This window comes from Brienomyrus brachyistius, chromosome 20 (assembly GCF_023856365.1).
Source record: "Brienomyrus brachyistius isolate T26 chromosome 20, BBRACH_0.4, whole genome shotgun sequence".
Taxonomy (NCBI): domain Eukaryota; kingdom Metazoa; phylum Chordata; class Actinopteri; order Osteoglossiformes; family Mormyridae; genus Brienomyrus; species Brienomyrus brachyistius.
Window position 1 is genome coordinate 19,935,797 of NC_064552.1, and position 143,567 is coordinate 20,079,363.

The window sequence follows — 143,567 nt, forward strand, 5'->3', positions numbered from 1 at the left end:
ATGTTCCACCTCTACTGGCCACCCTTGCAGGACATATTCATAAACCCTGGACAATGCCACATCCTTGGCTGTCCAGTGCCTGATCTGGTCAATGTACACGGGTCTATCCTCCAAGGCATCCATCATTATAATTTGTTGCGCTTTTATGGTCTCGTTGGACAACCTCAGGGACTGGCTTAAGGCTTCAGTGTTGGCATTGCTCTTACCTGCTTTGTAGAGAATGGCGTACTCATAAGCACTCAATAACACTGCCCATCTCTGCACTCTAAGGGAACCCATTTGTGGAATATTTTTCATTGAAGAGAGACATTAAAAGCTAATGCTGTCGGCTATATAGATACTTGTGAAATTCCAGTCCATAGGGTGAGGTATTACATGAAAGCATCAGTTCTTTATTCACTGAATAGTGCACCAACACCTTTGCTGATTGCATCAGTGCTTTGGAGTTCTGGAATGCATTGTCTTGTTCCTTCTTCCAACTTCCATTGTCTATCCTTCCCTAAAAGCTTATGTAGTGGAGCCATCTCTACAGATAGATTTGGTAAAAACTTCCCATAATAGTTATATTAGCCCAGAAAAACTTTTAATTCAGAAACATTTGTGGCTAATTGAGCTTCTTCAGTGGCCTTCACCTTCTTTTCCATAGACTGAAGCACATGTGCTTTCACTTTGTGCCCCAGGTAATCCACCTCATCTTGGAGGAAGACACACTTGTTTCCTTTCAACCGCAATCCTGCATCAGAGACCCTCTTTAGCACTTCACCCAGGTTTCGTAGATGTTCCTCCGGTTCCAAACCGGTGACAAGCACATCATCCAAGTACACCACGACCCTTAGAACATCTTGCAGCAAACCCTCCATGATTCTTTGAAAAATGGCCAGTGCTGATGCTATCCCAGGGGCGGCATGGTGGTGCAGTGGTTAGCACTGTTGCCTCACACCTCTGGGACCCGGGTTCGAGTCTCCGCTTGGGTTACATGTGTGTGAAGTTTGTATGTTCTCCCCACGTCATTGTGGGGTTTCCTCCGGGTACTCCGGTTTCCCCCCACAGTCCAAAAACATGCTGAGGCTAATTGGAGTTGCTAAATTACCCAAAGGTGTGCATGTGTGAGTGAATGGTGTGTGAGTGTGCCCTGCGATGGGCTGGCCTCCCATCCTGGGTTGTTCCCTGCCTTGTGCCCATTGCTTCTGGGATAGGCTCCGGACCCCCCGCGACCCATTAGGATAAGCGGCTTGGAAAATGGATGGATGGATGGATGGATGATGCTATCCCAAAAGGAAGCCTAGTATACGTGAACATTCCTTTCTGGGTATTCAGTGTCAAGTATTTCCTGTACTCTTTGTCCACTATCGCTTGCTGGTATGCATGGTTCATGTACAGTTCTGAAAACTGCATCCCCCCAGAGAGTGTCATACAAAGATCTTCCAGGGGTGGTATCAAGCACTGCTCCAAGGATGCAGAACTATTCACTGTCAGGTTGTAGTCTCTGTGGAGTCTTATGGACCTATCTGGTTTCAAAATGGGACCACTGGAACTGCCCACTTGGAGTACTTCACTGGAACAATGATGCCTTTCTTTTTCAATCTATCTATTTCTTGGTCCACTTTTACATACATTGCATACAGCACTGATCGCGGTTGAAAGAATCTAGGCGCAGCATCAGGGGATTCATCAATTTTAGCTTGGACCCCATGTAAGGTGCTCAACTCTTTTTTGAAAACCTCTTCATTGCCTACCAGACCTCGCTGCAGTGCCGCTTTCTCCATTTCTACATAGTGTACCTGCTTTGTCCATTTTACCTGATCCCACCTTAAACAGATTTCTTCTAACCATCCTCTTCCTAAGAGGTTAGGTCCACTGCCTGTGACTACCACAAGTGACATTATTTTCATTGCCCTATATAGTTACAGTAACATCAGGTTGTGCAGTTTGTATTACTTTAATAGGCTGACCTGTACATGTCTCAAGTTTAATGTCAGTCATCTGCAGTGGTGGGCCTATGTTTCTTGGAAATTAGTTCCATTCATAACAGTCAGACTGCATGTCAACTTCAAAACTGACTATTTTGCCATTTAGCTCCATGTCAGCTGTGTTTGAATCCACTTTCCACAATTATTTTTATTGCTCATCTGTCCCACAGGGTGTTTAATACAGGCCAACATCAATGCTACATCTTGCCCATCACTTTCACCATGACTATCATCATCTTTCACTTTATAGGAATAATGCTTGTCTTTCCTCCCCTTTCCAGCACAGCTTTTATTCTTTTAATGTTTTGCTCAACAGGCTCTCGCGATATGCCCAACCTTCCCACAAATATGTCATTTTTCCGTTTTAAACCTACAGTCCACTGCTGCATGGTTCACTCCTTTGCATCTGTAGCATGTCCTTATTTCAGCACGATCGCTCCTTCTTCTCCGACCGCGGTCTCCGTTCTCCATGCTTCTCGTCAACTTGTGATACAGAAAAGCTGCACCTTTACTTTGCAAGTCTTGCGCATTTTTACTGGCTGCCTTCACTGACGGTAAAATTTTCAATGCAGGGTTGAATGTGAGATTTGTTTCTGATAATAAACGCATTTGAATTTGGCCGTCATTAATTCTACAAATAACTCTGTCTCTCAACATTTCAGGCAAAGTACCGCCATAATTACAGTCTTACGTAGTTCCAATAGCGTACCTATTGCTGCAATCGCTGCCTCTCCTATTAGCAAAAAGTATACCGAAGTACAAATGATGAACAAATCAGGAACAAATATAGTCGCTATTTGGGATAAAAGATGCATCATGATTCATGGAAGGGAACCTTCAAAGGTAGAGAGCAGCATCTGCCTCAGGAAAGGCAGCTTGATTTGGCATTTGGCCAGATATCGCATCAGCAAATCTATGCAGGACGTTTACAGTCCATTTGCATGGACACAAGGAAAGGTAGCTTTAAAAAATATATTCAGGGATATGAATTTATCTTCAGCCATTTTGCAGTGTCACTAATGTGAATGTGAAACAGTCGGACGAGTCTTTCGATCAAGTAAACAAACCAGTAAAAACACAACAAGCATTGAACTATTTAGCCAAGCCTTTCAGTTTTTAAGTGGTTTGTAAGTGTAGCTCTAAGTGTCCTCCATGACATGTAGTATCCGGTCACGCCCCTGTTTATTCAGGTTTCCCCAGGGCAGTATGATTTACTCCCATAGTTGTAAGACACACAGTTAATGTAACAGGTGTCTTTAAACTTCAATGGTGCATGATCTTGTGCACGTGTGCCTTGTGATGGAATGGCACCCCATTTAGGGTGAACCCCTAATTAAGGTGAACCCCACTTTGTGTTAACGGGCCCTGTACAAGCCTGCTCTGGATATGCAGCTGGAAGATCGATGCATAGCAAAAGTCTTCTGCTTTGAAAGTGGAATCTATTCAAACTTCCATCTATCCATCCATTTTCCAAACCACTTATCCTACTGGGTCGCGGCGGGTCCAGAGCCTATCCCGGAAGCAATGGGCACGAGGCAGGGAACAACCCAGGATGGGGGGCCAGCCCATCGCAGGGCACACTCTCACACCATTCACTCACACATGCACACCTTTGGGCAATTTAGCAAGTCCAATTAGCCTCAGCATGTTTTTGGACTGTGGGGGGAAACCGGAGTACCTGGAGGAAACCCCACGATGACATGGGGAGAACATACAAACTTCACACACATGTAACCCAAGCGGAGACTCGAACCCGGGTCCCAGAGGTGCGAGGCAACAGTGCTAACCACTGCACCACCATGCAACCCTCTATTCAAACTTTTTAACCATAATTTCTCCAAGCCGGCCAAGAGCATTTCAAGGCCCAAGTCAAACGGTGATTAAAAATTACCCTTTAGATATGATGACTAAACAGGAAATGCCTGCAAATACTTTCATTTTTGGAGGATTACAGAAGCCATTATGAGGCAGATCAATACAAGTTTTGCTTGGGTACACAGCATTTCTTTCAGATGATGATACCATTTAGTTGATGCTTTTGTCCAAAGCAACATCAACTCTCACGCATCTGGCGTGACACTCATGCTTTCAGACTCTCACGCTCACACAAGAAATCTTACGGCAAATCTATATTATTCCATTTTAGGCCTAAAATTAACTACATCAAAAGTACTGGGATAGTTTGCAAACCCTACAGACTGTTTACAAGGTAATAAAACTGTTACATACTGTACATGTAAATGAGTGTGCAGGCTTGTCTTGAGTTTAAAGCTTCATGCCAGCTAGCAGACCAAAGCTGGCAGCTGTGGGAGAGTCGGTCAGTACCTGGAGCAGTTGGGGTTAAGGTCCATGCTGAAAGGGATCTGAGGGCAACATCACTCTGCCAGCCATGGTATTTGAACTAGCAACCTTCCAATCACAAGCAGATCACAAACAGAGACACACTATTTCTTTTCCACAACCACTCATTCTTCACATGGGCACATCATACATATAAAATTTGAAATAATTATCAAAAATAAAAGCTACTTTCAAATAACTGTGAACTTTTTTTTATTACTCAGAGGTGTCTAGATACATGCTAGGATCAGGAAGGAGTCCTGTAAACGCATGGTCCGTTTGCTATGAATGAATTCTACACTCCCCTATTGCTACAGAGCATGATTGTGAGCAAACAGAGCACATGGAATTCTGGGCATTCAGAGACGGACATCAAACAACAGGCCACTAAGACCTCAGCTATGGGATTAGCTGATTAGCTGTACAGTGTGGATACCTGAAGCTTTCATCAAACGAGGGCACGTGCAGGGAGTGTGTGAGAAAGGACAAACACACCTGACAGACAGCGACCCATTAAAGGGCAGTGAGGGGTCTCAGTCACTCTGAGACAAACACGGCGGCAGGTATCTGCTTGGATCGTCTCGTTATGAGAGACCAAATCGAGAATGACAACAGGTCTTAAACAAAAATATTCATTTATTTTTTTTATAGCGACTTTCATGACAATGTCGCACCAAGGCGCTTATAAATTACAACATTAAGAGAGATAATAATGCAAAAAAGGGAAAAGGAAATATAAAGAAATAAAGCCAGATGACAATGGAGGAGAGGAACCACAGAGTCCCAAGTAGGGAGACAAAAAAACCTCTAGGGGTCCGAGGTCAACTGGCTGCAAAAATACAATGAAGTGAACAATAGCAGCCATAAACCCAAGAAATACTTTCAATGTTTGCCACCTGTTTATGATTCCATTTATGAATTTAGAATGGCAAAAGAGAATTAGTATCAGCCCTGCTGTACCAGAGTCATGACCATCTTTCATGAACCTTCCTTATCTCAAAGGTGTATTCGTGGACTGACCAATCATCATCATCATCATCATGTGAGAAACAGAAGCTGAAGGGAAATCCGAGACAGCATGCTTGACAGGGGCAACCTGGTTTTTCCAGATTTCTTGAATCATCTGTTGTTATTTTAGTCTTCTCTTCTTGTTTACTTTGCACTCTAAAAGTATTTGTGTGCCTCAGATATCATTTGCTGAGCAGGGCAGTCGAAGTGGCCAGCCTAAGGACCCAGTAGCATCTACAGCGGGAGCAAATACCTGAGCTGCAGGTCACGCATGTCTTGATCCTCTTAAGCACTTCTTCTATAGGGGCCAGGAATCTATGGGGTGGGGCACTCTTTCACTGTGCACTGTGCCCCCATCCTGCTCACATTCCTTAACTAAAGAACATCAGGTACAAACAGCGCACAGCTCATTTCTTTGGCAATCAATCAGTGCTTACAACACTGGTGCAGGCTAACCTCAGGAAACAAACAGACGTTACAGTGTGTAATTACCTTCACACGTGCTAATAATCTATCCAGCTACAATCCCGCTTTCATATTCCTATTTATTCCGTTTCATTTTGCTGGCTTGTACATACTCCGTGTTGTTGCTCTATGTTAATACTCTATATTGTGGTATTTTCGTAATTGGCTTTACTTTTGTATGTGATCAATTACACCAAAACAAATTGTACTTGGGCTGTCCACGGCAAATAAACAGTTCATTACTCTTGAAAATTTAAGGGAGGTGTTGACAGTGGTCAATGGGGAGGTGGGAGCTGGTCAGCAAAGGCTTAGATGTGTTTTTTCTGTCGTTTTGTCCCATTAGCACGATAATCAGCATGAATGTGTGATTACTGGCAGACAATACCGCCATCGGCAAATGCACTTACTATTTTTTTGAAAGGCTGTCACAGGACATAAAACAAACGTATTTTATTTTTTGGGTTCCACCTTGAAAAAAAAAACAGGTTTAATTACCAGTGGGAGTGAGTCCATTTACGAAAGCATTACTCAACTATGCCTGTAAAGATGAAGCCTTCATTCCAGAGACACCACTGGGCACAGCCCCACCTAGTCATCTTCTGCTTTTCAATGGCACCAGACCAGTGGAGGAGTAGCCAGATTCTTAAAGGTCTTGAATGATCTCTGCTGAGCTGCAGCTTAAACCCGGCTAACATGTTTGTTATGCAGAATGCTAGAGCCTGTGTTCTTCATTCTGATCTCTCTGAAGGTGCGAGATCTTGGGCTGGGTGGGATCTAACAGGACCGTGTCATACACGTTTCGACTTCGAGGTGCCCGCTCGCCGTGGAAAACCAGCCGTCAGACCATTAAGGCGATATGACTGAGTCAGCAACAAACCGAAGACGGCTCACTCTGTTTATTGTAAACCCAATGTGTTGATTCAGCACTGTTAGCTCACTGACACATTAGCCAAGCCACCTGTGTGGCATTTAATCTTTAGAGTTTGCAAGTCTATTCCTAAAAACACCTTCAGAATAACAACCGCCTTACGCCAGCGGAAGCGCTCCTCCTCTGTACGTGATGAAGAGCACGGGCTGCACGATAAGCTCCCTGGTGCGCGAGAAATGCGGGGTGCCATCTGTTAGCTTTCTAATAGAGCTAATATCCATTATAAGTCACTGAAATCCTCTGAAGGCCATCATCTGATATAGTTTATGCTTTTCTGCGGTTATTTTCCCACTGTGTGCTGGTTTAGAGCTGTTTTACCCTCTACGGTTCTGACAATGGTTCTCCGATTCGCGTATGTGTGAGTGGGTTTGCAATGATGACATCTAAGGACCAAAATGTCTCCAAAATGTGGTAAAACATGAAATTTCCTTATTTTTGGAGACATTTTTTCAGGCCCCCATTTGGATAACCTCAAGTTTATCTGCGAAGGCAATCAAAAAAGTAAAAATGTCGAGGTCTTATATTTTCGTTGGTTACTTATGGTTAAACTTCTCCTGGAGACAATACCTTATTGTGGTGGAGGGGTTTGTGTGTTCCAGTGATCCCAAGAGCTAAGTTGCCCGGGGCTTTATACCCTTGGTTGGGTCACCCAAGGCAAACAGGTCTTGGGCTGTGAGGTCCATTAGACCCCTTACCATATGATGACAAACAACATAGATTTAAGTTTTCCCTCATCTAGAGTTGCTCACTGGGAGAGGGGCCGAGCAGGGTGGATAGGTGCTTGGCTGGGCGCCTGTGCATTGGGGTTTGCCGCGGTGGATGAGAGGGTAGCCTCCCTTCGCCTTCGGGTGGGGGGACGGGTCCTGACTGTTGTTTTTCGAGTCCTTGGAAGGGATGTTGGAGAGTTCATATGGGCACTTGGCACCAGGACATTCTAGGCTGCAGTTCAATGATTGACTTTGTGGTCGTGTCATCAGACTTTTGGCCACATGAATTGGACACTTGGGTGAGGAGAGGGGTGCAGCTATCAATCAACCTATCACCAGCTGGTGGTGAGTTGGTTCCGTTGGTGGGGGAGGAAGCCAGTCAGACCTGGCAAACCCAAGCATATAGAGCGGGTCTGCTGGGAACGTCTGGCGGAATCCCCTGTCAGAAGCAGCTTCTACCTCCGGCAGAACATTGCCCATGTCCCATGGGAGGCGGGGGACATTGAGTCCGAATGGGCCATGTTCCGCTCCTCCATTGTGGAGGCAGCTGACCGGAGCTTTGGCTGTAAGGTGGTCGGTGCCTGTCACGGCGGCAATTTCTGAACCTGCTGGTGGACACACAAGGTGAAGGATGCCGTCAAGCTGAAGAAGGAGTCCTATCGGGCCTTTTTGGCCTGTGGGACACCAGAGGCAGCTGATGAGTACCGGCGGGCCAAGCGGAACGCGGCTTCGGTGGTTGCTGAGGCTAAAACTCGGGTGTCGGAGAAGTTTGCCGAGGCCATGGGGAATGACTTCTGGACGGCTTCGAGGAGATTCCGGTCCACTATCCGGCAGCTCAGGGCGGGAAGGCTCTGAATGTTGCTGGGCTGTCCTGGTTGACACGCATCTGCGGCATCGTATGGACATCGGGGGCAGTGTCTCTGGACTGGCAGACCAGGGTTGTGGTCCCCCTGGTCAAGAAGGGGGACCGAAGGGTGTGTTGCTACTATAGGGGGATAACACTCCTCAGCCTCCCTGGTAAGGTCTATTCGGGGGTCCTGGAGAGGAGGGTCCGTCGGATTGTTGAACCTCGGATTCAGGAGGAGCAGTGTGGTTTTCGCCCTGGCCGTGGAACAGTGGAGCAGCTCTATACTCTCTGCCTGCGGACTGTAACTACCAGGGCTGTACTGCCTGCTTTTCATGACTTACTGTGATCCCACACATTTACAATTATTTTTATTTAGCAGAGACGCTTTTAGTCTGAAGCGGCGTTCAAGTGAGGCAAACTGCACATTACAAACCTACATGCTGTTAATGAGTGGACTAGGCACAAGTGCAGCTAGGCTGAGCTTCCAATGAATATGCAGGTACAAGTGTAAGCAGTATTGAAGCAAGAGCTACACAACATCCTCCATACACACAGACACAACTCAGAACGCCCCCAAGTGGTAGTTACAAGATTGTAGTAATTTGTTGAGTGTACTGGAAAAAGGTTGGTTAAGATATTTGGTAACACTCAAAGAAGTCCTCAAAGTGCATTACATATACCTTCAAAATACATTAGAATGCAGTCATAAAGTATTACAAACATGGCTATAACTATTTATAAAAAGACATGACACGTTATAGCCATGTTTATTAAGCATTATGATTGCTCTCATCTATAATGCACTATAGATACCTTCCTAATGCATTATAATGGTCAATATAAGCAATTATACTGCATTATGAAGGTATGTAATGTATGATGCATAATACGTGGGTACTATAAGTACAGTGTTACCAGCTATGTTTCATGTTCTCTGTTATGACACATTTCGGTCCCTCAATACTGCATGTGTCAGTTCCTGACCATTATCCTGCTCTTAAAGAGACAGTCATTCCACGACGTTTCAAAGCTTTGCCATGCCAGCAGAACTCACCCTTTCCCTCCGGAACGGAATGCTGTTTTTTTTGTGTGTGCATATCTGTGTGTGTGTGTGTATCAGATCTGGCCAGTTACTTACTATTGTTTTTGCATTTGAGATACACAGCATTGTGATACCAGTCAGTCTTTACCATGCATTTTTAACCCCTTCTTTGCACAAAGAGGCATTATGTTACTCCCTGTAGACTACAGTCATCTATGTGACAAACTTGACAGCTATCAAAAGCATGTCCTGGAGGTTTTTTCTAAATTTAGCTGGATGGCTACATTTCCTCATACCTAGGAGTAGAATATAGTGAACTCAACTAGTTATGTTTAATTGAGACTACCTCATGAATGCTTTAGGCCAGTGTTTCCCAATCCGGTCCTTGGGAACACACTGACAGTCCATGTTTTTGGTTCCTACCGGGAGCTGGGAGGTAGCAAAAATGTGGACTGTCTGGCAGGGAGCTCGGAGGGAGCAAAAACATGGACTGACTGCGGGTCCCTAAGGATCGGACTGGGAAACACTGCTGGATGTTTTTGCTGTGGGCAGAAATGAATGGAAGATGAGAGTGAGGGATCTGTCACAAAGCTGTCACACCCCACACGCCAACTTTCTCACGGTTCTCAGGTGCTGAGTAAGTCACGCTGAGATCCCACAGGTGTACAGACACACCTCCTCGCTCTGTGTTCGTGTGCCTTTCCCAAAAATGAAGGAATCAAGAGAAAACAATTCAGAGGGTGGCATCTGTCAGCTGTGTACACAGACTGTCACCAGTAATAAAGAGACATTGTTAACTTAGAAGGTCCACCGTCCAGTGTCTGCCCAGGTATCTAATAAATTAAATATGTTAAAGTTGCATTTCTGTATTTAATGCCAAACATGATTCTGTACCTTCTGCCTAGTATGCAAGACAACCGGTCTTGAAACAAAATAAATGCTTACAGTAATGAAAATGAGCCGATGCGGGCGCCTGCCTTTAAAAGGGGAACTTCTGCCATCCTGTAGAACCGCTGTCAGTCAGCAGCAGAAATACAGTATGTGAGTCAGAAGGAAGAACAGAAACTTGTTAATGTTTTAAGCTGAGATATAAGATGCATCATGATTCATTAATGATGAACAAACATGAGATCAATATTTCACTTGAGTTATTCATTACTTGTTCCTTCAGTAATGTATAATGGTTTACAAAGTTAAAAGATACAGTAACAAATATAGTAACTGCCTGAGGTAAAACATGCGTCACGATTCATTAATGATGAACAATCATACGATCAGTATGTAACTTTAATGAATTAGTTAATTAATATATACATAATAGCATAATAATACATTATTTGTGCCCAGTCAAGTAAAGTGTATTTATCTTGTTACTTTTAGTTCTAATGTTGAATAAAAAGTACCCTTATTACCCAGATAAATAGCTTTAAAGATTTCCTTTGACTTTTGCACGGAATTGTATACTTACTGGGGTGGCCTCGCCGCTCAGAGTGGCCTGCAGGATACGTTCCGAATCCACATGATACACGCATTGGAGGAAGGAAAAGCGACTATTTCAGGACGGGGGATGAGCCCAGCTAAATGTTACAGGAGAACAAAAGAGGTGACTATTTTAGTACTTTTACTGTGTGTGAGAGAATAAAAGCAAAAGTCAGTCTCATGTAGCGTTTGGGAAGACAGCAGAGGCGAACCTGTCACCTTCATCCAGCCCTGGAAGGTCAACATCCTCCCCATTCCGATCTTACAGTTAAATTTGGGTTTGCATCCTCTCTTCTCAAAGCATCAGCCTCACCTGGCAACCTCCTAGCGCTGCTCCTTTGATGGAGGTGAACCTCTTCTCTCATTGGCCATCAGGAAATATGCACCAATCGCAGCCCCCTGTGGGAGTTTCCTATCTATGCAGGTGGTCCGTTATAGTAGGCCGAACAATTCACTATCATGGCCAAGATATACACCACCTATCCAGCTGCCCTTTGCTATCCATTGCACAGTTGCACAATTGAGTCGGGTCATATGCACTGTCCAATAGCACAGTCTCGTTACAGGAAATATTTTAAGAAGAATAAATTGGTAATAACTACATAATTAACCGCTGCAATCAAAAAGATCACTTAAGGATAAATAATACCTTTGTCAACTCATTTTTGCTTACAGATGCTGTGGTACCCTGGACATTTTAAGGGCAAGGATTGTTTGCAGAAGTACTATCCTGTTCCATTTCCATTTGTTGGTACAGACTTCACTTGACAGGGTGCAAATACTTAGTAATAGCTCAGTTATCCCTGAAGTACAAATCATGAACAAATATAGTCCCTTCTTGAGATAAAAGACTCATCATGATTCATTAACTTATGCTATTCATGACTTGTTACTTCAGTAGTTCACAAAGGTTTACAGAATGAACAGATATAGTAATAAATATAGTAACTGCTTGAAATAAAACATGCATCATGATTCATTAATGATGAATTAGCAAGAGATCAATAGCTAAGTAAGAGTTTGTTTGTGGTTAATTACTATATAAGTAACGGTATAATACTATATTATTCGGGCCCTCTCAAGTAAAGTGCAGTTCACTGTCATGCAGAGCTGGGTTGCTCACTTTGTCCAGCAGGATAGGTTATCTTGTTTTGGTAAGAAATTAGCTAAGGTTAGTCTTGTTTGGGTAAGCTTGTGAATTCTTTGGCCTACCATAGCCCACAAGCTCACAGGCGTCTTTTGATGAGTAAGACCGAATCAGGTTGCAGAACTGGAAAATCCACATCCCTCTGATTTTCCGACCCAGTTGTAAATTACTCCTGCACTGTGGTCAGCCATGGGATTGAACAAGGTCTGTAAGACTCTGTCTGAACCAGAACTTGCTTGTTTTGCTGTCTTATTTAGACTGGGCAGTGATCATCGCTGGGGCTCAGTCTCCTCATCACTGAACGCAAGACTCAAGAGGATTTTATGGTTCTCAGACTAAATAGAAATCTACTCAGCTAATAATGTAACACCTCTGCCATCATCAAGCTGGCCTAGTTTGTACTTCCAAGTACAGATGTTTATTCTAACCAGCTGGGCCTCATCAGCTGAAGCATCAATTCAGAGTCACTGATTTATCACCATAGCAATATAAAATAACACATAAATCTTCTCTGTAATGCATCCTATAGTGAATCCCGTCATAGGAGCACCTGTCAGCTTCAGCTTGGTAATGGCATTTGTCTCACATCACTGTGCATACTTGCGTATTACACTGGAGAGTAATTTAGAATCTGACTTGGTCATACATAATTATGTTATTATGAGCTGAGACTAATTAGGCAATTTGAACCGACTATGTATAAATGTAAGGAGTAAATGGGCAAACCATAGGGAAAAAGGTCTGTCATGTTCCTTTCAAGCAACATCTTCTAACTAACTTAGACACTCTATTTATCCCCATAGGGAAATTCTCTTTATGCCTCCCCCAACTTGCTCTCTGTAGGTGAGAGTAAGCTGGTCACAAAGGGCAGCTGCCTGTTGCACCGCCCAGGGAGCTAGAGGTTAATGGCTTTACTCAAGGACATGCAGATGGAGTAAGGTTGGGCTCAAACCAGTGATCATCTGATCACACGCATAGAGGCTTAGCCAACATGCTACCTTAACGACTAAATGTTGCCCCTAGCATAATATCCTGGTTCTTTTCTTTTGCAGCCTGAGGTTCCTGTTCCTACTGAAGCTGATGCGATTGTGTAAGGATCTCCATGCACATGCTCTACGTGTCTGTGATGGAATGGTGACATTAGCTCAGGGGGAACATGACACCTGACCTGACTCTTGGGTTTAACGTAATTGAGTTTGGCGTGTGAATGGAGACATGTTGGCAGCCTTACACATTTACAATGAATGTGTGTCTTTTATAATAACATCTTTATCTAAAAGCAATTAAAAACCACACATTTCATTGACAGTTTTTTCTTTAAATACACAGCACATTTACAGTAATGAGCACCCAAACAAAATCTTTGGCCAAAGACTGTCATTTTATACCTTATTGCTGAAAAGAAGTATTCCTGCAGCTCGACAAGTAGCGCATTGTGCTACTACCACAAAGGTCATGCATTCAAATCCCATGGAGCACATAGAAATTGCAACCCCTAGCGTAAAGTGCTTTGGGTAAAAGCATTGCATAAATACAATGCAAAGATGTGGTTTTGGGCACGTCAATTATTGGGTTACAGTGCCATCTGGTGGCAATGTGTTAAATTTCCCTTTTCTCTATCATCCTCGCTGCCGATGTTGTAGTATTCTGCCCTTTTCATCTGCGTAATCACTTATGCAGTGTAGGGTCACACCGAGCCTGGAGATTTTCCCAGGAAGTACAGGGCTGGAGACGCCCCAGACAGTCCGTCGCAGAGCACACATACAGTGACACGGCATACTTGGACTGGAGGAGGAATCCGGAGAAGCTGAAGGGAATCTGCCAGGGACAGGAATCAGGTACGCAGCCATCTTACGTCTCCTTTATTTAGTGTCACTTAGCTTTTGCTTCCGGATCCCTGCGGTCCTGCATTGGACAAGCGGGTATAGATAATGGATGGATGGATAGATTTAATTGTTTTTGCACTTTGTGTTTAATTTTTTTCTTTGTTTAAATGTTTATTATTCTCTATCGACGTATCAGTTACCTATATACTACTCCCCAGCCCTTTTCAGAATATTTTGGCATTAGTCCTGCAATTTGTATCAGGCATGTGGGACGGTCACTCAGACAAATTCATCATGGTGGGCCTATATGGGCAAAAGTCAAGGGTTGGTTTTAGTTTCAGTCCAGCCCTGATCTCAGATTCACCCTGCTGGTTGCTGTCATTGTGGAATTGTACCAAGCAGGTCAGACCAGAAATCACTTTGAAAAGCCATAGACTGTAGTTCCCAAGCCAGCTGGTTGATATAATCCCCCAGGGTGTCCTTGAAATTCCCTAGAGCCCCTGCCCTGCAGGATGTGCCCAGAACAGCAATAGCCTCACCTTCTCTCAACATAAAGGAGCCGCATGTCTGATTTGATCAACGCAATACTATTCCATAACGCAATACTATTCTATATATGTAAAATAGGGGGCAGTGTGAATCAGCAGGTTAGGAGGCTGTGTCTGTAATCAGAAGGTTATAAGTTCAAATCCCGGGGTGAGCAGAGCATTTCCGCTGTTGGTTGCTTGAGCAAGGGTGTCTGATCTCACTTTCAGAAAAATTAGATAAAATAAAAGCATCTCCTAAAATGTATGTAAATATATTTAACGCTTAAAAGTCTTTAGTGACCATTAATGTTACCCACATTACTGTGCTGAAATTGTGCTTTAGTAACTGTAATATTTAATTTTAAAAAATGTATAATAAGAGCTAAAGGAAAAATAACATAACTAACACGTAAACTCTAACAAACCACGCATGAAAATATCTGTTGCATTTATGCTATATAGAAGGGAGCCAAAGAAGAGTGCCTCTGGTTTTACGGTGGAGTTCAGTCACTTCATCTATGGTTCAATTTAACGACATTTCAGCTGTAAGTGACCGTTAATATAACTGCGACCACTTTATAATAGTAACAGCATCGGTCGCGCGCCAGAACCCCTTAAAAGGAGCTGTCTAAACGACTACTGTACGGCACAGATAATGCTGGGGTATTGGTCCTACTGACCTTATTTACCACCAGTAGGGTTGTCAAATATGGCTTGTTATTTCACTCACCGAGGAGACATCCTATTGGAAGACGGGAACCCTCCTTTTCCACTCCCACTTATACCAAATAATATGTAATATATGTAATATAAATGTGTATATAAAATCTCAGAAGCTACGGTGTGCAAGGCAGGGAGTAATCCGCGAGCCTGCAGAGCGCAAGAGGGTATATAAAATGTATGCATGGATATATATTAAAATACATTTGAAACATATTGATAAAACACACTTTATGAGTAGACAAGCGTAAAGCAGTTTATTATACCGTCTTCAACGGACATGATTTTAAGTCAAGCTGGTGAGATAACATATTAACATATCTTGTAAATTTTAAATGAGGACAAGGGAAGCATGTCATGACTCCCACGAAAGTTCGAATTAAGTAAGGATTAGTAAGGGATTCCTGATGCTCAAAGAAACTGGCAATTTTCTCGTGCGCTTAATGAAGATGTCCCGTTTTTCTACGGTTTACGGTAAATGCGTGCGCATTCTCTAAAAGTGAAAGTGGTTATAGAATTGTAACGAAGGGGGAGCAACATACTGAATCAGATCTCAAGGTACGGATGATATGATCATTTTATCCCTTACGCAATTTTACATTTTAATTTTTCCCTTTAATGCCAGCGTTTATATACGTAGTTTCTTTGGCTCCATGTGATGATTCTTTCATTACCTGAGATAGATCTTTCCAATACCCAAGTACCTGTCGATGGTTATTATTTAGCTAAATCCTCCTTAATTACGATTTTTTTTTTGTCAACAACGTTTAGATGTCTATTATGGCGGGTAAAATATAAGATATCTAGAGATACTGGTGCTGAGCCCGATTCAATAAGAAATAAGAAATTGTCTTGGCACATTTTAAAGAAATATATCACAATAACCCATATGGTAATGATAAAATATGTAATTACAAGTAAACGATGAGCCCAGTACGAGAACATTTAATTTATTTACTAGTCTAAACTAGTACTAACTCATTAGTTTACTAGTCTATGAACAAGGCCTTGGCTTTCAACACGAAAAAAAATACGCATTATGTTTTCTTATACACATTTAGTACCCTAATTTATTTTTCTCTATAATTAAGAGAATTTTCTGGGACAATGATCTGAAATTAAAAAACAAAAAGATTTTTTTTACGTCAGCCTACCTGCTGGGAAATACATTTCCTTTCTCTCATTTGATTTTATAATGTAATGCAGTTTACAGTGAAAACATTCTATTTCAACGAACTACATAGTTGTTATTGAATATATTTCATAAACGCAATATCAGTGCAACGCGCAGGGTGGGCATTTTACGGTAGCTTGCTTTTGTCGTTTTTAAAAAATTTGCTCAGTAAAACCTGGAACACATCGGATGCGTGGCGGCTGCGAAAAGTATTGATCTTCATTTCGGCGCCCACAATAACAGACAATGCGACCACGCGGCACGCGCCTATTTTTGGCGTGTGAGGTAAGCGGTTCACAGCAAAAATAGACAGTTACAAGATATTTTGATAGTCATATTCACATCATAACAGAAACATTACATAATTGACACCTTTCACTAGGCTATATATCAGACATGGAAAAGTACAAGCATTAATAATTTTAACCGTTTTTCCAATTGCATGTTATTACAGTCTGCGTCAACACCTTATCTATATAATTACTGTCTATAGAAATATATTTTCTGTGACCCTTAATAGTGCACATCGTTAACGTGTTGGCTACTATCTACGCATTTATGTTTTACTTTAACGTAAAATTATTGCAGTTTTACTAAAACGTTTTAACAAAATAAGCTTATCATTTTTTCCCGTCGTTTCTGGCAGCAATGTCATTTCTCACATTTAAACCACGACTGGTTTTGAATGGGGTGGTGTCCTAGTCGTAGTTCCACGAACATTTAACGTTTGCTGTGAGCGTTACTGGAACTTAACGTTTTTGAAAAGGACATTTTAAACCCTTTGCTAACCTTTACTACCCTGTTTCTTTTGACTGTTGCGCAGGTTATAATAATTTTTAAATTTAAGTTGAGTTAACCAGTTGAAGTTTAGTAGATATTTATATTCTTATTTTCCCACTGCAGCTTCTAGTTAGTTTAAAGTTTCCACTTTAGCCTTTTTGTATTTGTAGATGTTTATGAAAGCATTTTACTTTAAATGTGTAATGTCTTCAATGTGTTATATTCATTGCAAAACAATACCGTGTCTTTTGTTCGGTTCAGGTAATGGAAATGTGTTGGTGTGATATGTGGAAGTTCAGTGTGAATAATTTAAATTCTCTCATTAGGTACAACTAAGAAATTGACCAAAGGAAATCTGAGAACTGAACAAGAGCCGAGGGATCCGTTGAATCCAGCGGAAAATGAATGAATGAATGCTCATTACAGATGACTTCTTGGTGCACTTTGTGCAACAAAAGACTTTGACAATGGAACATATCACTACTCCAAGGACTGTGAAATCAACAACATTTAAACAAGGATAAACACAATAACTGAAAAGTGCATACAGTCGTCTAAACGTAAAAATGATTTGGCTCCTCTCCAAATTTTCTCTCCAGATTGCTCGACGGAAGGTTCAGACAAGCCGACACTCACGATGTTCCAGTCCTGTATGGCAGGGCTTTGTCCTCTGCTTTCTTACATTTGCTGTTTTGCTGCCGTTGTCCTGCTACAGGTTGCTTTACTCGTATTACTTCATTAAGTCCTGGTACCTGAACTCCATGAGTGATGAGGCTCTGGAGGAGAGTTACAGGAGAGGGCAGGAAGCCTTGAAATTCTGGCAAGACCAGGGTTCCACTCTGCCGGCAGGATTTGTAAACAGTGACAATCAGGAGAAACCAGAGCTTTTGGTGACGGTGGTGACCGCTCTGCGGTCCCAGGGCGGCGAGTACCACTATTTGCTGCAAGTAATGCAGCAGCTTGTGTCACTGGTAGGGGCTTGTCAAAGGCCGGGGTGCCTCCAGGTGCTAGTCTGCGATGTGGAAAGCAGTCCCCAGGAAAATGAGGATGTCAGACTGCTGGAAACAAAGGTCCGAGTTGTTCGAAGGTCCTTAGAAGAATTGGAGGAGATAAGAAAATACCTGAACATATTCGAGAAGGAGAAAAGAGACTATGTTTTTTGCCTGAGGAAAGGGTGGAACTTAATACAGCCAAAAAATGTTGTAGTCCTTGAGGATGACGCTTTGCCAACAGTGGACTTTTTTCCAGTGATAAATAATTTGCTGTCACGTCGGTTCTCCTCTCAGACGTTGTATGTTAAGTTGTATCATCCTGAGAGGCTACAGCGATACTGGAACCCAGAACCATACCGGATTTTGGAATGGGTGGGCTTGGGCCTGGTTGGGGCCACTGCTCTGTTGCTGTTCTTCAGTGCCTGTGCTGCTGTGTCATTCTCCTTTTCCGCGGCCCATTTCCTCTTTCTCACCCTCTATATCATGGCTGCCGTTGAGCTAATGGGGAGACACTACCTCCTGGAAGCACGCCGCCTCTCCCCCCAGCTGTATGCCGTCTCCCCGGCAACCGAGTGCTGTACTCCAGCCATGCTGTTTCCTGGCAACGCATCCCTCAGGGTTGCCGAGTACCTTGACCAAGTGTTCTGCTTCAGGGGCAATGCGAAGGACACGGTCCTTTACCACATCGTGAGATCGATAGGGGGAGAGAGGGCACACAGCCTGGAGCCCAATCTCATCACGCACATCGGTGCTTTTTCCTCTGTCAGGACCAATCCATCCCATCCTCGCTTATTGTGAGGGGCTCCGGGTGCCAGTTAGAAGTGGGTAAGCACAGCAATTTTGTAGCTTGTTTGGTTAAGCTAGTTTGGTTAAAACCAAACCAGTGCATCCGTGAAAGTTCCAGCAGTCCGCATGGATTTTTGTAACACTTTCACTGTACTGAATGTAAAAGGGTAGATATATATAAAACCAGCTCAAATGCAAATTATTATTACAGTGAAGATACTCCAGTCAATCCAAACACTGTGTAAGCTGGGCATACACTGTGCGATTTTTCCAGGTTTTGTAAACACCCAACTCAAATTGTACGACTAAATCGCAAGTGATCAAAAGGCAACGGTCACGATTTATGTCCACACACTACACGGTCTGATACTCAGATGCAACTTGACTGCTCACACTACACGATGCTCACACTACAATAGGAACACGTCAGACTCCCGTACCCGGAACTGTAAACGTTGACAAAGAAGCAGCAGAAGTAGAAGAACCTGCATCAGTGGTGATGCTCACCAAAGCAAAACGCGCTGCTTTGGCCTTTCCTGCAATTTTGTGTGAAGAAAAATCCAAAAAGAGGAGGCGCCAGTGTGTATGGACATGAAGATGGCTGGGAAGACGTGGACAATACGGCCAGTTTACAATGAGAACTGGAGGAAAGCAGCAACAGATGAATTACATTGCAGATGGCCTGATACCTACATAGAACTTATTTTTTGCATTACAGCATGCCTGCTTGTTCAAATGTTCAGGCCAGTTATGTTGCGTTTATTCAAGTGCAATTTATCACAGTCCTTAAACCTCAATGTTGTGTTTACCCTGTAGCACAAAAGATCCCACCACCAAACAGTTTCAGACAACTGGCTATAATGATATTCAACACCTATGCTGCCTTGCTGTATTAATATTAGTTTTGTGTAAATAGATGGATGATATGAAGGGTTTTCAGGACATTCTTAGAATGACTTCAGTTTCCTCCTGGAGAGGGTAACTCCACGTATTATAAAGAGGGATACCCACTTAAGAAAGGCGATCAGCCTCAAGGACAGGCTTTCAGTTACAATACGGCTTTTGGCAACAGGCAAGTGTGCACACATAGGCTGTCTAATCTCATTTTTGAGTACTTCAGTTCTGTGTTTGCATGTGCGCAGTGAGGACAACCCACTCAGGTTGAAGTGAGTCGGCTCGTGGCTCTGCTTCCACAGTATCCCCACAACGGGCAAACAGAAACACGTTTGATTTTCTCACGATCATCCAGCTGCTGGTCGGGACCTGATCAGGAGGGGAGGAATCGGTGCTCTTTACATCCTGTGTACTATACGATATATGATGCATGATCAAGCTGAAATTCGGCCTGATTCCAGGAATTATCGCACGAGTGAAAAATTGGCTCAAAATGGGCCGGAAATCACACAGTGCATAACCAGCTTTAAGTAGCTTGAGCAAAAAGTGCAATTGTAATAGTGCAATTATAAGTGCCTTGTAATGCAATCAAATCAGAAATCAATAGAAAAGATAAAAATGTATGATCCTTTCAAATCTAGGCAACTATATCTCAGATGAAAATCACTGAAAGATCCGGAAAGATTCATTCAGTGACACAGATGCACTTTTTTTTATTTCGCAGATTAAGTGATGTATCACAAATTAGTCTTTTCAGTAACACTTGAATACACTAAATGGTATATATCTGTTTTTGTTAATAGAAATGTAATTTTCTGTTTGCATTAATATAACTTGATAATCAGTAGGATTTTAAATATTTTAAACAATTGTTTCTACTGTAAAGGAGATTTACACTGAAAATGTGTTAAAATCATGCATCACAGTTTATTGAGTTGAAGCAAGTTTGAAACAAGAAATAAAAATTGTTTTCTATTGACATTGTTTCATGTAGTGATACTACTTTTGGTATCAGCCGAAAGCATACTCAGCAAATTAGTTATATGTTTTTACACTTAATAAATTTTTTGTATTTATACTCAGTGCCGCACACCTCACATGTGGAAAAATGATGGGCAAAAATGTACATATCCACTGGTATTGTTAAGGGGACCTTTTAATTGGAATTAAAGTTCACTGACACACAAGCTGTCCTGATATTTGCCTTTCTATATAAAAAAATAGCACATAATGTTTCCAGGTCGTTCATATTCAAAAGTCTACAGGACTGTAGTCTGAGTCTAAACAATGACCCTTGTTTGAACCTGATCTGGAAAAGCTCTCATGGTAATTCTGCTATGGCACCTGGGGTGTCAGATGTATTCCTCAGAATGAAGTTACAGGGAATCACAGTCACAAAGGGGAAACTGTCCGGGAATCAGGCACGAGAACCAGAGGGTATGCTTGCATCATTGGCAAGTACAATGGCAAAGAGTGACCCGTGTGGGCACTGCTGTAGGGCTTCAATGCACAACACCGGCAATAAGTTTGCCTTTCCAAAAGGCAGCGACACAGTGAATGCGTATGCTTGTAAAGAGTCTGTAGATGGTAAAACTACACCTCACTGCGTCACCCTGGACCATTACACACTCCCATAACACATCACTTAGTAACCTGAATCATTCTGCTGCATTCCAATAACTTCACCTTTGTGCAGTGTTGGTGTTAAGCTAATCTCTTCACTCTCATCATAACATTGTCTATTGACGTACCAAAATCGAATGTCTACCCTAGGATATACATTCACTATACATTAGTCCATAATACGGACGTCAGAAACATTTTGAATGTGGGGGGGACACACTGGCATAAAACTAATATTTTATGTTAAATGTGGGGGGGTTCAAACGAATATGAAATGTGAGGGGGACATACCCCCCTTAGATTTAATGGCGGCGATGCCCATGGTCCATAACAAGGACGGTCAAAGGTAACATATGGCTAAATCTGGTAGCATACCCAACAGGTACAGCCAGGCTAAAAATGAATTTTAATATAATGCTACGACAAGTACTGCATTGTGATGTCACAGTCTGTTTCAAAGCTGCTGTTATCCAGTAGGGGGTAGTCATGTAACTGGCGACATAACCGCCATCTTCCCTGGCAGGGCTTAATCTATAGTGGGTAGAAACCAGGGAGGAGGGAAGCTTGCGTGCTTCTGCAGGCGGACCTTAACAGGCCCCGAAGGCAGCGCTGGAGGATAACTGCCCTGAACATACCGTCACCTCGTTACAGATCCCGGTTCATGTACTCTCCCCTTATTCTCCACCCAAGGCTCCACAGTTAGATCCCATTTAGTGTTGAGAAACACACACTTCTCCAGTACAAGTTAACTCATGCTTAAAAACCCATGTACTACATGGATTATACCAGTTCATATTGAAATGAGACCACATGATATGTATCTTCAGATGCTTCAATGGTCAAAACAAGATAAATGCCTTGTTTTTAAGATTGATCACTTATTCGTTATAAATGGTTTCATCCATCTTCCATAACTGCACATTCAGTACAAGGTTAACAATGTCGTCGGAACAGGGCACAAAGCTAAGGACACCCAGGGTGGGATGCCAGCCAATCACAAGACATGCATTAGACAAGTTGGCAGTACAAGTTTAGTTAACCAAAACTTTCTCAACTGCAGGGGAAAACTTGTGTGAACGTGCAAAGCCCAGAACCACACCAGGGGCAGGGACTGAACACTCGGCCCTAGAGGTATCAGGCTACACTGCACCCCATGAGTCATCATAAGGCCCTAAATTATCATCATTTAACAATCTGAGGGTATTCCTATAAATATGTGCATTTCTGATGTTGCTACATGTGTAGCCATGCTCACTCTCCAGTCATCTATGAGATGGATCACATTTAGCATCTTTCCCTCTCTTTATATTCATCCATGCAATTTCCGACCTCTTTTCCCAATCAGGGTCACAGAGGGGGTAAGCAGGAGTGAAGGACAGGGTGCCGGTCCATCGTAGGTTCCGCAGTTACACTCTAACTGCACGTCTTTGGACTGTGGGAGGAAACGGCATTATTCGTGGAAAGCATGCAAACTCCACATGTACGCAAACACGCACACACATGTTCATAAAGAAATTCACTCACGCTGACACAGAAATTCACTCACACACGCACACTCACAGCTTTACATGGCTGTAATGGTAAATCAGTAGTTTCGCAATGTGAGGTTATATTTGTTTGAAGACCTTTTAAAATTAAAAAATGAAGACTATCTCATTGTACTCATCTTCGACGTCCTGTTTCCATGGTTGCCAATTTTTGTATAGCAGAAATGACCCGGCCAACTGAAAAGTCACGTGTTCATTATTTAAAATCTAGTCATCTCTAAATTACACACGAAAATTTATATGAAATGATAAAATAATAAACTTTAGGGCAAAAGTGATTAACTTGTTAAGCATCACATACAGCAGTTTCCTTCTTTTATGGATGTACTTGCGAAGTCGCTAGTCTACATTTATGATTTATAAACTGCATTTATACAACAGTCAACTACGACAAGAAATCTGATTGGACAAGAGGCGATCTGTGAGTGCGGTTATCAGAGTATAACTGCACTGGGACATTTCACATCAGCTGTATCACTCCGCTTTACAGGTATATGTCACTTATGCCTCATGCGCACCAACACGAGGCCGGTGATGCGCTGATTCTCGCTTGGTGCTTTCTTAGAATATTTACACCGGTTTTAAAATTTAACGTGGGCGGAAGTGAGCACGAAGTATAGGCTCATATGTATTCCGTTTTGTTGGATTTACTTTTTATGTTTCGGATTTAACGTTTTATAAGCTGCCGAGCCGAAAAAAAAACACTTTCAAAGTATGACTGCTTGCGCTCCGACTCCACTACCCGTATCCACTTTTGTCTCCTTAAACGTTTGTGTGTAAGTGAGTTTCTTTATTCCCACTCGTTGTTCTACCGCTTCTCATTTAAGGACCACGCAATAAAAGAGTCCGCTAATAACTGAACTTTAATATAAGCCTCATGATCTCTTCGATACTTTTTTACCTCTTCGTTACTCGAGCGCCACAATATTTTATTTATCAGACCTGCGGCATGGTTTTATTTATAATGCAACGTTATTCCGATAATAAGCTGGCTAGTTGTTTCACTGCTGGCACCGGCGATATCGCACAAAACAATATCGGTTATAGAGTGAATTTCCCGGGTATGCGGAAGGTTTGGAGCTTACTCCTGCTCCTATTATATGTTATTGCTTAACTACCAATTAACGGGAGAGATTGCAATATTTTTTTATGCAGTTTAATAAATAAAGTAAGAAAGATTATCTTACCTTTTTACTGCGGTAATGTGGTTCTTGCATTTCTTATTCATAAAATATCTTACATCATAATTACACATGTATATTCTTTGTATAGTAAAGTTATATCATGTACGTGGGCGTCTCTGCACCACGGTGTCCCTTAAGGAACTTTACTGGTCACGTGGTTCGCTCCACACTCACTGCTGATCCTAGAAAAGTTTCTTTTTTTCAGGTTCCTTTGCCGTTTCCGCCACATTTTTTGTGTCACATGACGGTTTAAAGGAATAAGTCAAATGATGATTTCTGATACGAAGGCTCAGTATCCGATAATGCGCCAAGCTTAGCGCTGGAGCTTTGATTGTATTATTATTTTTGCTTTAATTGCATAACTCACTGGATAACTCGTACATCGCAGCCTGGAAAGCAAAAACTGCGATCCCATGCCAAAGTAAGGGATTTCCTGCGTGCCATTTAAAGGGAATGCAAGGATACATTTCGACTTCTTAAATTCTAAGAGGATAATAAGAATAATAAAAGCCATGTCAGATAACAATAAGATCGAAATAGTAGCGACGGATCAAAATGCTGTTAACGGGGGAACCTCGTCGGACCGGCAGAATGGCGAAACCAGAAACGTAAGTGTGTTTTTTCTCTTGCGCTTCACGTTTCTTTGATCACTGCAATGGCAACTTTTTAGTGTCACTCTGCCCCCAAAAACCCAATTCCTGAAAACGTTTTTGATAGTTTGACGGTGCTGCTGTATTTTATGTTATCCCAAAACTATGTGTTTTTACTTGAGTCTTTAATAAAAGTAGGAGATATGCTTCTGACGTTTGGTGCATGACAAGCTGGCTATATGTGTGCTTGTGGAGTTTAATGAGTACCTAGGCTATTGATGTCTGTAGTGATTAAAATATGCCCCTTTTCCTGTAACTGCGATGAAATACTTGCCTAAACATGCAGAAACACTTGGGGTGGAGGTAGATGGGTTCTGTTGTCTTTGAGGTTTTTGTATGGTTTTCATTTTCTGCATGGTTAACTGCCTTTTTTTTGTTAAGATTGTCCGAATAGTTTTCGCTTTGCCATTGTTCGAGCTTTTAAATACGCAGCTCTCCGGAATGCTAGAGACTCAGACCGCGGTAATGTTAGCCTAATATTTAATATTAAGTTTTCCGGCTGTAATATATTTTGACAAACCTGAAATCAGAATTAAACCAGACACAGATTTGCAAGTTTATCTGGTTAAATCACAGAAAGTATTATAAATCACGTGAACAATGAAAACCTAAAAATACAGCAATTTTGTATATGCATTATTTAGCTTGCGAAAAAATCTTAGTTCATCATAAATCCAAAAGAACTCCTGTTTTGAAAAGCGAGATCATATTTTGGCTTAGTATTCTACCAATACCTTGTGTCTCCGCTGTTCTTTTTTTCCTCCTAGGAAATAGCAACGTTTCTTTCTATGCGTATTTAAAATTCTGCTTCATGAGTTTTGCAAGATAGGTCTACTGGTCCCCCAGAAAATGCTGATCTGGCAGCCTGCAGTGGGTTTGATCTGCCTCGGGACTTGGGAGGGGTGGCTCGGTTTCCTGCATGCCTGTCCATGCCGTTGTTCATGAGACACTGCCCTGAGTCACACATTACTCTATGTGACTTTGCATCCTGTCATTTAAGATTCAGGGCTGACAAGTTCTCTGAGCTGCAGACCTGTTTTTAGCTATAGTTTAAACCAGGGGTTTCTGGAGAGCTACTTTCCAGTAAGTTTTCTATTACCTGGCTTACGATGAGCCACACCTGTACCTGGTACTTACTTGAGAACAGTTGGAGACCCTTAGTTTAATCTAAAATCATGATCAGGCAGAAGGTTGATCATGGGTATGGCCACAACTGGTGTATGCTCTTATCAAGCAGTGTTTCTGTACCATAATCACATTACTAATCTCAGACAGGAGTCACTTTCACTGGAACTGTCAGATGGACGTGGAGCTGGGCCTGAATACACTGTTGAGAGCTGGACTCAACACCTGTGCTCCTTCTAAAGAGTGTTACTTTCGCAGTGCAGATTCATGAGTGGCGCTGACTGCACGAGCAGTGTGCTTTTGATATTGTACTGTCTCCACGCTCAGACAAGTGCTGAAATTTCGCCACTTCCTCTTCTGTAGTTTTAAGAGAGAAACCGCAAACTAATAATGCTAATCTTCCTCTCTCAGGGACAGATGTGTGATCTCTACAGCTGCTGTGGTTTCTTTCCTGGGTTTACACTTAGGCCTGTGATCTTTCTCCATCCTGTTCTCCGTTGCCCTGTAAAGCAGATTGAGCTGGCCGCGGTGTATGTGTCTGACGCCCAGTACAACAGGAACATCTGCTTCAATATCTCACCGCAAGGGATCAGGTAATGAGTTAACACTTGTGAATAAGACCAGTGGTCCTTTCATGAGTACAGTCACATGGCATAGTGATGTCATAAATAGATTCTTCTGTGATCCTTGGTATCTCATAGGCGAGTTTGTTGTTTCTGGCACCCCACCCCCTCAGTCAGATCTTTCAAAAACATAATAGCTTGCAAGTAGTCAAAAGATTGTGGTTAGCTAGCTGGTTAGCAGAACATGCAGCTTCGGCATCGGTGACCGTTGAAAACAAATGTGGTTTAAGTGGTGGCAAACACGGCAGCTTCCTGCAAGATCTTAATCAGTTCCCCTGCCCCGCTAGCATGACGGCATTAGAACGTTTGTTCCACTCGCACAGAATAGGGTTAGAGGATGGATATTTCTCCTGTTTACCCCTGAGTTTCTGGTGTAAATAAGGGGCACTGTAGCTGGGACATCCAGGAGCAGCCCTGTCTGGGGTGGCTGTTTTGGGAACAGCATGTTTCGGAATATGGAAGTTAAGATGAAACGCAAACACGGACACTTCAGACGACGAGTAGGTTGTGTCTGCAGCCATATTTGCGATCATTTTCTATCAGTCTTACTCAGTTCTTGCCTGTTGTGCTTTTTAGGTTGTACAAGTTCTACATCCACAGTTGCATGAGGATAATAATTCTCTTCTTCATCTTTGTGGACCTGGCCCTGGCTATATTTGAAGAACCGGCTATTTTCCCCTTCCCTTTATGGGTAAATACCATCACCCCTTTACACCGTTGTTATGGATCCAAAGCAACGACACACTTGATGCTTAGCCTAATATCCTCGCTTTCTGTTATCACGGTGTTCAATTATGTTCATCTGTCTCATGTCTCTCTCTTCCCCTCTCTCCCACATTGTCTCTCATTTTTCAATAGTGCCATTTTCTACTTGTCTTCCATGGACTACTCTGCATGTTAGTTTAATTAATGGCAGTTTAAATATGGCAGTTTAATGACAGTTTAACTCTCTCTAAAAAAGTTTATTTTGTATGACCATTTATTGTATTAAATTACAGTATCAAAACAACATCATATCGGCTAAAACCTTAAGGGACTTCTAAGTCTTTATCAGTTTTACTTATCAGTGTGATTTTTTCAACTCCACACAGTGAACATTTTATGCTGAAGCTGCTGAGGATTTCTGGGTAATGGGGGAATGGCTTTGACATTTGAATCATCGTGGTTTTGGTTCCCAGGCCAACTTCGTGATTGAGGTCACCTGCCTTGTGGCTTTCACTGCACGGCTTGTACATTACGCTAAAGTCATCCCACGGTCCAACTTCTGGAAGGACCCCAAAAACATCTGCATCATCGTCGTCATCTTTGTAAGTCTCTGTGCCCTGTCCATTCTCAAAACACAGTCGCTCCATTTCTGTAGGTGTTTTTTTTTTCCTGTCAGCCAAATTTGGGTGTTTTTCTGTCAGCCGTCTGTCATTTATAAGATACTGGGACTTTTTGTTGCCTAGAATCTTCCCTGCTATGGAGCTTCTGAGTGACTAGTTAAGGTGACATGCATTTAACCTTCTTGACAGCGTTCCACAGTTACCTTTGGACTGGGTGTTCCTCCAACAGCCATAAGCTATTCTGTGAATGATCTATAGCTTTTTTTAAGGATATATGTGGATAGCATGGCACAACTTTTTTTTTTCTTATTTATTATTTTTTTTAACCACGTATAAATATTGAAATGTTTAAAAATTTGCAATGTAGATTTCGTGGCATGCTTCTGGGCATATGAGTTTTGGAATTTCCTAGGGTTTACAGTGTTGGCTGTATATTAAATTCCTACTCTTTGGAGCAGCAAACATCTTTTTGCATTTATTTACTTTTCATGCACCAGAGGGATTCTGGGTAAATTCCTCTTAGATCAAAATATATACATGTCAAATAAATGATGGGTAGCCTAGTCATGTCATTTACTGTCTTGTGTTTGAACTGTGCAGCCGCCTGTCTTTGCCCTATAAAGCTTTTTCTTCTCTGCTCCAGCTAACGTTGGTGGACATGATTATATATGGCATCCTGACAGAGATGCATCTCTACTGTGTCCGGTGGTCGAGGGTCCTGAGACCCTTGCTACTGGTGAACATCACAGAGAGCCGGCAGGTAATCGCGGACGCGTCAGGCACCGGGAGGGGCAACTATAAGCCACGGAGTCACTGCTGCCGTGTGATGTGGCCTGTGAAGCATTAACCCCTTCGTTTCCCGTGTCCTGTAGCTCCGCAGGGCCTTTCGGAGCATCAGGAACGCCCTGCCCCACGTCCTCTACGTTTTCTTCTTGTTTATGTTCAGTGTGCTCATGTTCTCCCTCATGGCCCTGAAGCTCTTTGGGAAGAGGCAAGTGCCGTCTCAGACGTGTTGCCAGTTTGAGGTCCGTTATATTTTTAGTTTTCTGGTTGATTTTTGTTCAAAGTTTCTTAATAGTTTGCGTCACACTTTAGGGTTTTTTTAAAGCTTCACGCTTTGACTGTAAGTGTCACTCCTTTAATTCTCACTCGACGAAGCAGCAGCTTCTGCAAATGTCAGGTTTTCGTATTTGCATCCGAGAAATATCTGCCATGCTCGGGTGGTTCCTGTGAAGGAGGTATCCTCAGAAGCGGTCACACCTACAGGAACATTTACGACGTCGCATTCCAAATACACAGGCATCAGTATGGAGTTGGTCCCCCTTTTGCAGCTATAACAGCTGCCACTCTTTTAGGAAGGCTTTCCATAAGATTTTGGAGTGTGTCTGTGGGAATTTTTGCCCATTCATCCAGAAGAGCATTTGTGAGGTCAGGCACTGATGTTGAGCATGAAAGCTTGGTTTGCAATCTTTGTTCTAGTTCATCCCAAAGGTGTTCATTGGGGTTGAGGTCAGGACTCTGTCTGGGCCAGTCAAATTCTTCCACACCAAACACATCCAACCATATTTTCATGTATCTTTGGACCCTGGGGCACAGTCATGCTGGAACAGAAAAGGTCCTTCCCCAAACTCTTCCCACAAAGTTAGAAGCATAGAATTGTCCAAAATGTCTTGGTATACTAAAGCATTAAGACGTCCTCTGATAGCCTAACCCCTGAAAAACAACTCCATACCGTTATTCCTTCTCCACCACACTTTACAGTTGACACAATGCAATCATACTGGCAACTGCCAAACCCAGACTCATTCATCAGACTGCTAGACAGAGATGCATGATTCGTCACTCCACAGAACATGTTTCCACTGCTCCAGGGCCCAGTGGAGGCGTGCTTTACTCCACTCCATCCAATACGTGGCACTGCGCTTGGTGAAGTAAAGGTTGCATGCAGCTGCTCGGCCATGGAAGCTCATTCCATGAATGGCCAGAGTTTTTGTGCTGAGGAAGTTTGTAACTCTGCAGTTACTGAGTCAACTGAGCGTTGGCAACTTTTACGCACTATGTGCCTTGGCGACCCCTGCACTGTTATTTTACGTGGCCTGCCACTTCATGGCTGAGGTTCTGTTGTTCCTAAATGCTTCCACTTTGCAGTTCACCATGGAATATCTAGCAGGGAAGAAATTTCACGAACTGATTTATTGCCAAGGTGGCATCCTATGGCAGTGTCATGCTTGAGCTCTTTGAAACAGCCCGTTCTTTCACAAATGTATGTAAACCTGACTGCATGACTAGGTGCTTGATTTTATATATCTATGGCAATGGGTCCGAATGAAACACCTGGATTCAGTGATTAAGACGTGTGTCCCAATACTTTTGTTCATATAGTGCATCTCTGAAAGATACATGCAAACCTATTACTATTTAATATTGTTGCGATTTCAGCACGATGAGACCTGCTTCATAAATATGTGGAAGTGCACAGTGATGGTTAACACTTTTTTATTTAGCACAACTACCAGAAACAGAGTACCAGCAGCGGCACGAACATGGAAGGTCACCAGTATGCACATCAGACACCATCGGGGGACAACACTTCATGAGAACGCAGCACATTCACATGCACTGACGTTACTACATATCACGGACATTTATTTGCACAAATATTTACACTATGCACAGTGTGCTGCAATGCATGCTGTTCTGCAAGTGATTAAGCCCCACAGCATCGCAATATTAATCACTTTCTTTGGTAGCACTTTACTTCAGGGGTGGCCAGTCTTATCCGCAAAGGGCCGGTGTGTATGCGGGTTTTCGCTGCAACTCCCTAATTAGATTACTAATTAGAGGACTGATTGGCTGAAGAGTCCTCACACCTGGGATTGAACAGCTGACCTACAGGTTATCCCAAAAACCTACATACATACCAGCCCTTTGTGAGTAAGATTTGCCACCGCTGGTTTACTTGAAGGAGAATAACTTACTCAGTTTTTTCTCAAGTACAAATAATGACCAAATATAGCTGCTGCATGAAATACACGAATTATGATTGATTAATGCTGAATGAGCATGGGATCAGTGCATAACTAGTACTTTCTGGTTAATTAATGCATTAAGTAAAAGTGTACTACTGTGTTATCTGTGCCCCCTCAAGTAAAATGTCACCCTTTATTTTTGTACTGTTATATAAAAAGTCTTTAGTGTCTAGCTGTTTTAGGTTTTATTTACTGTAGTTGTTTTTTTCCTTCATTTAGAGGCCTTGTTACTAGTGAAGGGAGTGCCTACTTCACAGACTACCTGGACATCGTCTTTGACCTCTACGTGCTGGTCACCACTGCCAACAGTCCCGATGTCATGTAGGTGGTGTTTTTACCCAACAATAACAATATGGCTTTAGTGTTTTTTCTTTTTTTTTAGTTTATATGAACTGCAAATTACAATATATATATCTGAAAATTTGCCTCAGACCTCCTAGGTCTGGGGTTTGCTCAGTGTCTCCATGTCCTGTGGGTTTGGTGAATCGGTGTTTGTACAATTGGCTGTGGTGTGTGTGTGTGTGTGTGTGTGTGTGTGTGTGTGTGTGTGTACGCATGTGTAAGCCTTGTATTCCCCTTGCTTGTACCGTATCCTTTCTGGAAGAGGCTCTCAGCTTCGCTATGGTTCTGTACAGGAAGATGTGTAGATGTATCCAGTGCCAGAGTAGTTAATCTGGAGAATTCCTGGTTGTGCTGTGAATTCCCTGGCTGTGGGGGTAAATATTTGCATCTTCGGGGTCCCCCTGCTCAGCAAATTTTATTGCCTGGGGCTATGAGTGGGTGATTTAAATCAGGCATCAACTCACCATAATATTACATTTATATGATAAGAAAATGAGAAATTTCAGTTCGTGGGCAAACATTACTTGATAGCTCACATCTGCCTAACACAACAAATGTAGTTCCCAGCAATCATTTGTTAGTCTTTTCTATGCCCTGCAAATGCACAGCAAGGTTGATTGAGTCAGTGAAGCACATTACATGTTACTGTTGTGCCAGTGTTTTGAATATTAATGTTACCAATGTGCTTCCAATGCTACCGATATTAACCTTTCCTGAAGCATTCCTGAAATTCTTTTTTTTTCTTATGTAGGATGCCGGCGTACAACTATGGCATCATGTTTGCCGTCTTCTTCATCATCTGTATCGTCATAAATACCTACATCTTCATGTCCGTTTTCCTGGCTGTCGTCTACAACAACTACAAGAAGCACCTGAAGGTAAATCAGCAATACGCTGCCCGTTGGCATTCACCTGTACAGTCGGCTTGCATTACTGTCAGACATATAACAGAACAATCTACTTTGCAGTTAGGATAACAGCTCCGGGCTGCTGATAACGGCTCCGGGCTGCTGATCCCAGCGGTAGTTACTGTCACTCCACATCATTGTTTTTGAATCTAGTCACACATTTTTGTCTTGGTGTCCATAACACGTTTATCCCTAATGACTCACAATTACAATCATTCCATATAATTAACTACCTCTTCATTTAGTGGTGATCCAATTTTAATCCTTTAATTATCTTCAAAATTCAAACAGATGAATTGTAGAGTGCAATTCAAATTCCAAGCACCCAGAGGATTCACTTTTTGCCTGAAAATATCTACTTATTGTTATTAGTGGCCCCCCAACCTGTATGCCAAATACAGACTCTGTGTATTCTAGTAGTAGCACAAGATGGGAGCAGTTGCCAAGTCCCCTTACTGTATAATAAGTGATTTTGGGCTTGATTTCTGTAAAATCACTGCAAGTCAATGGCAACCTCAGCCCACAGGTGTCCTATACCTCGTGAAAACCGACGTGTTTCTTTCAAAATGCGTTTGCAGTTCTTGAATGCTAGCCCTCTGTCACTGGGTCCAGTGCTAGTAACTTACATTTTGATGATTTAATGAAGTTATACTTTCCTATTAGCGTCACAAATGTGTGGGGAAAGTGACAAGCACTGAATTCCCTGGCACATAGGTATCAAATTATCATTAGTATTAAAACACTGATGCATTTCTGTAAGAAACTCCATTTATGTAGAAGGATGAATCATGCAGGGTCGGAAGCCATTGACACTTTTATTGAGGCTCAGGTTGCAGGCAGTGGTTTACCGGCTGTTGGTGGTGACTGTGTGCAGTGTTGTCTCCTGGTGTCTGTTGTGCCTTTTCGACTTTAGTTCTTGAATTATTTCAAGTTTAAACCTCTTCAGCCACCTCGAGGTCCCGTATCCTTCGGGGGGCCTGTAAGCCTCTCACTGCATGTCCGTCCCACCCCTGCAGGAGGAGGTGCGTCAACTGGTGAGGGCTAAGCGACGCAACATGGTGCAGGCCTTCCAGTTGCTGCAGGAGCCGTGCAGTGATGAGCCCGTGGTGATGCGGGAGACGTGGAACCGGCTGGTGCATGCAGTGCAGCCTGGCATCAGCGCTGTGCACCGTGAGCTCCTGTGGAATGTGTCTGACGAGCACAACAGAGGCTATATCGGTCAGTCTGGCGGTTTCCTGCTTTTAGCTGTTGAGTAGGTTAGCTCACCTCATTGCTTATCTCGGGGCTCTTGGTGCTAGAAGTAGAAGTTCTGCTTACAACCTTGCCAAGGGCTTCCTGTTGCATGTGCATTGTTACTCCCATGTGGGGCTCATTGTGTGGCATGGGACAAGGCGAGGAGAGTGCTGTCTTATTAGTGGCACAGTGTCACAGTGGGCCTGCGTTCATAGTGCGGTACCGCAGGGTTCAATTTTAGGACCACTATTGTTCCTTATTTGCATTAATGATATTGACACCAATACATGCAGTAAACTGGATAATTTGCAGACGATACCAAGGTAGGTGGTGTAGCAGCACAGGGCTACAACTGGATCTTGATTTAATTAGCGTCTGGGCTGATACCTGGCAGATGAAATTTAACATAGATAAATATAAAGTAATCTATGCAGGGAGCAGAAATATAAAGTACAGATATTTTATGTGTTCCACTGAAATAAAAGTAGTGGATTACAGGAAAGACCTCGGTGTGTATGTTGATGCTTCCATGTCCCACTCTCACCAGTGTGGGGAAGCAATAAAAAAGGCCAATAGGATGTTGGGTTACATCTCTAGGTGTGTGGAGATTAAGTCAAGGGAAGTGATGCTACAATTATATAATTCCTTGGTAAGACCCCACCTAGAATATTGTGTGCAGGTTTGGTCACCAGACCTTAAGAAGGACATTGCTGCCTTGGAAAGGGTTCAACATAGGGTGACGAGAATGATTCCTGGTCTTAGAGGAATGTCTTATGAGGAGAGGTTAGCTGAGCTGAATCTGTTCAGCCTCGAGCAAAGGAGACTAAGGGGGGACATGATTCAGGTATATAAGATTCTAACAGGCCTGGATGCATTTCAGCCAAAGAACTCGTGGCCATAAGTGGAAATTGGTGGGAGAACATTTTACAACGAATTTGAGGAAGCACTTCTTTACACAGCATGTAGTTAGAGTATGGAATAGTCTTCCTGCTAGTGTAGCGCAAGCTAAAACCCTGGGTTCCTTTAAATCAGAGCTAGATAAGATTTTAACAACTCTGAGCTATTAGTTAAGTTCTCCCCAAACGAGCTTGATGGGCTGAATGTCCTCCTCTCATTTGTAAATTTCTTATGTTCTTATGCGTGTCAAGGCCCAGGGCGTAGGTTTGGTTTCAACGTTGGTCGGATCGAATGAACTGTGTCATGAAGCAGCATTAGTTGCTTTATCAGATTTAAGGTACTCCTGTTTTAAATTGAATTTATCTTCGCTCCAAACAATTAGCCCAGACTGCTTAAAATCCAACAAGTTATCCAGCTAAGCAAAAATTCTGGCTTCATGATACCGGACCCAAATCAGCCTCAATTCTCCCACCCCCCTGAACACACACTGTCCTCCCAAATCTACGCCCTTGGACAGTTTGGTCCACCTAGCCACTCATCTAAACTTTGTCCTTCCACAGGACTCTTCATAACTATCAGTCATTTGCTTCATATAAGTTAGGTTTGCGTAATTTAAAATTACACATGCTGTTGACCAGCCAGCTTTATTCAGGGGGTGGGGTTATGTAACTTCAGTCTTTTCAGTTTGTTTTTATGCTTCTAGGGAGACTTGCCTTCATCCAGCTGGCAGACCTTCTGAACATCCAGGTGATAACTCTGAAGTCCCGAATTCACTTCCTGCAAATATATCTGCCTGGGATTTATAACTCCGCTGCCAGCAGGTGCATCCGCTGTGTGGTGCAACACCGGTGAGTCTCTGTAGTCTTCGGACATCAGTTTAAATCAATACATGTTTATGTGTTTTGATGTTGTTAAAAATGTCAGGTGGATTTGATTGGCAATTTACTGCTTTGCAGGTTCTTTGTCTACGTGTATGATTTGATCATCCTAGTGAACGCCGTGTTTATCGGACTTGACGAGGAGAAACCCTTTATCTCGTACTCCGAGTGGGTCTTCCTGGGGCTCTACCTGCTGGAGATTCTCCTGAAGCTGTATGCCTTTGAGCCGCGGGCGTTTTATGCCCGGCATCAGTTCTGGAACTGGTGAGGAGCGCCACCTTCTGGCTGCTTTGTGTCAGTGGGGTATGATGAGAAACATTGTCAGCTGTGGTATTATAACTCGGATGCGAAATTAGAGGCAAAGGGATGTTCATAACACAGCAAACGCTAAGCGCCGTTCAGAGGAAATTGGTTCATTAAATTTCTCTGGTGTGTTGGAGGACACCCTTTAACACTCATTATTGCTTTGGGTATGAATTCTGTGCCGTTAACAGGAATGTAAATTCCAGACTTTCATTGAGTTTTATTAGTAGCCTTACTTGCAGGAAATGGGTGGGGGGGGGGGGTGACTACCCCCATCAATCAATCAATAGCCATAAATAAATATGAGCATGTTCCTTATCTTTAATTATGAATCCCCACGCTACTGAGGCCAATTAGCTGCGCAGGAAGAGCATGAAGACAAAACGTATACCTAACGAAGATTGTGGTCCTGTATCGGACAAAATCATTTTCTCATATGGATCAGTTATTTTTTTAATCATGTTTAGGGTAAAGTTTAAAGGTTAAAACTAAAGTGTTTGTTTTTATTTTAAGTGATGTCAGAAATGATTATCAAGTCTATCTTGCTTCATATCCTTTCACGACTTGACTATTGCATGTGTGTCCATAGTGATGTCACGATATAAACCCTCCACCCCACCCCCTTTGCCACTGGGACAAATCCGGTCCCCCCGCCACTGCTTACTTAATAGATATGATCTTTTATAAACAGAAAGCATTGCTGGAATGGCTTTTATCACATGTGTTAAGTGGAAGAAAAAAATCTGACACGTCGCTCATGTGCACAGATATTGTTGGCTGGATGCATCTGAATCTTGTCAAAGATGCAGAACAGCAGACACTGTTGTGTGTTTGGGCCTGGTGCCAGATGAAATGCCAGTACTGTATCTAGTAAAATACAATTCGCCAGTCTCTGCATTCAAGACACTCGGTTTGCAGATATGTGCCGTGACAGATTTTCACACTTCGGAGATGTGTTTCTGCCATTTTCCGGAGTGGGAATCTTGTCAGAGCACGTCTGATCTGCTGTTCATATGTTTGGACAGCCAAGTGTTACATAAAATGCGAAACAGTCAAAATTGTCACAGCGCAGCCTTGTTTCTCACGCATGTGGTTGCAAAGATGTTTTCTCTGAATGATGCATCATTTGGAATGAGATGTGTATTTCGTACAGCAGTTGGATGGATCCCTTTGAATTCTTTATGGCTTGCTAAGCAGTCATTTTTCGGTCATATTTCATATAAAGGCTCATTTGTTGTTAGTCAACAAAGCCTAAAATGTACCTGACCTGTCCTTTCCCTCCACAGGTTTGATACTATCATTGTCATTTGTGCACTATTCGCTACCATTCTGAATTCAGCCCTAAAATCCAGTGAGTACATGTTATCGTCCTATCAAATTGAAGACTGAGGTGGCTAGTCTTATTCACAAATGATGATTCATTCAGGAAATTGCTGAATACATTTAATTTCAATTAGTTTTAGTTTCAAGCATCATATCAATTCATCATCAGCCGCTGAATAGGCTGAATTATAGCATTGCAATTACCGTAATAGTAATACTTTGCCAAAGAGATGTTAAAGAATGTAATGTTGCATGTATTTGTTACAGTTTTGAGCTGCATTTTAGTGTGTACAGTGAGAAAATTAATTTTCCGCATAGTGAATTTTATAACAACTAGTGTCAGAAAAGAACAGTTTGTGCTGTTTGTGAAGCAGCTGAGTACCAGTTCAACCCACTTGCAGCCTGTCTCCCATTTTCTTAAAATGAAGGTATGGAGTCCTAAATCTGAGAGGCGGAAGGTGAGATGGTCTCGGGTGTTTTTTCGTGGTGCCGACTGATATGGTGATGGAACTGTTAACCTTTGTGTGATGCTTCTGCTGGGTTCCTCTGCCAAAAGTGATGCTACAGCCACCCCCCCCCCACCAAAAAATTTGTGTGCTTCTTGGGTTTGGCTTGCAGTACCTAAAGCCTCTGGATGTTGGAGTAGTTTACTAATCTGTAGTGTTTGTAGTGGGTATCCAGTAAATAATTGTTACCTTGAATATTTCTCCACACCAATAGCTTAATATGCTGTCAGGATTCAGATGTTAGCTGACGTGTGTTCCCCTGGTTCTGGTCCTCTCCCGCTTTGTTCATGCTTTTACCATGGATTACCGCTGTATTGGATCACTTAGGGCGCTTTTCCACTGCACCAGGTTCTGTTCTTTTGGTACTTTTGAGAAAGTAATCGTGTCGGTTTTCCATTGCCGTAAACACTGGTACCAGCACCGAATGACATCACAATACGAGGCGGGCTATTTTGTACTGAATTCGAAAAATTGCTGTAACATATTATACGGCTAGGAAATTTTCAATATTAATACCAGCATTGCATATTATGCACATACAATTCTCACATCGCTAGTCAGCTATATTAAAATAAGTTTTTTTTTTTTCTTACTTTCAATTCTGTATGGACATTATAGCACAGAGGGTTAAAGTTTCGCTAAAATATTTTTACTCTGTTACTCTGTCATAGTAAAGCTTTGAAATTTGAATTATTCTTTTTATTGATTCTTATATGTTTAAAAATCAGTTTAAAATATTACCTCCGCTGCTCGGTGTCACGCCCAGTTCGTCCGCTCCTCCTGTGTGCCACGCCCCCTGCTTACCCACGTGTGTTTCCCGGATCTTACCCAGCTGTGTCCGTTTGCTTTCAGTCAGTCTTGTGTATTTAAGTCCTGGTCTCCCCTGTTTTCCTGGTCTGTCATTGATGTTTGTGAGCGTCAGTACCCGGTTCTCGTCCTGCTTGCCTTAATAAATCCCCTGTTTGTCCCGATCCTGACTGCCTGCTTGTTCCTGTTCGCTCGCCTGCCCGACGATCGCCCGCTTCCAGCGCGACCGTCACACTCGGAGACAATCGTAATCATTTTTCTTCTTGCCATTTAAATCACTCGCTGGATTTGTGAGAAATTTACAAAAAAAACTTTTTCGTTTTAGAAATACCCCAATATTTATTACGTATATTTATTACAACAAAATCACATCACTATATTTTATAACTAAATCACATCACTAGGACAATACGCTATATGCCTGCTGTAGTAGTCTATTCAACAAATTACATTTTAATTTCTTGTCATGCCATCCTATTTTTTTTTGTTGTATATGTTATTACAACCAAATTACATTTTTTTTTTTACTTTGTTCATCATCATTGCTTTCAAGGCAGCGTTTGTATTTTCTTTCAGCAGCAGGCAATTCGCATAACCAATCCACAAAGAAAGCGTTTCAGGTCCAACCCCAAAGTACCAAAGCACCAAGAAGTACCCCTGCTGGTGTGGCAATTTCGGTACTGGAACTTTTGGTACTGGCACTCGACTGGAAGTTAATGGAAAAGCACAAGGACCGATGGTACCATACTTGGTGCAGTGGAAAAGTGCCCATTTTGAGGAGAAATGATCTGCTCTCTACTGCCCCCTAATGCATGCTGTGTGTTTTGCCTCCTCTAGTAAAAGTAGGCCGGTATAATGGGGACTGACACATTCAGGCTATGATCTGTGTCACTCAGTTTGAGCATTACCTGCAGCTGCCTGAATACAACTCAACATGTTGATGTCTCTGCAGTGGTATTGAACTGTTTGATTTCTGATGTTCTGTTGAAGATTTTCCAGCATAGCCCCCTGTGATAACTTAGTTATTCTTGGAACATACGACTGGCAGTCTCTGTAGTCAGTTCCTACAGGGTCAGGAGTCCTTTGCTTTTAAAGCGATTTATCTGAGAATATATTTTCCTCGTGGCATTGGGCTATGCTTTTGTATATACCTCAGAAGCATCATTTGGTTTCCCCTGTGTGATGCATCTGAAAAATCCCCCCCACTGTTGAAGCAACCTCTCAAAAGTTTCTTCGATCTAAATCCAGGCAGTAAATGGTTCATACCTTTCTACTTGTATGGGCACACTTACCGAATCCTTTGTATTGTAGTGACAAAGTGTACTCATTGTGTCGCCTTTCAGGTAGCAACTACAACAGCCGTGAAATCCTGGATATCATTTTCATCCTGCGTGTCTTGAGGCTTATCCGTGTTGTGGACAGCATTAAAAGGTAAGCAGTTGGATTCTAATAATCAAAACGTTTTGGATTGGGATTTACATTGGACAGTAACTGAACAAGACTTCCAAACCTGAGATATTCATGACCTGAGCCTAATGAGGTTTTTATGGTTATTATGGTTGAAGATGGCCCTGCTGCCACTGATGATACGCCTGGCTGTCTTGTACTGTGCCCAAGACACGATTGTCCCCACTCCCCTGCTAGTCTGTGATCACAATACTCTTAACAGATGGACCCAACATGCTTTCATCATCGCTATGCAACTTTTTTTCTTTCAATTTTCCTTTAATTGTGCTGCACGTATAAGAAGATAGCCTCTTACTTTATCAAATATCTTGGAGTTTTTTGTGTGTTGCATCCAGTTGTTCCTGGATACTCTCATCAGCCCAGATTTCCAGCAAACACTGCACCTTTTTTGTAGACCAAAGTAATCACGTTTGATAAATGGCCAGTCATGTCTGAGTTCTGTGCTCAGGCACCATTAGCAAGGTGGGCCCTGGCACGGTATAGAGTGATCACATTGGACTTTGGGGGTCAGATGTGCTTGGGCATGGCATGAATTGCCTGGTGTGAGTGCATCCCAAGTTTAAAATATTAATATGCCTGTAGAAAGAGAGACAAAAGTAGCTATTTCAGAGCACATGTTGCCCGATTAAATATTTGTTGTGTGTTTTTCCGTCACTCCTTTCTCTTAGGTTCAGGACAGTCATTAATACTCTTATTAAAATTGGCCCAACGATTCTCACATTTGGACAGCTTATTATTGTAAGTATCCTGTTTAATTTTAACATAAATTGACTGTATTTTATAGACATTCCGATTCATATACACTGAAATATTACCCATTTTGATTCATTTTCTGTGGTGCTGTATGTAGGTGATATACTACATATTTGCCATGGTGGGAATGGAACTCTTCAAGGGTAAAATCCAGTTTTTTGAAAACGGTGCCTTAAAGCCTGGACACGAGTTCTGTGGAAACCCACTTCTGAATGGATCTGCATTTGCAAAGAACAACTACTGCAGGAACAACTTCAACAATGTCATTTCTTCCTTCATTCTCCTCTTTGAGCTCACAGTGGTCAACCAGTGGCATGATATCCTTTTTAATGTTGGAACTACCCAGGGCAGCAGAAAGCATGGTTAATATTTCATTTGGAGATTGTTGGAATTGGTAGAGTTTGCGAATATAATTTATCTTTTTAAAAATCAGCTGCTGTGTGTTTTTAGTCCTTGTTTGTCAACATGGATATGTGGGATGGTATTCTTTTGCCCAGCTTCTTTTCATATTGTTTGAGATAGGCACCCTTGAAATATGACGAAAGACTAGTTCAAAAACAAGTGGGAAAACAACTGAGGTTTTTTATCTTTAATACAAGTGCACTTCTGGCCAGCGGATTTACCACAGTGACGAGTAATGCTGCCAGGATCTACTTTGTTGTGTTCCACATCGTTGTGGTCATCATCATCATAAAGTAAGGCCATCTTTACATTTCTCAGATGGAACAATATGTCATAACTATAACCAGCTCACCATAGACATATAATTACCTTAGTTCTTCAAATTTATGGATTAAGAGAGTGAAATCCCAGTGAAGGAAATACAGTAGAATGTGTTCAAACTTTTAAATTCTTATAGTGGAAACTGTTTATAGTTATACTGGTTATAGTGATCGACTGCATATATGGATCAAAAAGCTTGGAACAGAATCATTCTGTTCAACAAATACCATTTAAATAATTCACTTACAGTTCAGGTTCAGGTTTAAACCCCGCCTCAGACTGTGGGTCCTTGAGCAAGGCCCTTAACTCCCAGCTCCCTGGGCACCGCTACGGGTGACAGCCCTTTGCAGGCAACTTCCTCTATGAAAAAAGAGCAAGTTGTGGGAGGCGTAAAGACAATTTCCCTATGGGGACAATAAAAGTATCGATGATTATTATTATTATTATTATTAACCCTATCGAATGTGATAAGGTTACTGCATACCTGTCACATGCTGCATAGCTATTACAGTAAAACGGTGATCAGAAAAACTCAAAACCACTTGTCATATCTTATTTTCTACATATGAATATTAGAATATTGTGATAAATATCAGTAATGCAAAAATATTCGAATATTGTGAAAATATTGCTATAATTTTTACGGCATATCGCTCAGCCCTACTCAAACCCGTTAATTGGAATGAACAGCAAGGCAATCAGAGAAAAAACAAACAGAACTTACTGTCAGCCTTTTGTAGTGTTACGCTCTATGACAGAGTTTATTTTGGTGTGATTTACTTATTTAGATTTCAGTATGCAGTTCATTCAATTTGCAACCTTTTTTCATGTTTTGAATCTGAGGGCAATTCTAAGGGATTTTTAAGAAAAAATGGAGCATTGAAGTGAAGAAATAATGACTCCAAGTACATTGTGATAATTATCAATATTGTTTGATGTGAGGGGGAAAAAAATCATTATAAAATATTTTGCTATATGGCCCAGGCCTAGTACTTCCTGGTATTAGCTAGGTGTGTTTAAGGTGACCACTGAGTGCATCTTTGTATGTGATTTAAACTGACCCCCAAAAATAGTCAGATCTTCCCTGTTACTTTCTCATGTTATATATTTACTTTATTACTTTCGTTGGTTGTTTTGTGTGTTCAATGTATGGAGTTTGTTGTCAATATTTAACATATATTTGCGAAATATTGCAGTAGTCTTGTAAGTAATCCATGTTTGTTCTGTCCTCAGCATTTTTGTGGCTTTTGTACTGGAGGCTTTCTTCGTGGAGTACAACGTCAGCACGAGTGGTTTACAGACATCCCTGGAAAAGAAAATCAAAGAACTGGAGCTCGGTATAGATCAGTAGGTGTATTTGCAGATAATCTATCTGTAGGTTACATCTGTAATCATTCACTTAATACCTAGAAGTATTTTTGGGCACGTTTCTTCATTGCACAAGTTCCATGTTTGTTCGAAGACCTCATCTGGCTGTTTTAAGAGGTCCAGTTGTGTCATTGTCTGTGTGAAATCAGGGACCAGCTGGAAGGAAACTTGATTGAGAACTTGGAAACCAATGACAATGATCTCGGTCCTTCTGGAGAGCATAAGGGGAAGCCTTCAGTCATGTTCACAATTGCTTCAAAGAGTGAGTGTGGCTTGATTCATCATCATGGAATCATGGAACCTTTTACCATTTCTTCAGTGAATTTGCTATCACAAATATGGGTGTTTTGGTTGCATAGAACATTGTTTCTATAATCTGCCTGTTCTTTTACTGCTCTGTCGCCCAGGGTATAGAACCGTCGAGGCCTTGTTACAAAGGATGTTCGAAGCTGACCTCAGTCCCGAGGATGATGCAGATGATGAAGATCACGATAATTCATTGTCTCCAGAGTTGAGTTTCCCAAATCCAGCCTTTAACACCACATGACTTCCACCAAAGGGGCTTTAAATGCTTTAAAAAGTGTACCTTGTTATATTCATATAAATATATATACATATATGTATATTCACTTTGTGTCCTGTTTTTATATGGAATAAGCATAATGCTATATTATATTGTATTGTCAATTAGATGGAATATTTTGTATATTAATGGAATACTTTTTGCTATGTATGTTACAGTGTATTGTTAATAACCTGCTTATTTTTGTATGTGTGTGTATATACACACACACACACACACACATATATATATGTGTGTGTGTGTGTCTGTATACATACAGCTCTGGAAAAAATTGAGACCACTTATATTTCTTTTTATTATGTATTTTTTAAATTCTGGTTTAATCGTGGTTCTGCTGACAGAAGGCTACACTGAGCAGCAGCTTACTTCCATGTTCAGAGTTTCTAAGACGGCAGTATACAAGAATAAGATAGAACAGGAGACACCTCAAATGACCAGAAGCCAGCCAGGTAAAGGGCGAAAGCAACTTTTTAATGCCAGAGGTGACTGTTGGCTTATCTAAAAGTTTCTCTTGAATCGGAGGATGACATCAAGTGACCTTCAAAAGGAATGGGAAACATTAAGTGCAGTGTGAAGTGCACTGGTAGGACAGTTTGTATCTGGCTCCTAGAAGCGGGACTGAAGTCTCATAAAGCCCGGAATAAGCCCTTTATTAATGAGAAACAGAGAAGAACCAGGCTGCAGTTTGCAATATATATATTATAATTATTCACAGAAACACACCCATAAATTGAGAAATGAGTGAAACAAAAAACCATGACGTGGCCTTTGCGTATTTTTCATAGAGCTGTATATGTATGAATAAATATAGAAACTGCGCTTTCCCTCAGTGATGCTGATGCCATAGTTTTCTTTGGCTTTATATAAAGGTTTTAATATTTTGAGACGTTTTAATGAAGTCTAAAATAATTCAAATCCATAATTCAAAATTCAGGTGTGAGTGAAAAACACCAGAAAAGACAATGAGGTTCAGTATTCAGCGTAATTTTTTTTAATGATATTAAAATTCAGTAATTAATGCAAAAAGTGTTTTCTTTGCTGTTCCTAGCTGAACAGAATGGTTATTTAGAGTTCACATATTTCACTTGCCTGGAGGAATACATGCATACAGTTGCAATTTGCACTGTAAAGCAAAGCTGAACACAATTATTATTTTATTTTATTTTTTTTAGCAAGGCTGACCAAAAAGGGAATACATGCCATAAACTGAGGAAAACCTAACCAGGTTTATGTCCTCAGTAGTTTAGTATATTATGTGTTTTATAATATAGTGTTTGTTTGATTTGACCTTTATTTACCTTAAGAAAATATACACAATAAAGTTGTATCAAATTTGGAATACTAAAATCAGTTCTCTTTTATGTAAGCTTTCATAAGTCAGAGCAGCAGCGCGGGACTGCATTATGGTATTGATTATATTATTATCCAACACATTCACCAGATTCATGTCAATAGCCAGGTAGCCGAATTTAAAACCCACTTAAGTGAACAGAACTATTTAGGTGGGTCCTGAGAAGAGAGACCTGGGGGATTCTGGGTAGAGCAAGTGTAAGACGACACCGCGGCTGAAACAGCATGGAGGTGGAGGAAGCTGCTTTTCTGAAGCTGTGAGGCTGCATCTCTGGCAGATTAATCAGCAGCAGGCTGCTGGCACATGTCTCCCCCTCCCCGCCCTTCCACTTTCTCTGGTGGCTTGTTAGACCCAGACACCTAAAACTAGGACAGGTTTTCACCTTTCAGAACGATGACCCAGAACTTGCGGGCCTTTCATTTCCTGGGAAGGTGAATGAGTTCTATTGCACCATTCACTGAGTTTTTCTAAATTTCACAGAGGAAAAATTTCCCTCCCCCCAACTTCCCTGGTAAAGTGTGAACAAATCATAACATGCCAGTGTTATCCCACTGACAAATAAATGGATTATCAATCATGGCTGTGATATATTGTTTGCACCGAATAATTCCATCAATCGAGGAAAGGAAGACAGGAGGGTGTGGAGCTTATGCCAGGCAGTAAAAGGGCACGTGGCAGAGAGACATCCTGCATGGGATACCAGTCCAGTACATTGCAAAGCACTCACAAGATACTAAACCATTCAACACTACTGCCTACTGCATGATAAACAATGCCCTAAGTAACTAATGTATTTCATGTGCAATACTGTTTTTGATGTTTGAATAACATTTCTTTTTCAGGATTCAGTATTTCATTATAAATATTTACTTCCAATTCCATAAAATGGTATGCTGGTGGACCAAATTAAGATATTTTTCTCCATATTACAACTGCAGGCTATTTTTGTATAAAAGGTGTATAACATGATGTAACATTTGGGAGAGCTTCGCGCTGCATTGTGGGTTCTCCATGTGACGCTGTTATAAGAGGAAGGAAGAAGGAGGAAGGCTGGGAAATGATGCAAGAAGCGGCAGAGCGCGGCGCCAAGCCGCATGCCTGTGTAACAGCGGCGTGCAGCATGTTTCCTATTACGCATGAACAGAAAAATAAATGCAAAAAGCCATTAAGAGAAGCCTAACATTTGAGCTCCGTGGCAGACACGTCCCTCTGTTTTATGGACTGTTTACTGCATTGCAATGTGTGTGTTTAAGCTCGCCTAGTGGTGGTATGTTTTGGGGAATGTAGTCCTGGAGTCACATACGGTGTTAATGAACGACATATACCCAAGAGCAGAAGTTAATCTTGACCAGGCGATCATCATCATTATTATTATTATTATATATGGCTTGACCGGCATTGCATGTGTGAAATGCAGAGGCTTCACGCATGTGCGTGCGTGAGTGTGTGCGTGTGTGTGTGTGTGTGAGAGAGAGAGAGAGAGAGAGAAAGTGGGGGCTCGGTGTATGGGGGTGGGGGTGGCGCATCGGGGGCGGCGGGGGTGGGAAGCGGTGTCCTCTTGCGCCGCCTGTCGCGCACAAGTGGCTGGTGTCTTGGGTGTCTGCCGGACGGGATGCTGCGCTGCAGTGCGGACAAAAATTGTGACATTAGAAGGGGAAGTAAAACGCAGGAGGATTCGCCTATTTCACTACATCTCAGTCCTTTTTAAAACACGCCTCACCTGATTTATGATTCGGGCGTGAAGAGAGCATTTTACTGAGGCGGCAGCGTTAATATTCAGTAAAAGAGTGAGGTAATGATACTGACATTTATTATGTGGCCAGTAGATTTTTTTATATATAACAGAGATATCAAAGAGGATAAACTTGGTAACTATTTTATCACCGCAAAATGTGCGTGGTGCTCATTATAGATTGTAGCTGACAATGAAATACATTTTCTTTAATTTCATGAATTGATCTGAATATGCATTGTCCAGATTTGATATCTACACTTGATATTGACTAGCGAATTTGGTTTCTGATATTATGGCAATCGCTGATTTTGGTTCCTTACGTTAGACGAGGTGTTCACGTATTTCCACGTTGGGTGGTATAGCCCTGCACTGTTGTACAATGGCCAGAGATGCATGCGTTTTTGCTCGTTTGCCGAATTTGATTCAGATTTTTCTTTAGTTTCCTCCGGTTGAATGAGCTGACCTCTCTTTTATTAAAATGAATCCGGCCGATCGTGCGAAATTGAATGAGCCCAGCGGTTAGTTGGCGGAGGAGCCGTTTTTGGTTCAAAGTCAATGGGAGACAGAGGAAGTGTTGGGAAACTGCATTGACGTTTCGCCGTCCCATGAAGTCCCAAATGAAGGTTACAAAAAGAAGACGGAAAGCAGCGCCCGACTACCTTATTCTCTGCGCCAGGTAAGATCACACCTAACGGGACATATGCGTCCTTTACCGGCATGCACCTGAAGGTTAACGCATCTGTAAGGTGAAACAAGTTGCATTGGGTGTGAATGCTGATCCCGTGGTAAACGCAGTGGTTAGTGATCAGTATCCTATTGTGGCGGTTTAAGCATCCATTCAGTATAACATGCATGATGTCATGCTTTGTAGGCGTTTAATTTACGGTGCATGTAAACTCTGCAGGCAGCTATGGGCTGCCATCAGTACAGATAGTGATGGCATGACCATAACTACAAATGGGCCAAGTGTCCGCCTAGTTACACAGCTGTAATCTAGCAATGTGTGAATATTTATTTGTATTTAAATACTGTACAGCTATGACTAACGATCATATGTATGGCTTTTTATTTAGCTATTGTCTTTGCCATTGAAGGTAAATGTTATGACTATTATTCATTTAATACTTAAAACTTTTTGCATCTTTCCAGTCTTGTTTTTGTTAAATTTAGCTATAAAGCATACACAGCAATCTCCCTTGTGTCCTGATCTATAATGTGGTTATTGTACTGCTATTACCGTGTTCTGAGTGTCCTGGTCGTTACTGTCCACACTGTCACTAAATCGTGATGTTTGCAATATCGGAAATAAGTTATCAAAGCACTTTAAAAATAAAAATGGACAAGTACACCGATTAAATAAACTGATAATGATTCATTAAACACCGGCACCTATCAAACAGAAAGTGGTTTACTCTTACCACTGATCAGTCGTGTAGCATCATCCTTATCCTATACTGAAAATGTTAATGTACATAAATAAAAGCACATATCCGCGATGGTAAGGAAGCGTATATCTAAAATGTTAAGTAGTGTGTATTAAGTATTTTTTAACTATCACTGGTTCCTTCTCAGCCCTGTATATCTAGGCAGGATCCTAGCAGCTGCCTTCAGTCCACGTGTGTATGATACGTTAGCGAGTTTAACAGATGATCTGGTAGCCTCGGCTATTGGCCTGCCCAGCGAAAGGTTCAGCCTGGAATGTAACTGGGAACCAAAGACTTGATCAGAAACATGTAGTTTTTCTGTATGATGAGGTTTTCAGAGAAATTCATGATCTTGCTCAGTTTACACAAAAGCTGTTTGCAAGAAACACGTGTTTTAGCGGCTGGATCATTATATGTTTTGCTGAAAAGATTTCATATGGCGTCTCCATCTGCATCATCCTTATGCACCTCATTTCCTGTCAAAGCCTATTAATATGTGTCTCAGATTTCCTGACCTTTGCTTACGGTTGTTTGACCTGCTAAAATATCCGATGGTTGACTGTGAAACCAGGAAAGGGGGATCCTCAGTTACCTGATACTAATTCCTGATTAGTATTGCATTTTTACTCACAGTAGGAGGGCAGTGTGTTTTCTCATGAGATAATATAGTCATTAGCTGCCACACACATAGTAAACAGAATTGAGAAGATTACATTTTTAAACTAACCACAGTGTCCTGTTTTACAAGAGGTGGATCCGATACTTCCTCTTTGCGATATTAATAAAGTGTTAAAATTACTACGCAAGTTCATGCTTGACACTATCAGGCTGGAATTTTGTAATGCTGAATTCCTAAGCTTGAAGAGGTTGTATTTGCATATTATGTTATTTGGCCTTCAAGACATAATTATTTTTTGTAAATGTGATCCATGTGTGTGTTGAGGTAAGATTATATTAGCCTGACTGGTGGCTTTTTTATAACTTGCCACTTTAACATAAAATGAAAGTACCAACAGACATTGTTACATTCTATTACATCAGCAATAACTTCTCTACCATCTAATAGACTGGTGTTAAGGGTGTTGTACACTGGACTTAGCAGTGACCACTACCAGGATGCAGTAAAGCACCACAGTTTTTGCATCTTTTAGTTTTTACATGGTTTCTACTCCACCCTATAGTTTTGAATTAGAAACAAAGTAATTATTATAATCTGTTCACTATCTGGATGGTAAACAGTATTGATGGCTGATTTTACTGTGTATTTTTGTATGTAATTCTGATTGGACAAAAAGTTTGAAACTAAAAGTGGAAGGGAGAGCCCAGTGTTGTGTTTTGAATGCCAAAATATGACAATAATATAGTAGTAATATAGGTAGCAGACATAATTGTGTGAGGCATTTATATTGAGATGGGAATAATATGAATTTGTATAGAGCATTGAGGTTCCCGAAGGCAGCCTGCAGGCTCGGCAGGGAGCATCTTCTCCTCCAAGCCTCCAGAGTCCTGCGTGTGTCTTGAGTTTGCATGTTATTCTGCGTGTGGGTTTCCTCTGAGTACATCAGTTTCCTCCTACAGTCCAGAAACACATGAATTAGGTTGGATGGTATCTTTGAATTGCACTCTCTCAGTACCATGTGATACTTATCCTAGTGCCACATGCCCTGTGCATTCTGGGATACGCTTCATGCGCATCATGGAACTGCACTGGTGCACTGGAGAGCTCTCTGTGTAAAGCTTTAGCTTGTATGATATGAATTAGCACCTGTAGATCTCAACTTCCATCTGTCTTCCAACTGCTCATCCTGGTCAGGGCTGTAGGCTTGTATCCAGCACCCCGGATGGGATGCCAGTCCGTTACAGAGCACACACACTGCACAAATTACAGACACAGGAGGAAGCCAATGGACATGGACAGGACACGCAAACTCCACACACTCACAGAGCAGAGGCTCGATTCGAACCCCCAGCACTTGAGGTGTGAGGTAATAGTGTTACCTACTGTCAACGAAGACTTATTAATGCAATTTTTAACTTCAGAATTCTATTGATATGTGAAAAGAGTGGCTGGCTTTTCCAGTACCCATATGCTGCCCATGAAAGCTTACTTAGCTGGGTATGATTGTATTGGGCCGACTGTGTACTCACCTTCAGACAGAAACACCCTTAAGTGCGGGAATGACCTCGTGCAGCTACCCCTGTCCAAATTATTGCATTGACTGGCTTTCATATTTGCTCCAGTTTTTGGGTATGCACAAAACAACTGCGTCTGTAATTGATCACTACTGTGCCATTAGAGATGAATGTGCTCCGAGTCTTAAAATGGAGAAGGTGAATGGAAAATGACCCAGCGCTCAATAACAGAAGGAAACACCCCCTAAGTGCATTAATTTGCTTCACAGAGGATGACCGGGCAAAACTGAGGTATCTTGCTGAACTCCCTGCAGGTAAATGTGGCTTGTTTAAGTGTGGAGCTGCTTGTGGACTCACTGGCCGGCAAATGCAGCGCCAAGAGCCAGCCAACCAGGATCACGAAAACATGAATGGTGCCGGGGAGCAGGCGGACATCCTGGCACCCAACTGCATGGTCCGGGACCGATGGAAAGTGGTCAGTAGCTGCAAACTCTCGTTTCCCATTGTCAGAGACCCTGGATCATCCTGCTATAGAGAATGTCCTTTAAAATATTTGTATTTCATTACTAAATTAGTGTAGGGCTCATTGAGCAGTTACCAAAATGCTATTATGCTTAATTGTATACTAAGTTATATACCATAAACATTCAAAAAGAGTAAATAGATGCCATACTACTTCTGAAATTTTGATTTAGATGTATCCTAGCAATGAATAATGAAATATGGATCATTATTAATTGGGGGAAAATGCTTAAAATTAAATTAGTGAATGGATATTCTCTTGTGTAAAATTATATAGGACAGATGAGAATTAATTGCATTGAAATATGTTGAATGACGTGTGTGCACGTTAAGGTAACATTTAGTTACTTTATGCTAATTGTACTGTTTAGTGTTCTGTGTATTGATAAATATGGAGATGATCACAGTGGGTACAGATCTTCATTTCAGTTTATTTACAGTACTTCATAAATCATCATCAATAAATGTGTAGATGAGTATAATATACACTGTACATTTAGCATTTAGTCCAGTTGCTAGAAAGCGATGAAATCTGCATCTGTATTGTACCAGAACAAAAGCACAGTATTTCTTAGAATAGCATGTTTTCTACTAGCCTTAGATTTTTTTAGATGGGACAGTAGGAAAGAAAAACCTACTTTATGCCAGAAGTAAACTACAAAGACCCAATACTCTTAGAAGCTTAAGATCATCCCTTTGAAACTAGATGGAAAGACAGAGCTGTGAAATAACAGTATGGGTCCTTTTTTCAACACGTACTTGCTGGGAGGGATCCTCAGTGGAACGGACCTTGAAGTGACTTTTAACGATTTCTCGAGGGCAGTGGAAATGCACAGCCATGGTACCACAGGGAAACAGGCCTCTTAATAAGCTACACTGTCAGTCTGTGCGACGAGACACCGTGATTTAATTTTGTTTACAAACAAATGCCGTTTCAGTAGAAGTACTGAGATGCTACCAGCTCAGTAAGTAATAGAGGGTTGTGGAAAAAGTGTCTGTTAGCCCAGATCTGCTGGCAAGATGGGTGCATTTCCTGCGAAGCAAAGCTGTGAGGTTTGAAGTGCATATTTTACTCTGACATGCTCAGTTGAAGAAGATCGGAGGAGGTGGTTTTGGGGAGATCTACGAATCCGTCGACCTGTTGACGAGAGAGATCGTGGCCCTGAAAGTGGAATCCGCCCAACAGCCCAAACAGGTCCTCAAGATGGAAGTGGCGGTTTTGAAGAAACTGCAAGGCAAGTTTGGCCAGAGCTGCTACATTTACCCAGGCCGTGCTTTCAGGTTAACATGGGGAAGGGCCTCTTGTGTTTTTATAGTATCTGTGCCTTGTGTGATCGAAAGGGCACAGGTGTTTTAAGCATTATAATAATTATGAAACATATTTATATGTTATATAACTTTAATTTCATCAGACATACAGCAAAATTTTTTATCCACCCACCTTCCAACCATCTCTGTTGAATATATTGAGCATCAGTTGAATGTAGAGAAATGTAAAAGATTTTTTTTGTTTCTGTGTTTTTTTTTTTATTTATATGTTTTTTTAATGAAAAAAAAATTGTGTTTCAGGAAAAAATCATGTCTGTAAATTTATTGGATGTGGGAGAAATGACAAGTTCAACTACGTAGTCATGCAACTTCAGGTACATGATTTTATGCTTCTTGTCCTTCCTTACTTTTAAAAGTTTCACCTTTTTAATTATTTTATTTGAAATTTGTCAATTGTGCATTTGCGGATAAAATGTTACTTTGTTTTTTACATTATAACCTCTTTTCTGAAATGCTGTATTCTGTCTCAGATGCTCTTAAATGGTAAATGTTGCAGACAATTGTTAAATGTGTATTAAATACGTATTTGCAAACCACAATAATAGGAAAGCCATTGTCCTCCTCACAAAAAAGCTGACCAAACGACTGAAATGAGACCACAAGAGTCATTAGGAAATGATAATGAACGAAGGAACAGCTGAATGTCAGTGAATCCAGTAGCAAATGTATGTGTTTTGGCTCTAAAACAAAATTACAAAAAGCAATAAAAGAAAATTATCTAATTAAAGTCCCTGGACAACAAGAACACAAATTCACAAACCCATTTTGGGGCTGTTCCTCAGAGTCCAATTCTGTACCTAAGAGGTACATTTACTTACATTTTCCTTGCCCCCTCAATAGCATGGTATCTTATAAAAGAAAAATGCCATTTTACTTATACTATTTCTATACAATGTCTGAGTACAAGATGGCAAGTCATACTAGAACACTGGCTTTCAAAGAGCTGGGTACTTCAGACATGTTAGAATTTTTATTTATATTCTTTATTGTGATTTAGGTTATCCAGACTTAAGCTGATTCGTATAAGCCAAGAGACACTATTTGGAATTGGGCAGGACGATACAGCGTAATAATACCGCTAGATTTAGCGTCAGCAGAGCTTAATTCTGGTTGACTGTATGTTTGAAAAGCGCAATGTTAATTGAGTTACTCTCAGTATGGTGATCTTTAGTGGAAAGTAATGGACCCGCATTAGAAAACGACCTTCAAAACAGACATTCGACTGTATTGAGAGTTGAGGTAGGTTGAGCGTCATGTGAGAAGGGTCCGCGCTTTTCCTCTCCAGGGTAGAAACCTTGCGGACCTGAGAAGGAGCCAGCCCCGGGGAATCTTCACCATGAGCACTACTCTGAGATTAGGAAAGCAGATCCTCGAATCAATAGAAGCCATTCATTCTGTCGGGTTCCTGCACCGAGACATCAAACCGGTTCGTATTTTTCTATGGCTGCCTAGTAGCTCTCTGTTATCTGCTCTTTCGGTGAACTGGAACCTACAGACAGGGAACGGACAACTGTGAGGGTGCTGTGTGGGGCATGACATCCCAAAGTAAATTGTAAATTATGTTTATTCTTAATTCTTATTCAGTAGTTTTTTTCAGTGAGATCCTAGATTCAGGGTGGTGCAGTGGTTCAGTGGGTACTGTCACCTCACACCTCCAGCGTTTGGGTTTTGAATTCTCAGGCTCTGTGTGGGTTGAATTTGCATGTTCTCCCTGTGTTACCAGTGGCTTTCCTCTGGGTACTCTGGTTCCCTCCAGCAGTCCAATGACAGTCAGTAGGAAATTAGGTGAATTGGCTTCTCTAAATTGCCTTTAATGTCCGAGTATAAGAACGTGTGTGTATAAGTGTGTGTGAATCAGGTATATATTACATTGTGGGGACCAGATGTCTACAAAATGCGATAGAAACCTGTTATTTTGACATGGCGGGGACCAATGCAAATGCAATCAACTAAAAATCAACTGAAAATGTCAAAAGTGTTTAGTTAGGTTACTTATAGTTAAGGTTAGGGCTGGATAAGAATTCCCATAATGATATGAATGCAGTGTGTGTGTGTGTGCGTGTGTGTGTGTGTGCGCGTGTGCGTGTGTGTGCCTCCCACTGGTCTGGCATTGTGTCCCGGGTGTCTCCTGCTTGTGTCCTTGTGTTTTCTGGGAAGGACCCCAGACTCACTGTCCATTGGTAGCAAATAAGAGGTTATGGAAGATGGACAACTTTCCCATTCCTCATAAGTTGCAGACATGGCCTATGAGCTCTTAGAAGGAAGATTCTACATGTATGATCCTCTCGTATGTGTATCGATAATCACAACGACATGATCGCTCAATTAAATCAAGTGCTGCAGTAGCTGCAGATTTCGGGGTCCGTTTAGTTCTTTATTATAATCCCATTGAAGTTCAGTCACCTTGGATTGTCTCATGCTGCTGACATTAGCGGCCCCAGCTCCCTCCGAGGGCACAAATCTGCAGGTCTGAGTTCTCTGCAAATTTCCTTTCTTTAAATGCCGCAGGTCCAGAGGTTCATAAACCCAGCGGTAGGGTGGCTGTTGCCACCTCAGAAATGGAGCATGAGGTCCCAGAGAACCGGCTTTTGTGACTTTATCCTCTCAGTAAATGAGTTGGATGTGATACATGGAGCACGGTGAACACCTTCCGTTATAAGCCATTTCAAATGAACATTTCTTCATAAAATTGTCATTTCTCGACTTTGGTATGGAACAATCAGTACAGTCATAAAGATGAATTTGTTATATTAGCTACAAGTAATGGTTCTTGTACGAAAAGAAAAGCTGAATTACCATAATATTTGGACCAAAATGGAGTCGGGTAAGTGATGTTGTGGATTTAGGGGTCATAGTGTGGAGTGTTTCGAGCTGCTCTTAGCTTCTGTCAGAAGAATCTGCATGGCCGTGTTTGTACAGGCCAAAGACACGTCTTTCATGTCAGGGGCTCTGTGTGACTAGTGTGTGTGTGTGTGTGTGTGTGCGCGCGCATGCGTGTGTGTGTATGTGCATGCGTGTGTGCATGTTTGTGTGTGTGTGCGCATGTGTGCATGTTTGTGTGCATGTGCTCGCATGCATGCGTATGTGTGTGGGCACGTGCATGCATGTGTGCATGTTTGTGTGCGCGCATGCATGAATGCATGCGTGTATGTGTGTGTACGTGCATGTGTGTGTGCATGTTTGTGTGTGTGCGTGTGTGTGCATGTGTGCGTGTGTGTGTGAAATAGACTGCTGATCTGTCCAGGTGTATCCTGACCTAGGTTAGATTAGTTAGACTGGATCTCCAAGACTCTGAATGGACAAACGGTCCTTCACGATCAGTGGAAGTGTACATTTATGAAACTAGGCTAATAAAATTTTAATGTGGGGGTTGATTCATTTTATTCACTGTCGCATGATTCCCTGTGTATTCAGAGAAAATGTTACTCTATGCACTGTTAACAACAGCAATAAAACACTTTTATTTAAAAATGCTCTAGTTTGACCAGACCACAAGGCAAAATCATCCACACATTTTATACTACCCCCCCCCACCCCCCCAAAGTATAAATGTGTTTTATCTCTATCCACCCATCTTCCCAGGCAGCGTAGGGGATACACTAGTTGGTGATTGTACTGCATGTCATGTTTAATGTTTTTAGGGTGGGATTCCATATGTGTTATTTTTGGTTGTCCAAACTCTTTTGTTATGTTTCGTGTTCTGTGTAATATCACAGACAGATCCCATCAGTTACCTATTAGTTAATTATTATAATGAGATTGGTTTGTCTTTATAAATAACTGCTTGCACTATTGAAAACAAGGCCATCAAACTTTGCACCCCATGTTCTTTATTTTCATACTTATTTGTGAATGATTACCATTTTCAAAATCCTGTTTTTTTCATTTACAGTCGAACTTTGCAATGGGACGGCTGCCATCTACATACAGGAAGTGTTTTATGCTGGACTTCGGCCTTGCGAGACAATACACAAACACAAGCGGAGAAGTCAGACCAGTAAGTTACCTTGTTCCAGCTATTTACCTGCTATTGCACTTAGCCCAGCTGCTAAGCAGTAGCAGAGTTAGTCTGACAGCCCAGCGCGGTACCTTTCAGACCTGCTCCTGTGGGATCCCACTCACATTGTTGGTTTCTGTTCTGACCAGACTCTTAATGAACTCCATTTTATTGGCCTGTTATGAAGCAACAACCTAATTTACAACCATTTAATTTGCAAGGAGAGATGGGACTATTTTTAGTATATTTGTGTCTGTAAGAAGAAAACATGCCTTAACTTTAGTAGGGGAATTTGTCAAAAAGTTGAATTTATTTCAGTTTGGATAAATCAGTGTTTGATAAGCATCCGTAAGGTATTAAGTAATTAATGCAGTTCAATAATCTGTAATAATTACTCTTTTTGCTACTTATTAGTCAAAAAATGAAAATCCAAGAAGATATTTGGATAATTGATGATTTTGGAAGTTTAAGTGTTTTATGTTTAGTACAGTTTAAAAATGTAAAGCAATAATACAGGACTACAACGATTGAGTAACTCGAATAACTTGATAACAAAAAATCCTCGATGCAAATTCTTTGCTTCGATGGTTTGTTTCATCCACAAAACTCTTTACGGCTCAGTGATCACCGTGTTTCACACGAAACTCCCATAGGGATCCCTTGAAAAAATGGCAGAGAAATTTCCGGCAAACGCCCGGGTCTTGGGAACGGTGAATAGTTCCAAACGTTGATGTTCACGGAATAGAATCACGTTCACTTCCATTGCTTACCAAGCATTTAAAGCGGTATGTTGATAAGGCCACTTAAAAAAATTGGTTCTCGTCCCCGCCTGACCCGCCGAAATGCCTCCGACCCGAATTTTTTTAAATTTTTTATTTCGTAAAAATCGGATGGAAAATGCCCAAGAATGACGAAATTTGAATTTCCCGCGCATTCCACATTGTGTAATCTTAGTCTTGGAATGGTTTCATGAACCTAAATTTGTCTCTACCTGAGGCTGGTGCAAAGATTTAAATCTGGGGAAGTGATGTGGTACATGTTCTTAAGTACTTGTTTGTAGAGTTGCATTTCCTTGTTCAACCATTCAGGTTCCTGTATTTTGTAAATTCCTCATGTCTTAACATGTTTTAATACACTTTCTTTCTAGATATATATTTTAAAATCTTGGTTGTTCATTTAGAATGCATGGGAATGACAAACAGAATATTGGTTTCAAATAGTATCATTTTTATATTCACGAATGAAACATCAGCATAAAGTATCCAAATCCATAGCTGGGAAGGCATTTATGAGATACACATGGATCAAGGAATTTACATTCTTGTATTTTCTTACATTTAATATATTTGAAACGCAACAAACTGGAAGAACTGAGGAGGCGTACTAAGTAGGTCTGCTCTCTTCGGTATGTATTTTCAAATATGTATTTTCTTACATATTTGAAAGTCCAAACAGTCAATCAAAATTTGTAAAATAAAAAGAAAAAATTTTTTTTTTAAATCCCTCCCGCCCGACCCACCCCCTCCAAAAAAAAAGGACGAGAACCAATTTTTTTTTTAAGTGGCCTAAATAAAAAAAAAAAAAAACATTTAATACATTAGGTGTCATTAATATACTAAATATTATGCTGTTTTTATGTATGTATGTGCTCATCATTAGCTGTTAATGTTTATCATAATTAATTATGAAGGTAGCTTAGCAGCTATTGAGGCTAACACTCCCATTTCACTGACGATTTTATCAACTACCATTGAAGCGGGGTAACTACAGTGTTGTTCTGGTTATCAATGGCTTCATGATAACAGTTAGCTGCATTGCTACCCTGTTGATACACCTGATTAAAATGTCAGTCTACAACTCTCCTCGGGTCATATGGTTTAGTCAATTTACTACCAAGTTTATGGCAATGTTTGGTAATTTATTTGCTAAAGAAAATACCGCATTCTGATAGTGTCTGTATTTTTAGGTGCGCTTTTTGAGTGCAAACATCGCTCGAACGAAAAGCGCTTTTGTCGCATTATTTCATCTCCCTCACGTTGAATTACTTAGAATATCATTGAAATAAAATAAAAACTTCTGTTTGTTTGCATTGACCTATATATTTTACCCATATCACCCCCACCCCAAGTGCAAGGTGTGAGTGTGGTATTACATATATAAGTAGTTTTCGCAATGTTTGGCAAATTTACCTTGTTTTATGGATAAAGAATGACAATGAATTTTGAAAAATGGTGACTTTTCAGAGGTGGGTGCGTTCTATACAAACAAATAAACCAGAAGGCATATATTTTACCTGCCAGCCTTCATGAAACTTTACACAATATTATTATTTGTACATTATTTTTTATTGGACACTGGTTAAAATATCCTTGAATGTTTCATTTCTGTGTTAATTGATGTGTAAAAAGCATTTGTGTCAAATGATATTTTCCCTAAAAAATTAAGGAATTAAGTTTTAGCATGCTGGATGCTAAAATACCTACTTCCAGCTTGTTGATGGACCAGTGCTAGAGATTATTATTATTATTTTTCCAACTTACCTACAAAATTGCACTTAAAGACAAATGTCGTTTGTAACCTGAGGATTTCCTGTAAGCTTTCTCAGCCGTGACTCTCTATATCAGAAAGGTCGGTGTGCTTTTGTTAGAGATGTGCTTTTATTGCATAACCTTCACCCATTTCCGGTGGGATAAATTTTTAAGTTAATATGTTTACAGCAGCTTAGTTGCTATTTGCATGAAGGAATACTATTAAGTCGGTATTTTAAGAAATTACAACAGCAAACTGATTATTGAATGTGCAGTTTTACTCATGTAGTGGAAGGAATATGTGCTTTATTATGATGTCAGAGAAGGTCTTTGTCTCATTGTTGTGTAATTGAATTAATTTCAGAACTTAATTTCAGCTACACTTTTTAATAGATACAACTGTAGTTAGATATACAGTATTAACGTAGCATTTATATTTATTATAAATGTTATTTTTTGACACTCCCAATATCATGTGCATATTCAATTACAGTACCATTCTACAATATTATTATTATTATTATTATTATTATTATTATTATATACACTGACTCTGCAGTGGGCAGTGTAACACTGACCATGCGCGATTGTGTACTAGGCACTACACTGACTCAGCAGTGGGCAACGTAACACTGAGCATGAGCGATTCTGTACTAGGCGCTACACTGACACTGCAGTGGGCAGCATAACACTGACCATGCACGATTCAGTACTAGGCGCTACACTGACTCAGCAGTGGGCAGCGTAACACTGAGCATGAGCGATTCTGTACTAGCCGCTACACTGACACTGCAGTGGGCAGCGTACCACTGACCATGAGCGATTCTGTACTAGCCGCTACATTGACACTGCAGTGGGCAGCGTAACACTGACCATGAGCGATTCTGTACTAGGTGCTACACTAACTCTGCAGTGGGCAGCGTAACACTGACCATGAGCGATTCTGTAATAGCCGCTACACTGACTCTGCAGTGGGCGGCGTAACACTGACCATGCGCAATTCTGTACTAGGCGCTACACTGACTCTACAGTGGGCAGCGTAACACTGACCATGCGCGATTCTGTACTAGGCGCTACACTGACTCTGCAGTGGGCAGCGTAACACTGACCATGCGCGATTCTGTACTAGGCGCTACACTGACTCTGCAGTGGGCGGCATAACACTGACCATGAGCGATTCTGTACTAGCCGCTACACTGACACTGCAGTGGGCAGCGTAACACTGACCATGAGCGATTCTGTACTAGGCGCTACACTGACACTGCAGTGGGCAGCGTAACACTGACCATGCGCGATTCTGTACTAGGCGCTACACTGACTCTGCAGTGGGCAGTGTAACACTGACCATGCGCGATTCTGTACTAGGCGCTACACTGACTCTGCAGTGGGCAGCGTAACACTGACCATGCACGATTCTGTACTAGGCGCTACACTGACTCTGCAGTGGGCGGCATAACACTGACCATGAGCGATTCTGTACTAGGCACTACACTGACTTTGCAGTGGGCAGTGTAACACTGACCATGCGCGATTCTGTACTAGGCGCTACACTGACTCTGCAGTGGGCAGCGTAACACTGACCATGCGCGATTCTGTTCTAGGCGCTACACTGACTCTGCAGTGGGCAGCGTAGCACTGACCATACGCGATTCTGTACTAGGGGCTACACTGACTCTGCAGTGGGCGGCGTAACACTGACCATGCACGATTCTGTACTACGCGCTACACTGACTCTGCAGTGGGTGGCGTAACACTGACCATGAGCGATTCTGTACTAGGCACTACACTGACTCTGCAGTGGGCGGCATAACACTGACCATGACCGATTCTGTACTAGGCTCTACACTGACACTGCAGTGAGCAGCGTAACACTGTCCATGCACGATTCTGCACTAGGCTGCTTCCTAACAGCCTGTAGCGCTGTTAGCTGCAGCAGCTTAGCTGTGCCCAAAAACTGCTTCTTTATAATTCCACATTTTCTTCACTAGGGGTTGAATAAAGTACAGTGGGCTCTCCAGATCCACGGGGGATTGGTTCCAAGACCCCCTTTTATACCAAAAGCCACAGATGCTCAAGTTCCATATATAAAATGGCGCAGTATTTGCATGTAACCTACGCACATCCTCCTATATACTTTAAATCATCTCTACATTGCTTATAATAACTAATACGATGTAAATGCTCTGTTAATGGTTATTATACTGATTTTTAGGGAATAATGACAAGAAAAATAAGTCTGTACATGATCAATACAGACACAATTATCGTAGTACATATAGAAAATATAATTATAGATGGAGAAAATATACATCCATTCTCTCTCTCACACACACACACACAGACACACACAGGTTTGTAATTATATCTTTGTGGGGACTCTCCATTCATTTCTATGTGGAAAACTCTAATCCCAACATGGCAACCTTAACCCCTACCCAGCCCTAACCTTAACCATAAGTAATCAAACTAATTACAAAACATTTGATAGGTTTAGTTGTGTTGATTACAGTCATGGATTTTTTTTTTATTGAGTTTCCTCTTTTTATGTCACATTCAAAGCAATAGGTTGGTTCCCACGATGTAACACATACATAACCCACACACAGACACACACACACGTGCGCGATGCGTTAACATTCACCAGCACCCAGAACTACACAACACATCATTCACATGAATTCAACTTCTTGCAGCAAATTCAACTTTTTGTTGTTTGGAATTTTTTGAATTTTTTTTTCCCCCCAAATATTTTGCAATCCGCGGTTGGTTGAATGTGAAGCCTGCAGATCCGGAGAGCTGTAACTGTGTTTGGAAGCTGTTCAGACCTGCAGTATGTATTTGTACACAGCAATTTTTTTATTTTGTATTTTATTTCAGTCCATTATATCTGAAGCAGGGGGGTAGAACTGCTGCTTCACACCTCCTGGGGTGTGGGTTTGAACCTCATCTCTTCTTTGTGTGTGGGTTCTGTACTGTATATTTTACATTGTTGGGACCAAATGTCCCTTCAGTGTGATTAAAAAACTATTATTTTGATGTTGTCTGAACTACATTTTGGTCCCCACAAGAGGAAATTCAATTTTCTGAAAATCTGTGACTGCAATCAAAAAACTAAAAATGTCTAAAGTCTCGTATTTTGTGTGTGTGTGTGTGTGTATATATGTGTGTGTGTGTGTGTGTGTGTGTGTGTGTGTGTGTGTGTGTGTGTGTGTGTGTGGCGTTAGCATGTCCTCCCTGTGTCACATTGGGTTCCTCTGGTGGTGCTAAGACATGCCACTGGGTGAGATGGTGTCTCATTTCTGATTATATGTGTGCCCAGGGTTGGGATCTCATCCTGGGCTGGAGTTTTGACTCTGACTGGGATAAATGGTTGGAAAATGTATGGATGTCTAAAGTCAGTACCATAGTGGATTGTTAGAAAGTGCAGTGTTACGTGCCGTAAGGTTTGGGGGGGGGATTGTCCTGATTGTTGTTCGGCTGCCTTCGTCTCCGCCTCCCATGGATCCAGATGATTAAAAAAAAAGCTTTATTATCAAGACGGGAGTCTTCACACAGCTATGGTGCCAGGTCTTATGGCCCTTTTCCCTTCTTTGATAGGATAAGCAGATTTATTTGTATTTATTTAGGATTATATGACTAGTGACAGGGCCACTGGCTCTGAGCTGCACAGATGAAGCAGCTCAGTGGGACTCAAGTGCAGGCAATGAGACAGGGACCCGGAGTGGGATCTAGCAAACCACAGCCGGAATCTGCCACACCGAGCTCATTCGGAAAAGCAGAGTCGAAACCGTGAATCCAAATCCACAATCAAGAAACGGATAAAGGAGAAAGAGCCAAAAAACATTAAACCAGAATGGCAAGCTTGAGATCCAGAGTGAACCTGAATGTGTTAAGTAACAGCAGGTGTTAGTGAGTGAGACTGTTAGGGGGTGTTAGTGAGTGAGACTGTTAGGGGGTGTTAGTGAGTGAGACTGTTAGGGAGTGTTAGTGAGTGAGACTGTTAGGGAGTGTTAGTGAGTGAGACTGTTAGGGGGTGTTAGTGAATGAGACTGTTAGGGGGTGTTAATGAGTGAGACTGTTAGGGGGTGTTAGTGAGTGAGACTGTTAGGGAGTGTTAGTGAGTGAGACTGTTAGGGGGTGTTAGTGAGTGAGACTGTTAGGGAGTGTTAGTGAGTGAGACTGTTAGGGGGTGTTAGTGAGTGAGACTGTTAGGGGGTGGCTTTGGCCATGGAGGAGAACCATGCCTGCAGCAGCATGTCTTTGAAACAGAATTTGGACTGGATGTTCCCCAGAGGGCCAACTCCTGACACACTTATTATGATGGTCGCCAAACTGGCATGACACCCAGGGTGTCCCCTGCCTCCTGCCCCATGCTGCCTGTAACGGGCACACGCCTGCTGTGACCTTTAAACATTTTTGGAAAATAAATGAATGGATGTTACCTATTTTATCACTCCTGTCCTCAAACAAATCAAACAAAACAGATGCTGGGATCTGAGCTTGGATAGATTTATTCCTACTAGGGTCACGACCCCATTACCTCCTGTCCCAGATTATCTGAGAGTGTAAAAAGCTAAATTAATGACTGGCAACTAGTTACCTTGAAATCTATAACAGGCCCCCTGAGTTGTAGGGTTAAGTCAACTGATTTTTCAGCAATGGCCTAGCACAGTGACTCAACATGATCCTCAGAGACCTTCAGACAGTTAATGTTATTTCACCCTTCCAGCTTCCTGTAGGAAGCAAAAATGTGAACTGTCTGACAGGCACCTGGCAGGGAGCAAAAACTTGCACCGTATGGGGGTCCCCAAGGACCGTGTTGAGAAACAATATTCTAATATAAATCCAGCTGGTATTGATAAACTCATTACACTATTAATTGTTCCAGTTCTAACTGAAAAAGTGGATCGTTTTAGTACATGGCGTGTACACAGATAAATGCAGCCATCAAGCAATCTCTTAATGAGCAGAGGTATTTATTTATGCAGAGGCTTTATCAATACGGCAAACATTCCACTGATAAACCCAAGGAATGATTTTGTTTCATTCTGAGGTGTGCAGAATTAGATGAACAGAAATACAAAATGGAATCCAAAAAGGCAATTAGTGACCTCTTCACATTCCCAGACTTGATATTCACGGATCTGGTTATTTGTGAGTTGGCTGTGAACAGTTAAAAGGGGGTGTCTTAGGAGCTTACTGAAAGATCGCAGAGACTTACAGACGACACATACACCAAAAAACACTGAAAATGATTTGGATCACTAATAACATTTGTTATTGTAAGTGCATGCTGTGAGTATATCCTTAATATTCAGTCTTGGCTTAGCTAAGCCACGCATCATTTGTTTCAGCAACCAGCTTCACTCGCATGTTAACTGCCTTTGTTACCATGGAATCATTTCTTGCGGTAAATTTTCAGTGCCGGTAATATTGCGTTATTAATAATGAGTCCATACAGCAGTAACGGTCACCCCATACAGGGACGTAATTTAGATGGTTTGTATATTATATAAAAAGGTCAAGATAAGACACGACAAAGCAATTTAACATGCAGCGTATGCAGCACAGTAGTAGCTGTTGAGAAATCAGTAAAAAATAGACTTTTCATATTAGCGTTCAGGTTTGCAGCCTGTTATGGGCTGAGGTTAGGGTGCCCAAGTATTATTCCCAGTTTGTCACATTCACTGGGATTGTACTTAAATCTGGATATTATACTTGCTCAAAGGCTCATCAGACCATGGTCCTATCGAAGCACGTTATCACCCACAGCCACTCTTTCATCTTCCACAACCAGTACAAGGTCACTGTGACCCTGAACTTGTACCAGGAAGCATGGCACCACCTGGACAGAACGCCAACCTCGCACAAAGAAAGCACACATTCTTACAGTGATACATGCCAGGCAAGCTAGAGATACCAATTCACCTGAACTACATGTTTTTGGACTGTGAGCGGAAATTAATGTAAACTCCAGGCATGTAGAGAGGGGTTAGGGTTAGGGTTTAAACCCCTAACTCAGCAGCCGAGGAGCTATAGTGTGACCCTGAAATTGGCCTTTATGAAAATCTTATATGAATGTTTTTTTTTTTATTGAACTGTTAATTGCATATAAACATAACACTTTTAATATCACAGTTTATGATTTTTAGCTGACGTTGTGTGTGTGGGTTTCTGGTGCTGCTGTGTGTATCTGTTTGACTGGAGTGAAATGTTGACAGCTCTGTCAAATTATATGTCATATGAGGAGGAATGCCGTCCATAAACAGATCATTTCCTGATTACCCAAAAGAAGTGTACTGTGTCATTAAGGAGACATTTCCTAAGATTTTTTTGGGAGATCACAGATAGCAGTTTATCTATCGAATCAATCTCCTAACCGTGTGGTTGGAGGGAGGCCGGAGCCTATCCCTGCCGGCATAGGGCACCCTGCTGGACTACCCCCAGAATAGGATCCCAATCCAATACGAGACTCCCATATTCACATATAGTCAGACTGGACATGAGGTTCAAACCCCCAGCTCTAGAGGTGTGAGGCAACAGTGCTACCTACCTACTGAGCCATTAGAGTACGGTTTATGCTGTGTAGATGACTCGCATTTTATGATTTCAGCATCAACACCAGTGACATGATTTAGATTTTCCTTTTGCTGGTTGATGATTTCATCCTTTTATAATGCCAGTCCTTCATCACACTGGATAGTTTATAAGCCTGTAAGCTATCTATCCTGAGTGTATGTCTGTATATAGGTATAATAAAAAGGAGGAAATTGCCAATTAACAAGGAACATGCTATTGACTGATAATGCTCACCATTCTCTCGTCATTTATTAAAGATTCTTATCGCTATAAACGTGAGGGTGACAGAAATTGTTACATTTTGGTGGTTTTATGGCAAACATTCCACAGGTAAGGATATCTTTTAAAAATATTACCTTGTAAATGTAGCATGTTCAGAGATCTTCTGGTTCTTGTAGGAATTTAAAGTTCTATCTTAACAGTGAAATAGTTTCTTTCGTTATTTGGAAATCGTAATGATTTGATATTACAGAGCTAAAACTTCAGCATTAAGTTTCCGGAGAATCTAATCCTGCATCCCCCTAATCAAAATAACGTAACGTCACGCAAGTCACAAATGAATTACTGAATTTCTGAATAACGTCGAATCTTATTCATGTCAGAGTCCCAGAAGGTCTCGCAAGGGCTTTTTAAACAGTATCGCTAACATTTCGACCAGGGGGATCCAGGCGAAGACCCGCTGCCGATATACATCAGCCGTATGAATGAAGCCTCCGGCCAGCTTCCCTGCGCCGCGCCGCGCCGCTGCAGCTGCATCCATTAGTATTTAAAGAGCCTGTATGCTTGAGCGGACTGCGCTGTCAAGCTGCGACGGGGCGCCTCGTTTTTCCTCCGCCGCTGACTCAGCTGCTGCTCTGTGACGGAGAATCCCGACCTGTCTCCCGCCGTTACTGCGGCACATCTCCGGCTCTCGGCCGGCCAGCGGGTCACTGTAACACAGCTCCCGTGGGGAAAGCTACCCTTGGCCGGCGGTGCGGGTAACGCTGCAGACAATGGCCTGTAATCAGATAAATCAGATAAAAAACGATAATAAATGATAGTAGGAGCGGCATTGCTCGTAGCAGCAGGCAGGCTTATTACAGATATCATCTGCGTAACGTCGTGGTTTGCAGGATCTGTCTCCGATTGTTTGATTTTCTGCTTGTCACCCTGATGCTTACAGTAAGTTTACGTTGACTAACGTCGTGAAACATGGACGGGAGCATCATACACGACTACGCAGGGTCAGCATCTCCGCTGCAATGCGTAGGGTAATGTTTCATGGTTTCGGGGATGATTTAATTCCCTCGCAGAGTGAACATTTGTGTGGGGGGTTGCATGCTTGCTTAAAATAGCATCAGCTGTCGGTTCTGGGTGCGGCTTGACTCGGATTTGGACGTGGGCATTCGGCTGTGCTGCGGAGCAGGAATGCGTCCAGCTTCCGATTCTCCCGCAGGTGGGGGGTGGGGGGCATGGTGGGCGCTTAGCGCCACCTCTGGTTAACTTGTGGATCTAGTGTAGATCTAGTGTTGATCAGCCAGTGTCATGAAAATAAGAATAAACTTTTTAAACCACACATATACATACACATACATACACTGTCGAGCCAAAACATTATGACCACCTCCAGGAGAAGGTGTCTTGCAAAAACCCCTGAAAAAAATAGATAAAAGGCCTTCATTCACATCATTAATGAGTCCTGCTCACTGAACACCCTGTCGGCAGGTCATGTTTTTTATACTTTTTATACTCACCATTGCTGACCAGAAGAGCCCCACAAGCTTTGCCCTTTCAGAGATGCTCTGACCCAGCTATCTGGCCGTAACAATTTGGGCCTTGACACAGTCACTCAGATGTTTATCCCTGCCCATTTTTCTGCATTCAACACGTTGACTACAAGTACAAAATGTTACCTTACTACTTATTATTATTCACATCACATGGGAGTGGTCACACATATATATGGTGAAATCATTCTGCTGATCACAGAATAATTGTTCATCTATACAATGTATGTATGTGTGTGTATATATATATATATATATATATATATATATATATATATATATATATGTCGCTTTGGAAAAGAACATCTGCTAAATGAGTAAATTTGAATGTTAATAAGTTATAGGGAGATACTATGCCATTTTTATTTATCTCACCTAGACATTACTGATTAGTTTCACTGCTGTGTATACATCATGTTTTTTTTTAACTTGTTTTGTCTGACTTTTTATTTTGTTTGGTTTGTTTTTGTTTTACCGTTTCCTTTTGTTCTTTGTTTTCTTTTTTTAGAGCATGCATGAACTCGCTCCATCCGTCTCCTGTTTGCTTCCATCCCTGTCACAGTCCAGTACTGTTGCTGTTTGTGAGTTCCATCGATTGCGCCGCACGGGGCAGGGACTGCACCCGCCGCTCGTCCCGTTCCCTCAAGCCCGGGGGACACCAGGGCTCCGCACATACAGCCGTCTCAGGAATGTCTCCGTGCTGCAAGGGCAATGTACACATTCACTGCTGAGCGCTAATCAGACATTTGTTTTGTCAGTATGGCAACAAAGTATAACGGGTCCAGGGCCTGGGAACAATTTTGACTTTACCACCGTTTCTTCACGAAGAACGTTGAGTAATTTGTTACTGCATTTCTACAAATTTCTCCCCTCCTTATTTTTTCAGTTTTTGTATATTTGTCACAATTATGTCAGATTTTCAAACAAAAAAAATGTATATGACAAAGACGACCGCAGTAAACACAAAACACAGTCCTTAAATGACCTGAGCTGATCGTGGCCTGCATTTCCATAGATGCTAGTCTTGGTCCTTTTGGCTCATGGAAGTTTTACTTACACAAAAATGTTCAAGCAGCTAAGGCCCACTTGGATGTCTTAGTCTCACCTCCTCTAGTTGCTTGAACTCACTACCTCTACTATCTGATTGGTTATTTCTCTGAACCAGTCATTTTTCATTCTGCCCTCAGAGCATTTTTGCGTAAGCAAAACTCCCACAAGCGCCCTTTTGTATCTTCCTGGATTCTCGGAGGAATTTGGGTAGACTAGCCACTCCTGGGAAGTTTCACCCCTGTTCTAAGTTTTCTCCATTTGCAGATAATGGCCCAGTCCCAAACCCCCTCTAAGACCTAATTCCTAAACTCTTCCAGACTTAACTGACATGACCTGGTAAGTGACTGAGTGTGAGAGGCTGCAAGGGCTTGAAATGGCATGAATAGGAATGGGCCAGCACGTTGTGACGTTCACAATGCCAGAACGTGTTTCTGTTGTGGTTCTGGAGAATTTTATTTTGTGATTTGCGTTTTCTTAATGGCCAAGACAGTTAAATGATCGTCCGCCTAATCTGAACGTGTTCCAGGCTCTTGCCATACAGAGTGGATGAGAGGTAATTGTCAAATAATCAATTTAATCGATTTGTCAATACAGCATCAATAAGCAAAAAAAAATTAATGATCTGCTTACCATTTACGCTTCTGGGCTTCCCCTGATAACTTGGAGTTTCATGCCACAACGCTTTGAATTGTGAGTAATTCCCTCAAGCAAAGTCTACAAATATGCAGATTTACAGAAAGTGTGCATAAAGGGTTCAAAATATCTGTGAGAGAGCCCTCATGTACTTGACAATTTGACAATGGGACAGCCCTAAGAACTCAAAGACTTAGTGGGAACGCACCTTCAAGTCCATGATTATGGACATTGAGATTGGGCCAGTGGCTCTCACTGCAGTTTGCAGGAGTCGCTGAGCTTTAGAAATAGCTTTGTAACCAGTCTACAATTCGGTAACTTCCTTTTTCATCCTTTTCTCAGGACTTCTTTTGATCGTAGCATAGTGTGCTGATGGTTGAGACCTTTTAGCCTATTTCACATTGCTGAAAAGGGATAAGTGTGTTTAGATTCAACAGCCTGGCAGAAATACAGGCTGGATATGTCTAGTGTAATTGAATTTAGACATCCATTAAATTTGGTTAATTGGTTGCTTGAGTCTCACTTACCATATCTTCCAGGGACAGTTGGTGTGAGAGACACGTCTCTGCAGGGTGGAGTAATGGGCGTGTTGAAAGGCGGCGTGTCGAAAGGTGACATGTGCAATAGAGCAGGTGTGTCAAGAGTTTATATCTATTAGCCAAAATTACTGTCAATAAACGTTATTTCAGATAGAGACTAGGCGTTCACCAGACATACTATAGGTCAGGCAATGACATCTATAATAAAATGCCCGTTTCATATTGGTTCATATAGCACAAAACATTTCCTATGCTTACTTATGTTTACTGGCATACTTCTAGAGCGCACAGTGGAAACTACACGTCGGGTTCCACCCACCTCACCACACTCTCTTCCTGTCGACATACCTGTAAACCTTTCGACATGCCCACTGACCTTTGGACACACCCACAGACCTTTCGACATGCCCACTGACCTTTCGACACACCCACTGACCTTTTGGCATGCCCACTGACCTTTGGACACGCCCACAGACCTTTCGACATGCTCACAGACCTTTCGACATGCCCATAGACCTTTGACATGCTCACAGGCCTTTTGACGTGTCCACTACTCCAGTCTGCAGAGACCTATACTTGGTTGGTGTTTTTGCTGTTCAGTAAACAAAATTACCATTTTAAAACTGTATCATGTGTTTACTCAGGTTGTCTTTGTCTTGTATATTTTTTTTTGTTTGAAGATCCGAAACAAGTGACATACATAAATAGAAGAAATACTTTTTTACAGCACTGTGTCAGTGAACTATACTCAGAATACTAAGTGTTTTGTTCTGAATGATATTGTATATTGGGGGTGGAATGGTACACAATATTTACAGTTCTGTACAAACCTCAGTTTTGGGTTAACGGTTCAGTGCAGTTTCATTACGGCAGGGAAAACAGAATTTGTTTTTCAATATGAAAAAAAAATATATATGTGTGTGTGTGTGTGTGTGTGTGTGTGTGTGTGTGTGTGTTTGCAAGGACGGATTATGGGTTGTGTGGGCCCCTGGGCAAAACGTTCGCGAGGTTCGAACCGGCATTAGCTGTAACCAATTCATAGCCAGAATTAGTTAATATGAATTTAGATTCCACCCATGTCAATAAATATTTTCCTTAATTTCATTGTGCATATGAACCAAAAATGATGTATGTCTACCGTAGCAGCCCTACTCTGTGTGTGTGCATATTTGAGCTCAGTTTTGTATTAATATTAGTGATTTCTTGTGTGCATGTGCCTACAGGGCTGTATTGATTGTTTATTTTTGTTTTCTGATTTCAGCCCAGGCCTATAGCAGGATTCCGTGGGACTGTGCGCTATGCCTCAGTTAATGCTCATAAAAACAAGGTAGGTATTGCGCACGTGATCTTTCTGATACACGTAGTCTTTCTGATACACGTGGTCTATCTGATACATGTGGTCTTTCTGATACATGTGGTCTATCTGATACATGTGGTCTTTCTGATACATGTGGTCTATCTGATACAGTACACGTGGTCTTTCTGATACACGTGGTCTTTCTGATACACGTGGTCTTTCTGATGCACGTGGTCTATCTGATACATGTGGTCTGTCTGCTACACGTGGTCTTTCTGATACACGTGGTCTTTCTGATACACGTGGTCTTTCTGATGCACGTGGTCTATCTGATACATGTGGTGTTTCTGATACACGTGGTCTATCTGCTACACGTGGTCTTTCTGATGCACGTGGTCTTTCTGATACACGTGGTCTATCTGCTACACGTGGTCTTTCTGATGCACGTGGTCTTTCTGATGCACGTGGTCTTTCTGATACACGTGGTCTATCTGCTACACGTGGTCTTTCTGATGCACATGGTCTATCTGCTACACGTGGTCTTTCTGATGCACGTGGTCTTTCTGATACACGTGGTCTATCTGCTACACGTGGTCTTTCTGATGCACGTGGTCTTTCTGATGCACGTGGTCTTTCTGATGCACGTGGTCTGTCTGCTACATGTGGTCTTTCTGATACATGTGGTCTTTCTGATGCACGTGGTCTTTCTGATGCACGTGGTCTGTCTGCTACATGTGGTCTTTCTGATACACGTGGTCTTTCTGATACATGTGGTCTATTTGATGCACATGGTCTATCTAATACATGTGGTCTATCTGCTACAGTACACGTTGTCTTTCTGCTACACGTGGTCTGTCTGCTACACGTGGTCTTTCTGATACACGTGGTCTTTCTGATACACGTGGTCTTTTTGATGCACGTGGTCTATCTGCTACACGTGGTCTTTCTGATGCACGTGGTCTGTCAGCTACACGTGGTATTTCTGATGCACGTGGTCTTTCTGATACACGTGGTCTTTCTGATACACGTGGTCTTTTTGATGCACGTGGTCTATCTGCTACACGTGGTCTTTCTGATGCACGTGGTCTGTCAGCTACACGTGGTATTTCTGATGCACGTGGTCTTTCTGATACACGTGGTTTTCTTTATTTTGTTTGTCTTGAAAACTCACAGCCGGTTACTATGCTGATGATATTAAAAAACAGTTTTCAGTTCATCTTCCTAATGGCCCCATCAAGAGTTTTTTATGATTTAATTAAAGTTTTATGAAATGGAAAATTAAAAAAAGTCAAACGTTCAAAAAGTTGGTGGTTTGGTTTATAATCCATTTGTGTGGTTAATCTTATATAAATGGCACTCTGGTGTAATCCATTTAATCTTTTGAATGTCCCTTCAATCTCTGTAACATTTATACTCTTTTATAAGTAACTTAGGATTTAATGTTGTGTCAAGCAAGAATGAGGCAAATGCCTTTAAAAGGGTATTTTTGCAATCTGTGCAAATGATCTTGAGAGTGCCGTAATGTTGACGTACAGCCTTCCTGTATGGCTCAGTGTGCTGTACATAATACTGAACACACACTCAAACATGGCATTGATCAGTTTATAGTGGTGGCTTCATGCAAGTAGTCACCTTCATGCAAAATTTAACTTTGTATAAATTTAATAGCTTCTTTTATTCTTGTTTTAAATGACTCACAAGGCATGTAACACAAGGCATGTAAAACATTCAAATACCATCTACGCTATAAAGCTGTAATATGAGCAGAGGTTCAGCCCGGTTGGCATTAATGTCACCTCTGATTGGCTAGATGGGTTCACATGACACCTCTGTAAGGTTCCACTGCTGACAGTGTACAGTTAGATGCTGCCATGAAGACCAAGGGAGCTGTCGGTTCATCTCTGTGACAACCTGAAGAATGATGGCAAACGTCCATGATACATGGGGATATTTTTATATGGAAGAACAGGTACATTCGTGCCCCTCTAGTTATGAAGGAGTTGGTCAACAGAACAAAATACAAAAGCCATGGTTTTTGTTGGCTGTTTCACACCCATCAGTAGCGAATGAAGAGAAAGATTCAGGCAGAATTTTCCTGGAGCTGGCTGTCCAAGGCAGAGTGCAAGTTAGAAAAGTGAGTGAGAAGTCAGTGAACGAGTGGAGAGAGCACCTCTGCAGCATTGCAGCTCTAGCCTGTTTGAGAAGGTTGTTTAACATAAGCCACTCCAGAGTCCAACAGGACAATAAGGGGAATCAGACGTCCTAGACTTCCAAAACAAGCAACAGGGTGGCCTTGAGTGGCTCAACTAAAGGCCATGCACCAGTCCTCTTGAAAATATATGGAAAGATCTGACGATTATAGTTAACACAGCTGTTACCAAGCTGATACAGAAACTCCCAAGAAGAGGTAATTGATTCTGCAAAATAATGAATTTATTTAAAAAAAAAAAAAAGAACACAGCAGGAAATGGGTTGTGTGGCTCCGGAATACGGTGTGTGGGGGGAACAGGAATTTCAACACAGTAGCCGAGGAGTAGAAATGCAAAGAAAGAACTGAAAACAATACTACAAAACCTACAGGCAGACCTCAGACTAACACCATGTGCGCGAGACTCCAGGAAACACAGACATAAGACAAGAGCAGCAGAACCACAAATCCAGATGCCACACCAGCAAAGTAGGGAGGCAGACCTGGAGACAGAACTCCAGAGAAGAGAATCATCCCTGTAAACCAGCGAAGTGGAGTCTAGCAACTGAACTGAGAGAACAAGCTGTAAGCAGAGTGCGCTGCTCAATCTGAGTAGGACCCATAATCTGAACTTCCTGTTCAGAGCGAGGTCACCTAGAGCATGCACCATAATTAGCAGAAAAACTGTGACAGTGTAATAGAGTCGATAAATCTACTTTTGTTCTTATTTTTAAAATATATTTATATAATGAAACCAACATATTTCTGGATGTTCTTTGACGTACGTTCTAGTGCAAAATAAAGCAATTTCAAAGCATTGCAATGTAAGAGAAATTGTACATATTCAAAGTGCTGAACTCTTTCTGAAACCAGTGTTGGTCACATTTAGGCGAATGCTGTTAAACAGTGAAATATTGTCATTTGAATTATGTACAGCTCAGAATGTGGGATTTTACCTGTGATTATTCCTTTGGATTTTAATTTAGGCACCATTCTTTTTAAAAACATTAATATTTTCTTTTTTTTTTTTTTTGTTCTACCAGGAGATGGGTCGCCATGACGACTTATGGTCCTTGTTTTACATGCTAGTAGAGTTTGTGGTTGGCCAGCTGCCTTGGCGGAAAATAAAAGATAAGGTATGTATACGAGACCACCCACTGAGGCCGATGCCACTCACATCTCGGTGCAATTTGCTAACGATCCAATAGATTAAAGATACATATTAAGCAATTACAAATGCGATACAATATGATTCACTGCTATTGCTGTATAGTGCGATTTGACATAATTTGATTCAACACGATGCAGTTTGATGCATCACCAGACACACCTCCAACTCATACGAGACTTGGCCGAGAGACTTGCGGAGAATTGGCCGCTGACAGCAGCGGAGAACTGGAGAAGAGAGATTGCCCTTGAGAAGCAGTTTCGGGGGGGGGGGGGGGGGGATATCAATCTAAATATAAAATTATTGATCAAAAGTTATTGTCCACATTTTTGAATAATAAAGGCATAGGGATTCTACGAATAATTGTATATGAATACATTGGATTTTACTGATATAAGGATGTTAGAATTAATGTGTCCTGAGATGATTCCAAATTGTATCTGGTGCAGACTTTCTTAATCGATGCCATCACATCATGAACTTCCATGCCAGTGCGCCGATGCAAATAGGCAAATCTTACCTTCCCTAATAAACAAGCACCAGGTATTTACAGTACCTGTCTATCCGATCACTGCCATTTAAGTGTCAGTAATGACTGTTTGTGTTTATGTCCTAACAGGAGCAGGTGGGCCAAATAAAAGAGCGATATGATCAAAAGATGCTGCTGAAGCACATGCCCACTGAGTTCTGTACGTTCCTCGATCATGTCGTCAGCCTTGATTACTTCACCAAACCAGATTACCAGGTACCGCTCTGCCTTTTCAGTGTCCTTCAGAAAAATACTTGCTTACCTGCCATATCCCATTGGGGATTGCTTGCTGGTTTGCACTCTCACCTCACCCCTTTAGGGTCCTGGGTTCGAATCTGCACGTTGTGTGTGTGTGACCTCTGCACATTGTCCCCAGAGGTGGGTAGTTCAGATCCAGAGAGTAAAATTCCAGACCAGGGTTTTGTTTCAGCCAACCAGTATAGGGCCACAGTCACAGAGTCCTCAGCCGGTTGGTTGAAACAAAAACCTGGCGTGGATTTTTAATTCATGCACCTCAATTATCCACCTCTGAGTATTCCTGAGGCTTGTGGCTTTTCTCCCGCAGTCCAGCGATGTTTCCCATTGTGCATGTGTGAGTCCTGGGGGCAGAAACTGTCATGGCAAAGTAACTCGGCTAACTGCAAGTGACATATCGTCTAGAACTGAAACATTCATGGTGCACCAAAAATCAGCTGTGCGCTCACAGAACGATGCAGGTAGCGTGGGGAATACAGCGGAGGGGCAACGGACATCCCCCCGAAGTCAGTCAGCAGGGATATTACATAATTTATATATGTGTATTATATAAGTTCACCTATGAAAAACATGCATTTGGAAATAAACATAGATGTAGTAGCCTAATCGGGACCTGAAACTGCCAGCGATGCACTGGAGCTCTACCGTCTGTCACTTATTCATCTAATTTACTTAATATTTTTCACAGCTTCTAATGTCGGTATTTGATGACAGCATGAGGGAGCGAATAATACTGGAGAACGAGCCGTTTGACTGGGAGAAGGGGGAGTGTGAGGCCATGCTTTCCACCAGCATGTCCACCGCGCTCCAGCAGAACACGAGACAGACGGCCGCCATGGTGGGGTGAGCACTGCCCCGCCGCCCCCCCCCCCCCCCCCGGAGGCCCCTAGGGCGTCACAACCCTGCTTTATGTGTTTATACTGCATCTGTATGACTATGTAGGAGGGATTGTATGATTTTTTTAATGGTGGGAGGCATAATAGCAGCATAATGCATATAGAGGGGCCAACCTTTTCATTAGCCAATGATATGTTTGGAATCGGTGAATGACAGGGGAGATGGCACTCTGGGGGCCAATCAGCTTTCACCTGGGTCCAGTTGCCCCTGTAGCCCCACCCCTGTATACACCCCTGTCACTATGGCAGCGTTACAAGGTTTCACTGAGTCCTGCTCATGCCTGAAATGTTTAAATTGATTAGAATTATAACGATATATTAATAACTTATATACTCCCACACATGCAAAGTTATTCTCACAACAAAATAGCATTACTCAAGAAGTATGTTCTTTTTTGCCATTTTAATATAGTGTTTTTAGTACATGACTGTTTTTATATTAGCCTTTAGATCCTGGGTCTGCAACTCCGGTCCTGGAGAGCTACTGTCTAGTAGGTTTTCTGTCCCACTTGGCTTCTGATGAGCCACACCTGTTCCTGGTATTTATCTGAGAACAGGAGTTGCTCAGCAGAAGGCAAGTAGGATGGAAAACCTGCTGGATAGTAGCTCTCCAGGACCGGAGTTGGAGACCCCTGGTTTAGATATTAACTCAAAAGAGCAATCGGAAAGAATTTTACTATGTTGCAATTTTCATACATCCATTAATTTTATGTACTTGACAATGACAGAAAACACAGGGTGTAAACCCTGTGCTTTGTATTCTGTCTTATAGCCAGGACCAGGTTTAGTACATTGTACAGAAATTTATCTGTATAATTGAGGCAATAACACTTTGAATTTTACTGTCCTGAATTGAATGATTAGTATGCTTATATCGATCCCTGTGTGCATGCAGTCTAATGAGTATGGTCGAGCTGACCGTTGCATCCTATTATAAATTAAATGTTTGCAGGGTTGTCAATGTGACCCCAGTCCCCGGAGACCTTCAGAGGGAGAACACAGAGGACGTCGTTCAGGACGAGCACCTCAGTGACCAGGACAATGCCCCGCCCTTGGTGCATGTCCGTCACGGGGAGAACGGCCAGCTGCCTGCCGAAGGAGAGGCTTGGGAGGACACCGACATCAACCGCAACAAGCTCAGGGTCAGCAACGGAAAGGTGCTTTTCTTCCACCATGTAAACCGGGGACTATAACAGCTAGTGGAAAAAAGAGCACTGTGCCTTTAAGACACCTCATATTAATACAGCATTAATGTGTAGTGCTGCAAATTTCCGAATTGTATCTGGAGAGTAGTAATATTACCCCAACTTCCTTATATTAAATTCTTATTGATACTATTGGTGTCTAGACTATAATATTTCTAAAAATAAATGTATTACAGGGCATCACAGGGCAGTGTGTCAGGTGGTAAGTGCACTCATTCAGTTCGACAGTACACTCTTTCTAGTCCATATAAATCAGTGATATCCATCCCTAAACCCAACTTTAGGGGGCGCCCCACACCCCACACCCCAGCACCTGCTTTGTGTCCTTTGTGTATTTTCCTGTTTGTGGCTCTGTAACGGCTTCTGTAACTGACCCAGTCCTCCCCATAGGTGGGTCTGCTCATCTTCCCACTCATTCTTACGCATGTTGCAGTTTTTTATTCCCCTGAAACATATTTTAGGAACATCATAAACACTTGTTTGAAGTATATTTAGCATTTAAAAGCGTTATTAAAATTGAAAGTATCAGGATTCTACTGAAGTAATATTGTGATATTTTGTAAGTGATATTTATGTTACAGAGAAAGTAAAGCAAAGGGGGACTATGGGTCCTTCAGAAGTGTGTGCGAGCATGAGCACTATGATGATGCCTGTGTCTCCACAGCAGGGCACCCTGGAGGAGGAAGCTGGCCGAGGGGGCTGTCCCACCTCTCCAGTGCGCTTGGCGGCCAGCGATTCGGCCGTCGGCCGCTCCCCCCGGCACCGGCGTGTTAACAGCCCGGAGTCCGAGCGCCTCTCCGCGGCCGAGGGACGACCGGAGGCCCCCGGGCAAAGGTGAGGCCCTTGGAAGCCGCTTCAGTGCTGTTTCTTTATAAGGTGCATGATGAGCATCAGCAAATCATAGGTTAATGTGGGCAGACCTGACACTGCAGAGTGCGGGAACGTTTGTAATTTATCTGGCAGACGCCTTTATCCCAGGCGGCACACATTTGTTGTCAGAGAACAGGGTCAGCCAGCATCCCTGGAGTGGTTGGGGCCAGGAGCTTTGCTCAAGAACCCACCAGTGATACGATTACTCTGCAGGTCCTGGGATTTGAGCCCACAAGTTTCTGGACATGGGCAAAGACCACTAACCCGCTGAGCTGCACACCACCCAAAATATGGAGAGATTAGTGCTCTGATACTGATGTATTGATGTTGATGTGTGATAGACATACATATAGTGGCACTCGATTTATTTAAAGTAAACTCAAAGTAAACTACTACAGTGAAGTAATATGTCAGTTTGAATCCTGAGTCTGGGTGGCACCCATTACGTTGTCTGGCTGACTGTTCCATTACCTGTAAGTACAATAGCTGAAGGCTTTATGGCCGACTTTTCATATTCTCAAGCTGTGGTAGAGGCCCGCATCATGTGATCTGAGAATGTTCTCCATGTCCTGCAGACCTACATAAGCAGGACACAGGCTTTTCTGTCTCATAAAAGCGTGGAGAATAATTTTATCATTGTCAATTCTGGTCTGAATTTTTGGGAAACCAGTGATGATGTGGTCCAATGTGATCACATTTTTCAACTTCTGTTCAAAATTCTGGTGCATGTTGAATTTGCTAAAGCAGACGGTGTGTGATCTGTACTGTAAACATTACAGTGCTGTAATCATCTGTAGACATATTTATATATTTCTATTATTGTTATCTGTTCTGTAAGACTTGCAGTATTTCTGAGCTCACAGAGGTGTGACTCTGATAACGTGTTAACATTAGTATCTGGGTACTGGTTTCTGCTGAAAGACCTGCCTCTGTGATAAGGTCAGCCTGGTAAAATAGTCTTCAGGATAAGGAGATGACTGGACAAAACACTTGATAGAGATGCTCTCTCCAAATGCTGAAGTTCTTTCAGGGTTTAGATACACACCATTCACTTACCTGTTTAATAGCATTATCTAAGGAGTTATATCAAGTCTGATTGAAAGGTAGGTTTGTGTGCCTTCAGAAAATGAGTGAAATTTAACTTCATGTGTCTGAATGATCTTCCCGTGTACCAAGTACCAAAGGACATATAATACTGATCCCATAACAGATCCTTGCGCAACTCTGTGTTTTACCAGTTAGAACAGCAACAGAGTGCAGTTATTACATTTCTGAATTTAATGCTAGTGATTTATCTGAGGACAACTTAAAGCCGGTCCAGAACTCAAGCCTACCTGACAGAAGAAGGAGAAATGGCCAATCACAGCAAAAGTTGAACTGGAGTTTGTACATCAGTGGATAGCTGTACATCACTGACATCTGCAGTTGGAGCAAGTTTCATGGTGTAGCTGTGAGCGAAGGCGAACTGGGATTTTCTCAGTATAATGTGGGCATATAAACATATTTGCAGTTCTGAGGTTAGTTTTTTTTTTGTTCATTCCAAGAATTAATCAAATAATCAGGGGTCGGAGACAGCGGTCAAACAGGCAGAGGGATGCGGACTCTGGAGGCAACTGTGACTGTAAAAAAAAAAAGCTTTTATTTAGCACACAAAGTTTTTATTATACAGGTAGGTAGGTGGTGAGAAATATAGGTTAACAGTGAGGGGTCTGCGGGGGCTGGGGGGTGGAAGCCGGGGAGGCCGTCTGCAGCCTCAGGCTGTCTGCAGATGAGCGGGGGGGGGGGTGTTCTGTGTATGGCGGGAGATCACGAGCATTATCGCAAACCCGCCTGCCTCTTTCCTCCCCCTGCGGTGTCTCCCAAATGACTGAGACGCCCTTTGGGGTGGGGGGGGCTGCCAGCCGCGGCTTATTTCGCTTCCGGATGTTTCGGGAGGACGACTTAGTGGCGGCGGGCCGAGTTGGACACCCTCCCGTCGTATGACCTGCAGATCTGTGTGCGGCTCCTTAATCCACCGAGTACAGCCCCGTTTCAAGGGCAGAGGTCCAGTTATAGTGCTGTTCTGTCCTGTTTTGCCTTGTATTTGAACTTATAACCTGATGTTATTGTTTTTACCAAATTTACAGAAAATTAACAGAAATTTACAGAACCAAATTACCAAATTTACAGAAAATTTCAAATTAAAAGATTTTTTTTTTTGGATAAAAACACAGATTTTTCGTATTCAACTTCTCACATTCAGACATTCATAAAACAGGTATGATCTTGGGTCTTTCCTCTTTCATATGTGTATTACTTCCATAATTAAAGTGTGATTAGTGTTGTGGGATTGTTGTCCGGGGTGTGAAATGACGCCCCCTGGTGGTCGCTCTGTGCCAGGTCCCGCGTGGATGCCCTGCTATCCCCGTCCCGCCAGGTGTACTCCTCCCAGCCGGCCCAGATGCTCTCCGTGGACGCAGGACAGGGCGAGCGGCAGGCCAGCGGGCGTCTGGAGGTGTCTGCGGCGGACCACGAGGCGCATAGCAACGCCTTCATCCGCTCCGTGCCGCTGGCCGAGGAGGAGGACTTTGACAGCAAGGAGTGGGTCATCATTGACAAGGAGACCGAGCTCAAGGACTTCCAGCCGGGCGCCGAGCCCACCACCTCCGGCACCACGGACGAGGAGCCCGAGGAGCTGCGGCTCGCGGAGGAGCATGAGGAGCGGCGGAGGCGCGGCCTGGGCGCCGAGGTGGCCGTGCGGCCCAGGACTCGTGAATTCCGGGGCCGGGCCATGCTCACTGTGGCTGAGGAGGACTCGTCCCGCAGGAGCAATGGCCGCGGGCACTCGGCATCTGAGGCCAAGCCCGAGGCCCCCCCCGAACATGCCAGCCAGTCGCCTTGCCACACACTGCCTTCCACCCGCCCCAAGAGGAGGGAGTCTGATCCGTCTCGGCCTCAGAGACAGGTACCGAGACCGGGTTCTGCGATGAATGATATGTGATGTTTGCACCCACGTGTGGTGGTGTCCTGTGTATTTTCCTGCATCTATTTATGTTACATTTTCTGATTTACATATAAACATCAGTGCTGTGTCAGACCCTGTAGGTGCAACGACATTCTTAAAGGCTTTTGGGCCTTAACTTGTTTGAACTTTACTCTGATCTGGTCACACTGCATCATTTGTTACCTCTGGGGTGAATTTATCCAGCCCAGTCAGATGCACCTTGGATCACTGGATGCAGTGAAAAATAGATCCGTTGTTTATTCAATGGGGGGTGGTTCCCAAAAAGCCAGGAAGACACGGCAACATGCTGGATGGGTGCAGACTATCCCAGAACAGACTGACATCCGCACCAGGTCATTTTTGGAGAGACACCATATCCGCAGGATATTAAGGTATCTGGAGGGAACTTGCATAGACACAGGGAGAACATGCAGACTTTACTCACACGAGAATCAGCACCACAGACCTGCAGGGATGTAGCTATAATGTTAGCAACCAAGCCACTGTGCTGCTCTTTCCTCCATCATAAGATTGTTTAGCTTTTGGCCTGTGGTAGAGTAATTTCACTGCAATCTTCTGCTTTAGGGTTAGGAGCAGTTTTCAGATTGTACAACCAGGCTGTTGAAAAAACAATAAAGAATTTCTGTAGCTCCAATTTTGTGTGTAAAATCCCATGGAACCTTATATAATGACTTACTTTCTGTGTTTGGAACACGCCTGACCGCTCTGTCTGTCTGTTGATGTTTGGCTTCAGGGCCTCAGTGGTTGAAGCCTTCATGGTTACAAGAAGGTGTTCATCTGTCAGCTGTGTTTACCGTCATCACTGGTTAATATTCATTTTCCGCTACCAAAATTTCAGTGCAACTGTTGAAACAGTTAGGAACTGATGAGCCTTGAACTCAGTGGAAGCTGTTTAGCGCCGCATGAGTGCAGCTTGCAGACTGCTGCAATTTGTTTCAGTTTAATTTTGTTTTAGTGACATTATACTTGGGTGGGTAAAATGATATATTTTGGTACATGTTCTTAGTTATTATACATTTACTACTTCAGGGCACTTTAGTAAAACATCGTAGTTCTTGGCTGCCAAAAAATACAAAATGTGCGTGAGATAAGCTGCAGTAGAAAATATCTTTAAATAGTGACTGTCTATGTGACCTTCTAATCCTTAATTAAAAGCTTATTGCCTGATTTAAGATGTTTGTACTTTTATGAGCCTGAAAGGGCTGTGGGTGTGACAGTGACTGATCAGTACTGCATCACAGTAGAAAAGCACCACAGCGAGGTCCTCATTGCCTGAGGATATTCAATCGCATTGTGTTTGGCCGGTAAGAATGTTGCATTTCGGTGTACATAGTAAACGGTGTGCCCTCCCCCTCGCCCCCCATCCCGGCTACGCGGTTCGCAGCTCTCCGGCACTGTGACCTGTTTTAAACGCACCGCTGCACCCGTGCAAACTCATTCTGCTCCAGGCGCGAGCAGCACATGATGGCCCGCTGTGACGGCCTTAAATGTAATGACCATATCAGGAGCGATGAGGTCACCCCCAGGCTCACTCTTATTGGTCTTTTCCAGCTGGAGGAAGAGAGGCCTCCCTCACATCACACCACCCCGAGACCCAACCAGCTGAGGCGGCTGGCCTCCTATGTCTTCTCCTCATCCACCCTGGAGACGGAGCAGTACCCCCACGCGGGCGGCACCTTCATCCAGCGGAGCCGCTCAGCTGAGAGCAGCCCGGCGCGCATGACCTCACGGCGGCACGCAGCCCTGGGCGGGGGGTCGTCTCGGCGCAGGCAGCTAGGCCTCAACGTGTCTAGGTCACAGATACAGCAGATGCTGACCAAGCTGCTGAACAAGATGTGAGCTGGCGCCTAACATCCCCCCCCACCCCCCCCACAACCTGACCACATAATCCTCAATGAATCGAAATAAATTCTTACTCATGCAATAAGTTTGGTTTGTGGTTTGTGTGCCGTAAGTGAGCTTGAAACACAGGCAGGCGTCGCCTGGCGAAGTCGGCTATGTACTCGCCCGCTGTCCCGCGGCATCGATTGGGTGCTGACTTAAACGGAAGGGAATAACCATGTGATCCAAGAGACATTTCCGTTCTTGTATAGCGTCCTTTTTTATAAATAATGAGATGTGTGTAACTAGTCTGAACGTGAGTTGGTGGTTGTGTTCAAACAGGGTTGCCAATGGTGCGCTGAAGTTAGGGTCTAGATTTTCAGTCCATGTCCCTCATTTATAACTTCTTAGTTGTGTTATGATGTGTTTATGGACATTCATCTCCCCCAAATGCCACATTTATGTACGATACTGATTTCCTGAATACATAACAAAATATCTACGACCAATGTATAAAAATATATAGCAGTTATGAGCTAATTATAGATTGGAGTGGAACCCACAGTAGGTCAGGGCAGATGAAACTAAGTACAATTGGCAGCCCTGAGATGTACAAGAGGAGTGATATGAGAGGGGCTGTCATCGCCTGGACAGCCTAGAGCTTGCGTCCTCATCACTTGTGCTAGTTAATGTTTATATACCACTGTGTTGCCATGGTGATGCAAATAGGTGCGTAAGGCTCTGTCAGCTCACGTGTGACAATTTGCCAATCTGCAAGACCTACAAGAAGAGCACTGTCAAAGGACATTGTCAAAACCTACACATCGCCTACAATCGCTGCTTTTATTTATATTAACTTTTTTTTTACTGTCAACTTTTCTCATTTACTTTGACAAAAATATGAGCAAATCCTAAACAACCAAATGCGACATTATTTTGAATGAAAGTTATTTGTCAAAAGGCTTTGAGATAAACAGTTTAAATGGGTAAACTATACCTTTATGCAGGATCAGATGGGTTTTTTTTTACTTGAAACATTTCTCTTGAATGTCTTTAAACTTAGCAAATGTGAATCCGGTGCTTGGATAGCAGGAGTAGGGTGGAGTGCTTATATTTTTCTGCTGGTTGACTAACAGGTAACATCAGTTGGGCAAATATACAAAAATTCAATGCTGTCCAATAAGAGACCTGAAAACCTCTGATTTCACTCATTAATGTATCATTTAAACGTAATATTTCACCTGCACTTGAGTAGCAGGCAGGAATGAGTAAGGTACCCAGATGTTACTCGCTATGTAAACAGGATGTGGCTGTCATGGGCTCCGGTTTTATTAATGGTTGCAGTGATGTTACTGTTGTATATTAAACTATCAAAATGGTGGTTTCAGTTTGATACAGTGCACTCTATTGCACTCTAATATCAGGATTAATGAAAACAGCTGGTGTTCTGTGACTGTCACAATACAAAAAGTAGCTCATTAAAGGAAGCTGTCATTTGTTGGAAGACTATAGACTGTATTATATTTCGTTTATTGTTTGGTCAAAAGATTCTGAAAAACCACTGGGAAAATACAATAAACAAACAAACAAAAAAATTTGAGTGTTCCAGAAAATCGTTGTCCAGGGAAGCCATTTGCTGTTTGTACTGATCGCGTCAGTGCAAAAACTAATCAGTAGATGTTGACATAAAGTCTATAAACCGCACCTTACATTGGAATATTTAGCCATTGTAGGAGAAAATTATGTTTTGCTCTTTGTTCTTTTTTGGACATGTTTTATTTCTAGATCTCTGTTATTTTAGATATGTGTATGATGGCAATTGATATGTTGTTTTGAGAAGGGCCATTGGTATTATTTATTACTGTCATTTTTCTCTCTCCTTTTAAACCATTTTTTTTTTCATTTTTTACAATATTAAGGGCTACACTGACAAAATTTTAAGAAACGTTTTGTGTGTATAATCTGGTAACTTTTCATTTAACTGTAGCCTCTGTTTCAATTGTAAATGAAATGTAATACATTAGTTTTGTTGATTTGGAAAGAAAAGACCCCATTTTGTTTTATAGGTCCCAGATTTGACCTTAATTTAAGATTTGTTTAGGTTTGGATCTCGCTGTTATGTATAGAGCAGATTGATTCATTTGTTGGTTTGCTGCATCTGATTTTTTTTTTTTTTGAATTGGCATTGCCAAAATAAACTGGGCAGCAATGAAAAATAAAGGTCATAAAAGTGAGGTCAGTTCACCAGCAAGTACTGGATGTGTGAACTTTTGGGTCTGGTTAGCGGTACTGCAGAGTGTTGGCACCGGGGGGTCATACCCACCTCTGAAAATATGATTTACCATATACATACCCAGAAGTGCGTAGACACAATTATACGGTGTAATAGTACAGGTATCTCCCACTTTGTGAAAGCGGATCGTTCTCGTGAAACCTTCAGTAAGCCAAAATGTCGCAAAGCAAAGAAGCAATTACCATTCATTTGTATGGGGATTTTTTGAGTGCTCTGAGGCCAAATAAAATGACTTACTAAATCATACCAAATAACATGTAAACTTTAATTTACACTTACATTTAAAAATAACATATAACCCAATAAAAGCAGGAACGATAAATACACAGTCTATGTCAAGCAGAAAAAACGCATGTACGGTGTATTTTCACCGACCAGAATCAATAGTCATTTCTCGCTAAACGGATTCATTCTGAGAAATGCATCATTAGGCCGTTTCGCCGTTGTGAGTGTACTTACACCAACCTACTACACGTCTAGGTTATATGGTGTAGCCTAAATAACGATAACAAGTATAGTACAGTAAATACAAAAAGCAGTAACATACTTGTTTATTATCATTATTAAGCAAAGGTGGGGGGCACTGCCCCCCTGACAACATGCATACCCCTCCTGTGGCCCCCCTAAATACATATTCTACTTGGGTCTGAAATACATGCATTCATATTATTATTATTATTATTTATGTATGTGGGCTAAAATTTTGTGCACAGGGAACAGGCAAAACACAAACGTGAGCACATCTTTGTGACGGACTCTTAATGCTGGTGCACTAGGTGGTTAAGTTGCTTCAGTTGGTAAAAAGCGAAGTTAATGGAAAAAAAATATTCAGGCTTGTGGAAGCAACGCAGTCTAAGCAAGAAATCAAAAACAAAAATGTGACTACAAAGCATTGCACAAATAACTGTTAAGTTCTCAAAATTGTTTATGTTTCTTGATGCTGGCAATCTAGTGTAAGTAATACTCAGAGGAAATTAAGGTTAAATGCATCTGGCCCCCATAACAGAACAACTGGCCCCAGTCTGCCCTCCCCCCCCCCAAGTTGAAATGGTCTAGACCCTCCAATGTTATAAAGTATTATGTACTGTACAAAATTGTGTGTACTATACTTTTATACCACTGGCAGCGCAGTTTGTTTATATGAACCAGCATCAGCACAAACATGTGAGTAATCCGTAGTGCTATAGCTTCCTGACGGCTACAATGCCAATAGGCGATACGAATGTTTCAGATCTATTATGATTTTATGGGCCCACCGTAATTTATGTGGTCCGTTGTTGACCGAAAGGTCATTATGTGACACATGGGTGTATATCTGTGACTAGCTCGCTGATAAACGAATGCGAAACGTTATTTTCGCTTTTCTCATTTTTTCGTAATAGCGAAAATTCTCTTTGGATTTATTTCATTTACTGAAAACAACTGCTAATGTAACTCTTTCGTAAAACCGAAGTGGCATAAAACGAGTGTCCGTTAAGCGGATGATACCTATAAATCCACCTACCAAGACACCACTGCACCACAGTATATTTAGGGTATTTTTAAAAAATAAATCAAAATCTACTTTCCATGTAGCCATTGAAATTTAATCTAATTTAATTTAACAGCAGTGTGAGGTTATATTATGATAAATCAGATATTCTATACCGACCATTCGACATTCTCTTATTGTAAAAGTAGTGATGTTACAAGAAGTTAGTATTATCAATATAAGGCAAAACACCAAACCAAGATGTTATGTTTCACACTGTAGCAACCGCACCAAAATAATAAAATGATACAGTTTATAGCCTTGAATGCAAAAGGCTTTACATCACATGATGCTGTTACTTATAAACTATTATTAGGCAAACCTATAAATCTTGTAAACCTCACACCATCCTAGGGTGAGTTTCCTGAAGAATTATTAATGCTAAGTCGTTCATAAGTTCTAGCTTTTAACACCGAACTTACGAACGACGTAATGTTAAGAAGGCTTCGGGAAACTCACCCCTGGTTGTGTGAATGTGGAGAAATACAGTTAAGGCTGATATTTCAGTGAAATTTCATTTCTCTACGCAGTGGATTGCTCATATTGTACAGTGACCTATTTTATTGTATCGTCTATATGGTTTCTGATTAAATGTCTTTCATGTATTAATCCCATACTGTATGTAAAAGGTATAAGGTAAAATCAACTCATTTCATAAAACACAAAACCATTATCCATTATGTTCATTTCCAAAGAAAATTGTATTCAGGATGTAGGAAAACCATGCAACAGCTATAAATTATGTTGCTGCTATAGAGAAAGAGTATGCAATACTGTTCACAACATTATTTCCAGCTGTCAGTACTACAGACGTTTTAGCTCCTTGGATGGAATGTTTATTTTTATATCATATGTTACCTTTATGTAATGTATTACGGTCATTAATAATATTCTAGTTTTGTTATATGGGTGGATAGGATTTAAATTAAAAATTGACAAAGATTTTCATTTGAAAAATTGATGTACCCTATAATCCACTGTTTAACGAATGTGGCAATTTTTGTGATATGTGACTTTTTTATTTATCTGCACTGAATAACAGTCAGAATTTCACACTAAACATTTGGAACCATAACAAAGTCATTGTGAAGTCTCACAAGTCAATTCAACTTTTATATTTTAGATTGTAGATTATAGGTGAGGTATAAAATATTGCTGTAGTTTTTCACAATTTTTTATCCTTCACCCTGTACATAAATGTTTTGTGTATATGTTCATATTTTAAACCATGTGCAATGCACTGTTTACATGTATAATATGATATATTTCACATTTTGTTCACGCATTCAAACTTTTACACCTGAAAATGTAAAAGCTATCGATTTCAGACCATTCCTTCATTTCATTCATGTTTTTCTTTAATTTTTTTTGTTGACCACGTTCGCAGCTCAGTGCTGCTTCTCGAGCACAGCTCTGAATGTGTGTTCAGTGGAACCTTCCACGGCACAAGGGTTTCGAAGGTATCCGTTGTAACAAGCGATTACACATTAGCTCACTACTGTGTGTTAAAGACACTCACGGATCAGTCGTGAATTTTACTGCAGTCGCTACACTTATAAATAATTATCATTTGTTCTGCAAATGCTGCCAGAATTCTCTTGCTTTCCTGTTATGTGGGACAAAAGCTCTGTTTGTGTATAACTCAGACCTCAATGGTTCAGATCCCTTTCCTGTTACGTCTTATTACAGTCAAAGCTCAGTGGATCTGGTCATTTTTAGTGCAACAATTAAGGATGATATTTGAACTCAATGCACAGTAGATTGGTCTATCAAACAGTACAGACTTAACCAGGTCAGAATAGAGCACTGAAGTCTCTGGTAATTTTCAATGATGTCGTCTTTAAAGCTGAGTTGTTATATGATTTTATATAAGTATTTCACCCCAGTACCTGATATAATGAATAATTGTATCTAGAGCATTGTTTTAGCTCTACATGGGACCACTACTGTTATTAGATGACTGATTATTATTCATACACAATTTACTGTATAATGTAACATACTGTACAATCATTGCCTTGGTGCCTAAATTAGCCTGAGTCATTTAAACTTGTATGACAGTACTGTTCTGAAATTTAATGAAGAAAACCAGATAATATAAAAACAGAAGGGGTGTTTAAATATTACAATGTGTCAAACAAGCTTCTGTTCCTGTAAAACATTATAAATTAATTGATAATCTTAAGATTGTCTAGATTTTTATTAATGAACATTGCTGTCGTGTTTAATGGTATGGTGCTTTTATGCTACAACACCAGATTCTGTGCAAATGATTTGGAGAATGTGGCCAGTTCTCCATCCCGCAGCCCCTGAAACGACAATAAAATCTGTATTGTCATAATTAGGGTTCTGAAACAACTACACAGAATTCTGAGCTGGGTGATCCGTGGGTGTCTTTTTTGACTTGAAACATAGAAGTAGTTTTCTATCACTGTAAAGCTTGTAAAGCATGGTTTAAGTTTTTTTTTTACCTCACATATGTATATAAATACATCATAGAATAGTTATGTTTACTTGTATATTAGCATGCAATAGTATTTTAGTTGCTGTACATAATGCAATACGTCGATTAGTGTTTAGGGAGAATTCAAAATAATGAGCTGACTGGAGGGAAAATGTTCTGTTCAATGCATTTCTGTGCCTTTTCATTCATGTACTTAATCTAGACAATCTTAATATTGTATAGAGCCGAATTACGTTAGATTTTGGGGGAGCTTAGAGTGTCTTCCCTGGATTTAGATAATGTTATGTCAGTGATGTCACTGACGATAACACATATACTGAATGAAGACATGACAGAAATAAACTAAATAAAATGTATTTTTAACTTTGAACACTGGTGTAAATGTCTTTGGATTGTGGGAGGTAGCTGGAGCATCCAGAGGAATCCCACACAGATCCAGTCTGACTAACTGAGGAGCAAATTTCCGAAACTCTCTCAGTTCAATTGTGATTAAGATGAGACCGCCAATGACCTAAAGTCAGGCTTCCTCGCTCACAACACTCACTCAGTCCTCATGTAAATTTCCAAAACTCATGAACTTCACAGAAATTTCTCGAAAACGTAGGCTGTGGACGGAGTGAGTTGTGGAAATTTGCTTTGTGGTTAGGACTTGAAATAAAGGATTGAGCACAAATCTAACCCACAAACACACAAGAGGTGTGAGGACACCGTGCTACCAATTGAGCTACTGTGCATAATTCAGTATTTTATATAGTGCCTTTCACAACAGAGTCATCCCAAGGGTGGCAGTCCATCATCACATCATTTTTACAAAAGAAAGAAAGAAGGAGAGAAAAAGCCAGGAAACAAGGAGGAGAGGAACCAAAAACTCTCATGTAGTGACAAAAAAAACCTCTAGGGGTCCAAGGTCAACTGGCTACCCAACCCCCCCGGGCATGCTAACATTACAAAAAAGAGAGAATGGGTCTGCATTAATAAAAGCAAGATGTACACTGAGTTCATGATCAAAGTTCACCAACAAGTCGGCTCCCCGTGCCAGCCTGTGTGACTCAGCAAACTGCAGGTTATACCCACAATGTCAGGCTTCATAAGTCACAACCATGATATCACCCTTCCATGGGTCTGAAGCAGGACCATCCCGGGCACTATCCGGACATGTGGGAAGGCAGAGAGCATCGGTGGTCAGAACATGCACAGACACATTAATGGACAAGCATCGTAGATCGAAATGGCATGTATAGCCGCACCAACAGTCATGATTACAGCGTGTTATTTGTCAAGTTACGTAAACTGGTGTACTTGGTCTTCAGTCAAAATTGAAAGACTGAGACCAATTTGGCATCCCGAACACCTGCTGGCAGGCTGTTCCACAATATAGAGGCCCTCTAGCAGAAGGCTATACCGCCAAAAGTTATTTTATTTATGCATGGGATGACAAGGAAGCCTGCATTCTTTGATCTGAGTGTATGATCTGGCTTGTAAACATGGATCCTTTCTGTTAGGTAGGGTGTTAGAGCTCTGAGTGCTTTATATGTGAGTAGTAAAACTTTGAAATCAGTCCTGAACCTGGGAAGTTATAGCAGACGTTTCCACAGACTTACCTCCGAACAACAAAATCTCGGTTTTCTCCGCATTGAGTGACAAAAAGATTTCAGTCATCCAAGTCATCCAACAGCTAAAATAACAACTGAGGTGGGGTTGTTAAGCATGAAATATTTATTTGGATGTCGTCGGCATAGGAGCGATGATTAACATTATGTTTTCTGAATGTCACCTGATGCCAGCATGTAGAGAGAAAACAATAACAGACCAAGTGCTGGTCCCCGTGGTACTGTATATTTGTCTAGTAACATAGACAGTGGAATACAGTTGTTGGATACTTGAAGATATTGCTATCGATTAGTCAAATAGGATTTAGACAACTTCAACACCACTCCACACAACCCTACATCAAACTCAATGTAAGAAAGTAGAAAATGAAGAAATTGAAAATGATTTGTTCATGTTCCATGTTTTTGTGATGAAGGTGTAGTTTCATATGACATAATGTGTGGAGCTTAACCGATAAGCTTTTTGTATCTAGCGTGCTTAATTTGCATAAAGTTCCAGTTCTGTGGTGGCAAAGCAACACATGAAAGTGGCCAGGAACTGCAAAAGTTCCCAGCTGAGATGGCCCAGGAGCTCAGAACCGGGAACTCGGTTCCTGAACTTCAGTAGCAAAACACCTACTGACTGGGTCCCTGGTAACTTTGACGATCTTAATGTTATTTTCTTCACATCACTCTCCAGATATGGCCCACATAATTCTGTCACAGATTTGACCAGACAGCTCACTTGATTGTCATAAGGGTCTTTCTGCTTTGACACACACTATGAGCAGTGGATCATAACAGAGGCATATTAAAATTAGGAATTAATGTAGGAGAGTAGTCAGGGTCATTTCTGATTAGTTGGTGAAAAGATCTGAAATAAATAACTAAGTTCAGTCTTTTCGTAAATTCAATTAAAATCACCTCCTGAGAGTTCTGCTAAGTTTCATGATGGTTAATGCATGCCAGTGAAGTGTGTGTTTTAAGGTGTAATTAACCTCACAGACTGAATGATACACAGTGTGGCCTCGGTATACTTGATATATATGTGATACGGTTACTGTTATGCTTCCCTAATATATTGTGCTGCAGCTTTCAGGGGGGTGAATGTTAAGATATGTGAAAAGACTTCATGCATTAGAAATAAGCAGAATGCAAAAGCTCCCACATAGGTTTACCTTGAATGTTAGCACTATCCATCCATCCATCCCTCTATCCCTCCATCTTCTAACCATTTGTTCTGGCCAGGGTCACCTGAAGCCTTTCCCAGGGAGCACAGGGGCCTGCTTTCAGACAGGGGACACCAGAAACAGAGAGTATGCACCAAACACATGGGGGACACAGTTCCTGGGCTCCTCGGCAGTTGTTTCAGTGACTAGTGCTGCAGCAACTGAAAACTAAACATAAAAAAAAAAACTACCAAAGTCAGTAATGAAAAGGCAGTCTGGAACTTTCATCATGTTACCCATGTCATTTTGGCACTAATCATTCTGGCTGTCCACTGGGAGACACGAGGTTATGTGCAGTTTGTGGACAGTAGGAACTAACAGCTTTGCTTTCAGTAGGTCAAAGAAGATTGCTGAATGATGCTCACCACAGCTGGCATTGCTTCAGAGATTTAGGAAGAATGGTCAGTAGAGCACCGTGTCTGCTTATAACCTTCAGATTTAATCACCGGCTTCTGCAGATTCCCTCAGGATGTCCCGTGTCTCTTTGGGGTCACTAGTCAGGGCTTGGATGAACTTCTCAAGGACATTTGCTCCTTTAATTTCCATCAGCCATGGTATATTTTTGGCCCTGAGTGCTGGGTCTTTGTCCTACTGAGAAGTAAATTTTGCTCCAGTTCAATTTAACAGACTGGCTCATTTCGCTCATACACTAAAAGATGAAAACTGGGCTCAGAGATTAGACCACATCACTGCAGGCAGAACTGGAATCATCAAATGGTCAATAGCAAAGAACATACAGTAGGGGACCATTTTAGAAGATTTGTGACCTTTTGCGATCTATTGTCAATAACATTATTTATGAAATTATCATCTACATTTTGAAGTTCTGAATAAAACTTAATGATAATATTGTACCCTCTTAATTTGAGTAAGTAAATGATGGATGCCAAATAATATTTATATGACTACATGTTGGATGTTAGGCAATTAAGTGTGAATGTCTGTGTTTTCCCACTGTATGTAAAACAGTATCATGAATGCAATTGTTTGCATTTATTTGTCGAATGTTAGACAATTTTTTCAGTGTGATTGTCTGTGTTAACCTGTTGGATGCAAAGCACCATATCAGTGCAAAGACTGTATATGGGTATATAAGGTAATTGTACCCTACCAGAGGTTGTGTAGCAGAGAGCGCCAACACAGTGATAGGTGTGGCAGGTGTGTCACCTTTAGTGAAAAACACAGAAAACGTGTCTCAAAGTCCATGACAAGCGTGACAGGTCCAGCCCATTTTATGTCTCTTCTCTATTTCACAGTTCAGAACTATGATTTAGATAGTTGCTAGATTGCTGAGAAACATAAAAGGAACAAAACACACAGAGAGGCGAGATGAGCTGCGCACTTGATCCACAGACCATAGAAGAGATTAAGCCCGGATTTTTTCAGTACATTGGCATTATAGGAAGTAAATTTCCTGTTGTTGTTCTTATCACCACTGCCCTTTGAACTTTCTTCGTTTGGTGCTTTTCCACTGCCGCCAAGAACCAATCCGTACCCGAGCCATACTGCGAATTTGCAGTTATGCATTGTAATGGACGTGAGCCGCACCCGAGCCATACTGCGAATTTGCAGTTATGCATTGTAATGGACGTGAGCCTCACCCAAGCCATACTGCGAATTTGCAGTTATGCATTGTAATGGACGTGAGCCGCACCCGAGCCATACTGCGAATTTGCAGTTATGCATTGTAATGGACGTGAGCCGCACCCGAGCCATGCTGCGAATTTGCAGTTATGCATTGTAATGGATGTGAGCTGCACCCGAGCCATACTGCGAATTTGCAGTTATGCATTGTAATGGACGTGAGCCGCACCCGAGCCATGCTGCGAATTTGCAGTTATGCATTGTAATGGACGTGAGCCGCACCCGAGCCATAACCACGCTGACATGGCCCTGCTTACTGGCAGGGCTGAAAGTGTGAGCAAATGGAGCCGGTTCCATCACCTCCATCTGATTGATTGAAATGTATTGAGACACCAATGCTCTGCATGTGAATTATCTGAAATAAAACTCGTGTATTCTATATGTTATTCATTATTAGTACTATTGCCAATACGATGAACTTGCGAAAGTTCAGAACTTGAAAATTTCCAAGTTCCTACTTAAAAACGTACTACAGAACAGCGGAATGGAATGGATTCATGATGCAAATTTAGGCAAACAAATGTTAATTCTGTCACGTCCCGATCGTGCCCCTCCTCCTGTGTGCCACGCCCCCACGTTAACCACGTGTGGAATCCCTATGTTACCAGCTGTTTCTAGTCTTTTCTAATTGAGTTCTTGTATTTAAATGCTTCCCCGTTAGTCTTTCCCCAGACCTGTTATTGACGTTACTACCTGTTTTTCCTCGTGCTCTGTATTGGTTTCCTAATGAATCCCTTGTTCCCCGATCCTGTGGCTCCTCCCCCTGCTTCCCTGGTCCATGCTCACCGTGTGCTGTGACAAATTCAGCTAGCGTTTGATGCTTGCATAATACTGCAATTCTCACAGTGTTAGTGGAAATTAACACAGTAACAAAATAATAATAATAATTGCACATGGTAAATCATGATGTACACTGAGTGACCAGTAAATAATTATGCATGGTATGGCTCGGCTACAGCTTGGTGCCAATATGCCAATGGAAAAGCAACATTTGACATGTGACAAATTTACCAGTCCTGCCCCATTGTTAATCCTGATATTTATATTCATGATAAGCAACTGTTTATCCATGCATGCTTATAATCACAACAACATGCCTCTGTTTTATTAGCAGTCCTTGAACATAAAGACGAATCAGCCCATAAATGTGAGCCTCCAGTGAAGGTGTTACACAGCTGGGGATGTAACTCTCGCCTCCCGGGGGTTCAGTAGCACTGGAGGCTCCGCCTGTTATGGTATCGGTGTTACTGACAAAACTCAGGGTCTCTGGGCATCATTTAGGAAACTGTGGATCGGTGGAATCAGCATTGTGACTCCCTGTGGAGCATCCCACACTGAAACAGAGCTCCAGTATAGAATGTACTGGGAGCACATCCAAAGAGAGATGATTAAATTGCTCACTCCTGGAAACCCACTCTCTGCAGCTGCCAACTCAAAAAGGACTAAGAGTTACAAAGAATAATTAGCAGCTCCTTAATCACTAGCATCCGTGACTGCCAGCAATAGCTGCAGCCCTAAAACAGGTGATTAACTGATTAAGTCACTGATTATAGGTGTGCTGATAATTGAGACACAAGTAATTTGTCTGGGTTGTAATGCCAGAAGGCTTTGGCAGACCTGCTGGAAGAGCAGAGAGGTTTGCACAGGAGCTGAAATGCTGGACAGACTTGTTAGTCATGTGAAGTTTGCAGTGTCATTTAACCGTGATACATCATAGCTGTAAAATCCAGTGACAGAGGAAAAACCATACTGCATTCCTTAGCATCATCATTCACACAAAAGAGATGCTGCTTTGAATTCAATCTTTTCTCTGTCTCTCGTATTCTTAGGGAGCTAAATCGTCTTATTCCTAATTCAGATTCATCTTTGACTATAGGCACAAGTAGTTTATCCCTTATAAAAAGGATTATATGAAGACTGTGTCCGCATTTACACATCAAATTATGACATATCTGAGTAGCCCAGAATGACCTGAGTGCAGAGACATACAGAATATGTAGCTAATTCATGTACATGCAATGTAATAAGCCTAAAATCAAAAGGACAGAAAAACATTCAAAAATGTATAGTGTTCAAAGGGCTACACTCACACAGTCTGTGTGGGTTTCCCAACAGAACTTTTACTGCCTCCATTCGCCTGTACAACAACCACCAGGCAAACTCCGTGAGCGCGCTATACATTCTGGGTAATGCAGTTCTCTTAAACCAGTATATAACAACACATCTCCCCTCTTAGAAAAAGAACCATATCAAAGCATATGGGCCTTGCTTATCTTACCGAAAGACTCCAATTTACGCCCTTGAACATATAATGTCACAAACCTATGCATTCACTTTTACAGTCTCTAGTAATCAGCTTTCAATGAGTCTCTTAGGAGGCTGAACAACTCGCTTTGGTCCGCAAGACATTTTCACAGGAGAGCGATTCCCATTTGTTGGCACTTCAGGATCTGCAGCAACCTTCCCTGTAGTCTGGTCGACCATGTCACTTGTCCTGTTTCCTACTTGCTGCTCTTTGTAGTGCTGCTTGAGACCAGTCGGGCTTGATATTTGTATTTGAGATCAATGCAATTCTTTCTCAATGATCATCCATCTTGTATGAGCGTGGTGCCACCTCTCTCTGCGCTGAACCCTGCATGTTCCAGTTGCCGCATGATCTTGGATTCTAACCTGTTCTCCTGGTTTCAAGTCATATAACGGTTTTGCTCTTTTGTCATGTCATAGTTTTTGTTTGTGTTTTGCCTTTTCCAGATTAATTCTATGTGCACCTCTCAAACAATTCATATTATTTTTCAGAGATAAATTAAGAGTATCTAGGTCCTCTATGAGAAGTGATTGTTATGCTAGTTTCAAGAAAACCTCTTTTGGCCAGTCAGCTCACTCTATTAGCATGGTTGAAAAATGGAATTCAATTCCAGTTCATACTAGAGACTGTACAAGTTTCAGCCAGTTTAAAATATCTTTGAAGACATGACTGAAGGCTAATCTAATATGTGATCATTAACTCAATCATTTTTTTATATGCTGCTATATATGTGTTGATAGTAGTGTTCTTGTCATATATGTGTTGACAGTAGTGTCTTTGTGTATGTGTAGTCATGTGTTATTGTTTACAATGTTAAGTGAGATGATGTTGTGGTTATTATATGTATCTGTTAGATGTTACGTTGTTTTACTATGATGTTCTTTTTCAGCCTCCTGCCCAGGGACCACAGATGTAAATTAGCTGTATAGCTAACTGTGGTACAGGATTTGTTCTGCATATGGCTCCTGTTAAATAAACTAATAAACTAAACTAAACTAAACTCCCTTGAGTGTCAACAGGCCTTCATGAATTGGCAAGTTGGTGCGTATTGTATGTGTTGTCACATCAGCATCTGAGCTGGAGACAACCCATCTGTAGTGGTGCACTCCTGTAGATCATCAGGCTCTGATGAAAGTCTTCTTTTCCATCTCGTGCTTTCTTTAGGAGACCTTTGACCACCTTTACTGAGCTCCCTGCATGGACATTTCCTCTGGGATAATGTGGGCTAGATGTTATATGCTTGAACCCCCATTCTTTGGCAAAGTCAGCAAACTCACTACTTGCAAACTGTGGACCATTATCTGATATATTCACATGGAACACCATGTCTTGCAAATACTGTTTTCAAGAATTCAATGACTGCTATGCTAGATGTCGATTGAAGTATTGCAACTTCTGGGTAGTTCGAAAAGTAGTCTGTCACTATTATATGGCTCTTGCCATCGCAGTCGAACAGACCTGCTCCCATGCAGAATGGTATGTCTGGCACTGGGTATGTCAAAACTTGCTGTTTTGATCAGTAAGTCAAGCATGATTCACGTGAAGCTGTGATGTGGTGGTTCATTCGTGGCCAGTGCATAACTTCCTGAGCTCTGCGTTTACACTTTTCTTCACCCAAGTGCCCTTCGTGTATGAGCTGTAGCATGTCTTTTCGCATTTAAAAGCAGAATCACAAATTTGTTGCCTTTGAAAACAATGCCATCAACCACTGACAGCTCAGTTTTGCATGTCCAGTAGTCTTGAACTTTTAGTGTGCAGTCACTTTTGTGTTCCGGTCATCCACTTGCAGTCATCCTTTTGAGTTCTTTCAGTGTCTCATCCTTTTCAGTTCCTCGTCTGATTTGTTCTGCTCTTTCACTTGACACAGGTAGTGATGCCATCATCATATCAACATATGCCTGTATGTCAGCACATGTGTATTTCATGTTTGTCGACTGCTCTGAAGAGGGTGTGCCGCGTACATGTATTTTCCTGCTGTGTACATCATCTTCTCATATTTCTGTAGGTGTATTAATATGCGCTGTATCCTCATTGGGCAGTCTGTCAATGGCTTGGACATGATAGCGACCAATGGCTTATGGTCAATCTCTACTTCAATGGTCTGTCCATATACATACTGATGGAAAAGTTCACATGCATATGTGGTGACCAGCAATTCTTTCTTGATTTGCGCATAATTGACCTTGAGATGCATAGGCCACTGGTTGCCATGTTTCATCATGCAGCTGCAGAAGGACAGCTCCTAGTCCAAACTGTGATGCATCTGCTGAAATTCTTGTCTCTCTTTTCGGGTCATAGAACTTTAGCACAAGCTCTAAGAATCTTCTTCATTGTCTGGAAACAATCCTCTTGCTGCTGTAGCCACATCCACTCATTATTCTATTCCAGCAACATCCTAAGTGGCGCTGATATGGTGGACAACCTAGGGATGAACTTTGCCAGATAAGTCACCATCCCTAAAAAACCCCTCACATCAACTTTACATTGAGGTCTCTCCATATTAACTCTGGCTGATGTTTTTCTCAGGTCAGGACTGACCCCATCCTCAGACACCACATCTCCTATGAATGTCAGTGACTTTACAGCCAGTTCACATTTGTCCCTGTTCAACTTTCGGTTGACACTTCTTGTTCGCTCTAACATTTGTCTCAGCCGTGTGTCGTGTTCCTCTGTTGTTGACCCCCAGACGATGATGTCGTCCATCATGGTTGTAACTCCTGGAATGTATTTGAATATGGTGTGAAGCCTCTTGTGGTACGCCTCTGGAGCTGACAGTATTCCATATGGAAGACGGAGAAATCGGTATCTCCCCTCTGGCTTGTTGATGGTGCATAGTCTGGAGCTGGTGTCGTCGAACTTCGTCTGTCAAAACTCAGTGGGTGTGTCACGTTTACTAAACCACTTGGCATCTGCAATGTTGAACATGACCTCACGTGTTGGCAACTTGAAATGCTCCCTCTTGACTGCTCTATTAAGATCTCTGGGATCCAAACATATCCCATATCCCAAACATAACACCATTTTTGTTTTGCACTATTATGAGTGAACTCACCCAATCAGTCGGTTCATCAACTTTCTTTATGACTTTCAGCCTCTCCAGGCAGGCATGCACTACCGTTGTAACTGTCTCATCAGTGTGTATCTCTCTTTTCACTAAATTCAGCCTTTCACTTGCAGTTAGGCCCAATATTGGCTGCACTTTCTTTTCAACAATCAGCAACTGCACCTTTAAGATCTGGCCCCAGTGTTGAAAAGTCGCTATACAGCTGCCTTTGACTGGCACGCTTTCTCCAGTGTACCCAGTCACCTTTATCTTCTCTGGATGTATTTTATTTTTCACTTTGAAAGTTTTGTAATCAGCCAATGACAACAGGTTAACCTGGGCTCTGGTGTCCAACTTAAATGGTATTATAGTGCCATTTACAGTCACTGGTACGATCCATTCCTTTTTGTCTGCAGTTCCTCTGGTTCCTCATCCACTGTATGGACTTTTCTCTTTGCGTCACTAACCGTGCACCATCTCACATAATGGTTCTTTTTACCACAATTATTCCATGTTTTTCCATGGACTGGACATGATTTTGGATCAGGGGTGCCTTCTGGCTGCTTTTCTCTATTTTGTCTAGCCTGACGCTTCTTGGGCTGCTCCTTTGATTTTACAGTGCGCACTGCCATTTCTGCTTCACAAAGCTCTTTGACTTGCTCGCGAGAGCTCTGCGCTGCCCTACACAAGTCCACAGTCCTGTCCAAAATCAGTTTTTTTCTCCTTTAGCAATCTCTTTCTCAATCCATTGTCTGCAATTCCGCAAACTACGCGATCTCGTATCAGCGAATCTTTCAGGTCTTTGAACTCGCATGACTTACTCAACGTAATTGACAGGTTTTTGGTCGCAGGAATAGAACTTGTATCTCTCAAACGTTATGTTTTTAGTAGACACAAAGTAGGTTTCAAATTTCTGCATCACCGTCTCTAGGTTTAGTTGTGCTGGTTCAATATGAAAACTATCATGCAATATATATCCAGTGCATCTTCCCCAATTACGTGCAGAAAGATTTATACTTGCACCTTCGTGTCTCCGTTTTCTACTCCACTAGCAGCTAAAGAAACTTCAAATCTCTGTTTAAAACGTTTCCAGTTATCAGCGAGATTGCCAGTAAATTGCATGGGTGACGGTGGACTTAGCTTATCCATGGCTGTAGATATCTGTGCAGTATGTTCTCTTGATGAAATCCACAGCGTAGATATCGGTGGCTCTGGCTTGTTTTCCCCAACGTTTCGCCAAGTTCTCCTTCGTCGTCGCTGCCGCCACTGTTGCTAATCTCTGTCACTAGCATTTACTAGCTCTCTTGTGACCTCGGTAGCCTGTTCATTTGTATCGCTCCGAGTTGCTCACAAGTCACTTTGCAGTGCGTCTTGCTCGTTCATCTTGTAGATTTTATCTCTCTTCTGACACCATGTTATGCCGTGTAGTGCATTCTTAAATGCCACACTCACACAGTCTGTGCGGGTTTCTCAACAGAACTTTTACTGTCACCATTCACCTGTACAACAACCACCAGGCAAACTCCGTGAGCTGATACATTCTAAGGGCTAAAAAGTACGTTGCTGCTTTAGAGAGGGTTCAACTTAGGGCTACAAGAATGATTCCTGGTCTTATGAGGAGGAGGTGCTTGAGGACAATGTGAAAACATCTGTCCAGAAATTGAAGCTGAAGTGGCATTGGACCATAAGAACATAAGAAATTTACAAACGAGAGGAGGCCATTCGGCCCATCAAGCTCGTTTGGGGAGAATTTAACTAATAGCTCAGAGTTGTTAAAATCTTATCTAGCTCTTATTTAAAGGAACCCAGGGTTTTAACTTCTGACCTAAATCAGACCTAGATAAGATTTTAATAACTTTAAGCTATAAGTTGAATTCTCCCAAAACAACCTTGATGGGCCAAATGGCCTCCTCTGGTTTATAAATTTCATATGTTCTTTTGTTCCTAAGTACTTTCACACAAAAGGAAAATGCTTTTTAACAAGTTAGAAACTGCATGTGTGTCTCATTTGTTTCCCTGAAAATTCAAGGGCACGGACAGATATTTCAGCAACAGGGATGCATGTTTCAGGAAGACGATGAGCAAATGTATCTTCAGAGGACGGTGTCGGGGGGTTGGGTGGGTGATGGGTACCCTGCTTTCTTCTGTGTGAGAGGGCTTGTCATTTCACAAGCTGTTAATGTGAACATCACAGCTTCTTGTGTGTAAATTTAGAGAAGCAGTGTTAAAGGAAAATGGTGGGGATGTCATTGAATAATGAGCATTTCACACAGTGATATGAGAAATTTAAGACCTTGTTGTGATAGGAAGAACATGGTGGGTAAATGCCTTGGGTTAGTACCTGATCAGGAGGGTGGTTAGGGCTGGTCTACAGGGCTGCTTCTGCCAAATTACATCCTGCCAGATGGATGGTAGCATGATAACAGTCTGTCCAGGATGGGAAATTATACAAGAAGTCAAGGTGTGGTAACCTGGTGGCATGGAAGAAGATGCAGCCCAAAAGGAACACCCACAAACCCCATACCTGCCACCTTGATTACACTGTGACTCACACAATCCTTGCGCCGTTTCTATTCCACAGACATGCAGATAGCTGATTTTGCAATTGGCCCATACCACATAATACATTATAATGTGATACATTTCTGAAGGCATGAATCCAGCAGTTTTTAGTAAGACAATTACCACCTGAGAGAAACCCAAAGGTGAGGTGATTTGCCATTACTTTTTGTCTTAGAAAGATCATAAGAAGAATAATGAGGAGATATTAAGTAAAAAGGATGCGGCTCACGAAAAGGTTGCAGTTCTTTATACAGAAGTGGGGCCAGATTTTCACAATCATTGATTCCCCTCTACAGGAAACATCAGTATGTCACTTATTCCAACTGTATAATGCTGACATGGGCCCCTTTACAAATCGAATGTTGACAATGAAGTCTGCATGCTTCGGTGTGACTGACAGAACTTCATTAGAGTCTTCTTACTGTTTTTCTGACAGAAAGAGGTAAATGGACAGCAACATGAGAGAGAAAAGGAATGGACAGACTGATTTAGGGCTGTAAAATGGACTATTGGAAAGATGAACATATCATCCTTCAATTAATGTATATATTGTTGTCCCAAACCTCAAAATAATTAATAAAACAGTCCTGACATAGGAGAGATAGAAGAAGAAACCTTCATAAGTCAAACAAACCATTGTTAGTCATGGGGACATGATACAATTCAGAAATACATGTGTAGGCGTTAAAAGTTCATGGTTGTCCATTCAGTCCTCTTAGGAGTGCAGTGAGGTCAGACTGAGGAATCACCACACTTGTGGTGTTAGTTGAAGCTGCAGGATATGCAGCCTGGACAGAGGCACCTAGGGGTAGTGAGGAGGTGAGGAGCAGGTGGGGAGCAGGTTTGCATGCCAGTGAGGGAGGACAGGCATACAAGAAGACATTCAGTAACATAGTAACATTCCTCAATGCCTTTATATCACCTGGCAGAATGCTCATTTAACTAGCTGCCCTGAAACTGAAGGCAAACATTTCTCTTATTAACATGGAGACCTGATATCTCTGAATCTCCAGTATCGTTTTCTAAGTGGTATCTTGATTTTTGAATTAGTGACTTGATTCTGATGTTGTTTCATTTTAACTAACATTTGTATACAGAGTCTGATTTAAACACTTCAAACCATTTGTGCAATACAATTAGTAGATCAATAGCTTATTAGGCTGGAGAGTAAAACGATCGTTATTGCATCATTTCACAATGATGCAATGCTGACAAAACCATGCAAATGGACATTTCTCACTACACTTTGTAATAAAAAAACATCTGTAATAACGACCTGTTTGGGAATAAGGAGTTACACGAGAAACACCAAAAGCAGATAGAGCAAACAGTGCGATGCCTGTACTGAATGGCTGTATCTGGGTCAGGATAGTGAAGGGCAGGTGTACCACTGCGAGGTGACCTGCAGGAGGCGCTCTCCTCACACCTCTTGGATGTCACACCTGACAGGTGGCGATGGTCTCGTCAGTGGTGGTGCTGTTAGTTCGGCCTATTCCACTCAGACAGGAACTTGAACACGAGGTAGAGGTGTGGGCTGACATTCAATTTATTTTTATATAGTGCCTTTCACAACAGTCGACCCAATGTGCTTTACATGGGTATGCTGTGATATATTACATCATTAACACAGAATAGTACGAAAACAGGGAAAAGGAAAGTCAGATGACAACAGAAGAGAGGAACTAAAAATTCCCATGTAGGCAGAAAACCTCTGGGCATCCAAGGTCAGCCGGCTGCCCCCCCTCCCAGACATGCTGACATTGTTGTAAAAGTGGGCTTTGTTGCTAAAAGCAAGGTGTAAACTGTTGTCAAGGGCAAAGCCACGTCAGCCTGTCACAGATTGCAGTCACATCCACGCTTTCACTCTTCCATGGGACTAAACCAAAGCCACCCCAGGCAGCATTCGGACACGTGGGAAGGCAGGCAGAGAGTGCATAGACACCGTTCCGCCTCACCAGGAGCAGGCTCAACGAGGCGTTATTGGGATGAGCAGATGGCCATCAACACAAGCTAACTCTACATCAGCAGAACGTCAGGCCACTGGCAGCAGCAGTCCAGAGGGAGGGTGGTGTACAGATGCTGTGCCGCCTACTTTCGCTCCTAACGCTAACTTCGCAGAGCACCTTGCAGTCGGCCTGGATGGAAACACCTGGACACAAACCATCTGACTGCCATGGCTAGCAGCATCATCACAGGTGTGGTGCAGATCTGTGGCTGATGATTGTGCATGTGATCAGAAGGTTGCTGGTTCAAATCCCAGGGCGGGTCGAATATCATGTCACTACTAAGCCCTTGAGCAAGGCCCTTAACCCCCAGTTCCTCCAGAAATGCTGGCACACCCCGCTTTCTCAACAGCTTCAGCTAATAAATACAATCAAGCTCTTTTCTAGCAATGGTAATATCTGCCTTAAACTGCAGATTAACAGATTAAAAGGTTTAATATTACTTTAGAAAAAAATACTCCATGTACAAAGTTAGAAATTGATACAATGTATATTTATTATTATCTCAAACAAAAGCAACAATCCTATACGTCAAGTGTGCAAATTAAACTAAAGAAATGTTTTTTTTCTTGAAAAAGTACACTTGTAACATTAAGGCATTAGCTGCATGAAACATGAGCAGACATTGAGCTTCTTAGAGCACACTAAGTGATGGATGATATTACGCACAACCCGACTCAATGATCTGTAACTGCAGCTTCTTCTTTGTCTTTTTCATAGACGTAGCAGCCAACATCTCCAATGTTCACCCCCTTTGGCCCAAACAAGTATCCGTAGCATGGCACATGGCAGAAAGGCCTTCCATCATGCTAAAGAAAGAAAGAAAACCACACACATTACACACATTTGGTAAAACTAATACCAGGCTATTTCCATGCCAAGTTCATGCCTTTTTCCCCCCGAGGGAGCTTGACTTGATGCATACGGTTCATAAAGGATAAGTGTTAGAAATCAAAAGTGGGGCAAATATTAGTATAAACATTTTATAAACCAGCTCTTGTTTGCAGCCAGAAAAATCCCAACACCTCAGCATGTCCACCAGGGGTCAGCGTCTTCTTACACCTTTCACAGCGGAGACATGGCCGGTGCCAGTTCCGGCCCAGAGACAACACTTTCTCCGCTATGGATCAGAACACAAGACAGCAAATGAGAGCTCCGGAAAGCGAGGTTATCTGAGAAGTGTGCAGTTAATGTGAGAGTCACTTCAGGTGAAGACCTTTTCGTATTCTGTGGAAAGAGCTTCTTAATACATTTTAACTTGACCTAATATGAGGAATTTTCCAAAGCCTTAATTCCTGAAAGCACTTAGTGTCAGTTTATCTAAAGTTACTTACCATCGCCAAATAGTTCATGATAGTAACTACAGCTGCTTTTTTCATGCAAAATACATTTTTAAACATTTACAAAATTAAGTACCGGGTCTGTATTATTTTCCTTGAAGTCAAGACTCCATGACAGATTTGTGCTCTTAGGAATTTGAGTGTGCGTTTTGTCCGAATGTAACCTAATGCACCACTTGCCTAAAATTAGTTTAAAGGGGTAAACATAACTGCCAGATGCGGGGATTTTGTGCCCTGGGAAACCAACTCCTGTTCCAAAACACAATGGTTCAGTAAAGTTAAGCATTATGTCGGGAAAAAAAGAGCATTCTATACCAAGCTTCTGGTTTGAAACTCAACCAAGCTAAAAACAATCAGAGGCTGCTTGTAATTGTCTGAAACAAAGGATAAATTAAAGAGTAGCCATTTCAACAATGTGTAATTACTGCACTGACCACAGTCTTACTATAGAGCAGTGTTTCTCAACCAAGTCCTAGGGACCCCCAGTCGGTCTACCTTTTTACTCCCTCCCAGCTCCGGGTAGGACCAAAAACATGGACTCTCTCAGGATCCCCCAAGGACCAGTTTGAGAAACACTGCTCTAGAGGACTGATAACTTAAATGGTCTTTATTTTTATGCTAGACGTGACGTACCAAAGTACACAACCTTTCCACAACCAGGACAGCATGACCTCTCCTCTGCCAAAGACTTCATGCAGGTGGGGGAAACTGGGGGGGGGGGGGGGGAGGAAAAAGTAGAAAAGACCATAATAAAGAAAAACGTATAACCAGAAGGTTTAATTAACAAATCATCTTACGGCAGGTGCAAGATTAGCCAATTTAAAAATTCCATATACTTTTTCAGACTGGGGGTGGGGGGGTTGGATGGCAACAGTTGTTGGGGCAAGGAGGATGGTGGTTGCCCCCTCCCCCTAAACGTTGCTGTCTTGGTTAATTGCCTTTGCCAGAACCCCCCCACCAGCTGCATCTAGACCGCAATGCTTCTGCCCAGCAGGTAAACAGCTGCTACCTAGCCCATGTCGAAATGTCAAAAAAAACCACAGATACTTTGCAGTTTGTTTTCTGTTCACATTTAGGACCCTTAGCCCACCAGTTACAATACCTGGGATTAGCAAACCTAGCATCTCCCCATTGTGAGCATCATCAATTGCAAGATGAACAACATCCCAGATGTAAGCTTTCAGTGTTTTCTCCGTGAACATTCTGGCACTAGCACCCAGCTCACATTGGTGATTTCACCAAAAACATAAAATTCAGATTTTTTTGTAAGAAGACATAGTAGAGCAATTTGCCACAAGTCTCTAAACACCAAGATAAAGATTTTCCCTTTTCTGTACTTATCCATATTTGGAAAAAGCCAAAATCAAAAATTCCATACTGCATAGGAACCCTGTGTTAACACTACAGTATCATTCGCTAGAATCACATGGGCAATGAGAGGCAGCTTATTGAAATTCCTCACCTCCAACAGCAGCTGTGAGAAAGGCTCACGGCAGAGTCCCCAGGGGATAGAAGGGACGCCGCACTCATGCCAACAATCACGCAGGAATCCCAGGCACCCAGATAAGATGCACTTCACTTCACTGAATCCCTCAATTAGCTTCCAGGAAACGGTGCTGGCAAAATGACGACATGCCCTGTTCATCCACTTATGGTCCGCCTTAAATTAGCGGTGCACTGGTGCAGAAATTTTGGTCGGTACTAATACCCAGGATATTTTCGTCTAATATTACTATAATATTAATATTACACACCCATATTACTATTAATATTAACCTCTGAGCTCCACAAATCTTTAGAGAAACTGACGTCAATGGCATCACAACCCAAGATGCTTTGAATTTATGTAACAAACACATCATATAATGCAGGCAGTGAGACATCATGGAAGCAGCACTGATTTGAGAGACTGAAACCAGGTTCTAAATGGTGAATGAACCAATGAAATCCCTCGTCTTCCACTATGAAAAATGGCCAATGCAATCAACTAAAGCAATCATCTCCATTATTCTAGTCAGTGATGTCCCAAGCCGATATCAAAAGATCAGAACTGGGACAGATACAGGTATTTCTTACTTGAATGGCATCAACTACCACAGCCCAATCCAGCCCGGTCCACTTAATATTCCATGTCCATCTAATTTACGTCAACTGTGCAGATTGGAAGATTGGCCACCTCTGTACTACAGCATGTGGTGCAATCTGCAAAGGGTCAGTGTGTATGTGGATTTTTGGGATAACCTTTAGGTCAGCTGTTCAAACCCAGGTGTGAGGACTCTTCAGCCAATCAGTCCTCTAATTAGTAATCCAATTATGGAGTTGAGGGCAAAACCCATATACACAGTTGTCCTTTCCAGATAAGACTGGCCACTCCTGCTATAGTACGACTGTGGCAATGACTTCAAACTATCAAGATAACTGCCGTGTGGAAATGATTTAAATTGGAAACTCAAGGTAGCTCAACAGCTACCTGCAACGTTTGCAACATCATCCTTTCAAGAGGAGGTAGCAACAGTGACATGTAGACAGGACACATTTTTGTTTTACGTTTTTGCATAGTTCCCACATTATATTATTATTAATCATTGCGCTTATCTGCTACCTTAATGATAACATATGGCCAACATGTTTGTTGACTAACTGCTTATAGATAAATGGCTAATGTTAAAGTATGCGCCGGCCAAATTAACATTTTTGATAAGTGTGTAATAGTTCAGTGTTGCTGGAACGCGAGCTTCACTGACCTCGCAAAATTTCTCAAAGACCAGGATGTTGGTCTTTAAGATGCTTCGCCAGGTTTGACGTGCTACTTGACTTCGTCGCCACAACTTTGTAGCACTGTTTGCATAGAGGATTATCGACATCCTTAGTCTTTCCATGCTCGTCTGCAAAATACTTCCAAACGGCACTTTTGCATTTTTTTTTTTACTAAAGCAGCTTGCGAAGTGCCTTCAACTACAGCATATGCCATGTTCGGCCAACTTGGTATTTGTGTGTAAAACAGCGTGAATGCATTCGGTGGTTATTGAGAGGAGGGGAGGGGCTACATGAGTGTGCGCGTGCGTGCGTGAGTAATCAGATCCTAATTTTTAATATCGATTACTATCCGAGAATCGATTTTTGACAACCCCAATGTCTCATTATTTTCAACTCAAGCGTCAGCTATATCTTCCGTTTCTGATCTTTCATGGTACATTTTTAGTGGTGCAGCAGTGAAAAAGGTCACTCCTTATACAGTTTCCAGCTGCGCCACTTTCCGAACTTTGTGTAGGCTATTTAAACCGGTATTGCGATAAGAAATTCATATCATAACAATAATAAAAAGTATGAATTGGTATACCACCCAACACTATGGATATTTAGAATATTTATTAAAAAATGAAATTGGAACTCGGCAGATATAAATATTGAATGGATCAGATCAGCACAACAAAAAACAGGATCATGATATCACCAATTTTGGTACAGGTTGCACCACTTAAGATATTTTAAAGTCAACTGTTATGTTATGAAAGTTTAATTGATGTTGAGTAATTGCTGAAGACATGGAGGGAAGAGAGGAGAAGGGAATGATTTGCAACAATCTGTATTCGCAAAACTTAATGCATATGCTGACACAAAAAGCTTATACACACATCCTCTAGGAGTAAGAGAAATAACTAGTTCAACATTCAAATGTTACAACTTCCATTTAAATATGAAAGAAGAAAGACTGAAATGTTGGTGTAACACTTGGGGAGCAAAACAAGGCGCGCACACACACACACACACACAAGATGCAGTCTGTAAGCCTGCCCCTCGCTGTCATAAGGTACTTTCTCACTGAAATTCAGAAACCCCTAATTCTTGGGCTGTTTCAAGCAGGAACGTTTAACTCTTGGCCACCCCAAAGCAATAGAAGAAAAGCTATGTCTTTAATCATTTATTAGTTATTGGGGGAGGGGGGAACGATCACAATAAAAATGGGACACACTTTTATTTATCATCCGCAACATGTTTATGATTTTTATTAAAACTGGTCAGCAGATTGATCTTTTGTTTTCCACAGAATAAAAAATAATGCAAAGCCAACCTGCTAATGAGCACATATTGTGCAACTTCAATATTGGCCGTAGAGAATGGAGATTCCCCCAATTCAACGCATTTCATTGGGCAGTTCAGCGAAGCAAGCACTTACCTTTCTTTTCAGTTTTGCTGGTCTGGGCGCAGCTCCAGGGGGTGGTGGGGGAGATGTCAGAAGGGCTGTCCACTGATTGGTCCAATGGGGTGTTTGGAGGGGTATCATAAATGTAGGACCCTGCCCCACCGATGTTGACACCTGACAAAAGGCAGCGCAGATGGAACCGGAGTTTAAAATCATACGTCACGTCCGACCCAAAGGAACCGCGGCGCTACAAGAACCTCCTGGCAGCTTCATGCCCACAGATGTGAGGCTTGGGCCACTTCCCTGGTGCTTGTGCAACGATACATGTTAAGCTGACAGCCTGCGTAGTTAAATCTGCTGTAAATACAGTGTCTCAACCTGGTCCATAAGGACCCCCAGACGGTCCACGTTTTTGCCCCTACCAGTTGGGAGGGAGAAAAAACATGGACCGTTTGAAATCCCTGAGAACTGGTTCGAAACACTCAGCAGCCCTGCTGAAGTGGAGGACTTTGGAGAAGCACAAACTGATTTGCCAGAGAGGAAATTCCACAGTTAACAGGGTCAACCAAACTGGATACCAGTGGGGCTGCTTTCACACAAATTAAATTAGATCTACTTCTCTAGAAACAGGACAGTTGGAGTAGTGTGTCACACGTTAAACTCGGGCAGCTTGGCCCTATGGAATGACATCGATTTGCCAGATGCGTTAAACGTGTCCTGTCCAGCTGGAAAAGTACAGCAGGAAAAGCACAGCAGGAAAAGCCCCACCTTTTGGCCCAAAGAGTGTTGCATAGCACGGTTTGTGACAGTAAGGGGTTCCGTTGTGCTGCAGGAAGGAAGAAAAAAAACATTACATGCATCACAAAACACAAGCGTGCGAGTCAGAAATCACTACAGACAAACCTCATACCAGGGACAGAGTACAGACTGCTATCCAAGTGACCCATTAATTAATGAGAAAACTCACTCAAGAGCAGGGGTGTAATCATACAGCCTACTCATGATTCAATACGACAGCCAATTCCGGGTTCACGGTTCGATACACTCACTATACCCAAGAGCATTATACTGAAAACAAACTAAGATCTCACGAGTCTTGTACATGCCAATAAAGGAATAAACATTTACAAAAAAAATCAATTGTCAAACCATTTTTTCTTGCACTTTTTTTCCTGTATTCTGCAGACTGTGCATTGTTACACTCCTACAAGAGGCAGATGTATGATCTTGTCAAAGGGGGTGATGAGATATAGAGACCCAAATACTTCAGTTTAAAGACCATAGAGCTATAAGCATATTATGATATAAACATTTAAAGACACAGCCAATCATCTCTAATTTCTTATCCTGATCAGGGTTATTTAATGATGCCTTTAAAAATCCCCACACACAGGCTAATAACCCATGATACAAACGCAATCCCACTGTGCTCTTTCACAAATAAAAAAAAAATCCTTCAGATGTTGACAAGTTCCTCCATCACAAAATACCAAGTAATGGGAATCGGTGCTCCCAAATGACAAAAAGGGCTGTGCTAAACAAGAACAATGACCAATTCCTGTTTAAATGCAGAAATATTTATCATCACTTCATAGCCTATTCAACTCACAATGAACATTGGAGCTAGTCAGGATACAAACACACCATACATTTATTTCTAGGCAAAAATAACCCAGTGGCCTTAAAATTCCACAAGTGCAATTTCACTCAAAACAGGAAAAACGTTTTCAAGAATTCATCCAGAGGGTCACTCTTTATCTTGTGAGAAGGAAATCTCCTCAATGACCTGCCACTTCGACTGAATCTGACCATTTGGCTGAACTATTGCTATAAACATGAAACACAAACAGTTTGAAGATCTGTCCACAAAAAAAAAAAAAAAAAAAAAAAAAAAAAAAAAAAAAAAAAACGAAAATTAAAACCAGGAGAGCCATCACTCACATGGAACCTCCTCATAGTGGCAGGAATGTCAACACCACCAATGGCTTGAACATTAGCAAATCAGCTTAAATGGTAAACACTCAAGCTACAGGAAACGTGAACGTCCATGCTGCCCAAATTGCAGGGAGCTTGAGCCATTAAACGCAATATATCAAATCCAGGAGTAATTACTTAGAGAAAAAATACTAGATAATTACAATCTATGTTATAATCAGTCCACATCCAGCAGTAGTTTTGGTATAAAGAGTTTGATAAGTGAATGGAAAGATTCCTGTATCATCAGGAAGAGATGTGTGAACACAGGTGTATTACAATTCTGCGGGTGTTAAAGAGCAAGGCAGTGAATTTCATATGGGATTATGGGGGAACTCCAACAATGTGACATTCACACCCTTCACTACAAGGAGCCCAGCCTATGTCACAAATTGACCAATGATACCAACACAAATACTTTACATCCTTGTCAACAATGAGATCGATTCCACCTGCGTTAACTACTTACTGAAGGAGTAAAGCGGGCAGGACACAAAAATACAGGCGTTTTAAGCATAGTTAAGGAGGTTAAGTGAGACTGGTTACGTGAATTGATATGGCCGCGGGGTAGCGAGGGGACGAGCAGCCCTATAGCATCGGGGGAACATGCTGACCATCACCAACACGCCTTACCTCGGCGTGTCCCCCAGCAGACAGCGTCTTCTTACAGCGCTCACATTTCAGGCAGAATCGATGCCAGTTTTTCCCCAAAGAGCTCACCTTCTCAGCTAGGATGAAGGAAACGACAACAACATGTAGATACCAGAGAAAATGGGGACCCACTGAAGTCACGCTGGGTTCTCCCACGCTGCTGCAGGACGGCAGGCACAGCCTGGGGGTGGGCAACTAGACTGGAGGGTAAAACAACAAACGACCCCCGCCTGCTCCTGCCAGGTGCCATGGCTACAGCTCTGTGAAGAAGCCGCATTAACTAACATGTCAATAAATGGACCATAAAACATCACAACGCAAAGTCGGGTTACGGTCTGCAAATAAACCAAACACGCGTTTTATTTCAGCGGCACAGTTTACACAAACTGCCGGGAAACAGAGAAAAACAACGAAAACAAGTGGGGAAATGAAACACTTTCGTGTCGCCGTACTGATTCAGACTTAATAAAAGTATACAAATGAACGGAATAAAACAAGCAAATAGGTTTAAATTGACAACAATGTTAACATACATTTTAGCACAAAGGGTGATGGTCAAAACTAAACCCATAATGAACACACGGGGGGGATAACTACTAAATACCTACATTTAAGAAATCATGGAAGATCAACTAGCAAAAAGAAGGATGACAGTTAAAAACCAGGACATCCCATTTCATCTAACGTGTTCCAAAACGATTTAACGTTTAAATACAAAAAATATTAACTAACACAAATCACGTTGAGAAGAGTTATATGTGCATCCCAAATATATTTTTTAAAAGGTATCTTACCAAAAAATACAGCCTTTTCGCATCTGGGACACTTCGAAGTCATTTCCGAACAGAGCCGCAAGCCGGCGTTTGACTCTCAGCTGCCCGCGCGCTGCTGTTCAACTGTGAGGAAACTTAGCCGTGTCCCCGCCCCAAAGAAACTCCGCGCTCCCATTGGCAGGTTTGGTGACGCCCGCGTGACGTCTGGAGTGTTTCCCCCTGTATGATTGGTGGAACACAAAAGCCGCAACAACTGACCCCCCCCCACTAAGTACGGTTTACGTCAATTTAAATAGTCTGTGTATGGTATAGGTTGCATGTGTTTATACTTATACTGTGAGGTAAACATATTACGCTGTTACTACTTAAGTATTTCTTACACTGCAAGACTGTATTGATCAGTAGCTAACACATTACAGAACACAATGTTTAGGAAGAAATGTATACATATATTTGTTATTATTGAAGTATTCGATACTACAAAAACACGGAGTGAAAGAATTAATGTAATAGGACTTTTAACCACCCGAAATCGCAGTTTTTCTTCGGGCATTAAAGAGACTATCTCGCGTCATAAAAGATTCCTGCATAACCACTTTTCTCGATCCTCCAGATGGCGCAGGACCTTAAGCCCTCGGTGTTTAGCGGTGGTGGGAAAATACTCCCGTTTTATTCATTTTCTTCAGGTACGTCAATATTTCTCAAATAAAAAGTACCTGTTTTATACATACTTAAGTATCTAGAGTAAAAGATACTGCACATTCAAATCCATTGATCTTACAAAAAGCAACATATCCTTTTAAATTCACTCAAAACAAGTCTGAATACAATATTTTAAGGACTCAAGGCTTTTGTCACGCGCAAGGTTATACTGATTCCTGTCTGGTTTGCCATGTGATCCTCTGACTTTTGACCCTTTCCGCATTTTTTTTTACTCTGTAACGGATTTACAGTTAGATTGTAAAGTACAATATATATATATATATATATATATATATATATATATATATATATATATATATATATATATATATATATATATATATATATATATAAGCAATAAGACTAATTTTTTCCCGTTATTTTTCATTCCTGATTCTGCAGTTATTGCCTTGCATTTACTTGACACTATGATCTTTTGTAGCATATAGAGACAAAAAACAACTTTGAAGATTTTAATATGTGCATTTCTCCACTATGAAAAAGGACATTCCACAGGCGAGTCCTACTGTATCCAGGCTCTATCACCTGATCTCAGACGGTATGGATGCTCAAAATGGATTGCAGTCCGTTTTATACTACAAATCAGTCTAACAGAATTAAATGTCTGAATGGATTGGGTAATCTAAATATACAATTCTAACTATAATAATGCAATATTTGGCTATAAATAAAGTACTGAATCAGCAGTAAAGATGTCTGTACATTTCCAAACAGTAGGTAATAGTCACAGTAGTGGATGCTGTGAAATCAGTTCCCACCCTTTGCTCTCTGTGAGTTTACATGTTCATGTGCTCCATGTCCAAAGACATGTTGTTTAGGTGAAGTAGTGTCCTGCAGTGGCCTGACATTCTGCCTGGGGTGTCTTCAGTCCTGTGTCCTATGCTTCCTGGGATTGGTTCTAGGCTCAATCAAACAGTGAACTAGATAAGACTGAACTTTGTTGATCCTCTTGTGGAAGTCCAACAGCATCACAGAAATAAATAACTTGCAACACAATAGTCACCCCAAAATAAAATAGTGAGTGAACAACAAATCAATACATAAAAAAGTAAGCATGTGTGTAATACAGTACATGTGGCAGCTGTGGTGCTGAAGTCTACCTTGTAAATGCAGAAGGTGTATAGTTTACTGCAGGTGAAGCAATACAGTACAGTGAAGGGAGTTGGGTCAACATCCTCAAAGCTGGACGCTGTTCTTTATCCTCTTGGGGCAGTGTGTGGCTTAGTGGGCTAGGCAGTGAACAGATGAAATATTTAACCAGTAATTTAACTTTGTGTGGTATAGGGTAGCACTGTTGGCTCACACCTCTGTGGTTTGCTGGTTTGAATCCACAGATTTCTTCTCATAGATATACGGTTAGACTATAGTGACATTTTTATATTGTGCACTGTGATGGGATACTGTAGACAAATATTCTCAACAACTTAATAGAAAGCCTCGCATGACGTGCCCCCCCCTGGCGACCAATGTAGGAAAATACAAAACGATTGCTCTGTTTTCTACTCGTAAGGCCTGCTTTCAGTGCGCATGCGCCATTTTAATATGGCAGTTCAGGTAGAATTGGCATGTTTGGATACTTTTCCTTCTCATCTAAATCCTTTGCACCTTCTTGCGAGCAAGAGCCACTTTTGCCGTCTGCTCCAGAGAAGCGATGAGTCCGCCTACGTACTGGTGTTCTCACGAAAACGGCAATCTCCGTCTAGTTCCGATATGTTTTTCTGTGTACACTTAACGACGGAGGGAGAGGCGATGGGGTCCGAGGAGGCTGTCAGTTACGATGCACCTTTAAAACTGTATACAAGCACTCTGTTTCATAGGCATTATGGTCTGCAGCATGGTGCAATGGGCAGCGTGCGTTTAATTTCGCCGATCGGGCTTGAAAAAATAGTGATCGGTGCTGGAAGCCGGCAGAGCTTCAAATGGGCGACGTCTGACAGCTTTTCTAACGGGCTGCTTGTGTTGGCGTCCTGTCAAAAGCATGCGATTTTGGCCAGACAGGGCGACGCTCTGCTGGTGCCCTACCACCCCCTATTCGGGGACGACGTGGCTCAGGTGCATCAGCAGCTCTCCGACCTGTTTGTGCTGGAGTGCACGCCTGTCACCCAGGGTGTTGTAACTGTCAGCACCAGCGTAGTGGTGGCGGATTGCAGGGACCTGGTGCATAATCCGGAGCCTGTGCCCAGCGCCAGCACTGGCAGGATTTTAAGCGCCCTGTTCGCCTCCGATTTCGCGCATTATGCCAGCAGTTTGGATGGCAGAAGCTCCCTTTTGCAAAAGAGCCAGCTTATGAACTCGGACTTTTCTGTGGTGTTGCAAGCGCTGGAGTGTCGCTTTGAAGTCAGGGTCGTCGACATCTTCAGCCTGAGAAAGCAAGGCAGGCTGCAAGTGGCGGAAGAGCAGCCGTCTGAGATTGACGTGGACGGTGCTATCTTTGTAGGCAAGAACCTGCTACTCAAACTTGGGCTGTTTAATCACGAGTGGGTGATCGGGTCCGCGTTAAGCCCTTCGTGCGACAAAACGAAGCAAAGTCCAGGGAGAGCAGAAGAGAGACCCCCACGGAAGGATGGTGCCAGGAGCCGGGCCAGCGGGGGTCACCTCGCCTCTGTGGTAGCCGCCGACTTGGGGAAATCCGCTGATTTGGATCTGCAGGAAAACGTGGCTTTCGTCTCTCCAGCACTGTGGTTTAACCTGTCGGGCGGAGAGCCGGTGCCCGTCAGCAACAGGATGGTGAAGATAAAGGTGGGACATACTTTAGAACTCTGAAATATCATATTCAATCTATTAAGATTGAATTTTGATTTGAATATTCCCGTATTTATTAAGTGTCACTTTTATTTGTTTTATAGAACTACTTAACTGTCTTTATAAGATGTTTAGGATACATAGGCCATTTGTTGCCTTTTTTTTTGGGGGGGGGGGGGGGTGTTTGTAGAGTCAGGGGAATTACAAAAGGCTTGTGGTCAGTGATTCCTGATACACCCTTATCAATGAAACAGTAGAAGTATAATATAACATTAAATTAAACAGTCATATCTTTAATATATGGCTACGCAATGCAAAATTTCCATTCGCTTGTTTGTAGTTTAATGTTTGCCGATGTAGGCCTATATGAACTGTCATTTTCTATTGTAAGTAAGAATGTAAGACAACTGAATGAATACAATTCTTCTGCCTCCTGGTGGTAATGCTGCAGTCAAAGGCAGCAGCTCAAGGGAGATTTCCAGCCATGGGTTGTATCCCCCACAATAATCCAATAATCAAAACCGACTAACACATCTCCTCCAATAATCATGTCTCCCCCTAAATGGGGAAAGACCTCATCCATCCCCCCCCCCACCTTGTTCAAACCAAAGTTACACCCTTGTTTCCAGCAACATGTTTTTTGCAGGAATAAACACAATAAGGTGTGTTTTAGGTCTCTGTGAATATACTTAGGGCCTGTATTTCTGAAACATTCCGAACTAAGAAGGTTCAAGGAACCAGCAAACATGAGAGCGCAGAGACATGCTGAGGCGTCGTTTTAGGCTGCCTGCCTCAGATCGTTTTTGTCCCTTGGCGCTTTTCAGCGGAGCAGCGAGCCGGCACCGGAGGCGGGGGTGCAGCTTTCGGAGAGCCGCTCCCGCAGCGCCTGTCCACCCTACGCCGTGGAGCTTCACATCCAGCCGGTCGTTTCTCCCCAGTACGACTGCAATGGGCTTTTCGACGGCATCCTCGCTGAGCATTTCACCACGTCTAGGTCGGTGCTTTGGCGTCATTTAGCCGGAAAGTGGACTGTCAGTCTACGTCTTCTCACAGCCAGTCCCGCCCCGTAAAGCGGATCCTCATCTCGCTCTTGTCGCCCTGCCTATCTGCTCCAGGCTGGTGCAGGACGGGGATCTGTTGTGCGTCCCCACCGAAGGCCGAGCGGAGCTCCTGGAGACCAGCTCCGAGGGCTTCACGGGGTAATGCTCAATGGGAGCGTCACCTTAGCTCCAAGTGCACCAAACCTCAGGCCATAATATGGTGTTTTTAGCATACTATTTGAATGCAAAGTTGACTATATTCCCTGGCATTCAGTGTTCTATTCTGATCTTATATGATTTGCTTATATATGGTAAATAAGGCGAGTTCTGTCAGGCACAAGTGAGTATTTTGTTGGTCTGCGGAAATATTATTTTCTTGATAATTAATTTTTTTGCAGTTGGCCAATGCTCTACTTCAGGGTGAAGAAAGTGTGCAGCAGCGGGGAGATGGGAGACAGGAGCCCGGCTACGTATTTAGCGAATGCGGCGCACACCTCTCTCTACATGGTACTCATTAATGCCCCGGTAACCAGACGCACTGTCCTGGCGTTACTCCGTAATTAAGCTCCCCTCTGGCGAGCAACACTGCCAGAGCTTATTTGTCTAATCGGATTAAAAGTCTCTTCTGGGTTTCCAGTTGTAGTAGGTGTCCGAGGTGTTTACCGTGGCACTGGATTCTTACGGATCCACTGGAGCTGAAGAATTGCCGTTTTGCTTGTTTAAGGGCGGCCACGTGAACAGCCTGGTCCCGTGTTCGTCGCTGGGTGATGCTCCTTCCTACTGGACGAGCCTCTCTCCCGCTGGCCTCTCCAAGGCTGTGGATCAGCTGACCACCGTAATGCAGCCTTACCTCTATGACAGGTTAGCGTTCTGCTTAGAACAGTGTTTGCCGACCTTTTTGCTGCCGCAACACACTTTTCACAAGGTTTTCACTGCTTAACACATACTGCTAACTGGATCTTGCCTTCAGTGTCAAACTTCAGGCTCAGGATCCCTTTTCAAAAATGTGTCCATGATATTGTCTTTATACTACAGGGCAGTTTGCACATTGTCAAACAGAAGTATGAGAAGGGCACCTATTTTAATGTGGTCTTATTCTCTGCAGCAATTGATCACGTGACAAGTGCGCTTACAGCCTATTGGACAATTAAACAAATAAAATGTCCCTTATTCACACAAGCTTTTTCTTCCTCAAAGAAACCGCATTCATAATTTAATTAATCATATACTTATTCTATTTGATTTTTATATAGATGTATACACAGCACACCTGGCCAATTCTAATGACACACTACTGTGCTGTGGCACACTGGCTGAAAATCCCTGGCTTAGAAAAACATCACATGCTGAGGGCTGTGAGTCAGTGTATAAATGGTCTGTAATGGAACGGTGTGTTGCCCAGACGGCCAGACTGAGGTCATCTGTAGCTCAATGCGTCAGTGATCTGTGCCCATGTCTAGAAGATTATGGAAAACTGGAAAGTTCTGGTTTGAATCCCTCATCTGGATGGTCATGGGTTTAAATCCCAGATCTGGACGGCCCTGGGTTCAAATCCCATGTCTGACTGAATAATCAAATTATTGTTGGGCCCTTGAGTGAGGCTCTTACCTCATTTTCTCCAGGGACACTGCCTGACTCTGCTCTCTCATCTACATTATGTAGTACATGTATGTCACTTTGAACAGTAGCATCTGCTAAGTTAGTATAAGAATGGTAATTAAACATGGGTAGATGGATTGATATATGGGATAGTAAACCAGCTTATTGTGAGTTTTAAGCCTGGCTGCTTGTTTTGTTTTCTTTTTTTGCCTGTGCACACATGGAACGTGACCTTCTTTGGCCCACAGTTCTGCAGCACTGGGCATTTGCACCGTCCTGCTGTCGGGACCAGGGGGGTGCGGCAAAGTGACGGCCGCCAGAGCTGCCTGCCGCAGGTTAAACCTGCATTTCCTCAAGGTACCATCAGGTTGGGGGGGGGCACTGCTTTGGTGTCGTACGCTCCACCTTAGCAGGCAGTGTGGAAAGAAGGGGACTGACAGTCATATCAGTCATTAAAGGGTCTATTCATTCACCTTGCCTGCTATAAACTGCTCTTCTCATCTTATTTAAACATTTATATTTAATTACTTGAGTCATTTTAAGCTAATGCCTTATGGTCCCACAGCAGGTCATTCCTAATATCGCCACCCGCAGCCGTTTGCGTCAGACATAGTTGAGTCAGGCCTCTTATTAAGTGTCTACTTGCTTCCTCCGGGCAGGTCGACTGCGTGCAGCTCTGCGCAGACACAGCCTCGGCCTGCGAAGCCAAGCTGCGCTCGGCCTTCAGCAGGGCGGCCAGATACTGGCCCTGCGTGCTGCTGCTGAGGAACGTGCATCTGCTGGGTCGGCAGCACGACGGGCCTGACGACGACGCCAGGGTCCTGGGTGCCCTGGGGCGGCTTGTATCCAGCCTTCCAGCCAGGTGGGTGGGGGTTGGGGTGGCCGGGGGCCCCCGGGCCCACAGTCGCAGCAGCCCTGCGCTCAACCTCCTCCTTAGACACTGGTCAGCCAGTACCTCCACCAAAATAGCTTTTATAATATGTGACGTGTGTTGTTTGGTTCACATATAACCACTGCTGTGGTTTTGTAAATGATCTGCATGGATGCACTTTCACAGCAATGGAAGAAAACGTGCCTTTTTCCAATACTGATACTTTATTGATCCCCATGGGGAAATTCTCTTCATGCCTACCCCCACTTGCTTGCCATGGCATACAGACACATGAAAATTAGAGTGAGCTTGGCAGTGAAGGGCAGCCACCTGCAGTGGTGCCTGTGGAGCTGGGGGTCAAGGGCCTTGCTCAGGGGCCTACAGACCTGGCTATTCTGCTGGGCTTGAACCAACGACCTTCCGATCACGAGCTTGGAGACTGACGCCACTGAGCCACACGCCGCCCCCAGTTATATGTCTGTTTCTTACACAAAACCTGAAAACAGAGCAGACCCCCAGGCCAAACCACCAGGTTCTGATTGATATTAGAGCGCGACACGGTGTTGTGTGGAGCTCCTCATGTCCTTCGGGGGGCCATCTAGGTGCTCAACAATAATTGTTCAACAATAGTTATTTGATGGTGAATAATTGTGTGTAGTACATGGCCTCTGAGGCCGAACATCATTCTGAGACTTCCCTGGTTTGGTTTTGGGCTCATATTGCATGTATAGGCAGTATCTTTCTCTCTCTGCCTCAGCGTTGCGGTCATCGCCACAGTGCCCAGCCCCCCAGAGCTGTCCCCGGATGTGACGGCGGTGTTTGTCCACCAGGTGGAGGTGGAGAGTCCCAACGAGGAGCAGAGGCGGGCCATGCTGGTCAGCCTGAGCGTGGGAATGCCACTGGGAAAGGATGTAAACCTGGGGAGGATGGCCAGGCAGACAGCGGTGAGGCCTGGGCCCCCCCTTGGAGCTCAGGGACGCCCGTTACTCTGATAATACTCTGAGGATCACCGTAAGAGGTGATCAGATCCTCAGCACAGGAACATCTACAGCATTTAGGCAGCAGCATTACTACAGTCACATGATCCTTATAAAGGGCACACAGTGCAACCTCAGCATCTGTAACCCCCCTCCCCTCCCCAGGGATTCCTGCTGGGTGACCTCAATGCATTACTGACACAGGCTGGGAAGGCCGCACACAGAAGGCTGCTGAAAACCTGGTGAGATCTCGTACTGTCATACATGTATATAGTGTGGAGGGACGTGACAGTTCACATGGTTTTTTTGGCATGCAACAAAAATGACCTTTGACCTTTTTGTAAAGCAGAACCAGAGGTAGAAGTTTCACATGCAAAAAGTATAAATCCAGACTAACATTTGAGCTGAGTGGTCACCAATTAAGTATACTGTAAAGAGTCACAGTCACAACTGGTTGATTTAAATAGAATCTCAATTACGTCTTTCTGGACGTAAAATTTCCACCTCTGAGCCGAACCCTTCATGTGATTAGATTTGGGTTGGACTAAACCAGGACATCTTCATGTTGCTCCTGGTATCACATAATTAACACTGGCTATGAATGTAATTACATCACGGGGGGATTTGACACCTAGCAGAACCGTGAATCTCTCCACAATGATCTGACATCATGGAGGCTTGGGCAGATCCACCACACTAATGTTCTGAGATCGCTCTCCCTCTCCCTGGATACCTGTGTCCTGCAGTTTTCCAGAGGGGATCACACCTCAGGCTGAGCTGGACCTCTGCTCCTCAGGCGTGTCTGTGCTGAACGTCGACCTCACCACCGCTCTCGAGCACCTGCAGGAGGCGCACTCGCAGGCCGTCGGCGCTCCCAAGGTGCTTGCTCGTCCTCTGCTGTGTGGCATATCATGGCACTCGATATTTTGGTGGTGACACTTTCCCACTGCCAGCCCACTGTCATGCTGTCACCGCTGTCAGGCACTGACACAGCTCACTGTTACCTCTGTCAGGCACTGACACAGCTCACTGTCACGCTGTCACCCCTCTCAAGCACTGACACAGCTCATTGTCATGCTGTCACCCCTCTCAGGTACTGACACAGCCCACTGTTACCACTGTCAGGCACTGACACAGCTCACTGTCACGCTGTCACCCCTCTCAGGCACTGACACAGCTCATTGTCATGCTGTCACCCCTCTCAGGTACTGACACAGCCCACTGTTACCTCTGTCAGGCACTGACACAGCTCACTGTCACGCTGACACCTCTGTCAGGTACTGACACAGCCCACTGTCATGCTGTCACCGCTGTCAGGCACTGACACAGCTCACTGTTACCTCTGTCAGGCATTGACACAGCTCACTGTCACGCTGACACCTCTGTCAGGTACTGACACAGCCCACTGTCATGCTGTCACCTCTGTCAGGCACTGACACAGCTCACTGTTACCTCTGTCAGGCACTGACACAGCTCACTATTACCCCTGTCAGGCACTGACACAGCTCAGTCACGCTGACACCTCTGTCAGGCACTGACACAACTCAGTCATGCTGACACCTCTGTCAGGCACTGACACAGCTCATTGTCATGCTGTCACCCCTCTCAGGTACTGACACAGCCCACTGTCATGCTGTCACCGCTGTCAGGCACTGACACAGTTCACTGACACCTCTGTCAGGCACTGACACAGCTCACTGTCACGCTGACACCTCTGTCAGGTACTGACACAGCCCACTGTCACTCTGACACCTCTATCAGGCACTGACACAGCTCACTGTTACCTCTGTCAGGCACTGACACAGCTCACTGTCATGCTGTCACCCCTCTCAGGCACTGAGACAGCTCATTGTCATGCTGTCACCCCTCTCAGGTACTGACACAGCCCACTGTTACCTCTGTCAGGCACTGACACAGCTCACTGTCACGCTGACACCTCTGTCAGGTACTGACACAGCCCACTGTCATGCTGTCACCGCTGTCAGGCACTGACACAGCTCACTGTTACCTCTGTCAGGCACTGACACAGCTCATTGTCATGCTGTCACCCCTCTCAGGTACTGACACCGCCCACTGTCATGCTGTCACCGCTGTCAGGCACTGACACAGCTCGCTGACACCTCTGTCAGGCACTGACACAGCTCACTGTCACTCTGACACCTCTGTCAGGCACTGACACAGCTCATTGTCATGCTGTCACCCCTCTCAGGTACTGACACAGCCCACTGTTACCTCTGTCAGGTACTGACACAGCCCACTGTCATGCTGTCACCGCTGTCAGGCACTGACACAGCTCACTGTTACCTCTGTCAGGCACTGACACAGCTCATTGTCATGCTGTCACCCCTCTCAGGCACTGACACATCCCACTGTCATCCCTGTCTGGCACTGACTCTGCTCACTTTCCTGCTGTCATCCCTGTCTGGCACTGACTCTACTCACTTTCCTGCTGTCATCCCTGTCTGGCACTGACTCTGCTCACTTTCCTGCTGTTTCCTCTGTGAGGCACTGGTTTATGAATAGCTACTCGAAGCACTTCATGATGATTGGAGTAAGTGCCAGGGGGCAGTAGTAACACTGTGGTCTTCTTTGGCACCAGTACGATGGTCATGGTCTTGAAGCACTTTGGAATGACTGTTTGCCTCAGGGAGATGTTGAAGATGTCCATCGGGACCTCAGCCAGCTGGTCTGCAAGTATTTGAGCACGTGGCACGTGTTATGAGTATTTGTGACTCTGTCTCCCTTATTGGACTTGTTGGCGTATCCAGTCACCGTAGCTGCATACACATTGAGGTCTGTTGCCCCCATCATTGGGGGCTCCTTCTCTGATGAGAAGTCTCCGTGCTCAAAGCAGACCTGCAGTGCAGAGGTAGCACCCCCTGGTCTAACACGGATCTGTTTTGTGACCAGTTGGGCTTGTCTCCGCAGTGACTCGTAGGCTGGGATTAGCATGACTGAGTCATGGTCAAAGTGCCCTGTATGGGGGAGGGGTGTGGCTTTGTAGGCTGAGAGAACCAAGTACATGGTGCTCATTCCCCTGGCTGCAACCATCTTGGGATAGTTTTGGTCGTACAGCTTTTTTTGACAATGATGGGAAAGCCATTGGCATGAGCAGTTTAGAGCTCATTCAGTACCTACTTAGTATAAATAGTATGGTCGACACTGCCGTAAATTCCACCAGCAACGTAGAGGGTTTTGAGGCTACCACAGTGTTTGTGCTCCATTCCACGTTAATAAAAACACATGCCGTCTCCACCGGTCTGACTACCCATGGTAACTTCCCTGTCTGTGCAGTATGCGGTTAGCCCAGCTAGCTGAATGGCCTGGGATGTTGGGATGTTGTTATTAATACACATCTCCCATTGTGTGGTCCTCCGTAGTCTTATAAATTCCAGTTTGTGGTACAGGGAGCAAACATTTGCCAGTTGGACGGATGGTTCGACAGTTCTGGTTAGGTTAGCCGTTAGCCTAGCTCGGATGCTGCCACACTTGCCACGCTTCTGGTTTTTCTCGCACAATTTGTGCGTTCTCCTCAGGTGTGTGAGGCTTCATCAGTTAGCCCACGTAGCAGGCCCAGGCTACGTAGCATTATTGCAAGATCGACATCTGACTCTGAGATATTGAGATATTGTTTGTTTTTGTCATATTTTTTTTTAAATGTCCAGCAGGGTCCAATGGTCATTGGCGAGTCATATATTGTTCTGAACACACATTTGCTGGTACAATACCAACAATAAATGAAGGTGTCTGTCACAATTTTGTAAACGGACGGTGTTGCAGCTGCCCTAGCCGAAGTGACTGGTATTTACCCACGTAGCCATCCACGTTTATTGACGAAGGAGGCATTTCCTGTCACAAGTCCCCTCCCTGAAGTGGCTAGGCTTTGCCCACGCTGCCGTCCACGTCGGTCGATATTTCAGGGGTCTTTTCTTTCGCAGGTGCCCTCGGTGAAGTGGCAGGATGTGGGCGGTCTGCAGCATGTGAAGAAGGAGATCCTAGATACTATCCAGCTGCCCTTGGAGCACCCTGAGCTGGTATCGCTGGGACTGCGCCGGTCCGGGCTGCTTCTTTATGGACCCCCCGGAACGGGCAAGACTCTGCTGGCCAAGGCTGTGGCCACCGAGTGCTCCATGACCTTCCTTAGGTCTGTGGCCACCGTCGCTCCATGACCTTCCTTAGGTCTGTGGCCACCGAGTGCTCCATGACCTTCCTTAGGTCTGTGGCCACCGAGTGCTCCATGACCTTCCTTAGGTCTGTGGCCACCGTCGCTCCATGACCTTCCTTAGGTCTGTGGCCACCGAGTGCTCCATGACCTTCCTTAGGTCTGTGGCCACCGTCGCTCCATGACCTTCCTTAGGTCTGTGGCCACCGTCGCTCCAGACTGTCACCCTCCCAAAAAGCGTCAGCTTTTAATGACATGCTGGAGTGTGCAGAAATCTTTTTGTATTTTGTATTTGCTAAATGTTTTTATTCGTTAAAACGTTTGTATTTTTTTTTAAATCAGTGTCTATTAACTGAATATTTTCGTATTTGCTAAATCTGTTTATTTTCACAAATCTCAATGTTTTCCATTTGTTAAATTGGTTTGCCTTAGCCGGGTTCGCTTGTATGCATTTTTAACGAAAATAACGAAGTGGCATCTTGGTTTAGCGTCAAAGGACCGGAGCTGCTGAACATGTACGTGGGACAAAGTGAGGAAAATGTTCGAGAAGGTGGGCTTTCCGTGGTTTTTATTCAATGTGAAATCACATGGGCCGGGCAGTGGCTCCGTGGGTTTGATTTTCAGTTTACTGCCGGGAGGTTTGATTTGTTGTGATCCATGGGTGGCGTTTCTGTGTTATCACTGCATGGATTTTCTTGCTGGTATTTTGCTTTCCACTGCAGTCCAGGGACCTGCTTTGGGATTGGTGTCTTGTGGTTGATTTGTTTGCTTGTTGCCCCTCTTTTCGTGTATATCTGTGCACCCAGCCCTGTTCCCTGTGCTTCCAGGGACCATCTCTATGCTTATTGTGTCCCTGCACTGATTAAGCGCTTGTGGAAATGAAAAAAGATGTATAATAATATAGACTTTAATGTGCATGTTTTATTTTTCTTTTCCTATTTAGTATTTTCCAAAGCAAAGGCTGCCTCCCCCTGTATAATCTTCTTTGATGAACTGGACTCCCTCGCTCCCAACAGGGGGCGTAGTGGGGACTCTGGAGGCGTGATGGACCGGTGAGTCTGTTCCCTATTCATTATCTTCTCCTTCACTTCCTTGCAAGGTTCTTTTAAGAAAAATTGATAGATAAATAGAGAGAGAGAGAGAGAGAGAGATACTTTATTTATTCAGAAGGAATTTTAGGATAATACAGTAGTCTGTAAAATTCAACATATTTATTTCAGTGAAGTGTTTCAGGTTAAATATGTTCAAGGGTACAAGAGCAGTACCCATTATTGGGATGTCCAGCATCCAGTCACAGATCCATTGCATGTGCCCCTGAGCCTGACCAGGGAACATCTTCCTTTTGGGTTGCAGGGTGGTCTCCCAGCTGCTGGCTGAGCTAGACGGGCTGCATTCCTCCGGTGACGTGTTTGTGATTGGCGCCACTAACCGGCCAGACTTACTGGACCAGTCGCTGCTGAGACCTGGCAGGTCAGGACCGCCTGTGGTTGATTGCGATTTTTAAAGGAGGTATAGTGGGGGCGGTTGTCAGTATGACCAAAAAAAGGTCTTTCTTGTGTTTGCAAATGCCAAAAGCGAAAGATGACATACGAAACAATGAATTGTCTCTCCGGGTTTTGAACTAAATGCTTCTGCACAACTGTATGCAAATGAATGAACAGTGTGAGCTGTCACTGCCGACACCAAGTCGTGAGCATTCATGCTACTGGTAGGTGATCCTGTGTTGTGCAGATAAACCTGGCTTCACGGTGGGTCTAAAACATCTGACTGCAAGTATATCTATAAGTATATCTGTAGGAGGCTCCCACATACTCTCGGTGAAGCCCGACGTCCAGGAGGTCTCCGAAAACACATCACTGGAGCGTATTCACCAATGAGCTTCTGTCTATTCTCCATTTAGACAACGTGAAATAATTTTCCATACACTTCCATTGAAGCTCATTGTTAATGACCATCTATGGACTGTATTTATCCTGATTTAAAGGGAAAATTAACCTATATGTTGTTGAAATACCCGTGAAAATGATCAGTGCCATTGTTCAATTAGTTAGATAGATTACACTTTAAATTGCGAATAAAATGAATTTACATTGATATTGTACATTAGTACATTGATATTGTACATTATGACTGATTGAAATCTTTTGGCATTTCTATGTGGGAAGCTCTGTTTCTCATGTAAACTTAGAGCAGTCGCCTGTGAAAGTGAATCGTAATAGTGACTGTGAGTGTGAGATCTAACTCTACCTGTCTGTTAATAAACCCTTTAGATGTGAATTCAGTGCTTTTACCTATTCTTCAGATGCCCACTAGTTTCCTATGATGTGCTCTCCTTGGCGTAGATAGTTAATTATGTCACATCTGCAATAACAGGAAACCCTACCCGTAACCCTAACCTTTCCCCTAACCCCAACCCTAACCCTAGCAGCTTTATGCTCTATGCCAGGGCTCTCAAAGTGGGGGTTGCGAGACAGGTGGGGGTGGGGGGGTCATGGGATGATTTCCAGATGTTAAGGAAAATGTAGAAACGTGAAAAACGTGTACACCCCACCCCCCCAAAAAAAAAAAAAAAAATGGGGTTTGCAAATCTCAGGCACTGTTACTCTGGGGGTTGTGGGTTTAAAAGTTGTGGAATCCATATCCTGTGCTGTGTGGGATACGCTACAAGCCTCCCAGAGAGCCTGTATTGATTGGATAAATAGTTAGAGGATGGATGGATGGATGGATGGATGGATGGATGGATGGAAGGATTGGGTTCGTTTGTTCATTCCTTCCTTCCTTCCCTCCCTCTCTCCCTGGGTGGATGGATGGTTCCCTCCTAAAAGGTAACAAGTGTCCTTGAAGTGTTCATTCTCAAATGATGGGTGTCTCTGGTCCTCAGGTTCGATAAGCTGGTCTATGTTGGGATTAATGAAGACCGGCAGTCCCAGCTGCAGGTCCTGCAGGCCATCGCCAGAGAGTGAGTGTTCCTGCGCTTCACATTCCCCCTTCCTGCCATACTGTGCCACACTGTGACACACTTAGAGTATCCTTTTGAGCGGGGAATAGGGTAGGGGGTGGAGGGGTGGGGGTGTAAGTGGCCATTTTACAGAATCACAGAAAACAATCTGGAGTTTTTCAGGAGTTGTAATGCTCGCCTTTATATCCTGGGGACTGTAAGAGATGAACATCCATGTCAGATGATCAAAGCATTGCTGATTAGACAGCCTTTGCTCCATAACATAAGGCTGTAGCCCTCCACATCGTCTGTGCTGTCTTTCGATAAATAACTTTCATTTATAACCACCTAGATATATTTTTACTTCCCACATCAAGGGTCATTTGCAAATTCATGCCCCTGAAGTCTCCTCATATCAAATTGCACACAAAAGTAAACTTCCACACTTTATTGCCAATTAAATAAAATGTTTAGAAATTTAAATATATAAGATACAGGGTGAATCTTTTAGTGTCTTTTTTAGTCAACCCCCATATTACAGTACAGCGTGCTTTTTATCTATGTTTACAGGTCATTCCTTCCAGGTTCCTGATACGGTTAGATAAGTTCGCTGTTATTTATCGTTGGGGGATTCCCTTGTAGCATGAGCACAGCACATTTCTATAATCCGTCCCCTCATTTCTCATTCATTAGCTGCTTCTCTCATGGTACAGTTTCACTGCTTTTCATTTCTCCTCCTCTGCACAAATGGTCAGGTTTACTACCACTTCACTGACAGAGGGGGTGTCATCTCCAGCGCCCTCTGGTGGCTGACTTAGGCCTACACACCCTCCTCAAAGCCGCGTGTCCCCGTCGGCTCTGCAGGTTCAAAATGGAGCCTTGTGTCAGCCTGGTGGACATCGTGGAGCGCTGCCCTCCCCAGCTGACCGGCGCTGACATGTACGCGCTCTGCTCGGACGCCATGACGTTGGCTATCAAGAGGAAGATCGGCTGCATCCAGGAAGGTGAATGTCCCTCTTGAACGCTGGTGCCCAAGGAGCCCCCAGATTACTTACTCACTTGTTAGCTATAAACGCTCTTCACTCAGAGTCTTGGCATTCATGATACAGTATCATTTTAACACGTCAAAGTTACAAATGTAAAAACGCAGTTGTTAGTGATGCTTTTATTTAAAGTTAGACACCAGATCCCACCTTTAGAATAAAAATGCAATAATGCACAGAAATGTCACAGTATAAATAGTTTTCAGCAAAGTCAATCCAAGCATTGACACACTGAACTTTGAAACCACACTTTCCAAACCAGAATCTTTTTGTTGCTGATGACAAAGAGGCCATAGATGTTTAATTGAAACACTTACGCCAGTGGGAATTCATAAAATCCAGTGTTAAACATGGTTTTGCAATTACTTGTACTACAGAATCTCACAGTTCTTTGACAGTTGTTAAATAAATTAACATATTTTTAAACAAGGGGGCGGCATGGTGGTGCAGTGGTTAGCACTGTTGTCTCACATGTGTGTGGAGTTTGCATGTTCTCCCCATGTCGACGTGGGGTTTCCTCCGGATACTCCAGTTTCCCCCCACAGTCCAAAGACATGCTGAGGCTAATTGGAGTTGCTTAATTGCCCGTACGTGTGCATGTGTGAGTGAATGGTGTGTGAGTGTGCCCTGCGATGGGCTGGCCCCCCATCCTGGGTTGTTCCCTGCCTCGTGCCCATTGATTCTGGGATAGGCTCTGGACCCCCCTCAACCCAGTAGGATAAGCGGTTTGGAAAATGGATGGATGGATGGATTTATAAACAAAGCAAAAAGTTAAATTAGGAGGCAAATAAATTACAAATAAATTATACAAAGTTAAAACGGTTTTGGAAGTTGGTGGTAAATAAACCTTCTCGTTAGCACTCAGGTCATCCGCTCACACCAGGTATCCCAGGGTGCAGTTCAGTCTCCGCCCAGCCTGTCAATTGTGGGAGGGGCCTTGGTGCCCCTTTCTAAAACTGTCTTGGGAAACAAGCTCGTTTTTAAGCATCACAGCGTGGTCTCTGTCATTGCTGAAAAAACTCCATCAGGTCACCAGGGCTCGCGAGCTCCTCATTGCCCAAGATTTAGCTCAGTATAATGTACACCTAGCTGCATTCATCTCAGATTATAGAGCAGGGATAGGGAACCTGATCCATGGAGAGCCGGTGTGGGTGCGGGTTTTTGGGATGGCCTCTCAATCAGCCAATAATAAAGCAGCGATTCTCAACTCCAGTCCCTGGAATCCACTGTTATTGGCTGATTGAGAGGCCATCCCAAAAACCCACACCCACACCAGCTCTCCATGGATCAGGTTCCCTACCCCTGTTATAGAGGAATGGTCCATGTAATCTGTCTCCGCAATGATCTAAAGACCATGTTGGGAATCCACAGGAAACACACTGCAGCTATGGTTCCAATTTTGACGTCCCTTTGCCACAGGCCAGGATGGTAATTCGAGGTCTTCTGAGGCCTGTGTAATTAATATCCTGTCTATGCCTTTGTTAGAGAATGGCCAATGAAAGGCAATGTGTGCTCATCGTAACAGGAGGGATGTGTATCTTTACAGACACCCTCTGCATCATTTCGACCAGCGTTTCTCATCCGGGTCCCTGTGGACCCCCAGATAGTCCCTCTCAACTCAAAAATGTGGGCTGTCTGCAGGTCGCTGAGATCGCGCTTCGAGAAAAACTGGTTTAGAAAAGTGCCTGTCATTATTTGTAGCTGTGTGTAACAGTGCTGCTAGGCAATCAGCACCTACCCCCTACGTCTCACCCCACCCTTGGTGTCTTATCTCTCTGTCACCTCTCAGGTCTGGACACAGAGAGCTCACCGCTTGTCCTCTCGTCTGAGGACTTCTGGCAGGCCCTGGAGAAACTCCGGCCTTCCGTCTCAGACCAGGAGCTACTCAAGTACAAGTTGATCCAGCAGAAATTTGCTGGCAAGTGACACGGTCACACCAGGGGCGTCTTAGCGTGTCTTTGGAAAATGGAGTTCCACCGGTGTCCCAGTGAGCTAACTCCCTAGGCCGCAATGACGATACAGAGCTGTTTGCCCCCCGCCAGGACGCTTCCCTGGTTTTCCTCTCCTTCTTCGGAAGTCCGAAGGCCGTTTGGGGCCCACAGAATGAACGAGAATGTGAACGAATCAGAATTCATCCCACACAAAGCAAGCAAGGAGCATAATTTTGCACCCAATAGGTGAAACAAAAGTGCACCATTCCTTCAACAGGACTGAAAACTTTTGAGGGGAATTTGTGAGGGGCTGTTTTTGTCCGCTGTGGTTTTTCATGGCCCCCGACCAAAGATAGAGCTTAAAATAGTCAGTAATGTAGCAGAGAGAAAATAGCAGGAAAACATTTTCATCAGAAACACTAAAAGGAGCCTCAATACCTTCACTCAAAAATGTACGTGTGACCTTCCTAGAGCCGTTTTCATTCCCAAAATAAGCGTCATCTTGGCATAACGGGGGTCGTCCGTGAATAGATGCTGCTTACAGAAGCGCCCACAAAACTAAAATTACACAGAGTTCTTTTTTTGTGAGGGCTGCCAGTGCCTTGTTAAAGCAACAACAGAGTTCTTTTCTTCCACATCTTTCTCATGTCAGGGCCACGGAGTTCGAAGCACCATTGGGACGAAAGATTAAACAGCAACTAGCAGGTTTTGCTCTAATGTCCTGTTAACATTTGAAAGTAGCCAGTTTTCTGTTTATTACGCCTAATGTTCTTAACTGACCAAAGACTTCAATCTTATTTCTGAACCATCCTGTGTGCATATGTATTAGTGTTTTTTAATTATTGTAATAAGAAATAAAATATAAATAAAAATCTACATTTTGGAGTACTTCAGCTGGGGTAGCAAAATCATTACGCTAAAACCAAAAGTAATCAGTGAAGTACAAAATCTCGTACAGCCCCTGTAGAAATGTCTGATTGGCTGGTTTTTATCCAGATACTCTGAAATTCCATGCTCCTCTCTTTCACTGCCTGCAAAATGCAGTCTAATATCCTGTGCGGGTTCATGCCAGCGTTTCACAAGGCATTTCTGTACAATACACAATATGCAACAAATTACAAAGAACCACACCAGAGATGTTCTTTTCCTAATCAGAGGATTTCAAAAGAATGCAAATGATTTTGTCACACTTGGTGTAATATAATCAGGCATAATAAATATGTATTTAAGAAATGCTGTACTAATTTCTTTTTGTGAATTACCAGTCAGTCTGACTCTTGGTATTTTGTCTTCCTAATAATCCCTTGTGGGTTTTGTGTTGTAGTTCCAGGTTCTGAAGACTGAGGGTACTGTTCTTCCTTAGTCCAGCCTCCGATTCCATGCCCATTTTGTTCAGTTCCTAGGTGAAATAGTGCATCCGACTAACAGCTCTGAAAAGCAAGAGCAGATGCCTCAGTTCTCTTCCTATAGAATGTTTCAGGGCCTTGACATGTATCTCTAAAGGCAGTGTCACTCATCCCAGTCCTTGGAGATCCTCAGACACTTCACATTTTTGCTCCCTCACAGTTCCCCGAGGACTGGGCTAAGGAAAACGCTCTGAAGGCAGTGACAGCTGGACAGGAGAACACCTTTAAATACTACCTTCTCTCTGACTTCACCTTAAATCTCTCAAAGCTTTAAAAGCGAGACACTTGTAGCTTAACCTCTTGTAACCTGGTGTGTACATAGTAAAGCAGATACCTAAATACCTCTTTATGCCTGCCCTCTCTTTTTCCGGGGGGCAGGCAGACGTGCACATTAACCATATTTACCGCTTACGTGGCCTTCGCTCCTTTTGTACGTTTCATCCTCTTCCTCCGCATGAGCGTGACCTGTGGTCGCTTTAGGCCAGCGATGAGCAGCAGTAGTGCAGGCTGGGACCTGGAGAGCCAGCTTCTCAGTAGTGCCCCCTTGGGAAACCTGGAAGAGAGCAGGAACCAGCCATTCGCTGATAATCGATGCTAATGGGTCCATAATGGCTCATAATAAAAAGTTGTGATGATGTTAATTAAATCCCGTGAGAGAGCTAACAGCTCCTGCCTTTGTACTGTGCTCAGCTTTTTGGGGCATGTTAAGAAATGGCAGCCATTGCAAATGGTCTGCCTCTTACTGCCAGCCGTGGCACATACACAGAAATACAAGGAAAAACATTTTTAATGTAATGCAAAGAAACATTTTCAGATTTAGTATCGATCGATTATTTACAAAATTGTTTTCTTAGTTAATGTCTTGTGCTTCTTGCCTTCTTGTGTTTACATTACGATGTTTTCTATAAGATTCAAAAACCTTTCTTTCTATTGTTTTAACAAAGGAGTATATGTTTAATTTTTAATTCTTTAGCTTCTTTAAGCTTTAATGATAACACGCAAAACTTAGCTTAAAAATCAAAGAAAGGCTTATTTTGCTGAGTAATTGTTAATCACCACCATTATCATGTCGTCTTATGTAACCACAGTGGATTATCACACTCAATTTAAATGTCACATTATTTGGTTGTACCCTGAGCACGTGATTAATTTTTCTAAAAACTGATTTTTTTTTATTCATGAGTATGTCTCCTTCCATTATTGTGCTAAAAATGTTGAATGATTTATAGAATTTATCTATTCTGTTCGACACATGAAATGAACATATTCTAATAATGAACTGCACGATCTTAACACAATCACCATTATCACTTTTGCCGCCAGTCTTTAGCTCATCACTCTCATAAGCAGCATAAACAACCTATTAAATACTCCTGAGAATTATAATGTTATTTGTGTTTAAATGGCTGCACGAGAGAATTTCTTTTGTCTGATTTTAAGTCCCCACTTAACTGCTGTCTCTTCATTAACATGCTATTCACTTTTAACGTTAATAGAGTAAAGCTTGTAGGGTGAAAATGCTATCATTGAGAGGTTCTGGACTGGCAAACTAACACACTATACATGGGCTAACTATAAATGTACTGTGCAAGCTGGTATCTCTGAGTACAACTCATCAATTATTGTGCAGAGACATGCTAATCATTTTTAAAAAATTATCATTAGTTGTGCACCATTTTCTTTGGTCAGTGTCTACCTAAAAAGTGTCGGCTTTTTCCAGAATGTATGGAGTTTCACTGTAAAAATACCAGTATGCCAATTCACAGACATGGAAAATGCATCCAGCTGCATTGTTTTCCACTGCAGTGGAACACCCACATTGTATCAGGTGTGAGGCCACCCACTGAGCTTCCGTGTCACTGCACTGAAATAAACAGCAACCTTGTATCTCCATGGTTGTTCACGGCTTTCCTTCCTTTGGTGACCAGCTGTTCCGATTCAGCCATTGGCTCAGCGTCTCGCCAAACACGCGCACACACACGGTAACGAGACTCGGACCGGCGCACCATATGCAGCTCACTTTCACTTTGTTTCACTTCTTTCCACATCCCTCACCCTTCAGTTATGAATGCTGAGTTTGTCGCAAAGCACAAGTCATCATTTGTTTGACTTTCGCTGGATAAGCCCTGTTTAATTTGACCCGAGGGAGATCTGCTAAGGGACTGGACCTTAGTGCAGATATTGTTTTCTGAAGTCGATGTTAAATATTTACACTCTTTTTGGTCGGTATTGTTACTAATCTGTTATATTCCTCAGATGTGATGAATATATGTATAAATATTTTCTAGTGGGGTAACGGAATTAACAGGAGTATTCAGAAATTTCCCATCACTTTCCTACTTCAATATAAGCAGCATTGAGCCTTGATAATATGAAGCACATTAAACTCTCTTCCTGGTTTGAAATCTACCTACCAGACAAAATTTCCTCATCAACGGAATGTCTTCCTTTACTGGACAGATAAGCAGAGTTTATTTTCAGGTGCTGACATCCCTTTAGAGGTAACAGCATTACATAATAACGCCATCAATGCATAGTTCTGGAAAAGCTTCTAAGTCCTTTTAGTTTGTCTTAGAAGACTTCGGTTTTCGTTCTTGTTTCCTGCTTGTCATAATGCCACAATCTTATATGTAGAAAGAGTTATGCAAGCTGTTTCCGGTTCCAGTCTATCATAAGCTCCTCGTTGTTTGCCAGGGTTTGATCGGGAGTGTGGAGCGCCTTCTTGCCACCTCTCTGTGACCTTGTGTTTGACCTGGAAGTCCTACACGCTTCTCTTCTTTTTCTGCTCCGTTCTTTATCAGCCTTTCTCTTTCTCTTCCACTATACTAACAACTCTAACTGCGGTTTCTTCACTCTCCCCACAGCTCACCAATTAATGCATTGGTATGGGGCCTCCATGAGGTTTGGCGCCCCCTCTTGGCCGCAAACAAACACTACCCAAAATAATAAATAAATACATTCCTTAGTCAGAAAATGCTGAAGCAGCTAGCTAGCTATTTGTTTAGTTTTTTTAAAACCTCTTGGTGGGGGGTGGGGGGTGCAACAGCAAACAGCAAAGCTGCTTCTGCCAAAATTCAATGTTTTGCTTGGAGTTGCAGTACATTATAATAATAATCAATTGTTTATTGCCCCGGTGGGGAAATTCTTTTTACTGTATGCCTCCCTCAACTTGCCCTTTGTAAAGCAAGCTGTCCGCAAAAGGCAGCCACTTGTTGAGGCGTTAAGGGTCTTGCTCGAGGACCCGCAGACGTGCTGAGGCTGAGTTTGAAATGCCGTCCTTGTGATTACAGGCACACAGGCTTAACCCACTGAGCCACATTCAGCTAAATAAGCTCTGCTCTGGTTCAGGTTTACAAAGCAATTGCCTAATTGTTTCCACAGAAGCCCCAAGGGAACATTGTCACAATGTGAGAGTCAAGATCCACCATTTTTAACAGCAGTTAACTTCAGATGGGGTGAAACACCCCCTCCCCCCACCATAAACAGTATCCCTTCACCAGGGCCTTATCAGGAGCTAACGCTACCCAAACTTTGATACACATTACTTGCACAATGGAAGCCCACACAATAGGAAACACAGAAGGTTGTTCTTACCAACTGACCCCACACATTTCTTAGGTTATGCCCCTCGTGTGCCCGTAAGGCTGCATATGTGATCCGAATGGAGTTTCTGGCCTCACGCTAGAAGGTTCATCCAGAGCGTAAACACAGGTCTGCTGAATAATGGGGGACCATGAATTCCACAAGGGGGGGGGGGGGGGGGCAGCTCAAAAGGCTGGGTCCACTCAGCAGTTCTCACTTCCAATGGGAACGGATGAGCTCAGCGGCCCAGCCAATCACGGGCCTCCAGTTCCCCATTGCTGTGACATCTGACATGGCACCAAAAATGGGCGTCGCCCTTTCCCGCTGTTTACAGTTTACTCGATGCATCCAAATTGCCGCATCCCAGACAAGCCAGAGTATTTTTTATATAAATAAAATATAATACATTCCTTTGATGTTCATACGACTGAAAAACTGTATAAGATACTTAGCATGCTATGTATGATTTTGTCTTTGTATTAGTTAATGAATTATTTTCAGATCCTAATAATCAGTATAACAGACATGATAACTATTTTTTCTTTAACATATTTGCTCTGTCAACTGATCATTAAGAGGAAAATCATGAGCATTAATTATTATTCTGTGTTTGCTCACATACAAGCTGGTTAGCATAACCTGTTACTGCTATAGATTTCATTTTCTTCTGTTTGTTGTCTTGTCCTTTACTGCAGCTTCCTGATTCTGGTCCCCCACCCTCAGCTCTACCAGCCACCAGCACTCTGCCCTGCTGTTTCCTGCACACCTTCTGTCCAGCGGGTGCCCCCTGTTCCCAAGATTACCTGCAGAAATCCTGGCACCCTGAGTGGGCTGCTACAGTTCAGGGTGCTTCCTGTTCGCGTCTTACCAGATCTTTCTGCAAGCCCCATGTCCGTGTTGTGACAGCTCCAGTGTTCCAGGGGACAGACATCAGCCTAGTCCTTGGCCACCACTGGCCTGAATCTCTACACTCTTTTCTTGCTGGTCTCCCAAACATCCCTATGCGCTGCCACTGTTTGTGACTTATCTTTATTACACTCCCTTAGAAACTTTTATATTCTCTGATTATCTAAAGTCTTGCTCATTAGTTTTCTTTAAATCCATCCACCCATCCAGTTTCTGTAATCGCGGGTGAAATCAGAGTACCAACTACAGGAAACAACCCAACAACATGGGGAGAACATGCAAACTGCACACAGAGGGCGCCATGGCAGAGACTCGAACCCGAATCCCAGAGGTGTCACCATAGTAAATATGGTATCATGTTTTCTTTAGGCAAAGAGCATAATATTGGTACTGATGCCTGCATTTACATTCTGACTAATAGCCCTGCAGGTGAAGCCTCAGGCTGTGCTTTCCGGAACACCTACACAACACACCACAGCAAAGGGCTCGCAGCCGACACCAGAGCTTGTTAAACTGCAGCGTTCTGCTCCCGGAAGGCAGAATCAGGAGGGCTGGTGTCTGTTGAGCCTGAACAATGGTTAGCTGTGGAGAGCTAGGAGCCCGGAGTTAAACACCAGAACAGTCAGCATGCTGAGCCAGAGGGCTGGTTTAAACCCTGCAGAATGCTGCGGAATGCTGTGGAATGCTACGGAATGCACACAGAGCCAAAATACCTAACAGGCAGTCACCACAATGATACATGTTCCTTGGTCACACGCTAGCATTGAACAGAGTGCATGATTGTGAAGCAACCATAAATAACAGTTTAAATTGTGTCCACAGCTGCGGTCATCACAGCAGCATCAATTTCATTCTTCTTCCATTACAGATGAGCAAGGTCCCTAAACCAAGACAGCACAAGGCAGGGGACACCATGGATTGGGTGCCCGTCCGCTGTAGAGCACAGGGCAGGAGACACCATGGATTGGGTGCCCATCTGCTGCACAGCACAGGGCAGGAGACACCCTGGATTGGGTGCCCGTCCGCTGTAGAGCACAAAGCAGGGGACACCCTGGATTGGGTGCCCGTCCACTGTAGAGCACAGGGCAGGGGACACCCTGGATTGGGTGCCCGTCCACTGTAGAGCACAGGGTAGGGGACACCCTGGATTGGGTGCCCGTCCGCTGTAGAGCACAGGGCAGGGGACACCATGGATTGGGTGCCTGTCCGCTGTAGAGCACAGGGCAGGGGACACCATGGATTGGGTGCCTGTCCACTGTAGAGCACAGGGTAGGGGACACCCTGGATTGGGTGCCTGTCCACTGTAGAGCACGGGGGAGGGGACACCCTGGATTGGGTGCCTGTCCGCTGAAGAGCAGAGGGCAGGAGCCAGAAACAGATGATTGTGCACTGCCTGAGAAAACTGGAGTCCCTGGAGGAAATTGAGAAGACCACAGGGAGAAATGCAGACTCCATAAACACACACACACACCTACGGGCAGCAAATTAATCATTATTTTGACTATAATGCCAAAACCCCAAAGGTCTTAAATTGCTTGTAAACTATTAATTTTTGTTTGCATCTGTTTTGTTGTGGAATTAACAGACAATGCGCACACAATTGCATATACATTCCTAGGCTTAAAGGATGACAGAAATGTATTTTATCTTTTCCTACAGACAAATTCCTGCAGACTCCAGTGTTGCTTAGGTGATAAACTCACTCTCTAAATCACACTGCTCAATATGAGGAAATGAACCGCTATGTAAAACTAAAAACTGCAAAATTAAAATTAGTAATTGTGCTGCAATGACACTGAACTTATAATTTTATGGAAAACTGACATAAAGTCATAGGCGAAACGCATCAATATAATAAATCTCCTGCGTGTTAAAAATATTCACTAGGGGGCACTGTGGCACTGTCCCACTGTTTGTAAGGCTCTAGAAGGAGAACTGCGGAGGATGTAGTACAGCCCAGTTTTTGGCGAGTGCTGCACCGACGGAGGACTGCCTCCTGTTTCGGTAATGAGGTGACCGCCCAGGAAAAGAAGAGGAAGGCAAAGCAGCTGACACTGCATTGCAGAGAGCAGAGGAGGGGGCTGGGATTTGGGCACAGGAAATACGGGGGGGATTCCCTACTGACAGTGTGCAGAGTGTCGGTATTAAACACTGCAGCATGAAGAGCGCCATCTGCTCCCGCAGGCGGAGAAATGCGGGTGGAGAAAATCCTCCAGCTTAATTCTATCCCCAAAACGTACTGACCACCGGATGACAGTTTACACCAAAACTCAATACTGACGGGCCTTTTCAACCCAATAAGCATGAGAACTGTTTCTCAAAATGCTATATTTTCAGTCTTATGTGGTTGTCAGAATAAGCAGCTCTATTTTGGGGATTGTAAAGAGCTTGGCAAGAAAAAGAGAAAACCGGTTCATGGCTGCTATGTACCAGTTGTTTTATCATCAGCACTGATATTATGCTGGAAATGGTACATAATTGAGTCAATGCTGAGCAGATCCTCTGAGTCCATATGCTGAGCAAACCGAAACTAAACAGGATTTAAACAGACTCATTAACAGTTGGCAGCATTAAATCTTAATCTTCCTTCCAGCTCCCGAATGCCCACATTCTCCACCAAGATGGTCTGCCATGTGCCTGTATAATATCAGAGTCTCCCAGCCGCTCTCTGACCATACTGGTCTACTAATCCAAATCAGCAGCATCACAATGTACAATAGCTGGACACAACAGGCAGGCTGTGAGCAGATCACATGACTATCTTAATCCATTTATTACAACATGGATATGGGCTTCAGCATCTGGAACAGTGCTGGATTTTACATTTATTTGTTTAAAAGACTTTTTCTTGTCCAAAGCAACAATGAAGGTCAGAGATCAGGGTCAGACAGTTTCCCTGGAGCAAATGAGGTTACAGGCCATGGTCAAGGGCCCAACAGTGACATCACTTTGCCGGTCACAGCATTTGAACCAGCAGCCATCTCATCAGGAGTAAAGTTCTAACCTCCAGAGGACGACTTCTCAACTAAGCCTGAGTCTCTATGACATGTCTGTGGTGCGTCAGTTTGCTCAGCATATGGACTGAGAGGATCTGCTAAGCACTGACTGAATTCTGTAGAATTTCCAGGATAATGTGATAAAGCAATTAGTACATAGCAGACATAATTGGATGTGCTCACTAACTCTGGACCCATGTCTTATTAAAACCTAGATTTTTATTAAGTAATATTACTTATTTTACTCTGCTTTATGCAACCAACTCAGTATTTTAGAAGAAATGTGGACCAAACACCATGGCCAAAATCAAAACAGCTCTAAGAGAATCAAGCAGCCCAGTGAAAATCAAACAGCTCTGTGAGAATTCAGCAGCTCTCTGAGAATCAAACAGCTCTAAGAGAATCAAGCAGCCCAGTGAGAATCAAATAGCCCTATGAGAATCAAACAGCTCTGTGAGAATCAAACAGCTCTAAGAGAATCAAGCAGCCCAGTGAGAATCAAATAGCCCTATGAGAATCAAACAGCTCTGTGAGAATCAAACAGCTCTGTGAGAATCAAACAGCCCTGTGAAAATCAAACAGCTCTGTGAGAATCAAACAGCTCTGTGAGAATCAAACAGCTCTATGAGAATCAAACTGCCCTGTGAGAATCAAACAGCCCTGTGAAAATCAAACAGCTCTGTGAGAATCAAACAGCTCTGTGAGAATCAAACAGCTCTATGAAAATCAAACAGCTCTGTGAGAATCAAACAGCTCTGTGAGAATCAAACAGCTCTATGAGAATCAAACTGCCCTGTGAGAATCAAGCAGCTCTATGAGAATCAAACTGCCCTGTGAGAATCAAGCAGGCCTGTGAAAATCAAACAGCTCTGTGAGAATCAAACGGCTCTATGAGAATCAAACAGCTCTGTGAGAATCAAACAGCTCTATGAGAATCAAACAGCTCTGTGAGAATCAAACAGCCCTTTGAGAATCACACAGCTCTCTGAGAATCATGCAGCTCTGTGAGAATCAAACAGCCCTGTGAGGATCAAGTTGCCCTGTGAGGATCAAACAGCTCTGTGAGGATCAAACTGGAGCATGATGGGAAACTGTTATGTTTCTCTCAGCAACGCCCAGGGAATCAGGGGGGACACACTTAAATCCTGGGTAAAGGGAGGCTCAGGAGACTCTGAATGATGAACTTGGCTCCCAAAGCCTGGACTCCGGAAGCAAGGAGCAGGTTTGGCTCTGGCTTCTGTCCTGCATGTTGCCCTGCTAACCACAGACCGACTGCTATTAGAACCGGCCCTAACGGGGTGTGCCTGGTTTCCACGGTGATGAGCTGGTGCCCCATCCTAGGTTGTTCCCTGCTTTGTGCCTGTAGTCTCCGGAATAGGCTCTGGACACCCTGCCTGAATAATAATAATAATGTATCCTTTATTGTCCCTGTGTCGAAATTCTTTTTACGCCTCCCTCAACTTGCTCTTTGAAGAGTAAGTTGTCCACGAATGGCAGCCACCCGTAGCGGCGCCCAGGGAGCTGGGGGTTAAGGGCCTTGCTCAAGGACCCACAGATGTGCTGAGGCTGGGTTTGAACTGGCAATCTTATGGGACGAGTGGTTTTGGAAAATGGATGGATGGACTCCAGACGCAGCTGACAGGTGCCAGCAGGACAAGTGGAGTGTGACTCTAGCAGTGGGAGAAGTGAAAACTCAGGCGTGGACGGAATTTGATATGGCCATGGAGAAGGATTTGGTCAGCTTTGAAGAGATTCTGGCAAAGCTTCAGGCAACTCAGGAGGGGGAAGCAGATGAGCTACTGCCTCAAGCAGCGGAGTTTAAGCAGCTTGGGGTCTTGTTTATGAGTGAGCGGAGCAGCAGATTGACGGGCGGATTGGTGTAGTGTCAGCAGTAATGCAGACACTGTGCCTTTCTGCTATGACAAAGCGAGAGCCCAGTCAGAAAGTCAAGCTATGGATTTACCAGTTGATCTGCATTCCTACCCTCACCTGTCTCCAGCTTTGGGTAGTGGCTGAAAGAATGAGATTGGAGCCTTAGGGTGAAGAGCTCGGACATTCAGGAAGGACTCAAAGTAAAGCCGCTGCTCCTCCGCATCGAAAGGAGCCAGTTGAGGTGGTTCAGGCATCTATCTAGAAGGCCTCCTTGACGCCTCCCTGGGGAGGTGCTTTGGACATATCTAACCAGGAGGAATCCTCGGGGCAGACCCAGGGCACGCTGGAGTGTTTGTGTGTGTGTGCTTGCATGTGGTATTTATTTGGGTACTTATGGTTAATGTCAGGGTTAGGTAGGGGTTAAGCCTATCATTGTTTGGATTAGGGGTTTTGTCCACAGAAATGAATGAACGATCCCCACAAAAATATCAGTACAGGTCTGTGTATGTGTGTGTGTGTGTGTGTGTGTGCTTGCGTGCATATGTGTACATGTGTGTATGTCTGTGTCTATGTGCTTGAGTGCATGCATGTGTGTGTTTGTTCTTGCGTTTGTGTGTGTTTGTGCTTGCGTTTGTGTGTGTGTGTGCGTGTGTGTGTGCGTGTGTGTGCGTGTGTGTGTGCGTGTGTGCTTGCGTTTCTGTGTGTTTGTGTTTGTGCTTGCGTTTCTGTGTGTGTGTGTGTGTGCGCGTGTGTGTGTGCTTGCGTGCATATGTGTACATGTGTGTATGTCTGTGTCTATGTGCTTGAGTGCATGCATGTGTGTGTTTGTTCTTGCGTTTGTGTGTGTTTGTGCTTGCGTTTGTGTGTGTGTGCGTGTGTGTGTGCGTGTGTGTGCGTGTGTGTGTGCGTGTGTGCTTGCGTTTCTGTGTGTTTGTGTTTGTGCTTGCGTTTGTGTGTGTGTGTGTGTGTGCGTGTGTGTGTGCTTGCGTGCATATGTGTACATGTGTGTATGTCTGTGTCTATGTGCTTGAGTGCATGCATGTGTGTGTTTGTTCTTGCGTTTGTGTGTGTTTGTGCTTGCGTTTGTGTGTGTGTGCGTGTGTGTGTGCGTGTGTGCTTGCGTTTCTGTGTGTTTGTGTTTGTGCTTGCGTTTGTGTGTGTGTGTGTGTGTGCGCGTGTGTGTGTGTGTGTGTGTGTGTGTGTGTGTGTGTGTGTGTGTGTGTGTGTGTGTGTGCTGGGTGCTGTGGCGGAAGCAGCGTGTGGGCAGCAGAGGCGTGATCCTTTCTGTCTACAGCAGTGTGGAGAGCTGAGTCACTGGCCACTCCGGCCTGCTATGACATGTGGCTCATTTCGCTCTCCTTCTTGCTGCATGCTGTGCTTTATCTTTGCACCTGTGAGGAGCCACAGTGACACACAGCTCTGCTTCTCCTCCCCTCTCTCCCTCCTGTGCTGCACGATCTCACTATATTTTAAGACCTCCTTAGAACTGGAAACCATGTGACAGAGCTCAGTTTGCTTGCTGCCTGTTTGTCTCTCTGTCTTTCCGTCTGTCTGTCTCTCTGCCTGCCTGTTTTCTCTGGATTTCTGTCTGTCTGTTTCTCTGCCTGTCTGCCTGCTGTCTCTGTCTGCCTGGCTGCCTTTCTGTCTGTCTGTCTGTCTGTCTGCCTGCTGGCTCGGTCTGCCTGTCTGTCTGTCTGTCTGCCTGCTGTCTCTCTGTCTGCCTGGCTGCACCCCCCTGACATGCACTGAGAGTTTGTTACGCAGTATACTGATCTGGTGAGGGTGTGTAAGTGGGGAGGCCAGCCTGTGCAGGTGTGCAGTTTAACCCTACTGTATTCTGCACTGCCAGCAGAACAAGCCGTAGCTGTGACTGCAGCTGCCTGGGTCTGGGCTCCCATATTGAGATGCTGTGGTTCCTCTGCTGCCCTGAGGCAGACAAGCTAAAAAAGGCCCTGCAAAATTACACATTCAGTTATAAATCAGACCATGCAATGATCCTGTATCCTGATCCTGTCACCATATTATATACACAAGTTAAAGTAAAAGTTTCATGCGATTGATACTGGAATACTGGAATGCTCCAGGCTCCAGGATAGGTGGTTAGAGCAGTGTTTCTCAAATCAGTCCTTGGGGACCCAGCTAGTCCAAGTTTTTGCTCCCTCCCAGCTCCTGGTAGCAAGCAAACATGTGGACATTCTGGCAGCTAGCTGGGAGGGAGCAAAAATGTGGACTGTCTTCCAGGGAGCTGGAAGGGAGCAAAAATGTGGACTGTCTGGCAGGGAGCTGGGAAAGAGTAAAAATGTGGACTGTCTTGCAGGGAGCTGGAAGGGAGCAAAAATGTGGACTGTCTGGCAGGGAGCTGGGAAAGAGTAAAAATGTGGACTGTCTTGCAGGGAGCTGGAAGGGAGCAAAAATGTGGACTGTCTGGCAGGGAGCTGGGAAAGAGTAAAAATGTGGACTGTCTTGCAGGGAGCTGGAAGGGAGCAAAAATGTGGACTGTCGCAGGGAGCTAGAAGGGAGCAAAAATGTGGACTGTCTGGCAGGGAGCTGGGAGTGAGTAAAAATGTGGACTGTCTGGCAGGGAACTGGGAGGGAGCAAAAATGTGGGCTGTCTGGCAGGGAACTGGAAGGAAACAAAAACATGGGCTGGCTGGGGGTTTCCATGGACCAGGTTGAGAAACACCGGGTTGGAGGATGCATGGATAAAGAATATTAGTAATATAAATATACCTCTAATTAAAAATCATACCTGAATTTCATTTAACTTGTATTTGATGATTTGTATACAACGCAGTTATAGGTCTAATAAAATACAATTGTAAAAGTTTGTATGTTCAGATGGGAAACAGACATACAGGACACAGAGCCTTTTTGACAGATCACAGAATTTATTGGGCACCCTCATGGGGTAAACAGAAAGGAAGACAAACCAAACAAGGCACAAATACACAGCTTGCTCTGTAATTTAAACGATACCCTCATATCCCTTTATTTCCACACAAAATGAACTCTTCAGAACAATCAACAGCTTACTGATTAGCAAAGGGCTGTGTCCCTACTAGCCCCGCTCCTATTCTGAAACAGCTACGCCCCAAAATTTTTTACATGATCTTGATTCAGATGCCTGTTATTTTCAGTTTACTCTTCTGCATTTTAAAGCTAAAAGCTAAAATTGAAAGAAACATCTTGTAAAATAGTTTGCCATTGTAATACGCTTACACAATGATGGCCATAAGAGAATTGTTTAAACTTTTTTTCCCATCTGGCATCTGTGTTGCAGCTGCAATATGCTTTCATCTTGAATCACAGGTGACTGGAGGAATATAAACTTCCTTCCATCCATCCATCCATCCATCCATCCATCCATCCATCCATCCATCCATCCATCTTCCACAGCTGTAATACAGTACACGGACATGGTGAGTATGGGGACCACCCCAGAAAGCACAGCACACCAACCCTGGATGGTATAATAAAATCACATAATAATGTGAAGCATAAATTCTAAATTCATTATTCCAGAGAATCCCGTTTAAAAGAACCCAAGGCAGCAATCGTCGTAATGACACGCGCTCTGTGCATTTCC

The 143,567-nt window shown here is 42.9% G+C and overlaps 5 protein-coding genes and 4 long non-coding RNA genes across 26 annotated transcripts; 5 read left to right on the forward strand and 4 right to left on the reverse strand.

Annotated features, from left to right (window-relative positions):
* The first annotated feature begins 13,408 nt into the window (after nt 1–13,408).
* Nucleotides 13,409–20,611, forward strand: pgap4 (post-GPI attachment to proteins GalNAc transferase 4). 3 transcript variants are annotated; one of them, XM_048987418.1, is made up of 3 exons: nt 14,710–15,564; nt 16,350–16,465; nt 17,287–20,611. In XM_048987418.1, the coding sequence occupies exon 3, from the start codon at nt 17,527–17,529 to the stop codon at nt 18,748–18,750; it is 1,224 nt and encodes a 407-aa protein (XP_048843375.1). In that variant the 5' UTR covers nt 14,710–15,564; nt 16,350–16,465; nt 17,287–17,526; the 3' UTR covers nt 18,751–20,611. The 3 variants fall into 3 exon arrangements, with proteins under 3 accessions (XP_048843374.1, XP_048843375.1, XP_048843372.1); XM_048987417.1 differs by lacking the exons at nt 14,710–15,564; nt 16,350–16,465 and adding an exon at nt 13,409–13,771; XM_048987415.1 differs by lacking the exon at nt 16,350–16,465.
* Nucleotides 13,752–14,813, reverse strand: LOC125715645 (uncharacterized). The gene is made up of 3 exons (XR_007384137.1): nt 14,694–14,813; nt 13,960–14,062; nt 13,752–13,838 (listed from the first exon to the last, which is right to left on the reverse strand). It is a non-coding gene; the product is annotated as an uncharacterized LOC125715645 (long non-coding RNA).
* Nucleotides 20,612–24,208: 3,597 nt separating the features above from the next.
* On the forward strand, nt 24,209–44,757 carry tpcn3 (two pore segment channel 3). Of its 4 annotated transcripts, none has more exons than XM_048987409.1 (19): nt 24,209–24,594; nt 26,272–26,354; nt 26,961–27,075; nt 27,563–27,691; nt 28,353–28,469; nt 28,582–28,700; nt 30,958–31,059; nt 31,832–31,958; nt 33,005–33,206; nt 34,822–34,966; nt 35,075–35,260; nt 36,586–36,650; nt 39,279–39,366; nt 40,071–40,140; nt 40,253–40,472; nt 40,760–40,850; nt 42,112–42,225; nt 42,396–42,508; nt 42,654–44,757. In XM_048987409.1, the coding sequence occupies exons 1-19, from the start codon at nt 24,499–24,501 to the stop codon at nt 42,791–42,793; spliced, it is 2,322 nt and encodes a 773-aa protein (XP_048843366.1). In that variant the 5' UTR covers nt 24,209–24,498; the 3' UTR covers nt 42,794–44,757. The 4 variants fall into 4 exon arrangements, with proteins under 4 accessions (XP_048843366.1, XP_048843368.1, XP_048843369.1 ...); XM_048987411.1 differs by having other exon boundaries at nt 24,210–24,594; nt 26,275–26,354; XM_048987410.1 differs by having other exon boundaries at nt 24,503–24,594; nt 26,229–26,354.
* A 981-nt stretch (nt 44,758–45,738) lies between these two features.
* ttbk1a (tau tubulin kinase 1a) lies at nt 45,739–88,306 on the forward strand. Of its 5 annotated transcripts, none has more exons than XM_048987977.1 (14): nt 45,739–46,591; nt 49,787–49,947; nt 51,082–51,229; nt 51,564–51,637; nt 52,609–52,749; nt 55,216–55,320; nt 69,677–69,742; nt 72,944–73,036; nt 73,688–73,813; nt 74,541–74,695; nt 75,701–75,905; nt 76,618–76,787; nt 79,203–79,767; nt 81,379–88,306. In XM_048987977.1, the coding sequence occupies exons 2-14, from the start codon at nt 49,840–49,842 to the stop codon at nt 81,664–81,666; spliced, it is 2,244 nt and encodes a 747-aa protein (XP_048843934.1). In that variant the 5' UTR covers nt 45,739–46,591; nt 49,787–49,839; the 3' UTR covers nt 81,667–88,306. The 5 variants fall into 5 exon arrangements, with proteins under 5 accessions (XP_048843934.1, XP_048843935.1, XP_048843936.1 ...); XM_048987978.1 differs by having other exon boundaries at nt 76,621–76,787; XM_048987979.1 differs by having other exon boundaries at nt 75,701–75,890.
* A 14,476-nt stretch (nt 88,307–102,782) lies between these two features.
* LOC125715946 (cysteine-rich protein 2-like) lies at nt 102,783–111,433 on the reverse strand. Of its 2 annotated transcripts, XM_048988058.1 has the most exons (7): nt 111,215–111,396; nt 110,403–110,497; nt 108,564–108,621; nt 107,829–107,969; nt 104,285–104,359; nt 103,337–103,431; nt 102,783–103,120 (listed from the first exon to the last, which is right to left on the reverse strand). In XM_048988058.1, exons 1-7 carry the CDS (start codon nt 111,255–111,257, stop codon nt 102,989–102,991), a joined length of 639 nt encoding a protein of 212 aa, XP_048844015.1. In that variant the 5' UTR covers nt 111,258–111,396; the 3' UTR covers nt 102,783–102,988. The 2 variants fall into 2 exon arrangements, with proteins under 2 accessions (XP_048844015.1, XP_048844016.1); XM_048988059.1 differs by lacking the exon at nt 104,285–104,359 and having other exon boundaries at nt 111,215–111,433.
* Nucleotides 111,434–113,437: 2,004 nt separating this feature from the next.
* On the forward strand, nt 113,438–130,452 carry pex6 (peroxisomal biogenesis factor 6). Of its 6 annotated transcripts, none has more exons than XM_048987804.1 (17): nt 113,438–114,655; nt 115,483–115,652; nt 115,774–115,857; nt 116,097–116,223; nt 116,423–116,559; nt 117,546–117,654; nt 117,957–118,159; nt 118,926–119,112; nt 119,311–119,387; nt 119,892–120,024; nt 123,084–123,289; nt 123,796–123,857; nt 124,251–124,359; nt 124,661–124,777; nt 126,189–126,266; nt 127,110–127,249; nt 129,078–130,452. In XM_048987804.1, exons 1-17 carry the CDS (start codon nt 113,444–113,446, stop codon nt 129,212–129,214), a joined length of 3,288 nt encoding a protein of 1,095 aa, XP_048843761.1. In that variant the 5' UTR covers nt 113,438–113,443; the 3' UTR covers nt 129,215–130,452. The 6 variants fall into 6 exon arrangements, 5 of the variants coding, with proteins under 5 accessions (XP_048843761.1, XP_048843762.1, XP_048843764.1 ...); XM_048987805.1 differs by having other exon boundaries at nt 116,097–116,205; XR_007384197.1 differs by lacking the exons at nt 124,661–124,777; nt 126,189–126,266; nt 127,110–127,249; nt 129,078–130,452 and having other exon boundaries at nt 123,084–123,324; nt 124,251–124,323.
* Nucleotides 120,120–121,457, reverse strand: LOC125715836 (uncharacterized). Of its 2 annotated transcripts, none has more exons than XR_007384200.1 (3): nt 121,378–121,457; nt 120,374–120,857; nt 120,120–120,149 (listed from the first exon to the last, which is right to left on the reverse strand). It is a non-coding gene; the product is annotated as an uncharacterized LOC125715836 (long non-coding RNA). The 2 variants fall into 2 exon arrangements; XR_007384201.1 differs by lacking the exon at nt 121,378–121,457 and adding an exon at nt 121,042–121,163 and having other exon boundaries at nt 120,374–120,817.
* On the forward strand, nt 120,144–123,077 carry LOC125715835 (uncharacterized). Of its 2 annotated transcripts, none has more exons than XR_007384198.1 (3): nt 120,144–120,238; nt 120,423–121,202; nt 121,275–123,070. It is a non-coding gene; the product is annotated as an uncharacterized LOC125715835 (long non-coding RNA). The 2 variants fall into 2 exon arrangements; XR_007384199.1 differs by lacking the exon at nt 120,144–120,238 and adding an exon at nt 120,270–120,350 and having other exon boundaries at nt 121,275–123,077.
* LOC125715837 (uncharacterized) lies at nt 129,859–134,357 on the reverse strand. The gene is made up of 3 exons (XR_007384202.1): nt 134,220–134,357; nt 131,031–131,178; nt 129,859–130,649 (listed from the first exon to the last, which is right to left on the reverse strand). It is a non-coding gene; the product is annotated as an uncharacterized LOC125715837 (long non-coding RNA).
* Nucleotides 134,358–143,567: the final 9,210 nt, after the last annotated feature.

Excerpts from the sequence above, each read along its gene's own strand:
- ttbk1a (XM_048987977.1), top strand. The coding sequence starts at position 49,840 with ATGCAGCGCCAAGAGCCAGCCAACCAGGATCACGAAAACATGAATGGT. Across the intron at positions 52,750-55,215 it reads TGCACCGAGACATCAAACCG|TCGAACTTTGCAATGGGACG; the intron begins GTTCGTATTTTT and ends TTTCATTTACAG. Across the intron at positions 76,788-79,202 it reads CCGGAGGCCCCCGGGCAAAG|GTCCCGCGTGGATGCCCTGC; the intron begins GTGAGGCCCTTG and ends GCTCTGTGCCAG.
- pex6 (XM_048987804.1), top strand. The coding sequence starts at position 113,444 with ATGCGCCATTTTAATATGGCAGTTCAGGTAGAATTGGCATGTTTGGAT. Across the intron at positions 115,858-116,096 it reads AGCTCCGAGGGCTTCACGGG|TTGGCCAATGCTCTACTTCA; the intron begins GTAATGCTCAAT and ends ATTTTTTTGCAG. Across the intron at positions 123,290-123,795 it reads TGCTCCATGACCTTCCTTAG|CGTCAAAGGACCGGAGCTGC; the intron begins GTCTGTGGCCAC and ends ATCTTGGTTTAG.
- LOC125715946 (XM_048988058.1), bottom strand. The coding sequence starts at position 111,257 with ATGACTTCGAAGTGTCCCAGATGCGAAAAGGCTGTATTTTTTG. Across the intron at positions 107,970-108,563 it reads AACACTCTTTGGGCCAAAAG|GTGTCAACATCGGTGGGGCA; the intron begins GTGGGGCTTTTC and ends GCCTTTTGTCAG. Across the intron at positions 103,432-104,284 it reads TGGAAAGGTTGTGTACTTTG|CGGAGAAAGTGTTGTCTCTG; the intron begins GTACGTCACGTC and ends TCTGATCCATAG.
- tpcn3 (XM_048987409.1), top strand. The coding sequence starts at position 24,499 with ATGTCAGATAACAATAAGATCGAAATAGTAGCGACGGATCAAAATGCT. Across the intron at positions 27,076-27,562 it reads TTTTCCCCTTCCCTTTATGG|GCCAACTTCGTGATTGAGGT; the intron begins GTAAATACCATC and ends TTTGGTTCCCAG. Across the intron at positions 35,261-36,585 it reads CGGCATCAGTTCTGGAACTG|GTTTGATACTATCATTGTCA; the intron begins GTGAGGAGCGCC and ends TTCCCTCCACAG.
- pgap4 (XM_048987417.1), top strand. The coding sequence starts at position 17,527 with ATGATTTGGCTCCTCTCCAAATTTTCTCTCCAGATTGCTCGACGGAAG.